Source organism: Pleurodeles waltl, chromosome 4_2 (assembly GCF_031143425.1).
Source record: "Pleurodeles waltl isolate 20211129_DDA chromosome 4_2, aPleWal1.hap1.20221129, whole genome shotgun sequence".
NCBI lineage: Eukaryota > Metazoa > Chordata > Amphibia > Caudata > Salamandridae > Pleurodeles > Pleurodeles waltl.
This window is the reverse complement of record NC_090443.1, coordinates 148,599,390-148,743,568: the sequence shown is the minus strand read 5'-3', so window position 1 is coordinate 148,743,568 and position 144,179 is coordinate 148,599,390. Positions and strand designations below refer to the sequence as shown.

The following is a 144,179-nucleotide window of genomic DNA, read 5'->3' as shown; positions in this document are numbered from 1 at the left end:
CAAAATAATGAGCCCCATTCCAGTCCAAAACAATCCTTCCCCCTCCAATGCAAAACAATCTGCCCAACTCAAATCTGTTGCAGTACAGACCAAACAATTTGCCCCACTCCAACCTGCCCTACTCAAATCTAAAACAATCTGCCCCCACTCCAATCCAAAACAATCTGCCCCATCTAATCTGCCCCACTCTAGTCTGAAACAATCTGGCACACTCCAATCTGCACTAGTCCAATCCAGAATAATCTACCCCATTCCAACCTAAAACAATCTGCCCCTCTCCAATTACCCCACTCCAGTTCAATCTGCCTCACTGTACTCCAATCCACTATACTGCAGTGCAGTTCACCTCACCCCAATCTGCCCACTCCAATCTGCCCCACTCCAATCTAAAACAACCTGCCCAACTCCAGTCCAAAGCAACCTGCCCTACTCCATTCCAAAAACACTCTGTCTCACTTCAATCCAAAACCATGTGTCCTACTCCAGTCTTTCCCAGGGCAAACCAAAAGAATCTGCCCCACTCCAATCCTAAACCAATCTGCCACTGCAATCCAAAACAATTAGCCCCGTTCTAATCCACTCCAATCTGCCCACTCTAATCCAAAGCAATGTGCCCCACTCTACTCTGCCCCACTCCAATCCAAAACAATCTACCTCACTCCAATACAAACAGTCTGCCCACTCCAATCCAATACAACCTGGCCCCATTCCAATCCAAAACAATCTGCCCCAATCCAATTCATTATAATCTGCCCCACTCTAGTCTGCACCACTCCAATCCAAAACAATCTGCCCCATCCCAATCTGCACCCACTCCAATCCAAAACAATCTGCACCTCCTCAACCTGCCCCACTGTAAACCAAAAACAGTCTTCCCTACTCCAGTCTACCCCACTCCAATCCAAAACAAACTGCGCATTCCAATCCAAAGCAATGTGCCCCACTCCAATCTGCCCCACTGCAATCCAAAACAGTCAGCCCCACTCCAGTCCAAAACAATCTGCCCCACCCCAGTCCACAACAATTTGGCCCTCTCCAATCCAAAACAGTGTGCCACACCCCCTTCCACAACAATCTGCCCCATTCCAAACCAAAACAATCTGCCCCACTCCAGTCCGCCTCACTCCAGTCCAAAAGAATCTGCCCCAAATCAATCTGCACCCACTCCAATCCAAAACAATGTGCTCCTCTCCAATCTGTCCCACTGCAAGTCAAAGCAATCTGCCCCATTCCAATCTAAAACAGTCTGCCACACTCCAGTCAAAAGCAATCTGTCTCACTCCAATCCAAAACTATTTGCCCCACTCCAATCTGCCCCATTCCAATCCAAAACAATCTGCCCCACTCCAATCCAAAACAGCATGCCCTACACTGGTCCACCCCACTCCAGACCACTCTGCTTGATTCCAGTCCACCTCACTCCATGCCAACTCACCCTGCTTAATCCCAGTTCACCCCACTCCTATCCACCACAATCCACCCCACCCCACACCAATTCAGTCCACCCCAATCCAGACCAATCTAACCTACTCTAATCCAATATATCCCATTCCAACCAAATCCAATATACCCCATTCCAATTCACCCCAATCCAATCCACTCCAGTCCAACCCACCCCACTCCAATCAAACCCATTCCATTCCAACCTACCCCAATCCAGCCCACCCCAATCCAATCTAACCCAGTTCACCCACTCCAGTCCACCCACCTCACTCCAGTCCATCTCACTCAAATCTAATCCACCTTAACCCACCACAGTCCAATTCATTTACCTTAATCCACTCCACCCCAATCCAATTCATTCCGCACTACCTTAATCCACCCTACTCCAATCCATCCTACTCCACACCAATCTAATCCATGGCACCCCACAACAGTCTACTCCACCCCATTCCAATACAATTTATCCCACTCCAATACAGTCCGCCATACTCTAGTCCACCCCAATCCACCCACCCCAATCCAATCCACCACATCCAATCCACCTAATCTAATCCACCCACCCCAATCCAATCCACCCACTCAGTCTAATCCACCTCACTTCATTCTTCTCCACCCACTCCAGTTCACCACACTCAATCCATCTCAATCCACATCAATCCAATCCACCCACCTCAATGCATTCCACCTCTCTCCAATCCACCTTACCACACCCCAGTCCTCTCCAACCCAATCCACCTCAAACCAGTCCACCCCACCCAATTTCAATCCACCTCACTCCAATCCACTCCCACCCTTTCATTCCAATCCTGTCTACTCCACCTCACCCCATTCTACTCCAGTCCACCACACTCAACTCCAATCAACTCCGTTTGAATCCAGTCCTTCCAACTCTAGTTCAATCCACCTCACTCTGCTACAATCTACCCCACTCTACTTCAATCCACCCCACACCACTTCACTCTACTCCAATCTACCCAACTTCACCCCAATCCACTCCAGTTCATCTCACTCCAGTCCAATTCACCTTAACCCGCCCCACTCCAATCCAATCAACCTTCATCTATCTCACTTGTGTCCAATCCACCCCTCTCCAAACCACCTTAATCCAACCCACACCAATCCAGGCCTCCCATGCCAATCCATTTCACCCCACACCAATTCAATCCACCCCACACCAATCAAATCCAACCCACCCCACTCCATTCCAATTCATCCCAATCCAGTACCCCCACTCCTTCACAACTCAACCCATTCCAGTCCAGTCCACCACAATCCACCCTACTCAGATCCAGTCCTCTCCAATCTAATCCACCTCACTCCAATAAAATCCATTACTTCCATCCCACCACACTCCTATCCACCCCACTCTAATCCAGTCCACCTCAATGCAGTCCAGTCCACCACAACCCAGTCCACTCCAATCCAGTCCACCCCACTCAAACAAATCCTCTCCACTCAATTCTACCCCACTCCAGTCCACTCCATTCTACTCCAGTCCACTCCATTCCACTTCAGTCCAGTCTTCCCCACTCCGGTCCAGTTGACCTCACATCAATCCACCATACTTCACTCCAATCCAATCTACACAAACCCCACTCCAATCCACCTCACGCTACTCCACCTCACTCCAGTCTACCCCACCCAAATTCACTCCAGTCAACCCCACTCCAATCCACCCCACTTCACTTCAGTCCACCCCACACCATTTTAGTCCAGTCCACCCCACTCTAGTCCAATCCACCCACTCTACCTAGTCCAGTCCACCCCACCCCACTCCAGTCAATCCACTCAACTCCAGTCCAATCCACTCCAGTCCAATGCACCCCATGCCAGTCCAGTTCACCCCACTCTACTCTAATAAATCCAATCACCCCCCAACTCCAGTTTGGTCTTTCTAATCCTCTCCACTCCTATCCAGACTTATCCACCCTACTCCAGTTCACCCCTCTCAGAACCACCCCACTCCAGTCCACCCCACCCAAATCCAATTCACCCCCCCCATTTTATAGCTAGATAGCGTTTTGCTAACAGTGGGCCAAGCAAAACAAACTTTCCCCCAACTTTCTTATTAGTAGGAGATGGGATCATCCCCAAAAGTACCTGCCTCATCGTGGGTTATACTGTCCAGCCAGTGGCTCTATTAAGGTTCTCTAGCACTACATGCCAGTAGGATGTCAGGGATGGACAAGACCATACCACGTGTAAAAAGTCTGCCGCCAAGCCCCTGCAATGAGCACAGCTGTTAGTCGGCGTATTGTATATGGTATGTATCGTTTTTGGGGAATTATATGTTTGATGCATGTGGTCATACTGTATCAGTTTAAATCTAGTGTTAGAGGTAACCATCTTCACCCCCTCATGCACCCGTTCCCAGTGTTTTGGAGCCATGGGCTCCTCTAGCACTCCTTCCCTTTTTGCGTGGGTGCGAAGTGCTGCATCTGAGATGCCCTCTGACAGTGCCAATATATGTGAGATATCAGTCTGCATCGCCCTGCCATATCCAGCAGGGTTGCCAAGGTACAGGAATGTTGTGGTGCTTCTGGGAAGCTCGGCCATAAACCTTGCACCATTGCAGAGATCTTTGCATATTGTAGGTACTGACTCATTCCCAGTGCAAAGGAGTCTGTATTGGCCTCCCTCGTGACAAACCATCCGCCAGGATACATGTCCCTCAGTATATTACAACCCGCATCCTTCTAAAGTTGTACAGACATGGACTCTGCAAACTGGAGGAATGGCTGTAGGGACCACAGTGACATATCCAGAGCATACTGGGCTCGTCATAACACTTTTGTGACCATTCCTTTCCTCAGCCCACACACTTGATGTACAAAATAGGGTGTGCCCAGGGGACCCTCGCTCACCTCATCAACAAGACGGGCTACAACCTTCCATCATGGGAACCTTGCAGGAGTCTTTTTTCCCAGTTGTCATCGGGGTCCAGCCAGTGGACCGCATGCTGTAAATGTGCGGCCATGTAGTATAGCTCTATGTCGGTGACCTCTAGACCCCCATTCCCCCAGGTCCTTTTAAGCGTTTCCTCTTGTTTGCTCTCAACAGGTCAATTATGAGGCTATCCATAATTTTAAAGTAATGTCTGGGAATTAAAACACACAGAGTGCCCTGTAGGATGTATAGGCACTGAGTGAGCATCATCAGTCTTAACTGTGGCAACCCTATCCATCAAGGACTGGGGGAGATCGCTCCAGGACCTCACCGCAGCACTGAACCCATTGAATACCCTACCGATATTAAGATCCAAGAATATCTGCTCTGTGTGGGCCAGTCTGAACCTCAAGTACTGCACTCCGTGAAACTTCCAGGGGAGCCTCACCAGTGGAAGCACCCCGATCGGGACTGACGCCAGCCCACCCAATGGAAACAGTTTGGATTTTGCTTGATTAACGCAGATTCCTAATATTTTCCTGAACTCTTGCATAACATTCAGGCATATTGGTGCAGAATGCTCTCGCTTCCTCAGATATATCAGAGCATCGTCAGCATAAAGCATGTGTGGTCTCCCCCACTGTGAGCCCCGAGGGGCCCAGCAGCCTGAGTAAATTATCTGCCATCGGCTCCTTTGCCAGCATGAACAGGAGTGGCGACAATGGGCACCCCTTTCTGGTCCCCCTATGTAGGTGAGACCTCAGCTCCTATCCGCATCCTGGTGCGCGGGTCAGTATAAAGTAGTCTGACTCACTGTATATACTTGGGACCCAAGCCCTCCTTCTGTAGTACCTGTCAGAGGTAGCGCAAGTCCAAGGAGTCAAACCCTTGCTCTATCTAGAAGTTCCAGGGCATTAGCTTCTACGTGCAGCTGTGGGGCATGATAAATGTGTGAAAGCCTCCTCAGATTATGGAGGGTACTTCTCTTTAGAATGAAACCAGACTGGTCTATGTGTCCTAGGGTCGCAAGACGGGGGAGCACATGTGCTGCTAGTATGGCGCTATCAATATTTACATCTACATTTAATAGCAAGAGCGGTCTGTATGAAGAGGCCTTTGTTGGGTCCTTTCCTAGTTTCTGCACCATCACGATCAGTGCTCCACGCATTGTGTCTGGAAGACAGCCCTTTTGGAGGGCCTCCTGATAAACTTCTAGCAGTCTATCAACTACCATGTCTGCATATCGGTGGTAGAATTTCACAGGCAGACCATCGCTCCATGAGGTTTTTGCAGTTTTCAGGCCTTTAATCACCAAAGGAATCTCTTCATGAGTGATGGGACTGCCCTTAGTTTTGAGGTCCTCTGAGTCAAGGCTCAGAAGGGGTATCCCTGTTAGGTACCCCGCTTTCCGACCCTCCAGCACCTCTTCGTAATCTTACTCAGATGGGACCAGAATACGCCATTGATAGCTAGCTGTGTACCAACCAAGAACCCCCATATCATTGTGTATGGCCACTGTCTAGCTAGTTGGGCAAGGTATCTCACCGGTCTTGTCGCCCTCTGCGTGTAATATTTGTCGGTCTGCACCAGCCATCTAGCAATTCTATGCGCCACTCATGCCATTCTTTGAGTCTGTCTAGGCAGCACTTTCTCTATAACTCCCAGGTCTTCCTTGTGTTTTTTAATATGTTGTTCCATTTGGCACCTAACCCTATAAGTTGTCTTGAGGCATATCCCTAGTGCCTGTGGTCGCAGTTTCCACAGCGTTATCACTGAGCGTCTATGCTCCATCTCAGAACTCATTAAGACAGAGGAATGGTCCGATATATAGTGCACTAATTAGGATATCTCCATTATCCCCTGTGCCATATCTCCAGAGACTAAACAATATTCCATCTGGCTGTCGATCCCTTGTGCTGTTGTGTACATGAGTATACTTTCTCTATTGGATACCTCTCTTCCCAGACGTCAAGCAGTTTTGTCTTGGTGTGATGTCAGGGTGGTTCCCGGTCAAGCATTCCATCTAGGACGCAGCCTAGCGGACTAGCCATCTATGTCCGCAGCCAGGTACGCCGAAGCAGCCGTGGCAACTCTAGGATAAAAGTCTGGATTGTCATTGGTTAGTGCATAAACATTTATCAGACATGCCTCCTGCCAGTCCAGGGTACCATACAGTATCACATATCTACCCTCTGAGTCAAGGAGGTGTCCTTTGTGTTGGAAGGGAGCCCCCCGAGCAACCCACATCAGTGTTCCACGGGCATATCCCAAATGGGAGCTGCCATAGACCTGTGCTCTATCGCTTCAGGAGACTAGGAATACAATCCCCACATTCATGAGTTTCCTGTAGAAAGGCTATGGATTTTCTATAGGCATACACTCTGGAACGTTTTTCAAACTGGAATATAACCCTGACTATCTATGTCATAATTTTAGTTGCTTGGCACGCCATTATCAGTAATTATTAAACAAATCCAACATCCCACCCAACGTGCCTCCCCAGCATCCCACCTCACTCTGAAGTACTGTGGGGTTAGGAGCCAGGGCCATGTTATACAAAAGCAGCACACAGTTTCCCAACACAACGAATCTTTAAAACCAGAACACTCTTCCAACTCCCCCCTCCCTAAGATCAGCATTATCCGAAACGTCCGTTTCAGCAACAGGCATGTTGGGATCCAGCTTCCGCTGCCCCATTCCACCTATCAGAATAGAAATGGTACAGTTCTATCAGAACCTTTCTGCTTCGCTAGAGGCCAGGACTTAGAGAAAGATGCAAGGCCGAAGCTCTCAAGCGCCTCCTTCTTGTCCGCTCACCTCTCTCCATTTCTTTTCGCTGTGATTTTATACTGTACAGAGAGTTTGATCACAGTGTTTCATAATATCCCATCTTGCCCCACACTCATTGTCAAAGCAGGTTGGAGTACCCAGCACCTGACAGCTCACAGTTCAAGTGGTGCCGGAACCCATCTCCAGCCCAGCCTGGGAGCCTCATTATTCTCACAGTTAGTCCCACTCCCGTTGGGGAGTGTCAGAACTCAGGTTCCGGCAGACAGAGTTCAGGAATTACCCACATCCATGCTGTCACTGGCTGTTCCAGGGTCACTTTGGCATTCCTGGAACAATTCTTTCGAGTCCATCACAACATCAGTGTCCAGAAAAGTACCATCCAAGCAGACCACAGTTCTCCCCGATCTCCATGCATTGCCCAGGCTGCTCCTTTACCCATTCTGTTGACATAGGCGGGCCTGATGCCTTTGTGTGCTTGACATTGATTAACCCTTCCTTCCACTGTCTTGGCTAGTGTGACTTGCTAAGGTGTCCAACCCGTTGTTGGCCGTCCCCAGGGTGAAAAAGAACAGCAAAACAAAGAAGGGGGGGGGACCGGGAGATTACTGGTCCAGTGTACAGCCTCCCAATTAAAAAGAACAGCACCTTGCCACCATGTAGGTCTTGCAATTTTACCGGGAAAATCAAACTGTATTTTAAATGTAGGTCCTTCATGCGTTTCTTAACGGATAGGAAAGTTTTCCTTTGTTCCTGTACTTTTTTGCGTGTAATCCGGCATTAAAGAGATGGGCCTCACTTCGAACTGTGAAGGACCCTGCATCTCAACATATTGAAGTATGGTGTCCTGGTTGTAAAAATTGAACAAGTAGGCAATTATGTCCCTTGGTGGGGACCCAGGTTTTGGCCGGGGAGCCAGTACCCTGTAAGCTTGTTCAATTGTGAAAAACATGGATAGTCTTTTGGGGAGTAGGAACAGTCTCTAGAAACAGTTCAGCTGAAAGCCCCTCTGACTCCTACAAATATCCCTCAGAGTCTTCTATCTGTTTGTCCAGCCGGGCTCTCAGCATCTGGATGTTAGAAACCGTGTTGCACAGGTTATGGACCTCTTGTTGCAGGGCATCCACATTCTTCTCTGCAGTAGTAACAGAGTCCACCACCTTCCACAGATCTACATGAAGTAGATTGACCTCAATTGCAACAGAGTTTATTTTGGTGACCAGTTCATAGCAGGAGCCCCGTATCACTGAGATCAGATCTGCGAGTGATGCGGCCAGAGTCGTTGTCTCCCTGCCTCTTCCCACCAGGTCTTTTGTCGCTTCCTCCCTGCCTGTACTTTTAGGGTGTATGGTGTGGGTATAATTAATTATTTTGCTCGTTTGTACAGGCTTAGTTGTCTTATCCTTCCTCGCATTGTCGATAGGCTCAACCACAGTTTTGATAGTGGGTCACCATCAATGCCCAAGTGGGGTTGCTCCTTCTCCGGAGCTTGAAAGCGGGCTGAGGGGCTTCCAGTCTCTCAGTCCACAGGGTCGCAAACTTAGGTAGCACCACATGTGCACAGAGGATCAAGTCACTTCAAGTCTATAGGGCTGGAGGGTGGACTTCCTCTGCTCTCCAGAATTTAGCAGCTTCCCCTTTTTCCTCTGGGTTAGGGAACACAATTCATCCACCTCATCAGTCGCAGCTAGTTTCTGTATGCATGCACTACATTGTCACTGAGACTTCCAGACAGGGTTTACCTCACTCCCTTATGTGGCCTGTGCAGTTGCCCATCTAATTTTACTGAGTGTCCAGGCAATTTCTCCCTGTGCTGCCCCCTTTCACATTCCAGGGGTTCAGTGATGATTCCCAACATCATCCAGTTGCTTACCGTGCCACTTGTGCCCTTCTGAGGTGGGCTCCATCACTATGCCTCTCTGGATATTCTTGCTGTGTGCTCGATGTCTTGGGACTGCTTTGAAGGCTAGGCAGAAGGGAAGACCCCAAACAATATTAGGCAGTGTACACTTGAGTGTCCCTAGCCTCCGGCACGCTAATTGACTCGCTAACTGTCCCAGTTATGTGTTGTTTAGATTACACTGCCCCGCCTCTCTGCCGTATTCTTGCCCCCTAGCCGGCTCAACGCCTCAGTCACTGGAGTGGTCAGTCCTCCGATTTGTTGCTCCCTTGCCACAGCCTCTCAGGCTCAGAGCACCAGTGAGGGACGGCACATCTTAGTGTTCGGCTGAGCCTGTACAGGTCGGTTAGCTGCCGCTTTCCTTGACGGGCCATGGCACCTATCAGTGACTCTGTAGTGCTTCTTTGCCCCTCTGAAGCCTCCCATATGGCAAGATATTTTTACTACACTGAACCTTCTGGGTTTACATTTTAAAAAAATTCTGCTCCATTCTGCCCAACCCTTTTCTTTCTAGCGGTGTTAAATGTTATACAACTCTCACACTCATAATATTTGCGTGGTCATCTGTAACTCTGCCTATTTCCATGTTTACTTTAGAGTCTCTTTCTACAAGTATACTGCTGCCAAAGCTGTGTCTCGACTCCTGGGGTGGTGCAGCCTGTTTTGGTGTACACTTTCAGTGCATTATGGGGGAGTTTACAGGATTGCACCTTCTCATAGACCTAGTCAGCTGTCAGAAAGAGTGGAAGACTGGAAGAGTGTGGTGTAGTGTCTTTGTTTTGAGGGCTTCAGGGTCTGCGGTTTTGAAGGCTTGCATGCTTGTGGGAATAGAGGGCTCCAAGGCCTGCAGAATTGGAGAGCTCCAAGGCCATGATGGATAGGAGGGCTCGAATGCCTGTGGGATTGGGGGGCTCCATGATGTAGGGAATTGAAGAACTCCCTGGTGTGAGGAATTGAATGGCTCCAGGGCCATTGGGATTAAAGTGCTCCAGGTTGAGTGGGATTGGTAGGCTCTCACCAGGGATGGAATTTAGGGGTCGCCAGGAGTCATAGCTGCAGGTAGAAAAATCAGTGCCAGGAACACAGGGGCAGCTCATCCTTATGGATGTCAGTTGGGGATACACTTTCTTGTTTTCAATCAGTTTTTTTTGTTTTACACTAATAGTGAATACTTTTATATTATTCACTATTAGTATAATAAAAAATGGAGTACAGTTAGCTGGACTGTGACCCTTCTTGGTTGCTGAGGTAAGTAAAAAAAACACGTTTGAATGTGTGTTCTGTGCATGCTTGCAGGTGTATGTGTGCTTATGTAAAAAAAAAAAAGTGCGTGCATCAGTGAATGTATGCATATGTGTAAGCATGTGCATGTGAGTGAAAGTAAAGATAAAATAGCTTGTGATGTCACTTCCACTACCATTACCATTGGCATGTTGATGAATTGATGTTCATGGCTCCAACACCTATGGGATTTGCTTTCACAAGGGTTTGAGGGATTGAAGAACTCAGGACCTTTTAAGATTCAAGTGCTCCAGGATGTGCAGGATGGCAGGGCTTTGGAGCCTGTGGGAATGGAGGGCTGTGCGATCTCTGGGATCGTATGATTCCAGAGGTATATGATACTAGCCCTCCGTGACCTGTATACTTGGAGGGTCCCAGTGTGCATCACAGTAAGGCTCCTGGGTTGGAACTCTCCTGTGACCAGCTGATTTAAAGCTTCCAGCATCAGCTGAAAAGGTTAGAGATGGTAGGCCCTGTAGCTTGCATGTTTGCAGGGCTGTAACATTTGGAGGGCTCCACGGCCTACTGTTATGGGCATGTGAAGTTTAGAGGCCCTTTGTTATTGGGAAATTGGAAAGCCTCTGGATTTGGAGGCTCAAAGGTTTGTGGGATTGAAAGACTCTTGGTCCTGTATGATGGGACGGCTGCAGGGCTTGTGGAATTAGAGATCTCTAAGGCCTATGGGAACGGAAGGACCCAGGGCCCCAGGGATGGCTCCATGTTCTCTTAGATTAAAAGACCTCTGGTCCTGTGTGAAGGGAAGGCCCCAGGGCCTACACGATTGGAGTATTTGAGGGCCCATGGAAGGCTGAAGATGGCTGAAGAACCCACTGGAGTGGATGGTATATTGGCTTGTGGAATTGGAAGGTTCTGTGGCATGTGGGATTCATGATTTCAGTGCCAGTTTTTTCAACACTGGAACACAGTGAGTGAGTCCTGCAGTACTTGAAGGCTCTGTAATCAATGTGACTAGCCGGTTCTGGTACACACAGGTCCTCATATCTCCCTCAGGATCTGCATGATCCTGGGGTCTGTAGATCTGAAGCACCAAATGTCCTCCGAAACTGGACGTTTTGAACCAGCAGAATTGAAATGATCTGGTAGGCAGTTTCAGATCAATTCAATATCCATTGTTCAAAAAACGACGTACAATCATTCAAAACGGATAAAGAGATCTTTTTTACAAAAAATAAAACAATGCAAAATGCCCTAAACACTGCTACAAATTAGAATAGAAATGCTAAATTACAATAGCCTTGAATGTTGGGGCAATTTATTGAATTCCAAAGTATATAGACAATAATTCACCTCAAAAGGACAGCTCAATGTATTTCAACTATCTCTGACATTGTATCAGAAGATTTGAACAAAAGCACAATTTATTCTGAAAACACTGAATTAGTTGCCAAAAGAGAATAGACTACAATTTCAAACTAGTTCATGATACCCTGAATTCATAAAGTGGGAGCCTTAAAAATGAATACTTGAAAAATGATGCCTCGTTTCCAATAGGTAGCGGAATGCACAAATAAATATGCTAAAGCATTCTGGAAGTTATCTTCTATGTTATGTACTTGGAGAATTTCTTAGCCTTAACTATTATCACAAGGCATCAAATCAATCAAGAATACATTTATTTCGGTTTAAAATCAAAACGTGAAAGTATGAATAATAACATAAATCATTAATTTAAAATACAAAACACATGTTCATTTAAAAAATAAATGAATCATGTATGTTTGATCTAAGGGGCCATACTAAAAAAAAAACTCTGCACCCCATGACAAAAGGGACAATAACGATTGTAAGAATATAAAATACACTCTAGAGTTTGTAAATTTGTAACAATGTAAAATAGAGCTGTTATGTAGAAATGTTGACTATAACATTGGCAAAAGCTCAACGCATCCCACTTGAGCCCACCAATTTTGTGTGGCCTATTTCATAGCACTTTTTTGACGTAGCATAACCATGTTATCATGTAACTTGTCCAGACAGTTCAAGTGATTTCCCACTGTAGGCCAGCAACAGGGTTAGCCCAGCATGAGAGCAATAAAAATATTGGGGCAATGTTAATCCTGTCTTCCGAGTAACCGCGTCCCAGTTCCTCACGGTAGATTTTGTGAGAGTTTACTTGAGGTTTACACATAGGAAATGCCTGAAAATAACCTTCTCTTTGACCTGAGGACTGGAGACATATGTGGTGCCCGAAACACTTGCTCCATATATGTTAGCAGAGACACTTTAACAGCTTTACATAACTTTCATAGCATGGAGTGGCTTATTCCCTATGTGGACAGTGAACCTAAAAATTCCCCCTAATTATTGTGTAAACTGGGTCTTCTAGACTGTAAAAGAAAATGCCATCTGTTACTCTTTTCGAGGGATACTCCTATATTAGAAAAACTAAGGGGCTTATTTATAAGCCCGTTCTGCCACCGGAGTGTCACTTTTTGCGACGCTCCGGTGGCGCTGTGCCCTGCACCATATTTACAAGGTGCCGTTAAGCCACTCTTCGTGATTTAACGCTGCCTTGTAAATATGGGCTGCCCCAATGCAGTTTTCTTTGGCAAAGGGATGTGCAATGGGTGTTGCTGTGGGCGTACCCAGGCAACACTCATTGCTTTTTGACACTGACCCAGATTTATGAGAAATCATAAACCTGAGGCAGTTCAAAAAACTAACACCACCGCGGGGTGGCGTTAAAGTGGCGCAACAAGAAGAAATACTTTTATTTCTCCTCGTTTTTTGCTCTGTCTATGTCTGCTGCATAATACAGTACACATAGAAGGAGCAAATTGCCATTAATGATTGCTTTTTGCAGGAAGGAGTCCCTTCCTGCACAAAACCATTCACCCCTGAAATGCAGGCACCGCTACACCATGGCGCAAGGGTGCCTGTGGTGACTCTAGGCAGCTGATTTAGCACCAGCGCAGGGGAGTACACAGGGATGCGCTGTATTCCTGTAAATACAGTGCAGCTCTGCGTTCTGGAAATGATGCATCTTGGCACAGCAAAACTGCTTGCGACACCGAGCTGTGTCATTTCCTAGTAAATAAGGCCCTAATTGTTATTTTTTTTAACGCGGCCTTTGATGGTGTCCTAGAATAATAGGGGCCATGGTTAAAATAAAGGTTTTAGATAGATTTGTGTCTTAGTTAAGAGCGTTCATTAAAAACGCGTATCTGTCAATCAGATTGTTAAAATGTTTAGCTGCTTTACCTAAGGACCCCATCATCCATATATAGCAAAACTGGAATTCATTTAGAGCTCAACCTGGGAGTCTCCTGATCCCACCCCCTTAGACATTCTTTGAACTAATCAGTGTGGGTGAAAAGGAGGTGAATCAGGACACAACCCTGCCGAACTCATCTGATTAAGACAAATCTCTCTGTACACTCACCCATCTTACTTTGGCACAGAGGTTGATATGTATCTGTCTTAGAAAATGAACAACTGCTGAATCTACCCCCATAAAAAAGAGAATAGCCCAAAGTTTCATCCTATTTACTCTACTAAAAGCTGAATGTATGTCCATAGATGCTCTGTATTGCAGCTTGTCCAGAAGCAAGACTGCTAGTCATACAGGAGATGAATACTATTGTTGTAATCATGGAGTATACGCCTTTTTCAAGGATCTTGCCGATAACAGTTTGCAATCACACTTCTCACCCTGTGCACACCTGATGGCTCTGGAACAATGTAATCCTGGTACTGATTTGGTGTCTCTGATGGGCCTATCTCAGTTATAGGATTCTAAATGGCAATTCGAACTGACTGATATGTGAAACCAATTTGATCCTACAAGAATGGCAGAGAAGTCCTAACCTTAAAGAATGTATTTAAAACATTTTACTCATACAAGAATAAGTTTAGTCAAATCAATTAGTCATTAAATCAGAGTGTAAAGATCAGTTACAATACATAATAAATTAAAAATTCAGGCCCTCATTATGAATCTTGCGGCCCATGGACTGCCAGACTCACAGTGGTGGGTGGACCGCCCGGTAGTGGTGGTTTGCCCACCCTATTATGACCGTGGTGGAAACGCCACGGTGGAAACGCCGCCGACGCCAGGCTGCTGCCACCAAGCAGCTTGACGGTGGCGGCGTTTCAAATCCGACAGGGCAGCGCAGCAAGCTGCGCTCCCCCAAGGATTATGAGTCCCATTCCGCCAGCCTTTCCATCGGGTCCCCCTGGGGGCCCCTGCACTGCCCATGCACCGAGCATGGGCAGTGCAGGGGCCCCCATGCACAGCCCCGTCATGCATTTCACTGCCCGAATTACAGGCAGTGAAATGCGCAAAGGGTGCTGCTGCACCAGCCGCACTGCCATATTGGCGCCGGCTCCATTTGTAGCCGACATCAATGTAAAGGCCCTGTTTCCCGCTGGGCCGGCGGGCGGAGGCTTTGCCGTGCTGGCGGTCTTCCGTCAACCGTCAGTGCAGTTGATCAAAATGACGGCCTCAGTAATGTTCAAGTCGTCAATGCAAAGTATAAAAAATGGGAAAGCAATCCGAGATGGATTCAACTTATAAGGTAAGTGGAAAAGTTTCTCCTGTCACACCCTAGAAAAAACTCTCTTTTATAGTGTTCTAAACAATGTATTTCATACATTTAGTACGGTTGTGCATGGTTCTCGTAGTCTAAACAAATAAAAACTAAGGAAAGAAAAAAAATTACAACTCAATACATTCAACAAAAATCTCATAATTCTACAACTTAAAGCTTCTTACAAAACTCCCTGTACGTGGAACAAAAATTGTTATTTTGCGTGCAACTGGGACAGTCAGATTCAACGTTGAACAGCTTGTGAAGGGCACTGTCCTTCCCTGGGGAACACACTCAGATTTTTACTCTAGCGAGACATGAATATACAAGTCTATTCTAGTGGCACGATGAAGCATCAGAGGCAAAATGGAGTATGGGGCCTAAATTCTCTAGTTTAGTAAAAGTTTGAGCTTATACAAATGCAAAGTATTAAATTTAAGGAAAACAGCTATATCACTGATGAATGGGAGATGAGTGATGGGTTTGTAGTTGGCAAAGTTATTATGGTCTAGTGTAGGTTCCCTTAGGAGTAGCAGGGTTTCGACTGTCTTGAGAGCATCTGAGAAGATGCCTTGAGTGAGGGAGGCGTTGATGATGTGAGTAGAGGGGAGAGACTATCCCCAGAGAGAGCTTTGATATAGGAAGAGAGTAAGACATCATATGTGTAAGAAGTGTATTGTGTTGGTGAGCGCCATGAGAGATAGGGATTTGAAGGCTGCCCACTATAGATTTCTACAGGAAGGGATGGGTGAAATAGATGACAAATGCTTGGTGTTGTTGAATAGGATCTTTGGTATTTGTTCACTGTGGTGGAAGGAATTGGTGGTTCTGGCTGGGGGTTGATTCAGTGCTTGATTGTCCTGAAACGTGACTTGCTTCTGTGGTGGTTTCAGTGATGGGGTTAGTATAGTGCTTTGCTTGAAATGATGAGCTGTCTGCATGTTGTGCGGAAGGACTTCAGTATCTTGAAGTTATCAACAGTGTTGGACTGGCATATAGGCAGTGCTGGAAAGTACAGGCATTGTGCCAGTTCCTGGGCTCAGCAGCTATTTCTGGGTCAGGTCTGGGTTCTGTCTGATCCAGAAAAATATGCTCAATTTATCTTGGTGTTATTGTCTGACACCGGAGCACAATTCATCAATGCCCACACATTGTCTGCATTCCGTTCAGTGCAGCAACCTGCAGGCAGCGCAGAGGCTTTAATATTTTAATTTCAAGCTGGGCACAGACAAAGGCCTTCTTTTGTTCAAGTATCAACATGGCTGGGAGCCATTCGGAGCCTAATACCAATAGAATGGAAAGAAACAAAGGCACTTAGCCTATCACTTCATGAGTACTTTAGAGAGTCAGGTTTTTAACTTTGTTCAACCCTCTCCCCCATGTGAGTGTTGTGCATGCACTGCAGGAGTGCAACATTTATCTGTGTATGAGTAATTGCACTATTAGTGATTTAAATACCACCTACTCATTTATTTTTGTATTAAGTTCTTTTCTAGCACTACTCCTCTCGGTGTAGGGTATGGGAGCACTTTACATCTCACAATGAGACAAATAAACTATACAAATATGTAAATCAATGTCCAGGAAGTGTAGTTTAAGACAATGGGGGTTACTGGGTCAGTGATTTGGGTTGCTGTAATAACAAGACTTTGTTAATTCCCAGAGGAAAATAACTACAGATTAAGGAGAAAATAAGAATCGAATCCCATGACACATAGTTTGCATGCTGCTTCTTGATGCTGGTAAATAGATCAGTATGCTACATTAGAAGGATTGCAGCATGAACTGGAAGTAACTACATTATCTCATTGTCAAAAGCAGTAGCCCACGTATCTACAAAAAAATGCATAGCTGTGATCTGCATGTTACACTATAGGCTTTGCAGCAGACACATTAATACTGTATCTACTTTGAGTCACAACTGTGTTTGGATAAAACACAGAACTCTCACAGAACTGCATTAACCACCAGAGTTATCTTACCACTATTATGATGCCCTCAAAATTGCATGGAACACAAAGGTCTTTGCAGCATGTGCCTTATGATTATGAAAGGATCCGACCTATCATATTAATAGATACAAATATACAGTCAATAGTACAAAAACTGCCTCTCCTTTACAAAATGGGAGGTTGAGGACCAGTATGCCAAAATTTTAATTAGCTTTACTTATATTCCATTTGTCCAATTAGCATATTAATGATCTACACTGCTCAAATATTGATCAAATGTCGTGTGGGCACGTGGTCTGAGTGCTAGAGTGCGCCAATCCATTAACAGATCATCAAGTTTCACACTCACATCTCAACAATAACTATGGAAGGGGGATTACTATAACATTTTTGTCCTCCAGATACTGAACTGGTTGGTATTTTATTTTAGAATTTGTATAGTGCTACTACCGCTATGCAATATGCTGAATCACTCACTTAGGCAGATAGCAAGCTACTGCCTGTGTGGTGGATGGATGAGAAGGTGGTGCTTTTGTTTTGAGTCTACATGGGAAGTGCTTTAATGTCGTGCACGATGATCACTGAGGTGTGGTGGTTATCATGTTATGGATTGCAGAACTTGTGAGTGAGAGCACATGAGAGGGAGACAAACAAATTTTAAGTATTGTAAGGACTAGCCAGCTTAGTCATGGAAGCAGTGACATGCTTGCTGTAGGTTCGTTCACCAAAAATACCAGGCCAGACAGAAGTGCTGTTGAATGAGTAAAAGGATAACAAAAGGGCAAAAATGGGGATTGATGACGTCGGTAGTAGTCATGCACCACTTTATTATACTTTTTAAAAATGATTTATGTATTTATTTGTTATTTTTAAAAACAGGGCTACTCTGTCCTGCCGATTCAATACGCCTCATAAAGGAGGAAAGAGCAATCAATGCGGGCAACCTCAGCAGCAACTACACCATCTGCAGAAAGCCTAGATTCTACCTACGCCTAATGAATCCAAGATTTTGAGCAGGGGTTCATGCCCCAGTCCCTCTCAATCTCTCGAAGGCTCTCAAAGTCTGACAAGCACCAGCCAGTCGAGCCCTGTTTAGTTCATAACATTCAGCCAATTACTGTACAATAATTTGGACTTCAGTCCAGCCATACTCCATCGCATCAATTCTACGAGACATTGCTATGACTTGTGATTCTGCTGCTGACTTAAAAGCGACAAAAGAAACAGGTGACTTCCTTGGACGTCATTTAGGGGTTGCGACGGGTCGCACCCGCGACCTCTGGCTTGCCCCTTGCGGCCCCTGGAACTGCCATTGTGGCCCCTGGCCTCAGAGGTGGCAAGATCAGTCCCAGGCACACAAGGGCGGACCCATGTTCCTTGTTTTTTGTCAATACTTTATTACACTAATAGTGAATATTGTGTAATAAAATATTGTGTAGTATTTAGTTTAGTAAAGAATGAATTACAGTTTGCTGACCTTCTCTAGCAGTTGAGGTAAGTAAAAAATGATTATAAATGTATTATGTGTGCGTGCTTGCGGTGAAAGTGAGCATGTGTAATGTATGTGTATGCATAAGCATGCGTATGCGAGTGAAAGTAAACGTTAGATGGCATGTGATGTCACCTCTGCTATCCCTGGCATTTGGGTGAATTGGCGTTCATGGTGACTTCATATCTAAAGAATCCTTAAATGCAGCATGCTCCCAGATAAAAGGTGCCATTATGCTTCGGATTTTTGATCCGCATATGGTTCTCTGATTGGAAGACTAGCCCCCCATCACAGCTTGAACGGTTTTGCGGGTCTAGGGACTCTGGGATAAGCAGGCCCTGGTGCCATTGAGATTGAACTGGTCTGAAACGGCACGATTCGATGGCTAAGGAGCCAGCATGACTGGAAGGCAAGGGTCTCTGCATGATTCGAAGGCGGGGACCTACACAATTGGATGGCCCTCACGATTGTATTGCCAGGGCATCTACACAGTTGAATGGCTAGCACACCTATTTCTAAGCTGCTGTAGTGAGGGAGAAGTAACAGCTACAAGTAGCAACTGGTTAAGTCTGTCCCATCTGCTAAGGGTGTACTTACAGTGTTTCCTAGCAACGCGACTTTCAAGTTCCTCATGAACTTTAGTCCACCAGGAAGGAGCGTATGTCACCTATAGGCTCTGGGAGGACTAGGCAGCATTGAGAAGGAGCTACCAGGGATGTTGTCAGCAGGCTGCACCTGTTTTCAAGTGCTGCTGGATTGGGAAATGTATCACTGTTAGTGTAATAAAAAATGTAGCACAGTAGGTTGGCATGGGATCTTAGGGAGCTGCTAAGGTAGTGTGACGGGGTGTGCAGGTGGTACGAAGGACTTTAGGTGACGGTGCTTTTTATTAAAGAGTTTGTGCAAAATAAGAAAAATAATGTTGTTTTAATTCTCCGGGCTACTTGAAATGCAGCTATTTTTATATGCCACAACTATGTAATAAATGAACTAAAGGACTAGACACAATCATGTTGATGATCTGTTTATTGTAACTCGTGAAACAGAAAACAATGTTTATGGTTCAGACCACAAACTAAAAAATCACTTACATAAAATTCATTATAGCTCAAATGTCAGGATCTCTGAGAAGCCCGAAATGCCTACGAGCACACTGTTTATTAAAGAACTCTCACTTTACAGACACTGCACCGGTGTTGCATATGTATTTCGTATTTCGGTTGCTTTTGTTTTGTTTTTACCTAGATCTGTAGCAGTGAAGACCAATTAAAAAACGTATCAGGGCCAATAGATATTTCATAGGCGAAACATTTTGACTTTGCCAATGCTTCCCTCCCCCATCTCCCTTAACCTTCACTTCCTATTTTTTATTCTCTCTTTTTTCTGGTTCATGTTCATACCTTCTCTCTCCATTGTCACTTTTTTCCTATATTTCTCTTGTCTTTATTTTCTGCTTTCTCTCTCTCGCTGAGGGTTAAGTTCTGATGATGAAAAATAAGCCCCTTTCCCCCCAAGAGACCTGTGCCCTCTACCTGCAGTCACTAATACAAATTAAGCACTGAGCCAGTGCTTAATTTGTAAATAAAAACGTGCTGGTGCTCAAAGCCCTCCTCTTAAACCCGTGGCTGCTGCAATTAAATGTGGGAACACGGAATACCGAGGCAGCGTAAACTTGAAGCCATCTGGGGCCTCTTCAATCCATTTACAGCCTCTTCCTGCCCCTTCAGCTCACTCTAGCAGCTTTCTACTTTCTCTCTTTGTGGCGCTTTTTTGTTTTTCCCTTCCTCCGTCTTTCCCATGTGCGTCTTTTGCTCACAGCAAATGCTTGGGGCAGAAGAATAAACCCCGGCCCTCAAAAATAAGAGCCGGTGCCCAGCACCACAAACAACCAGCACAAATTAAGCACTGCACTGAGCACTCTCCAAAGATCCTTGTCGTGACCGGACTTTTTGTTTTTCGTATTAACCAATAGGAACCACTATAACACAATACATTGATCAGACCGGTAATCAAGCAGAGATGCATCAGAGAAACTAACTGCTGTCCTTGTAAATGCCAGCCTTGTATCTATAGGTAGCCTAGGCTCCCAGCTACAGGTGTGTCATACAGATTGCAGAGGTGTGGTATACAAATGCTAATGGCATAGCCTAACATGCCACCTACTTTGAAAAACTGTACATCTTCGCATTTCCTCTCACGGCTCTTGACAAACAGATCTGCACAACACGTGCCCTTCTCCACGTAAAGCGTGGCACTGGGTAGAGAGATCCTCCTTCAGAGAGCCACTAGCTTCCATAAGCATTCTTGGAGTTAAAAATACCACGGGCCCTGCACGAAACTAGTTCACTTCTCCTTGTCTGCATTTTCTCTAGTGGTTCCAAGCTGATGCTTGGATTGGGTGATTGCTGACAGTGAAGGTTTGCTTGCTGATTCGCAGGTTTGTAGAACTGCAGAGCGGAGTCGCAGAAGTATAACTGGAGAGCAGTTGAAGCGAAGGCGCTTGCTCACATAATTTAGGTCACAGGAACGTCAACTTTACGTCGAGATCTTCAGAGGAGTGCCTGTCAAATACACCTGGGGATGAAGGCAGCAGCTACGGCTGTCAGTGTCTTTGGCTGTAATGCTGAGAGCGGGAGGAGGTGTCAGATACAATACTGCAAGCTAATCGACTTGTAGGCATGCGTGCTTCTTAATTCGTTAAAAAATAACTTATGGTGCTCAGAGTTTTTCATAGGAGTCCTCCACCAGCGCTGCAGCATGCTGGGTTGCTGAATTCCAGGGCTGCCTAGTAATTCCATCTCTTACCTCTTCCAGCACCCCAACCTGTCTTTTCCTCTCACTCTTGCAGGCTCTTTTCATTTCTGTGGTGTCTCTTTCTCAACGCTTTACTGTCTTGCTTGTCCATTCTTCCTTTTCTGCCTTCTCTCTCTCTTCCGCTGGCTGAAAGTCCGATGATGCAACATAACTCCCTATACCCAAAAATGAGTTTCGGTGCCCACTGCCGGCACCCACTGGCAGCTAGTGGCGTCTCAGGGCCACTGGTGGAAGGGTCAACCTAAGAATTCATGTGTTCCTGCTGGGCATGAGCCACTCGGTCACCATGGCCCAACTGAGAAGCTCATAGCCGAGGGGCGAAGTCGCTGTCGAGTCGCTGAACCAATATGTACGTTTGCCAATAAGCTTGTCTTTGACTGTGCACTGTACATGCACCTACTGGATGATGATCGACCATCCTGGTGCACTTATATTTTGAGAATTAATCATTTTTGACGGTGGCAGAGTTGTATTGCCTTAAAAAATGGCCATCCAGACTAGTGTTCCAAAGCCTAGTTTTCAGGCTGCCCCTTATGGCATTTACCCACTAGTAGGCTTGATAATTTTCCAAGTTAGTAGCCTTTAGCTTACTTCTCTTATCATAGCCCTGGTCGTGTCAGAATTGTGAAAACTGGACCTCAGCCTAGGAAGCTGGTTTCACCTTAGAACATCTTTATGGTCAGATTTCTGGTCCTGGACAATACATGTAGCCCAATGGAAGCACTGGCTTGCAAACGCTGCGTAAACAAAGAGCAGCGTCACTTTCAGATGTTTGATCTTTCAGGATATGCAAAAGCTGAGAGATACCTCTTCTGCCTGAGCCCGGAGCCTGTAGGTAATGTGTAACCAGTCAGAGAAGCTTGGCTTTGCCTTCAAAAGCACGACTTTTAGGATCTATCGAATAAGGGAACTGTTTATTTGTCAGATGCTTGACATTTAGTAAAGGTAGATAAGCCAACAAATTAACAGGGGGAGCTGAGCCAGAGCCGAACCAAGGGGCTGGCTCAGCTGTAAGAGCTCGGGCACAAGTCGAGCCCTGGAAATGTTTGCCATGTAAATCATGCAGGAGAAATCATGTAAAATATTATATATTCTCTTCGAAATTTAAAATAAAAACGCATTTCTCTTGCAAGCACCAGCTTTAATATTAATAGGTCACATCATAGATTCATTGAGGCATAATGAAGAAAAGGGGATCGGTGAAACTAAATATTTGACTAAGATCACACTGTTTAGTTGAACTGGGAAGCCCGGATTAATCCCAGGTTTTCTCGTTCCACTTTGTACAAATTAGATACCTCAGTCCCAAAGATCTGTATCCCAAAAGATAGCTCTGCTGTCACTGGTCTGAGCCTGAAGATGCCCTTGCTTGCTATTGGATTCTTGAGAACATAAGAGCCCGAGGGAAAGTGAGGCTGTTAGGTTCCAAGCCTGTAACGTCTTGGTAATGTGAATGGTAGGATGCTTTTATTGTGACCAGCAGAGAAGATGTGTGTGACATGCGGGATAACTCTTTTGTCTGTAAACTAAGGCTGCAGCTCCCTTAGAACTCTAAAGAAATTATATGCTGTTGTGCAAAGTGTACACATTAAAAGTTTAAAATTCTACCTGAAAGTGGTTTGGAGTATTTTATATGTTTATATATTGTATAGCCAACATAATGTTTTCTCAAAAGAACAGAAAACTTCTGTCATTTTGCTTGAATGATTAAACAAAAAATGACTTATATGTCTGCCATTCTAGTCTGGGATGACAACCAGTCTGACTTTTATGTCTGTGTAATCTTTAACAGTTATCAATGTCTAACACTTATGAAGCCTAAGGCCCATATTTATACTTTTTGACGCAAACCAGCACTGGTTTGCGTCCAATAATTTGCCGCCGGCTAACGCCATTCCTACGCACCAAGCGGTCGCCTTATTTAAGGATTGAAGTTAGCCGGCACTGCGGGCTGGTCAGAGTAAAAAAAAATGACTCAAACCATACAGCGCTGGCATAGGGGGAAATAGGGGTTGTGCGTCAAACAATGGTGCAAGTCAGGTTTGAGTAAAGAATCATGGCTCAAACCAGACTTACGCCATTTTTTTACGCACAACCCCCATTTGAAATGACTCCAGTCTTAGCAAACACAGGAGTCATTTCAATGGGGGTTGTGCGTCAAAAAATGACATAAGTCCCCTGGGAATGGCCATTGGGCACAGTGGCATGTAGGGGGGGCCCAAATTAGGCCCCCCTATGCCACTTTAAAACATAAAAAAATAATATTTACCTCAACTTACCTGTATTTACCTGGGATGGGTCCCCCCATCCATGGGTGTCCTCCTGGGGTGGGCGAAGGTGGCAGGGCGTGTCCCTGGGGGCAGGGAAGGGCACCTCCGGACTGCTACCATGGTCTGAGACCATGGAAGTGAGTCCACAGGTCCCTTTACGCCTGCCTTCACTCAGGCGTTAAAAAACAGCACACATCAGGCTGTGTGCTGTTTTTTAAGGCCCGCCCCTTCCTGTGCGTCAAAATGACACAGGAGTATAGATAAGGCGCACAGGCCTTAAAGTAATTTTTTGGACGGGAACGCCTACCTTGCATGTCATTAACGCAAGGCGGTTTCCCGCATCCAAAAAATGACGCACACGAAGGAACTTTGCCATCCGCAGGGTCGGGCGTAATAGTTTAAATATGGGGCAAGGTTTGAGCCGAATGTGCGTCAAAATTGTTGACGCACATTTGACGCAAACAGAGTATAAATATGCCCCTAAGTGTTTTGTGCAGGCTAGTGGTAAGGGTGCCCTAAGTTCTTGCAATGCTCAGGGTGCGACCTGGTACATCCAGAAGACGTGAGCTCTGATCCTGGCTTCTCTCTTGCCCAGGTGATGTTATCCTGGCAAGATATGTTTATTTCACTATACTTCAATGCCCCTAACAGCTAAAATGGAAGGGTTTACACAAAGTCTGAATGCTGGTATTGAACGCTGCATAAAAGACGAACATTTACTTGCCCATGAACACAACTTGCCCAACTTACTGTTTCTATTACATGCAAATATATTGCATTATATTAAACGTTATTGGGCACCCAAAGGAACTGAACCCCCGACACACAAATGTATTCAGGCAATCCATACCATAGGGAATAGGAAGAATTTAATCAGATGGCTCTGTACAGGTCTCCGGTACACCTATTACTGCTCTTGATGCCCCTGAGGATCAAATGGGAGGAAGACATAGGAAGGGACATTCTAGATAAAGAATGGGCCTCCATACTGGCATACCCTAAGAGGGTATCACGAAACTCCAGATTTAAATTTGTACAATACTGCACAGAGCATATTTTAGGCCGCATAGATTACGCATTTTATACCCAACAGCATCACCGGCATGCCCTAGGTACAAAACAGATGAAGAAACGTTATTGCATGTGCTTTGGAATTGCCCTAGTATAGTCCCTTACTGGTCCCACATTAGAACAATACTTGCAGAGGTAACTGAGAGAGATGAATGGCGAACCGCAGAATCCTACTTTTTAAGGCTTTTCTCATATACTAAGAGAAGAAAGGTGACATCACGATTTGCTGATCTAGCCCTAATATTAGTGAAGTGCTTAATACCTAAGCCCTGGAAAGCCACTATGGCACCTTCAATAGTACAATGGATGCCAGAGGTGGGGGAGTGGGGCCTAGCTGAAAGTACAGCACTTCACAGGGAAGAATACTGAGGTCTACGGAGACACCCAATAGCGTTAGAGTGAGACCCTCTTTTGGAGTCCTTTAAAACAGTCACTAATAGCGAGACGGAGACTGGGTAATGCCGCTTCTGCTACTGGCCTCATGAGCTCTGGCTTTCCTGATGCAATTCTGATGTTATTGACATTAAAACGGCAGGAACGGGACAGTAGGCCTCATAGTACTCACGAGCCGCTGGTTAAGGGAGGATGCTCGAGGCCATTTTGTATTAGACCTATCCAGTAACCGATTGCTACACTGCATGTTCCGGGAATTGGAGCTTACAACCGCAATACAATTAGCATAGAGAGTAGAGGTCAATTTACGGGGGGTGGGAGGGATATTGTTTTGGTGTTGGTTTTGTTACTAAACATAAGCAGTCTCGAGACACTTGTATTTTGCACTTCCTGTTTGGTAAAGTTGTGGCTCACCTTTGAGCACAGTATTTAGCTCTGTACTTTCCATTATACATTGTAGGTTTTGGCATGGGTAATATGATATATGTTGTCTGTTGACGAGCTGTAATTATGTGTAACATTGTGAGACTTACTTATGTTATAACGAAAATGCAATAAAATGTGTTTAAAAAAAAGCATGCTACACAAAACACCTATTTAAGTCTATCTTGCGGTGTTTCTGTGTAAAATTCTTCACAAAGGACATTGGGCCAGATGTAGCAAAGTTTTTGCACATCGCAAACTGCGAAAATCGCCGTTTGCGAGGTGCAAATGCCTCTTTGCTATGCAGAAATGCATATTGCGAGTCGGTACCGACTCGCAATATGTATTTCCGACTCGCAAATAGGAAGGGGTGTTCCCTTCCTATTTGCGAGTCTGAGTGGTATGCAATACCATTTGCGACCGCGTACGCGGTCGCAAATGGCATCGCAGTTACCATCCACTTCAAGTGGATGGTAACCCACTCGCAAATTGGAAAAGGGTCCCCACGGGACCCCTTCCAGTTTGTGACTGGACCCACAAATATTTTTTCAGGGCAGGGAGTGGTCCAAGGGACCACTCCCTGCCCTGAAAAAATACCGAAACTAAAGGTTTCGTTTTTTTTTTAAGTGCAGCTCGTTTTCCTGTAAGGAAAACGGGCTACACTTAAAAAAAAAAAAAACTGCTTTATTTAAAAGCAGTCACGAACATGGAGGTCTGCTGACGACAGCAGGCCTCCATGTTTGCGAGTGCCTATACTCGCTATGGGGCCGCAATTTGCGACCCACCTCATGAATATTCATGAGGTGGGTCATTGCGACCCCATAGCGAGTTGCAGTCGGTGTCTGAGACACCGTACTGCATACCAACTTGCGAGGTGCAAAGTGCGAGTCGCATGGACTCGCACTTTGCACCTCGCAAATTTTAAATTTGCTACAACTGGCCCATTGTTCTTAACTTCCTCTCCATTATTTATGCTTTACATTTCTCACCTGCTTTCAAAATAATTTATATTTCTTTTTTGTCTCCTGTACATATACCTAATATTTCTCCTATTTGTTTTTTCTACCAACATACAATTTATCATATTTCCAACCCAGAACACTGTCATATCAGATTTCTCTTGGGATGGGGTCCGCGAGTTAAAAATACTCGATCCGTAGTGTTGCACTTCTCTATACTGGAAGACATAGGGGGTGATTCTGACCCCGGCGGTCTTAGACCGCCGGGGCCAGGGTCGGCGGGAGCACCGCCGACAGGCCGGCGGTGCCCCGCAGGGCATTCTGACCGCGGCGCTTTGGCCGCGGTCAGTGCAGGAAAACCGGCGGTCTCCCGCCGGTTTTCCGCTGCCCCTAAGAATCCTCCAAGGCGGCGCAGCTCGCTGCGCCGCCGAGGGGATTCTGACCCCCCCTACCGCCATCCTGTTCATGGCGGGAAAGCCGCCATGAACAGGATGGCGGTAGGGGGGGTCGCGGGGCCCCTGGGGGCCCCTGCCGTGCCCATGCCAATGGCATGGGCAGGGCAGGGGCCCCCGTAAGAGGGCCCCGCAAAGTATTTCAGTGTCTGCCTTGCAGACACTGAAATACGCGACGGGTGCCACTGCACCCGTCGCACCTTCCCACTCCGCCGGCTCGATTACGAGCCGGCATCCTCGTGGGAAGGGAGTTTTTCCCTGGGCTGGCGGGCGGTCTTTTGGAGACCGCCCGCCAGCCCAGGGAAAAACTCATAATACCCTCCGCGGTCTTCTGACCGCGGAGCGGTATAATGGGGGCGGAATTCTGGCGGGCGGCCTCCGCCGCCCGCCAGAATCAGAATCACCCCCATAATTTTGTATAGCGCTACGAAGGTTGAAGTGAGTGTTCTGGTACATGCCTGTGATGCGTAGTATGAACAATTAATAGTAAACTTCTACTTTCATGTTTTTTCTCCAACTCGCTGCCCAGCTCGAGGGGACCCACTCCATTCTCCTACTCGCTCCCCCCCCCCCCCCTTCGTGTCTAAGTATCCAGCACCCATCATTCCCGTCCCTCCGCAGCCTCCTCCTCCCCCCACGTGCCCTTCATCAGAATCCCTATCACTGAGCTAACGAAGCTCTTTCACGTAGCCTTTTGCGATATACGCGCTATACAAACCAGGAAATGAATGGGTAAATGAATTATATATTCCACGGCACCAAAGATCGCTGGTCGATGCACTTTCGTGGTAATGGGTGCACTACACGCGGTACTTCACATTGTTCGTGGCCCTGGTTTGTGAGTGATGGAGTGTGACGTTGCAGCGTTGCACGGTGTGTTGTGTTATTAACCTGTCTTCATTACCTCACCTATTCATTCATTCACTGCCTCTGGCGCCTCCCGCTCTGTTGCATCCAGGCTGTCACAGGACAGCTGCTCCCTGAAGATGTATTACTCCGTATTCACATTTGCACATAGCAAGGAGGAGGCAGGAGGGTCCCGCTTCACATCTGCCGGCGCCCCCCTCCCCTCCATTTCTAATCCCGCCTGATCCCAAAGAGCGCGGGCTGGCGGGCTGTTTGCACTCAGAAACCAGATACAGGCCCAGGCAGTGCTGATTCGTCCCCATTTCCACATTCCTTGACGTTTATCAAAATATAATGTTCGGATGGGGCGGCTGGTTAGGCCGCGGAAGAAGAAGATGGACTTGTGTTCAACATCGCTCCACGCCTCCGTCCTTTGATATGAACACTACAGTGGGGTGGATGTTATAGAAGGCAGGTGTGTGGGACTGTGCAGCCGTGGCACATCTGGAGAGGGTGGACTGGACAAGGGCTGGGGTAGGCTGAGATGAAGGCACAGAACTATGAAGAGAGCAAACTTCAGCAATCCTTCTTCGTGTATTGTCTAGTGATTGTGCCAACTGCCTACCTACAGCAAGTAGTAGTAATAATAATGGGGAATATGATGATGAGGATGGTAATAAAAACGAATATCATAATAGAGGCCGCGTTCCTCATGCATTGTTTAATGACGACGATGGCAAGAATAAGAAGGTGCTGGCATTGGCTTTGTCAGTGCTTTTTAGGATTGCAACGTAATCAGGTCATTGTTAGAAATGGGGTGTCTGGTTGGCTAGATTATGTACCTAAACCAGGCGGAACCCACCACTCTAGTCAGGGCGAGGGAGTTACACACACAAGATAACCCCTGCTCACCCTCATGGTAGCTTGGCACGAGCAGTCAGGCTTATCCCAGAGGTCATGTATAAAGCGCTTGCACAACACACACAACACACGTGACACAATAAATACACCGCAAAAGAAACACAACAACAAATTATATAAAAATAAACTGTAGTGCATAAAACATCATTAGACCAAACACCGCATGTATTAGTAATACCCTGCTACACAAGTAGTTGTTAGAATGTTACACGGGTTACTAGTACTCTGCGAAAATAAGCGGTAGTCCGGTAAATAGGTTACTGAGATTCTGCAACACAAGCAGTAGTAAGGTCATCCTGATCACCAAAAAGGCACGTCAGAATAAACATACTATCAGAAATGCCACAACATCGTCATGTGTGTACATAAGATGAAACATTCCCATCTGGCAGATGCCAGGCACCAAAAATGCACACAGAAGAGAACCATTTCCCAATAGTATAAGTCATGTGAAGCATCATCATGAATGCCAGCAAGAAACATTTCCGTATGGCGCCTGTCAGGACAAAGACCACCTAGAAGAGACATTATTGCGAAAGCGTAGATATGCCGCATGTTGTAAAAGAGAAGTATCTGGTACCAAAAGCGTATAGGCCCAGCGCTCCTGAAAGTATGTCACCAACAACAGGGGGCTTACACAGTAAAGAACGGAGGGGGAGCCTTCCCTGGCCCCCACACGCAGGCTCTCCAACAGGCTGCTGCCTGCGCCGACGGGGAGACCACACCTGGTCCTCCCCATGGGCAAGGACCTCCGTAGTCGCTCCGTCGCAGGAGGCTGGGGACGTCGAGTATAATTTGTGGGACCTGCTCATTTGGGGAAATAACTGCCACCTGGCTTCTGTGGGCATGCAAGAGTTGGAGGCACTTTGCCTCAAGCAAATAAGGGAGTCCTTCCAGCCATGCTCTCCCTCTCTGCAGCTGGGAAAGGGGGGTCAGAGCTGCTGCCTGGTTCCTGAGAACTTGCAAGAGTTGAAGGCGCTTCGCCTCAAGCAAATACAGCCAGGCTCCAAGGAGATAAAACAGCGCTCTTCATGCACTGTGTGAAAATAGCCAAATAAAGCTCTCTTCATGTGCTAATTAAAAAAAAAGGGGAAAATGCTCCTTTCGCGATAGTCTTGGGTAAAAGAGGCTTAGGAGTGGGACTCAGTGCTCTCCACGCGCTGGGCTCCTCGCGAGGCACCGAAGGGGACAATTGGGGGGGGGAGGGGGTGCACAGGCCAGCACACCCAACAAGAAGTTCCGGTGATGGTTCCTGTAGCTGCCCCACAGAACGCTGGCAGTCCAGAGTCAGGGGAAAGGCTGTTAGCAGGGAAACATGCAGAAAAGCAATCCAGATGAGTCCTTCAGGCCACCCAGCAACCACTAGTCAGCAGGTCAACAAAGGAAGAGCAGTCCAGATGAGTCCTTTGTGCAGTCAGGCAGTCTCTCTGGCAGAGGTTCGGTCCCAAGCCCAAAAGTGCTCTAAAAATGTGGGGGACAACCCCCTGTAATTATATTTATTTTGCGCAGCCTCCTGAAAAGGGGAAGAGGAGGTTCCAACCAGTACTAACTGGCTCCAGGGATGTCCTCTTTGTCCTCCAGTACTGGCTCCAGACATCAGCGGGGGTAAACGAGCCCTTTGTGTGAGGTCAGGGCACAGCCTTTACAGATGCAGGTGTGCCCGCCACTACTTCTCCCAGCCCAGGAAGACCATTCAATATGCAGATGCACTCTTGTGACACCTCCACTCTCGCTGTGTACAGGCTGTCTGAAAAGTATGCCCAAAGCCCAGCTGTCACTAGGCCCCAGACGTGAATTGGAGTCCAGCTGCAAAACACCGGAGTCATAAGGACAGAGAAACGCTCACTTTCTAAAAGTGGCATTTCTATAATGGTAAAATACACACGAAAGTACGGGGTTCTCTAAAAGAGGACGTCGCGGATATTAGCGTAGCCCTGGGTTGTATGTATTCCTATTTGGAAGGGTAAAGTCAGTGGAATGTCAGTTGGAAATTGCCGAGTGCATATACGAAGAGGAACAACGGGGGGTGGGAAGAAAGGGATTTCCTTTTACGGACTAGGTGGTCTCACACACTATATAGTGTCATGCTTCATCATTTGACCACCTAGACCCACCCAGGTAGGACAGTGCCACCTGGGCGGACTCAACCTCACTGTTAAAGGAACAGGAGGGAGTGCGTAAATAAACTTGTTTCTGGAAAGATCGGGATCCAGCTAATCTACTGAAAAAACTAAAAACACCTAAGCAGACACCTGTGAAGAGCAACAATTTTAATGGTGGTGTCTGACTGGTGTAGTTAAAAAGGGGGGTTGGGACACCTCTGTGAGGACAAGGACTCACAGGGTCACCTAACTAATTAATAGCCAACATGTTTCTGCCCTCAGAAGTGAGCCAATGAAGGTCTCGGGGCATTCGTCAGGGCCTAGTATCCCTACGTCTCACGTTGGAGGAAAATACTCTATGGGGAAATCAAAGAGTGAAAAAATGGAAAATGAATGATCTACCTTACCCAAGGAATTACCTTGAGGCGGCCTATGGGGGAAAAACCAATAATTAGCACACTGGTGGCACACAGCACTGCAAAACCAACCAATTACACACGTGTCAAGGGGATGCATTCATGCACGAAACACATATGTTCAAAAAGGTAAAATACATGCGTGGAGTGACTGAATGGGTATATCTACACAAGTGGACAGTCCTATCACTGCAGGGAATTATAGTTCTTACCCTTTTCTTAGAGGCTGCTAGCCTCTGGTATCCAGGAGGGGGAGTGTCCCCTTATAGTCACACACTAAGGGAAAGAGATGAACATAAAGACGAAGTGAGGAGAGGAACAGAAGTAGGCAGAATAGATACAGAGGAAGCATTAGGGGGGGAGCAAGTTCCCATTAAGAACCCACTATTGCTGGTAGAAAAATACTGGTTAAGAGAAACCGAAGTGGCTATAGACAATAAACATGAAAAGTAAGATTAAAAGCAATAAGGGCTTATCTGTGCTGCCTGTGATCCGATATGCCACTCACTACATCAAAGGGGACGCTCGCCGTGCGCCTATTTCGTCCTCTCCTTGGACCGCTTGAGACAAGTGGCTGAGGGAGAACGGTCTATTTATGGCTGTAAGATATTCCAGGTGCGCCCTGTTAGCGCGTTAATTGGAGTTCAATTGAGGTTAATCACCGCCGCGGGCCTCGTTGCGTTGCTAGCCTCGATATGATTGCCGTAATGGCGGGCGCACCGGCAAAGCCGGGGCGCCGGCATGAATGTGATCGAGTGCAAGGGCGGGCCTCTTTACGTTGATGGCCTCGATGTGCTTTACCGCACCCGCGGGCGCCCCAGCTGAGCCGGGGCGCCGGCATGAATGCGGGCGAGTGCAAGGGTGGAGCCCGAGCCGGAAGATTCCGGCCCGAGCGCCACCAGCGGAAGCCTCGCGTTTCCAGTGGCCGCTGGGAAATGTAGTTCCCAGCGGTCCCGTGGCCCTAAGGGCCAAGAAAGAAAAAAGAAAAAAGAAGGAAAGGGTGAAGAAAAGGAAGGAGGGGGGGGAAAGGGGGGGACGAAAGAAAGGGAGGAGGGAGAAGAGGGAACAAAACGGACAGGGGGGGGGGGAAGAGGGGGGACGGGAGTGAGGGGGATAGAAACAAAGTAGGGGGTAAAAGAACAGAGTGGTCCCAGGGCAAAGTCCCGTGAAGGATCAGGGTAGGGGGTGGGGAAAGCACAAAGGGGAGGGGGGGGGAAGAAAAAGATAGAGCAGAAGCGGACGGAAGGGAGGACTCATAAATTAGTAAGAGAAATCATTTATTGAGTGTGAACCAGGGGATCTCATCATTAAGACCATTGGTGTCCGTGTGTAATCTCCAGACCCAACGTTGTTCGGTCTGGAGCAATCTCTGTGTCATATTGGAGGACGATGGAGGTAGTTGCTCAATGACCGTCCAGTTTAAGTCATCTGCCGAATGTTTTTCCAGAAGGAAGGGGTTAGTCAATTTAGTAGCCTCTCGTTTACAACAGATCGTACTCCTATGTTCGCAGATTCTTCTGGCGACCTTTCTAGATGTCATTCCCACGTATTTAAGGTTACAGGGGCATCTAATCAAATATATCACGTTTTTGCTGTTACAGTTGGTTAGGGATCTTTGAGCCCATGGAGTCTTAAGGTCTAGGTCTATTGTGGTTGATTTTTTAGTGAAACAGCAGACACTGCAGTTGCCACATGGGTAGTGTCCTCTTGGTGGTGGGAGGCCCCATAGTGTGGTTTGTGTCGTTAGGGAATTGTTTTTTTCTTTGGGTCTTGTGTGGACAACCATGTCCCGTATGTTTGTGGCTCTTTTAAACGCATGTAGTGGCTGCTGAAAAGGTAAACCCCCAGATATAAGGATTTTCCACTCATCTTTGATGATTTTCTGAATCTTATTGGATAGTGGGTTAAAGGTAGTCACACACACAATTTGTTCAGTGTCAGACGTCCTAGTGCGTGGTTGTAGTAGTTGATCCCTATTATTATTCCCCGCTCTTTTGTATGCTCTCTTCACCAGATGTGTGGGATAATCCTTGGTTTGCAGCTTACTAACCAATTTCTCAGCGTGTTTGCGGTAGTCTGTGAGGGTGGAACAATTCCGTCGCAGACGTAAAAATTGACCAACAGGGAGATTTTTACGTCTGCGACGGAATTGTTCCACCCTCACAGACTACCGCAAACACGCTGAGAAATTGGTTAGTAAGCTGCAAACCAAGGATTATCCCACACATCTGGTGAAGAGAGCATACAAAAGAGCGGGGAATAATAATAGGGATCAACTACTACAACCACGCACTAGGACGTCTGACACTGAACAAATTGTGTGTGTGACTACCTTTAACCCACTATCCAATAAGATTCAGAAAATCATCAAAGATGAGTGGAAAATCCTTATATCTGGGGGTTTACCTTTTCAGCAGCCACTACATGCGTTTAAAAGAGCCACAAACATACGGGACATGGTTGTCCACACAAGACCCAAAGAAAAAAACAATTCCCTAACGACACAAACCACACTATGGGGCCTCCCACCACCAAGAGGACACTACCCATGTGGCAACTGCAGTGTCTGCTGTTTCACTAAAAAATCAACCACAATAGACCTAGACCTTAAGACTCCATGGGCTCAAAGATCCCTAACCAACTGTAACAGCAAAAACGTGATATATTTGATTAGATGCCCCTGTAACCTTAAATACGTGGGAATGACATCTAGAAAGGTCGCCAGAAGAATCTGCGAACATAGGAGTACGATCCATTGTAAACGAGAGGCTATTAAATTGACTAACACCTTCCTTCTGGAAAAACATTCGGCAGATGACTTAAACTGGACGGTCATTGAGCAACTACCTCCATCGTCCTCCAATATGACACAGAGATTGCTCCAGACCGAACAACGTTGGGTCTGGAGATTACACACGGACACCAATGGTCTTAATGATGAGATCCCCTGGTTCACACTCAATAAATGATTTCTCTTACTAATTTATGAGTCCTCCCTTCCGTCGGCTTCTGCTCTATCTTTTTCTTTCCCCCCCCTCCCCTTTGTGCTTTCCCCACCCCCTACCCTGATCCTTCACGGGACTTTGCCCTGGGACCACTCTGTTCTTTTACCCCCTACTTTGTTTCTATCCCCCTCACTCCCGTCCCCCCTCTTCCCCCCCCCCCCCCTGTCCGTTTTGTTCCCTCTTCTCCCTCCTCCCTTTCTTTCGTCCCCCCCTTTCCCCCCCCCCTCCTTCCTTTTCTTCACCCTTTCCTTCTTTTTTCTTTTTTCTTTTTTCTTTCTTGGCCCTTAGGGCCACGGGACCGCTGGGAACTACATTTCCCAGCGGCCACTGGAAACGCGAGGCTTCCGCTGGTGGCGCTCGGGCCGGAATCTTCCGGCTCGGGCTCCACCCTTGCACTCGCCCGCATTCATGCCGGCGCCCCGGCTCAGCTGGGGCGCCCGCGGGTGCGGTAAAGCACATCGAGGCCATCAACGTAAAGAGGCCCGCCCTTGCACTCGATCACATTCATGCCGGCGCCCCGGCTTTGCCGGTGCGCCCGCCATTACGGCAATCATATCGAGGCTAGCAACGCAACGAGGCCCGCGGAGGTGATTAACCTCAATTGAACTCCAATTAACGCGCTAACAGGGCGCACCTGGAATATCTTACAGCCATAAATAGACCGTTCTCCCTCAGCCACTTGTCTCAAGCGGTCCAAGGAGAGGACGAAATAGGCGCACGGCTAGCGTCCCCTTTGATGTAGTGAGTGGCATATCGGATCACAGGCAGCACAGATAAGCCCTTATTGCTTTTAATCTTACTTTTCATGTTTATTGTCTATAGCCACTTCGGTTTCTCTTAACCAGTATTTTTCTACCAGCAATAGTGGGTTCTTAATGGGAACTTGCTCCCCCCCTAATGCTTCCTCTGTATCTATTCTGCCTACTTCTGTTCCTGTCCTCACTTCGTCTTTATGTTCATCTCTTTCCCTTAGTGTGTGACTATAAGGGGACACTCCCCCTCCTGGATACCAGAGGCTAGCAGCCTCTAAGAAAAGGGTAAGAACTATAATTCCCTGCAGTGATAGGACTGTCCACTTGTGTAGATATACCCATTCAGTCACTCCACGCATGTATTTTACCTTTTTGAACATATGTGTTTCGTGCATGAATGCATCCCCTTGACACGTGTGTAATTGGTTGGTTTTGCAGTGCTGTGTGCCACCAGTGTGCTAATTATTGGTTTTTCCCCCATAGGCCGCCTCAAGGTAATTCCTTGGGTAAGGTAGATCATTCATTTTCCATTTTTTCACTCTTTGATTTCCCCATAGAGTATTTTCCTCCAACGTGAGACGTAGGGATCCTAGGCCCTGACGAATGCCCCGAGACCTTCATTGGCTCACTTCTGAGGGCAGAAACATGTTGGCTATTAATTAGTTAGGTGACCCTGTGAGTCCTTGTCCTCACAGAGGTGTCCCAACCCCCCTTTTTAACTACACCAGTCAGACACCACCATTAAATTTGTTGCTCTTCACAGGTGTCTGCTTAGGTGTTTTTAGTTTTTTCAGTAGATTAGCTGGATCCCGATCTTTCCAGAAACAAGTTTATTTACGCACTCCCTCCTGTTCCTTTATCAGTGAGGTTGAGTCCGCCCAGGTGGCACTGTCCTACCTGGGTGGGTCTAGGTGGTCAAATGATGAAGCATGACACTATATAGTGTGTGAGACCACCTAGTCCGTAAAAGGAAATCCCTTTCTTCCCACCCCCGTTGTTCCTCTTCGTATATGCACTCGGCAATTTCCAACTGACATTCCACTGACTTTACCCTTCCAAATAGGAATACATACAACCCAGGGCTACGCTAATATCCGCGACGTCCTCTTTTAGAGAACCCCGTACTTTCGTGTGTATTTTGAATTATAGGGAGCTAAGTACGGAGTGTTCCTCCATATTTATCCCCCCTCCTCCCTCTTCCTCTCTCCATGTGTAATGATTTCTATAATGGTAACAAAAAATCCACCTACACCAGTAAGCAGCATTTCTCACTGCCATTCCACTATACCAAACATGCCCATGCCAGCCCTCATAGAGCAGATAATACCACTTAGACATATGTTAGGGCATTTCCAAACCAGTCCTGTGAGTGAGGCAGCACTCACAGTAGTGAGAAACCAAATAGGCTGTTTGTCACTACTAGGACATGTAGTACATAAACACATACGTCCTTCCTTTTACATGCACAGCACCCTGCCCAGAGGGCTAGCTAGGGCCTACCTTATGGGTAACTTATATGAAGTAAAAGGGGAGTTCCAGGCCTAGCAAGCCAATTTAGATGCCAGGTCCCTGTGGCAGAAAACTGCGCATGCAGGCTCTGCAGTTGCAGGCCGGAGGCAGGTTTGAAAGGCTACTTCTGTGGGTGGCGCAAGTTATGCTGCAGGCCCACTAGTAGCTTTTAATTTACAGGCTCTGGGTATAGGGATACCACTGTAAAGGGGACTCACAGGTAAATTAAATTGGTGTAAGCCATTCACCCCAAGTTTAGAAGGGAAAGCACATGCACTTTAGCACTGAATAGCTGTGGTAAAGTGCTGAGTCCTAACATCATCAAAAAGGGGGAGAAAATTAAGAGGAAGAAGACAACAAGTTTGGGGATGACCCTGTAAAAAGGGCCAGGTCCAACAGTAATCTCAGAATATTATTTTATATACTTTTAAGATGACCATAGCATTGCTTCTAGACGTAAAGAGATCACAATCTTGGATCAATATAACAATAGCTCTCCCCTTGCGGACCCTCTGCAGATATGGAGGATGACTGGGGAGGCAGTAGATGGACAGAGAAACACAGAAAAGAAAGGGAGAATGCAAGAAGAAAAATAGGGCCAGATGTAGCAAAGGTTTTTCCCCATTCTGTGTCTATGGGAAAAATTGTTTGTACATATGGCCCATAGTTCCTTAACATCAGCAGTGGAAGGTAACACTAAACCAATCAAAAACCATGCTGAGACCTAAATGATCCAATAGCGGGACAAACACAAGAATAGGAGGGAAGCTATTGAGTCAGGAGCATGGAATCGAAACATGGAAAAAAGACATTCAATGAGGAAATGGCACGTACACAGGCCACTCCTCGTATATTTTAAAGCATTGGTTGCAATCTGCTTGCTACAGACAGCTGGAGTGGTAACCTTTCCTATAACAGTGTAGGATGGGAATCAGAGGCAAATTATTAGGGAAATTTCGACTTTTAATCACAAACTTTAAATTAACCGTCCTCGTGGTGTTAGCATGGGGTATGTCCAGTTGATTGCACAGTGTATAGCTAGAAAATTGCCTAGCTATAAGTACTCCCAATTATAAATTAAAAAATCAATAAATTAGGCCATAGAAGATAAAGCAGTCTGTCGAGGATCACAAATTTTGGTCAGGGTTGGGAAATCATTCAGTTCTCATTGTTCCATAGTGTAACAACTAAGGGTACATTTGGTGACAGTATACAAGTGGCAGTCCTAAATTTACACTCTAAAAACGTGAGGTGAATGTTGTTTAAAAGTGCATGCAGAAGTGACGCACACATTTTCACAGTTCTAAGAGAATTTTCGTCTCGAACCTGTCTCCTGTGGGTGCGGGCGAAAAATACATTAAAACATTATGCAGTATGTGCAAAGCCCAAAAACAGGGATTTATTCACGATTAACCTTGCCATAAAATCCCCTAGTCCTAGAACTAAAGTATGTATTATTGAGCTATATATTTATTTGGTACTTGTGTGGGCGCAGTGTGATTTGTTTCGGTCTTGTTGGAAAACAGAGCCAGGGAATTCTTGGAACAGTTGTGGGTTTATATTTTTTTAAACAAAGTCGTTATTTTATACATAGGACAGCAGAGCAGTTAACCTAAGGAACATGAAATCACTTAGGATTTAAGAAGGAAGGAAGGACTAGACGTGCAAAAGTTTTGATTTGGCAATTTTCTGATAGCTTTTTTTTTGCACCTTGCAATTAGGTAATCACAAAACAGAATGTACTTACAAGCTTTGGTCATATTTTGCAACCCACAATATAGCCTCTTCTTTATTTGGATACTCTCATTTTACGATTACCAAAATAGCGAACCCTGCTTCAAATTTTGAACACAATACATAGGAGCCCTTCCTGTTTCTGGGTAATGACCTCAAAACCAGGAAGTGCTTATCAAAAGCTGTCAGAGAGGAGTGTAATTTGTGAATTGGAACAGCAAGCCACAGCCTTCCACACCAGAAATGATAAGCTAAGAAGCAGAGTAGCCAGGGGCTGAAAAAGAAAACTCACGTTTTCAGTAAAAGAACTTGAGATATTAACAGGGGAGTGCTGCAACAACCATGGCCTCTGTTTAGATGCTTTTCCAGGAGATGCAGCAAAAAATAAATGCTGTTGAAGTAAAGCTGTGCTCCATTGATGAAAAATGGCAGAGGTGGTACAACCTCAGTCTATGCATAAAGGAAATGGTTGTGACCCTCCTGAGTGAGTCCCAGGCAACAAGAGGTGGCCCCTCTACTGCTACCCTCACCCACCACACCGGAGTCCATGGAGGAGACTACCTTGGAGCCAGAGGCAGTTGTGGGTTTAAGGATTGCTACATCTGCACCTGCAACATCTCAAAGTAAGTGTACGTATTTTTTATTTACATATCTGTTATCCTAAAACTGCCTTCCACATGCTTAATGATTTAGACTAATAGAGTTTTTAGGGAGGGTAGTTTACACAACCATCATAGCACATCATGGGACATACATAGTCAATAATTCACTCACTAAAGTCAGTCTTAGAAAAGTATTTAACAAATGATAAAAATTGGTAAGAAGTGCTTTTCCTTCATACAGAAATTACATTTAAATGTATTCTTTAAACAGATCAAACCGAGGAAGACAAAGATGATTCAAATGTGGAGGGACAGGGTGACTCACACATGGGGGAGGAGGATCCCATTCAAATAAACAGTCAGCCAATTACACCACATGGCCACTGTAGCAGTGCTTCATACTCCCCAAAGCCACCTTCATTGCATGAGGTCTAACACACTCATAGTCAAATCCTTCAGCCCTTGCGAGGCCACAATACCACCGTGTCACAGTGCATTTTCACACCTCGGCGCCATGAAGTGTCTCATGGCAACCAAGCATCTTTTGGTAGACAATACATCTACAAATGCCCAGTTGTTTGGTGGGCTTGATGGTTCCATGCTGCAAATTAAGCATCTTAAAAAATGAAGCTGAAAATAGTGGACAAAACTCCAAAACATGCAGCAATACAATTAATTTGGCTTTAATACTGTGGCCTATCAATTGGTGGAAAAGCAATAAAAGATGGACAATAAAATGGACAGCCTCACCAATGCACTTGAGACATTATGTCTACAACTGGTATAGAATAATGCCAATCAAAGGTGTAGAGAGGTCAGCATTGCAAGACAGGTGGATGTGTTAACCCATTCCATTGGCATGCTGGCACATGCCACTTCAACCTTATCTGGGGGATAGTCAATCTCCATGTGGAAATGGGCTATTTTAGTGGAGATGTCTCAAAGGGATAAGGGTAGATCACATCTGCAATCGAGGAACTACAAACTGCCCAAACAGCTAGTGGAGTAGCTGCTGAACATCAGGATAGTGAAGAAATCTCCAGTGTCAGCAACATTTCTGCTACAGATGCACCCTCTCTACGAGGCAGCAGCAGCCGTACTCTTGCTGCACAACATGTGACCACAACCCATTCGGGACGCAACAGCAAAAAGCTGTAAATGTCACAGTATGGAAAGTACCAATAGTACTTTATATTTATGTTTTTGGTGATTTACCCAACATTGGATGTGGTTATTACTTTCCATTTATATGCTAAAATTAACAATTTGATAAAAATAATTTATTAAACATTCCAGTATTTGCTTTACTTTGAAGCATCAATCAAGCATTGTAAATGTTATTTTATTTGTACTTTCACATATGGCTTATCCTAAATTTTTTGTCTACGTGGCCCCGTCACCATCTCCCCTCCACTGCTCTAGTCTTCTCTGTTGGCTTCTGTACAGGCATCTCATGATCTTCATCCTCCAGATCCGAGTCTGACACAGTGACATGTAGGCCTCTCCTGGTTGCAATGTTTTGTACAATGGCACACGTTGCCGCTATTTTGCATGCATTTTCTGGAGCATATTGTAAGGCACCACCACTTTTATGTAGGCACCAGAAACAAGGTTTCAGCAAGGCACATGTTCTGTCAATCACACCCCTGCTGCTATGATGTGCTGTGTGTTCTTGCCGTTCATTTTGGGTTGTGGGGGATGGGTGTAGGTATGGTGTCAAAATCCATGGACGAAGGGTATACACACCTTCACCTAGAACAAAAAAAGAATTGTGAGCTTTCTTTCATTTAGCATTGACATGCACAAACATATGTGTCATTATATTTAATACCATTACCTAACAAATACACATCATGAACCCTCCCCCTTTCTAGCCATCTATCCTTTCCACTGTGCCTAAACATGAAGGAGTCAAATTGTTTGCGTCACACACCACCTGAATGTTGAGCGACTGTGGTTTTTTGTTCCTGGTGCTAATCAAATATTCTAGATTAAATGGAGGACAAGTAGGAGCAAGTGTCCCATCTATACACCCTATGATATGGGGACATTTAGGAAGCTTATAAAATTCTTATTTAGTGAACTGAATTTCCTGTGCATTTCTGGGTAAGTATATATAGCAGTTGATATAGAGCAGCTTGACATCTAGATATCTGTGGAAAAAAATGCAAAAGGGCATTTTGAGAAACCCCACCAGCAACAATAATCACACCCTGGTAACTGCCAGAGGCCAAATGGTGTAATGAACACAACACCTGAACATGTGTGGGATTAGAATTGCGGCGCAGGGTATTACTTCCTAGATCTGGCATCAAAAGTGTAATAATCTCTAATATTACAGTGCTACTTAGCCTTTATGTGTTACAAATCTCAGCCTCAGCATGTTGGAAAATGGTCAGCTGGACTCTGAAAATCCTCTCCTGTCTCCGCCTCCTCTTCCTCCTCTGAAAAGCAGCCAGTATTTGAATCCTTTTCAGAATCACATACAATGCAACCACTGTGGAAACCACTGACGACATGATCAAAACAATATCAGATGATCAATCCTCTCTCTAATCATCATGCACAACTCCAAATCTCATCCTGCTCAGGCCATATTTATAACTGAAACCCTCCGACCAGACATAATTATTAAATGATATGAAGCTCAAGGGTTCTAGCCCTCACTCTTTTTTGCTCCATCACACATATAAATAGAGAGGCCCATGTGAGGATAGGACACCACTTTGGCCATTATGCACAACACTAAAACACTACCCACAAAGACCATAGTACAAGTCAACACTTTACCAGCCAAACACCCTCTTTGGTGTAACGCACTGCACATCTGTCAGTATGCTTCAGTGGCTACTCAGAGATATGAAGTGCATATGAACGCAACCACGGTACCATACAATGAAACAATCGGAATGTCCTGGTACCTTCAGGGCATAGATATGGCGCTAAATACTAACATACATTCATGCGCTAACTTGCTGTAGTACAAATAATATGAGGCCGTATGGTTTATGTTGTCTTTCAGTGAAGGTTCGGATGTCCTCTACAAACTTTAGGAACTCTTGGTTCTAAGGTATTTTGCTATGGGTTATGTTTACAAATTACAGTTAATGGGGCTAAAGTGCCACACAGAATGCTATAATGTATCTCGCTTGCCATAGAATGTATGCTTTTTGCCCTATTTTTTATATTGGGCCTGGTTCAAAGGAAAGACATATCAAGGGTTTAAGCCTAAGTAGCTTTTCAGTTGCAATAATGAAGCCACTCAAAATCCCACCACCCACAATGAACAGCAAATCCCATCCAAAATAAGGATAATGTGTCAAGGGTTACAGATGGCCAGTTGTCAAAGTCAAGAGTCATGGGCCCAGATTCTCAAGGGTTTAGAGTCGGTTTAGCTTTGCTTTTTTAACACTTAACCTATGCTAAACCTTTTTTGGCATTCACAAACCAACACAAATATGTATTTGCGTTGGTTTGTGTGGCAAAGTAACTCAGTACTTTGCATCAAGGAGGCATTAAATTGGTGGTACATGGACGCACCCGTGCTGCCACCCATGCTTGTTGACACTAAACCCTATTCTGAAAGATCAGAAGAAAGGGTTTAACACCAAAAACTTTTAAAAGCAGGAGCAAAACAGAAAAATGTTTTACTTTCTCCCTGGTTTTCCGACTTTGCAATGTGTGCTGCACTGTACAGCACATATATAAAGTGGGAAAAGTAGTTGCACTTGTCTAGGCACACTATTATGTACAAGAAGGGGGTCCTTCCTGTACAAAACCTATGCTAGATTCACACACACACCCTAGCACTATAGTGCTTAAATCAGCACCGGCACCAGGGAGAGGGGAGGAGAGTGTCATTTCTATATCAATATGGTACTTTCCTGCTCTCTCCTTGTCACAGTGCAGCTTTTTGGAAGCTGCACTGCGCTGCGTCCAGAATCTGGGCCTTTGTATCTAAGTAATGGGCTACCTTGGATCCAGAAGTCCATGGAGCTAGTCACAGTTCATAGAGGACAAGCTCAACTGGGCACAAAGTCAGTGTTAATTCAAAGTGGCAACAGATAATGAAGTTGGACCTGCACCATGGAATATCAAATATCACCGGTTCATGCTTCAAAACTGTTGGGTTATCATTAAGACTTGCAGTTGGAGCGGCCACCCTTGCGGACTGATGGAATATTTTTGGTGCCCAGATATTCTTAGACCAGGTCAGACCAGATGATCAGCACTGTCGTTGAGATTCTTGGTCTGCTTACTTTGCTAAGAAAGCCTTGCTTGTTTTAGTTCTCTCTCTTGTTCTTGCTTCTAGTCTTTCCTTTTCAGGACTCTTTTCTTCCCCTTAGCTTGTTCTTTCTAATGGTCACAAGAGCAGGGCTTCCATCCAGATCTAGTTGGGCCGGAGTGGTGATCATAAACATGCTGAATCCAGCTCTGCTCCCTTCCTCCCATCTCTCTTTCTCTCTCTCTCTCTCTCTCTCTCTCTCTCTCTCCATTTTTCTGTTCATCCATTCTCTGTCTCTCTTCTCTCCTGCCCTTCTCATGTCTCTTACTTTCACCTCCTTGTCCCTCTTTCTTTAGATTAACATCTGAGAGCTGTAAAAAGTAGCAGGGGTGTCAGCAGCGCCCTGTGACTTAAAAGATACAGCTTTCTATGGCTCAAGCCCATGTGGACATTCCTGATGGCATAAATGGTCAGGGCAGCCCTGAAAGCTCAGCCTGGACTCCATTAGTTAAAGTAAGATGCATAGGCATACCCCTGAAATGTCTCCCTGGGTTTGGGCCACTGAGCTCATCCCTTAAGGCCAATTAAGTACAAAGGACTAGGTCAATTTGAGAGTGTCTCTCGTCCATTTGGTGAACTGGTGGAAAACAAAGGAAAATCAAAAGGCAGATTTAGTTTTAATTTCAAATTGTCATCAGTGCAGGACAGAGTTCAACTCCCTGTCTTTTTGTGGTCTTCTTAGGTTTCCCCCCTCTCCCTGAGCATTTGAAGGGCAAGAAGAAGAGCCATGGGTGTAGCTATAGTTAGTGCAGCAAGTACAGTGTCACCAAGGCTGAGGAAAGCAAGAGGCCCACTGCGCTCAAACTACTAAACTTGGATGCAGTTGTGGCTATGTATAGATTGAGCATAGCAGCACACAAGCGCTGCTCTTCTCGGCATGTTGTAATCTATTCTGTGGGCTTTAACCACACCCATCTCACGCCCATCACTTTGATTAGTTTCTGGGCTTGCCCTTCAAAAATCCCTTGATGCCATTGATAAATGCTTGACGTTTGTCACGCCTTAAGACTGTTTTGTTACACCATGCAGACTGACTCTGTTACATGGATTCTTACACGATTGCCAATATACTTTGGTGTGAGCGAACTACTTTTTCCTTTTGTCTCACCGCTTCGTTCTGCGTGGCGGCCATGGCACTTTGAAGTTTCAGACTACGCAAACTCAATCAGCTGTATTGGAGCACTTTTGCATGACTACCAGCGATGTCACATTGTTTCTTTTGTCTTTTCCTTTCATGCCATGGCCAAAGGACTGCAATGGCTTCTTTCACCGCACTCTCTTGCTCTCCCTTCCCTCTTTCTATCCATGCTCCACATTTTGAGCACATTCTTCCGCTCACTCACTCATTTCATTTGTTATTTCTCCCTTCCATGTTACGCTGATTCTTCCACCATTTTGCTTTTATTTCACTCTGGTAGTTTTTTTTTCTTTTGTTTGCCTCTCATCTTCTCTGTTTATCATCTTATTCCGCTCCTAACCTCCCAAATACTCTACAACCTTTTTCTTCTCTGTGCCTCCTTTTCTTTCTTCCCCTTGTTACGTAGCATTTCTTTTTCTTCTTTTTTCTTAGATGTTATTGAGTTACTGGCTGTCGTTTGTTTTCTTCTTGTCAGTCTTTGGATTTTTTTTTTGCTTGCACCCCTTACTAACGCTATAGTCCTACCCTAAGTCTTTTTTATTTTTACAACCTCTGCACCCAGATTGTTCTTAACCCTTATTCACTCATCGTACCCCCGAAGTGCTTAATTTGAAAATAAAAAGGTGCCGGTGCCCAAAGCCCTCCTTTTAAACACACGGCTGCTGCAATTAATTGTGTGAACACAGAATACTGAGGCTGCATATTTCTGAAGCCAACTCGGGCCTCTTCAATCCATACAAAGCCACTCCCTGTCCCTTCAGCTCACTCCTGCAGCTTTCTGCTTTCTCCCTTTCTGACACTTTTTCGTTTTTCTCTCCCTCCGTCTTTCCCATATGTGTCTTTTGCTTGTAGCAAATGCTTGAGGCGGAAGAATAAGCGCCGGCACTCAAAAATAAGTGCCGGTGCTCAGCACCAGAAACAACAAGCACAAATTAATCACTGTACCCCCTCTTCTTCGCATTCTGTTTCTTATCACTTGCAGACTTACTCGTCCATTCTCACATTATCTTCTTTTTTGTATCCCGGTTTACTCTTCTTCCTAATCTCCCTCATTGCCTCTTAGTCTGGTTTATCTTCTTCCATTCCAAGTACTTTCTCTTTTCATTCCTCCCAGCTATGTACATCTGCCCCCTGGCTGTACGTGTCTCAGTCTTTCTCTCCTGCCACTTGCATTTCCTTTTAATCGTTTTTACTGCTACCACTTAACTTTAAGCCTGTCTCTAAACTTCAACCCACTCTGTTCCCTCGTGTTTCCTTTCTTCCTTTCTTCCGACTTTGTGCACTTTAACTGTCTTTCTAACCTGTCCCGGTTGGTATCTCACCCTTCCCTACCCCCACTGCCTTTCTTGAATAGCTTTCATTTGTTCTCCCCTGCCCCTTTTCTCCTTCTCTCAACATTATTCCTCATTGTTCCTTTCTTCTCCCTGCCTCTTTTTCTTTCATGTTCCAACTATGGCCCTATTTCCTTCGCTTTCATGGCTTCCCTTTCAGTTCTTCCCATTTTATTTTTCTCAGTGCTCTATTCTTTCTTACAGCTTCCGTTTTCTTGCTGCTTCCTGCTTTCTCCTTTCGCGATAGAAAAGCTCGTGGGACTGTGGATAAGTGGGCAGTTGAGAATGCTCCCAAAGAAATTATTGGGCCAAAAATAAATTCTGTGAATTCACTTTATATATCTTTTGGTTTGATTTGGAGTTGAAGTTTCCATGTGTCCTTTTTAGGTCGACCATAGCAGCGTGCAAGCGCTGCTTTTCTGACCTGTTTGTATGTATCTGGGCTTTTAATCATGCCCCCCGCACGCCCATCACTGTCACTCGTTTGTGGGCTTGCCTTTCAAAAATCCTTTGTTTTTGTTGGTAAATACTTTACGTTTGTCCCACCATGGGACAGTTTTGTAACACCTTAGCTATCGATCCTGTTACTTGGATAATTGCACTTTTGCCGATAACTTTGACTGCGACCAAACTTCTCTTTCCTTTTGTGTTTCTTCTTCGTGCTAAGCGGCACTTTAAATCGGCTTACTTGTATCAACTGTTTTTTTTTTTTTTTCAGTTTGTGTGGCAAGAAAAGTCCAGTTAGGAATTTACAACGGTAATAGCTCTAACTCGAGCAAACATGAGACCCATTGCATTGCAAATGCTTGTTTGCTTAGCTCATGGCAGTGTCGGCAGTTAGTGTGCATTATTATTACTTTCCGAATTAGCACTCGATGATTTCTTAGTTGGCAATAGGCCTTCCTCTCCTGGATGGAAGTATGTAACAACGCTGTGCTCTTACGGCCTGCCTGCTCAAGTATTCATAGTAAGGGGTGCACTTTTCTAAAGCTGGTAGTGATACCATTCTTTATACTGTTCATGGTTATCGGTGTCAATCGTGAGAGTCTCATTGATTGCAATATAAACAGATGTTATTTAGATTAAGCGCTGCCCTTGCATAGGAGTGGACATGCCAAGCAGGGATGTTGTGTATCTGATGTTATGTTTTCTATTAGTCGGTTACTTTGACAGGCTGACAAAGATAGCATCCGATGCTTTTTAGTCATGGCAGTGTACACTAGCAGTATGTGTACCCTCAAGATGGTCAATGTTAGTGGTGCTTTTAATTGATGCAATGCTAATGTTAGGTGTCAGTTTAGGTTTGCAGGTTAGGGGAAAGCTATATTGTTCACGGTATTTGCTGCCAGAATACGGCTAAAATCTGGCAGTGTTTTCAGCAAGTTATTGCTCATTATTCCCAGTAGGTGTTTTCTTTCGGGTTAGTTGGTTCTTCGGTGGGGAATGGGATACTCTTATGGGGTAGCAGGTGAGTTTCAAGTTTAGTGTGTTACAATGTTCTTGCTTGTTTTTCTTCACTAGGACACTACTGTGGTATTTCTCGCCAAATTATCCCATACATTTTATTGCATGTGATTACAAAATATGTCCTGTTTGCCTCAAAAGCTAAACAAAAGTAAAAAACATTGTCATTTTCAACGCCAAGAGTTCTAACTTTCACAAATGCAAGACCTATTGCATCGCACATGCTTGTTCTTCCTTGTGTTAGGGCCAAAGGCACCAAATATACGCCACTGGAAGTAACTGACACAAAATGGTGGGTGGAATGTGGGATGGTGTGAGAAAAGCCAGGGCCTCTCACCAACTATCCCCTCATTGCTACACAAAGATCCGCTGTGTACTGGGTGGAGTAGGTGAAGGGAATGGAAAAGGAGGTCAGGTCCTGCTTCAGAATAGGTGTTGATTTAATAGGAAATGGATGTCCATTGCAATAGCTCACCCCGACATCTACAGTGACTCTTGAACGGATCCACTAGGACCACAGAAAGCAGAAAATCACTTCCCCAAGAACGGACAGAGAAACACCAAAAGAGGTAACATCATAAGAAGAGACATCATTTTGGACAACATTCATGCCCTCCTCCCAGGGTCACTACAGATGCAGCACATGGCCTACTGCTATTCACATAACATGTGTAACATACCTCACACAGATACCACATAAACACACACTAGAGGGTGGGAAAACCTTGGGATTCTAACTATGGTAATCTCTCTAGATTTTCCTATGGAGAGATGGTATTTTTCTGTTCTGCAGGGGAACTCTTTAAATAGCCCATGCCCCTCATCTAGGATCTACTGCCACTCTCCGTCCAATAGCGCCAAACACTGGTCTGAGTGGCAATAAACACCCTCTGCTATATATGGGGGCTATGGCGTCAATTCACCAAAGTGACTCAGGTAGCAGAAGTGACATCATGCAACATTGACCTCTGGTGACATCACAAGGCTGACAGCTTTGTGTTTCTTTTAGTGATGAAGTGGCTTTGGTATTCCTTCCAGGAGTTTTGTGTTGCATATATGTGTATAGCTGTTTATGGAGAGCGTACCAAGTTCTTTAGCTTCTCTCTCTTTGCTGCGCAAACTACCGATGTTGTACGTGCATTGTATGTGTGATAAAACTATGTGATGTTCCTTTTGCTTCTGCCACCTGTCCTTTACCTATGCTTTATATTAAGGGATGCTGCGCTGCTGCTGTCCTTGCTGTACCTTTACAAAGCTTTTCACTACACGAAAGGCAAAACTAATTGCGTTGCCAATGCTTGTACTAATGCATGATGTGAAAGAAAGAGTTAATCCTCACAAAATATGTCAGCAGAGTCGACTTTTGGTTTTATGTGTGAAATAAACAGTTTTTAGAAAGGACTAGACTACTTTGCAAATCATAAAACTTAGCTAACAAGTAACTCCATGCCATATATAACACCTTCTGGCAATTCTGGCATTTTCATCCCCAGCACTTTGCCATAATGAAATGGTTAATAACCAAAACTACAAGGCCCAAAATGCAACATGCTATTGACTGAAAAGCCAGAAGTGGCTAATGGTATCATAATGCCAATTGGCAGGCTTCTGGAATCAAAATCAAACTTATTTCCTGACTTGCTGTCCGTTGTCCTGTAGGCAATCACGGGTTAATCAGCCCAGTGGGTGGGAGATAGATACATTCTTCCAAACGCAAAAGCCTGCATATCTCTGCTAAAGAGCCAACATTAATACTACTTGAAAACTAGCATGCCAAAGAAGAGTTTCGAGAAACATACAAGCAGCAGCAGCAGATAGATATATCTCAGGAGACATCACAATGTGCTAGCATCCCTCTTCCAGAGCCCTATTCCACCTAGAGGTTGTTGCGATTCAGGTGGCGTACTTAAAGCACCTCTGTGGTAAGGGGCGACCTGCGTTGAGCACGTGCTGTCCTGCAAGGGTCGCCAGTGTAGAGAGCAGTGTATATATATATATATATATATATATATATATATATATATATATTAACTTCCACAAACCTTTTTATTACTTTTGGACATTTTTAGCTTTGTAATTTGACTATTATGTTTTATTGTTACACTTTGTTTATTTTTGTCTTAATGTGGTCTTTTGTTAAGCACACACATATATCGCATTGGAAACCCTTTTGTAGCAAACTCCACCAAATACTAAACGACATTTTAAGAGTACAAGGGTATTTTGGTGTGATAGTTTCTCCAGCCCCCAGCGATTTACCTGTTTTCATGGGTTCAAATAACCAGCAGGTCTGAATGTGACATAACCTGTGGTATAAGGGCTTGGCATTAGAGTGTAATGCTCAAAAGGGTGAGGGTGAGGGTGAAAGGAAAGAGGGAGTTGGGAGTAAAATTGGAAAGGACAAGTAGCCTAGTGACTGTGCCATGGGCCAAAAGGAAGAAAGAGAAGGGTTCGCAATGAAATAAAGAAAGAAGGGAAAGAAAGAACGAGAAAATGAAAGCACAACTAAGAGAAGAAATGGAGCAAATGTGTGAGACAAAAGGAAAAAGGGAAGGAAGCTAGCCAGCAAAAGATAAAGAGGAAAAAAGAAAGAAAGAAGTGTGAAAAAAGAAAGAGAAAAATTAGGATTAGAGAAAAAAGAGAGCTGGTGAGAGAAATCAGCAGTAAAAGAACCAGGGCATGTATGTACTGACAGATTTCGCAGAGGCACGGGATGGGAAAACCACTTTGACACTTTGGGTCCCAACAAGTAACTTGTGGCTTTCACATACAGACTGGAAAAAAAGGTAAATCTAGTAAAAACGTGAAGTGACAGATAAAGATAAGAAAAACACCAGAGGAAGGAAGAAAGATCTAAAAAAAAAGTGAAAGGAGTCATACAGAGTCAAAGGAAAGATCAAATAAAAAAGACAAGGAAAGAATGAAGAGAAGAGAAATAAATAGTGAAAGAATGAACACCTGATAAAGAAAAAAGAGAGGAACAAAATAAGGACAGAAATAACCAAGCATTTGCAAGGTTGAAAGAGTAGGTTGCAAGTCTAAGAGGGAAAAAAAGGGAGAGGAGTAGAAATAAACGGTGGCAAGAAAGAGCAAAACTATTAACATGTGGATTTTAAGAGCTGGAAAGAGAAAAGTGCGGGAGAAATAAAACATTGAGAGTGAACAGAGTAAAGGAAAGAATGGAGTGAGATAGGTTAAACTGACCCTCCCAAATAAAGATAGCAGACATGAATAGATTTAATTGGCTCCCTTATGTCCTCAAACCAAAGGTAGAGTGTGGAACTGGAGGGGGCACTGCAGAACAGCAGGAGGTGCATTAGCAGAGTTGTATGTGAATCCCAATGCAGCAATATTGGGGGCGCTTCAGATTAGGATTGGGGGTATAGACAGAGCTGTGTCCCGGCCCAGTGCTGGAAAAACAGAAAGGCAGCGGGTGAGGAATGAGAAATGGAGCGCCGTGTAATTCCTGGTATTGGAATTATGGGGCGCTGAGGGTTAGGGTTGAGGTGCACTGGGAAGTGTTGTATTTGAACTGCAATACTGGAATAATACACAAGGTCAGAAGTGAGGTATGTTAATGGAGCTATGTGTGGAACCTAGTATTGACATGTCAGTGTTGCCCTGTGCTAGATTGGAGGTGCCCTGTGGAAGCTGCGAGTGGGGCCCAGCATGGGAATGGCATTGCCTCTGAACCACAGAAGTGAGGAGTCCTGAAGGGCATATGTGAGCCTTAGTACTAAGAAGAAATGTGCACTAAATGTTAGAATTGATGGATTCTGGCTGAGCTGTGGTGGTTCCTATCAACAGGGGCATTGGATGTTAGCCTTGAGGTGCCCTGGCTGAGCTGTATTTTGTTCTTTTGGGACCAGTATTAGTTTGGCAGTGGGACTGAATATATTACATTGAGCTGCTGTAATGGAACTGTATGTGTGCAGGATCCCAGTATAGGAAAGGAAGTGACCTCGCCGGGGTAGAACCGAGGTGCACTGATGGAGCTGCACCGGAGGTCCCGGTACTGGAACAGCAGAGTGTACTAACTGTAAGAACTGAGGTGCTCTGGCAGACAGCGTGTGTCAGGTTCTGGCACGGGCACGGCTGAAGGCTTGGAGTGTGTGAACTGAGGTGCACTGATGAAGCTTTGCCCGAGTACCCAGTACTGGAGCAACAAAGTGCACTGACTGGAAGAACTAAGGTGCCCTGGCAGACAGCGTGTGTGGGGTTTCTGGCACTGGCATGGCTGAGGGCTTGGAGTGTGTGAACTGTGGTGCACTGATGGAGCTGAGTCTGAGGTTCCAGTACTGGAACAGCAGAGTGTACTGATTGTAAGAACTTAGGTCCTCTGGTAGACAGCATGTGAGGGATTATGGTATGGTCACGACTGAGGGGCTTGGAGTGTGTGAACTGAGGTGCACTGATGGAGCTGCACCCGAGGTCCCAGTACTGGAACAGCATTGTGTACTCACTGTAAGAACTGAGGTGCTCTGGCAGACAGCGGGTGTGGGGTTCTGGCACAGCTGAGGGGCTTGGAGTGTGTGAACTGAGGTGCACTGATGGAGTTGCACCTGAGGTCCCAGTACTGGAGAAGCAAAGTGTACTGACTGGAAGAACTGGGGTGCTGTAGCAGACAGCATGTGTGGGGTACCTGCCACTGGCACAGCTGAGTTTGAAGTGTGTGAACTGAGGTGCACTGATGGAGGTGCTCCTGAGGTCCCAGTTCTGGATCAGCAGAGAGTACTGACTGCAAGGACTGAGGTGCTCTGGCAGACAGTGTGTGTGGGGTTCTTGGCACTGGCATGGCTGTAGGCTTGGAGTGTGTGAACTGAGGTGCACTGATGGAGGTGCTCCTGAGGTCCCAGTTCTGGATCATCAGAGAGTACTGACTGCAAGGACTGAGGTGCTCTGGCAGACAGTGTGTGTGGGGTTCCTGGCACTGGCATGGCTGTAGGCTTGGAGTGTGTGAACTGAGGTGCACTGATGGAGCTGCACCTGAGCTTCAGGTACTGGAGCAGCAGAGACTACTGCCTGGAAGAACTGAGGTGCTCTGGCAGACAGAGTGTGTGGTGTTCCTGGCACGGGCGCAGCTGAGAGCTTGGAGTGTGTGAACTGAGATGCACTGATGGAGCTGCACCCGAGGTCCCAGTACTAGAGCAGCAGAGAGTACTGACTGGAAGAACTGAGGTGCTCTGGCAGAACGCGTGTGTGGGGTTCCTGGCACTGGCACGTCTGAGGGCTTGGAGTGTGTGAACTGAGGTGCACTGATGGAGCTGCGAGTGGGATCCCAGTATGTAGCAGAAGTCAGGACTATCTCTAAGGATTACGGAGCTCTTGTAGAGTTGGTAAAGAAAATCCAAGCCAAAGAAGGGCAGGAGCCAGGCGACTGAAAGAGAGTGCAAAGAGCCCACAAAGACCAAATGTGGCCAAGATAACAGCCTGGTTTATTGCCTTATTTACAGCTAAGCTCAGAGCAAGAATGTTCTGCAAATGAAAACTGAAGCTTCCCTGGATAGGAGCAGGAAACAAAGTTAAAAAAAAGTCCCCTACAGACTAGATAAACAGGACAAAGCGTAATTAGACAGTAGTTGGTCCCTGCTCCCACACAGAAGACTGAGAGACAAAGAGGCATGACTAATCACTAGCAAGCAAGGATTTGATTTTTAAACGGCACTGAAGCTAACAAATGAAATAGCTGAATCCCACAGAAGAATAATACTCAAAAGTAAACAAGAGATCGTACGCTTACGCTCGACCTAAAAAGTGAACCAATTCATAAGAGATTGTCTAAATGTAGTCGACCTACCTGTAAAAAGAATACTGGTAATTGATGAATTGTTTATGTAAACATGATCTCGGAAGTACGCACAAATAGAATTCCATGTTGTAATGCTAATAATCATAAAAGTCTAGATGTGTGCAAAATGTCCATAATTTGCTTTCTCATTATTACTCAAAATTCAGGGGAAATTATGCAAAATTACACAAAAATATGCAAAATGTAAAAATTGTATTTCACGCTAAATGTTACCGTAAAATGCATTCTCATGTCCATTTTGAGTATTAGGGTACCGTTTGTGCTAAAAATAGTGCCAATATGAAAGTGCTGTGACAAAACGATCCTCACGGTCTAGTCATTTGCATCGCTACCGCACTCCTGCACTAGAATTGTACCACAAATGAAGCATAATTACATGATGTGGTGTAAAGGCTTAATTTGAGTAATTTCGTTTAATATGAATTTCCAGAAATTACACACACTATGCACATGTAATTGAAATTTCACTCATTAAAAAAATCTACTCAATCTGAACGATGCAAAGATGGTAATAATTGAATCTGCAACACCCTAGAAATGAAGCTAACTTTAGTTAAGTACGTGGACCCGCATTCAAAATCAAAAGAACCCCTAAAATTATTTCTTATTTTACATTGCTGGGGGTCAGTGAAGTGTTTTTAATGACACCACTACGCTGCCGCTGCTTTACCTGTTCAGTCCATTTCCGAACACAGTAAGGTACCGCTGACAGCTTGCCTCCAGTGGGATATGAGTAGCGTACTCTAGTAACCAAATTATGGTAATGAAAAAATGCCTGAGATGAGACTGCAAATATGTTTATGTTTTTGCACTGAAATCTGGTGTTGATTAGGATGCAGCATAGATGGTTCCTAGGTCGACCAGTAGGAAGGATATTCACAGGTTGGTTGCTTTATCATGATGCTTGCTCTTGTCCGGGAGGTTTTGAAGGCAACTTTGCAACTAATGTCTCAGGTGATGATTATAGTGATTGCACTGGCTGATACGGCAAGAGGTAAAATTGTTGGTTTATCTAGGCTTGAGGTCTAAAATGGATAAAGATATTATGTTGATGACGTCTTTCCCTGACTGGCCAGAGCTCAGTGTGTCATTTTTGTGTGCTCCTGTTGACCATGCTGGTTGGTGAGTTGGTAAATATGTAATAGTTTATTCCTCTTGTCCAGTAGCGAGCCATAGATGAGAGTATGTTGCTGGAGCTTGGAGGTGAAAGATTTAGGGCCAGATGTAGCAAGGTCAAAATTTGCGAGTCGGTGCGACTCTCAATTTCAGAATCGTAAATCCTGATGCAGAACGGTGTCTCAGACACCGTCTGTGACTTGCTATGGGGGTCGCAAAGACCCACCTCATAAATATTAATGAGGTGGGTCGCACCTCCATGTCTGTGACTGCTTTTTCAATAAAGCAGTTTTTTTCTTTTATTTTGCAGCCCGTTTTCCTTAAAGGAAAACGAGTTGCAAAATAAAAAAAATAATGAAAACATTTGGTTTCATTTTTTCAGAGTACGCAGTGGTCCATTGGACCACTGCCTGCTCTGAAAAAACCTTTTGGGCAACATTCACAAACAATCCATTTTGCGAATGAGTTACCATCAGTGTGACACTGGTGGTAACTGCGAATTGCTTTGCGACCGTATTCGCGGTCACAAAGCAATTCTGCATTGCGATGCGTGTCGCAAATAGGAAGGGAACACCCCTTCCTATTTGAGAGTCGCATTCACAATTTGCGAGTAGGTACCGACTCGCAAATTGTGAATGTGCATCGCAGAAGGCTGCATGGCGCAAACTGCGATTTTTGCAGTTTGCACCATGCAACCGGCTTACTACATCTGGCCCTTAGTGCCTTAGTTTACAAGGGATTACCTGGCCTCGCTAGTGGTTGCTCTGTTGATTTTTCTGATTGGTGTGTTAGTTACAGTGGTCCTAATTACTCTTAGTTTGGGAGAAGGTGTCAAGAGTCAGAGGATGATTGCTGTTGCATCAAGACAGCAATGTTGATGGTGATGATTTTTTCTTGCTGGTGAGGCTGCATAGGATAGGAGGTTGCATTCTCCTCTCAATTACTTGTCTACTCTCCGGTTGATCACTCTGGTGACTGATCCAGAGGTTGCCTGTGGGACGTTTTTGTGCTTGTGGGAGGTGTGGCAGTAGAAGTGAGGGCAAGGAGTGGTGTTAGGTTTGTCAGGGTGCTCAAGGGGGATGAGGACTGATTTCATTAGATTATAGTAGATAGGAGGGAGAAAATGTCAATTGTGGTAAGTAGTTTTAGAGTATGCAGAAGTTATACTGGGTCTAGGGCCAGATGTAGCAACCCGTTTGCGAGTCGCAAACGGCGAAATTCGCCGTTTGCGAGTCGCAAACGTGGGTTTGGCATGCAGAAATGCATATTGCGAGTCGTTACCGACTCGCAATATGCATTTGCGACTCGCAAATAGGAAGGGGTGTTCCCTTCCTATTTGCGAGTCACTGTGGGATGCAATACCATTTGCGACCGCGTACGCGTTCGCAAATGGCATCGAAGTTACCATCCACTTCAAGTGGATGGTAACCCACTCGCAAATTGGAAGGGGTCCCCATGGGACCCCTTCCAGTTTGTGACTGGACCACAAAAGGTTTCGGTTTTTTTGCAGTGCAGCTCGTTTTCCTGTCAGGAAAACGGGCTACACTTCAAAAAAAAAAAACTGCTTTATTTAAAAGCAGGTCGCGAACATGGAGGTCTGCTGACGTCAGCAGGCCTCCATGTTAGCGAGTGCCTATACTCGCAATGGGGCCGCAATTTGCAACCCACCTCATGAATATTCATGAGGTGGGTCATTGCGACCCCATTGCGAGTCGCAGTCGGTGTCTGAGACACCGTACTGCATAGCAAATTGCGACTTGCAATTTGCGAGTCGGATGGACTCGTAAATTGCAAGTCGCAATTTTGCTTTTTGCTACATCTGGCCCCTAGTGCTTTAGGGGCTAGAATTAAGCTTTAGAAGGAGAGGGAAAACGTGGAAGGGCAAATGAGGTGACAGGTGAGAACAAGATCAGGTGCTGGACAGAATATTAGGTGGGGTACAGGAAGGCAGGGGCCGGTGGGAAAAGCTTGACAATTAGGGAGAAATTGAGTTTTATTATTATTTTTTTATCCGATAAACGTTGATATAGATGCCTACATACCATGAGGCGGAAATGCAGGACTTTGAGACTGTTGAGTGTTGTTTTAGTAGTAGTGTAGATATTATGCCAATTATTTCAACTGAGAAATTACGCGAGGCAGGCAGTTCCTCGTCCCCGGGGCCATAGTCATATCGGAGCAGAACTCCAGCTTTCCAAGATGGTTGTCCTTGGCGTTCTGTAAAAGCCTACAGAGGTATCAAAAAATAAAGAGTCCCTGGGTTTATGTTGGTCTGAAAGCAATGATTTGGGGCGGAGTTGCCCTTCAAACCAAGGTGGACTTCAAACTTCGCCCCGCTTGGTTGTTGGCTGTTCAGTCTCAGTGTGATCGTCTGAGCTCGTTTTCGATTGCAGACGCTCCCAACACACTGTGTTTAGAAGACAGCGGATCCCTATGGAATTTTCTTGGTAGTGCTTTGCACTATACGTCACATTGGTCAGCTGTTATGACTTTTCCTCACAGTGTGTCTATTATGCAAAATCCCTCTTTGCTGTTCTTATCTCAAACGGGGGAGTCCGCTCTTTAGTCTGCGTAGCTCACTTCCTTGTTTCCCACCCACTGTTGGGACCAGGCCCTGCTTCTGAAGGCCAAAACACTGCTAGTTTGTACCGATGGACCCTGGAATTTGGCTTCCATTTCCACACCGCGGCCTCGAACCTCAGGTCGGGACAGCCAGTGCAGCTTCATTTAAGTCAGCACCACAGCAGTCCCAGCGGGTTCGTCGCTGCTAATTACTCAATTTGGACCACAAACGGTTATTGGAGAAGTGCATTTGAATACATTAGAGATATGTGCGTGGCTAATCCCCGGCGTGCGTAAAGACTGTTTACTCACTGAAATGGGGGATTAGGCTCTGTTGAGCTGAGGAGGCAGAAGCCGAGGAGCGAATGGAAGCAGAGAAGTGTGTGGGGTCATTCTGCTGCCTTCTCACACTGGCAGGGTTGAAGCTGCGAGCTGAGCCAGCAGGGCAGGGCGATGGCAGCCCATCTCCGAGCTGTCTTTCGCTATTGATTTCTGCTTTGCAATTTGCTGAAGGCAGACCTTCACCGGACACTCGCCGCTCCCTGCTCGCTTTCTTGAACTCTCTCCCTGCTGAAGAGGGCATCTGCAAGCTAATTATGACGCCTCTCTGAATTACCTAATCAGACCAACAAAATTGTGCATCAGTAACCAGAGATACAAATCTTTGAATATAGGTTCTGCCCCACTCTCTATTTTTGAAAGTCAGCCACTCACGAATGTCCCACTCCGCCAAGCCCCCAAGTAGTTCTGAGGTCCATCAGTGCTGCTGAGAAGCTAGGAAACATGCCCACGATTGACACCAGAAACCTGGTCCAAGAATAGCGCTCTACCTCTCTACATCACGAAAAAAGTCTTTTTAGAAGCAGAATTCATATTACTCTTTCCCTTGCTGATAAATCATGTGAGAGCAGGGTCTACATGGTCACATAGTGCATATGAGACATTCACTTCAGACGCTGCTAGACCATCAACCAGGATCCAGGGGTGGATTTCTCAATAGACGGTTATTAGCACATGCCTATGGTCAAGGCATCAATGTCTGCACGCCCGATTTCTAAATGTCACATTGATACCCCTGCTTATTGTGAGGTAGCTGCGTAACCCTCACCTCTCTTGTTTGTTGGATGCCAAATAAATTGTACCCACTGGGCATTTCCTGCACTGCCTCAAATATCAGCATATGTGAAGTACCTCTGGGAGCCCCAAACAGCCAGGTAGCTCAGCTAGAATGAACTGCACGAATTAAGCCCCATAACTCTTGTATAACATTCAAAACAGACATCTTGGGAAGATGTAACTCTTGTATATCACTCCACTCCACTCAACGCCAGGCCAGTTCAATCTATTCTAAGCCACTCTACTCTACTCTATGCCATCTCTGTGCCACTCCACTCCACTATACGCCACTTTATGCCACTTTATGCCACTCCTCTTTACATCACGCCATGCTATGTCACTCCACTCTATGACAGTTTACTCCACTATGCGGTATGCCACTCCATACTACTACACTCTGGGCACTTCACTCTGTGGCACTTCACTCTCCGACACAACTCCACTATGCAACACTTTAATCCATTTTGTGCTATGCCGCTCGATACCCCTCCTCTCTACTTCACTTGACGCCATGACACTCTACTCCACCCTATGTCACTGTACTCCAGTCTATGTCACTCTCTGCCATTTCACTTCACTCTACGACACTTTACTCCACAACACTCCACTCTACTCTACTGCACTCCACTCTATGCCACAACACTCTGTGCCCCTTCTCTCGATGACACTCTACTCTGTTCTAAAGCACTCTGTGACACTCTGTGTCACTCTATATCACTCTACTTCACAACACTCCACTCTACAACACTCTACTCCACTCCACTCCACAACACAGTACGACCCTCCACTCTATGAGCCTCCAATCCATGACATTCTATCACACTGTACTCTACGACACACCACTCTGCGCCACTCTATGATTCTCTGCACACTGCACTCCCCTCTATGCTAGTCCAATCTATGCGCGTCCACTCTACGACACTCTGTGCCACTCCACTCTATGCCACTCCACTCTATGATGCTTTACTCCACTCTTTGCCATGACACTCTATGCCCCCTACTCCACTCTACTCCACTCCACTCTACTCCACTCTGTGCCCCTCCAGTCTACGCCCCTCCACTTTACACCCCTCCACTCTGTGTCACTCTATATCACTCCACTCTACTCTAATCCATGACTCTACTCTACACCACTCCACAACACTCTACTACTCTCTATGACACTCTATGTCACTCTATGACGCTCCACTCTACCACACTCTTTGCCACTCTGTGACACTCCACACCACTCTCCTACATGCCGCAAACTATTAGCCATGTTGAACAGCAGCCAAGCTGGTGTACAACATGGCTAAAATACATTGGCAAAGCCAATAGCTCTTGAATAGGCGAGGCCTATTAGCTTTGCCAATGATTGCTTTTATTAACACTTTAGCCATCAATACAAGTGGCCACTCTATTCCTATACGGCAGGTAAAAAGCGAGATCCACAGCAAATATTGTAGATCTACTTACTTTCACTCAGCAGACGGCATCCCCAGGAGAAATGCTGTGACAAAATGAATTGGGTGGGGGGAGGGGAGAGTGAGTCAGGCCTGTGATTCCAAATTTCCCATGTTATTCCTCAGCTCTTACTTCACCCTCAAGTTCCAATTCATAATGGCTGGCTTTTTCTTAGCCCGGAAATTACTGGTACCGATGTTGTCAGAACAGCAATGGTGGAGAAATAATGGGCCATTTCTCAGGTTGGTCATAATGAGGGCATTTTTGTGGGAGACTGATGCAAATTCAAGGTTTTAGGGCATGGAGTAAGGCTTATTCCTAGACATACATTATTCAGACATCTGGCTTACTTTATTAAAATAAGGTTTGTGCTCCAAATATGGCCACTGCTAGGACTGTCATTTTCTTTGCCACTTCGTTTCGTCCAATGTCCCTCCTTCTAAGTGCATGACTGTAAATATGTTAAATTCTTGCTCTGGTGTTGTGTGCTTAGAGCCCCTGGTAAATAATGCAATATTCTTTTGAGTCTCACCAAAGGTAATGTGTTTTGGCCTTGGTTAAAGTGTAAACCGTAACAATTCTTCTGCGGCATTCTGAGCAGGCTGCCCACATTCACCAGGTCATTGTTTTATTATTTAGAGGTGCTGGATTTCATTCGATGGTTAGTAAGACTCTCAAGTGATGGTGCTTGATCTAACATAGGTGGTAGGAGGATATCAGGATTCTATGAAGTGGCATCCTCCAGGGCACAGGAAATGACACCTGTTGACTGTTTTCTTTTCCTCAGTGTGACGCCCTTAGTGAAATGGGCATGCCAGAATGAGGACCTCGTGCTCACTGTGCCACAGGACTCAAGCTGTACCTCGTTGAAGAGGTCTAACTACACTGTAACCTGTCTAATGTTTCTTATGTTGCTGTTTAGTGGGGAAGTGGCCTGGAATTAGGGCTGCACTGTTTCTAATTTCGCAGGCCCAAGGATGATTTACATATGGCTAGCATCTTTCTGAAGAGACAAGGTGGGCAATGTAATGATGGACCTGGGTCCATGCATAATTATGCACCAATGACTTTGCACCAATTACTTTTTTGTTTTTATCAGTAAGTGTGATGAGTATGCCCAGGTCCGGCTCTCACTGTACTACAGGCACCAAGTCACACCTCATTGATGAGACCTCACTAGGTTTAAACTGGTCTGGGGTTGTTTGTATTCACGTTCAGAGGAGACCTTGCTTGGCGGGTTGGGCTGGGTGCGTCCTACTGGAGCAGAGTCAACGCTGGTTTACATATAGCTGTTCCATGTCTGAGGTGGCATGGTGGGTAACACCAAAGTAACTACCAATCACTGAGATTTTTCAAGCATTTCACCCATCACTTTTTTTTGTTCTTCTCGACATGTCCTATTAAAGAACTGAGAAAACTGCAGCTTTGATGTGCTCCTGGGTGTACATAAGTATGATGATGAATACACAGCTGGAAACCTTTTTGTTCTCAAAGCTGGACTTTACTATTGAACTCAGAATCGGTGTTTTGCTTGGTCAAAAACCTTTCCTTAAAGCACCTCCATGAGTGAAATCTGTGGAAGAAACCATTCCTGCGCCAGAAGTACTCCAGAGTAAAGCACAGCATATGTGTGGAATAATCCAACACAGGTGGTTAGAGTGCGGGAAAAAGGCGCTTGGATAATTTATTATGAATGCTAAGAGCAATAAATCAAAAATAGAAATGGAAACAATATGGGTTGGCTTTGCTTTCTCCTTTCCCTATTTCTCGTTTGTGTTTTGTATTCATGTGTGTATTTGATTTAGAGCAGTAACCAGGCTAAAAAGCACCGGAACATTGTGCAGACGACGGTTCTTAGGTTGCACACGAGGCAGGGGAGTGTTTTACTGGTCTTCTTCTTTTTTAACAGTACATGTTACTCTGTAGACCCTGAGCCTTTTTAGACCTTGTGAAGTGGTAGAGAGACATTAAGGATTCATGGAGGTGGGGCAGATGAACGATTCTGCAGGGACCAACCTGTAGTAACCACGCTCGAAAGTGGAAACTACCCTCCACAGTGAGAGCAGATCCAAACACAAAACTTTTCAGCAAGTGGGGGCTATCGGGCCTGCCTTCCATCTACTCATTATTGACAGATTTAACAGGGTTTTCACCTTTAAAAAACACGTGGCCACGTGCAGTGCTGTATAAATTATTCAAAACGAGACAATGTAAGGGTAGTTCTAATTTTACACAGAGAGTGTTCCAAGTGAAACACATAAATTCTCTTTTTGCTCAACAATAATAACAATAGCTTTATTCGGTCTTTAAGGCCATCAAAGCGTAAAAAATACACACATAGCAGGATTTAAAAACATAAAATAGAAAGATACATGCTGGCTTAATAACTTGTTATATATATATACAGTAATTTAAACATGACAAGATAAAAATACATCCCTTTGCTTCATACCTTCTAATTTCTACATCCAAAAATAGTTGATAATAAAGAGAGGAAAGATTTATTTCAGTGAGCGATGTCGTATACTCCAAGCGGTTACAAGTAACCTGCTAACCGCTAGGGTTACAGATTTGGAGGTATCTCTCTTTAGAATCCTAATAGCTGAAGAGCACTGACTCAAGCCCAAATCTCGACAGGTTGCACAAATCCATTTTGACCTTGGGGTAGTATAGGCAGGGCAAAAAAACATAAAATGTTCAACGGTTTCAGGGCAACCAGAAAAAGCTGGGCAGAGATCAGTAGATACGGTGGTTCCTCAGCTTTCGGTCAAAGATAACAACGGGAGGCTTCCAAAGCGGAAACGTGCATAGAGGCCCTTCCCCAGTAAATCAGGAATCAAATTGAGATATTGTTCATACTGGGGATACCACTTGAAATCAGTGAATGAATTGGTCAGCCGACTATAAGATATACAACGGACGAGGTTACTTTTTACATGGGACCAGTATTCTGTCTTCAAGAGGATCTTGTCAGATCTCTCCAGATTTCGTGGCTCCTCCCAAAACCTTTGTAGTCCCAGGGTGCGGAACCAATTTAATACATGCTTAACCCATAATATGGTGGCCGCTTCCGGCCTCCTTAGTATACTGAGTACTGAATCTCTATATACAATAAGTTCCGGGACAATCCAAATCCTTACCCAGTATGGCAAAGGCCTTAAAGCTATCAAATCGGCTATACGGTTGAAACCTAGGACCAGAAACATAGGAATCAAAGGAGTATTACGTGGGCACGCAAGTAGAGCCCTGGCAAGGCAAAGTTGTTTTCTCCTACTACTAGTCTTTTACTCTAAAAAAAATCCCCATAGTTCAGCACCATAGGCAGCAGTACCCTGCGCCTTTGCCAGATAGATTTTAATGGCTGGAGATACAGCTTTAGATAAAGAATTCCTGTAAAAGCGCAGGATAGCAACCCCTCTGTGCTGGAGAAGCCCCGTACTTTTACTGATTTGTTCCTCCCAATGCAGATTATTTGATAACCTCACACCAAACAGTCTATGGTCTTAACTCTACTTAGTAGGGCCCCATCCAAGTTGATGGTGTATCTCTGGCGAGAGCCGGAGGTAAACACCATCAATTTTGTTTTATTGGCGTTCAGTTCCAAACCATGATCGTCACAGAAGGACTTGAATCTATCTACAAGGATTTGGAGGCCCATAGGGGTCTTGGAGATAAGAAGAGAATCATCAGCAAACAATAGTATTGGGATCTTCTGCTCATTCAAAGTGGGGGGCATCGTTAGAACATGAGGACAAGATTTGAACCACTTTGTTAATAAATAAAGTGAATAGTATAGGAGCCAAGACGCAACCCTGGCGAACTCCCCTCTGTATGGGGATTTTATCTGTCAGTTCACCTTGATCGCCCCACCTCACTTGTGCATACGTGTTATGTCATGTAGCCGCTGTAAGAGAAAGACTATATTAGTGGGAACGCCCATCTGAAGTAATGCTTCCCAAATCTTTTCTCTGGAAACCAGATCAAAAGCCGATCTAAGGTCCACAAAAACGACATATAGGGATTGTTTAGCGAGAACCACATATTTCCAATACAGGAGAGTCAATCTAAAAACCTGATCTATTGTGCTAGTTTTGGGACGAAAGCCCGCTTGCAGCGTGGAAAGGGCCTGATGGTCTTGAACTCAACTAGTTAGCCTCTCTAGCAGTTGTTTAGCAAAAATTGTCTGCAGATTGTCAATCAAACTGATGGGTCTGTAGTTGGTATGGGAATTTGCATTGCCCTTTTTGAAGATGGGAATTATTTCAGCTCCCTTCCAGGTACTAGGGATTGCACCACCGGTGGCGATTCTATTTCAAATCAAATTAATGTACCAGGACCAAATAGTTATTTCTGATTTGTATAAGTCACCTGGTATCTTATCGGGCCCGGGTGCTTTCCCTGATTTTAAGGAATTGATTGCGGTTTTGGTTTCCTCTATAGAAAAGGCGAGTGGTTCAGAACAGTCAACCAAGCCAACCAGCCGTGGGGTAATTGAATCATATGCTAAGAAATGACCAGATGAGGGATTATGAGGGGCAGCGTAAAGTTGGGTGAAATGGTCTACCCAAATCTCAGGTTGAATATGGCTCCTTATGCACCTCCTGCCCCCTCCTTGCCCTCTGGACAGTAATTCCCAAGACATCATATTATTGTTATTTTCCGTTGCAAAAATCAAACCCTGCCATATCAAGTCTTCCCATAGCTTTTTTGCTAGCGTTTGAGCCTTCTTGTATAATCGCATAACTGGTTGGATCTCTGCTAGGGAGCAAGTCTTAATAGCATCTTTTAGGGCAGATTTGGCCCTGCTGAAGTCCTCATTAAACCATCCTCTATCATCCTTGGAAAGATCGTTGCAGAATTTAGAACTAGTCTTTTTATAGAAGAATCTCTGCAATCCCTTCAACATCTCTTGATGGATATTCAAAATAGGGATGTAATCAACTTCATAATCCTCATAGATTGCCAGCTCATCTATAAACAGTTTATAAATCCCAATTATCAAATACGAACTAGACAGAACCTTGGGCCAGGAGACCCTAGACTTTTTGCTTACTCCTGTATATGTAGCATAGCAAATCCTTTAAGCACTGGATTAGCATAATTCCATTGTCACCGAGCAAGAAAGAAATACAAGCATTTAGATTGTACTGCTGAATATCTGAAACATATAAGTATCAGGAAATAATAATATAGTGGACATAATATCGGAACCAAAATACCCAAAGGTAACTGCATGTAGAGTAAATATAGATTTGCTATTCCTAACTCCACAGATACACACCTTGAAGATATACATTTATTGTCTAAGTATATATGTGGAGTAAGGCATATAAAATCTATACTTACTTAACTTGTGATATTTTAATTTCAATAGTTTTCCGTTCCTCAATATTCTATCTACAATATTCAGGGTCCATACGTACATTTACGAAAATGACGAAAAATTAGGTTTAGGAGACAGTTGGAGGTTAAAGTCATGTTTAGGTTAAGGGTCAGTGTACTTGTGGACCACATGGTTGGGAAGTAGAAGCATGCCTTCGGTGCAGAGTTAAGACTAGCGTGGTTGAGGGTGAATTAAAAGCAATTTATTAATAAAGGTATTTACTAGAGAAGTGTTGTTATTTTGTCCATGTAAAGATAAAATGATTTTGTATTTTGAAAGTCTTTCGTGGAGGGTTACTGTGTACTGATTCTTCTTCATTCCTTGTCATTCCAACAAACAACCTAGTAACATTATGTCAATGCCAACATAGAAATGAGCGAAGCAACCACTGGCGTGTAGTTCAGGCTCTTTAGAGCTCACACATTTTCCTTAAATGGTTGACACTGGCTAAAGCTACATATTTGTTTTCTGAAATTACTCTGAAGTGCAGAAGGGTAGCATGTTGGCACTTCCCAGATCATAATGAACAAACTGAATGGACGAATTAACAAATTAAGGGATAGTAACCATTCTGTAATGGATTGGTAGCCAAACGTCTTCAGATGTTGAAGTTGTGATAACCTGTAGCACAAAGAGAAGAGGAAGGAAGAAGTGAAGGCAAAGGTGGTCTAGCGGCTGCAGTCCATCAAGCAAGAGTAAACAGCAAAAGAAGACTCATGTTCATAGTATAAGACTGGGATTTAAATGTGCTATTCAGGAAACTGTCATAATTGGTTATGGTAATGAATTCCACTTGCTAGTTCCAAGTTTAAAAAAAGTTGTCCACACAGAGCTGAGAGACGAAAATGTTTAAGTTCAAACAAACCTCTATTGTAGAATCCGAACAACCTGGTAGTTAGAAAATCAATATTTTAGTTATCAAATACGTCAGTTCAGAGTTGTAGGTACATCTGAATTTTAAACATATGTACTTGGAGGTTACATTGGGGGTCATTCTGACCTCGGCGGTAAAAGGCGCCTACCGCCGGTCAGAAATCCTCCATAATCCCGCCGCGGTCGCGGAAACCCGCCACGGTCATTCTGACCCGCAGAAGGCAAACCTCCGAAAATCCGACCGCCACAACAGACCGCCAGACCAGCGGTCGGCGGAAAGGTGGAGGTGACCAAACCTCCACCGCCACGGCAACAGAAATACGCCCATCCCATTACGACCCACGAATCCACGCGGCGGTCATTCAAACGCGGTATTCCATTGGCGGGACACACCGCCGCTTTCAGAATACACACAAACGAACAAAACTCAGCCACATTGGACGATTTGAATCCCACACACCTGATACACATACACACACCACTCCCACACACACAATACAATATAAAACACACACCCACATCACCCACAAACCCCTACGCTAAAAAATTTGTCAAGAAGGCAAGAGCGAGACACCAGCATCCAAAAAATAACAGCCACAGCCACTCAACACCATCACCCACACACTATCCACACACAAAACAACACACACCACCACACTCAACTCACTTAAATACACATACTCCACCCCACACATCATACACACCACCCCATGGCACCCCAAAGACAACCCCGCTTCACAGACGAAGAACTCAGGGTCATGGTGGAGGAAATCGTTCGGGTAGAGCCCCAGCTGTTCGGCACACAGATACAATACACCAGCATTGCCCGGAGGACGGAGCTATGGCAGAGGATTGTCGACAGGGTGAACGCAGTGGGACAGCACCCCAGAAATCGGGAAGACATCAGGAAGCGATGGAACGACCTACGGGGGAAGGTGCGTTCCATGGTATCCAGGCACAACATCGCCGTGCAGAAGACTGGCGGAGGACCCCCACCTCAACCCCCACAATTCACATCATGGGAGGAGGAAGTCTTGAACATCCTGCATCCTGACGGCCTCGCAGGAGTCGGCGGAGGAATGGATACTGGTAAGTTGAAGCTTCAATACTGCTTCCCCCCCACCTGCATGCCAAATCAGACCCCAAACCTCACCCCCATCCTCGAACCCCACCCTCACCCCCACCCCCATCGTCACCCCCACCCTCACCCCCACCACCATCCTCACACCCACCACCATCCTCACCCCCACCCCCAGCACACCTATTCCCCGCCAATGTCTCACCATCACAACCCACACATCCCAAAACCTAGGCCTGCATGCGTCCACTAAGCATGGACACCCATCACCAAAGCATGCCCAATGCATATACACATCCCCCCCACAAGCCACCCTCACCAAAGCCCCCACACACGAATGCCAGCACTTGGGGACACGAGAACCCACAGATACACCCATATGCCACACATTGAAACTATAACCATACCTCTATACCCCTGCAGGACCCGACCGTCAACACACCGCGGCGGAGGGGCCAGAATTCTCCACAACCCCCACCCAAGAGGCCGTCAGCGATGACAGCAGCTCTGTCGACCTGGACACCGATGACCAGCCCGGACCATCGGGGACCTCTGGACAGTCGGTTCCCCTCACACAGGCCCAGGCCACTACAGACCCAAACCCCTCTGGGAACACCAGCACAGCTCCCACCCAGCGGGCCCATGCCTCTGTCTCCAGGGCGCGTCAATCTGCGGTGTGTCTACCACTACAGGGCACCCAGGATAACCCACCACCCCAACAACAACAGGGACCTGGGGGCAGTGGTAGTGGGCACACCGGCCAGGGGGCAGAGGCCCAGGGAAACAGGGGAACTCGGAGGGCAGCTGTGCGACAGGGGGGGGAGGAGAGGCCCAGGGAACCCACTCTCCACGAGGTCCTCACCACCATCATGGGAGCATACAACCGCTCCCAGGAGACGATGGCGACGGTACTGGCCCGGTTCCAGGAGATCCAGGTGCTGCAGGAGGAACACTATCGGGGGTACAGGGAGGACATCAGAGCCATCAACACCACCCTGGTTACCATGGTAGGGCTGCTGCAGGACCTCGTCAACAACAGGGCGGACACTGAACAACACCCAAGGGCCCCTGCCACTAGCCTGGACCAAGAACAGCCAACCACCTCCGCCGGCGCTAGTGGACAGGAGGCCCCCGCACAGCAGCAGCCCACCAGACCCCCACCTCCTGCAGGAGAAGAACCACCCCGCAAGAGGGCCCTGAGATCTCGCAAGAAGACAGAGTAGGATGTCAAGACCCCCGCCAGCAATGGATACCACCTGATGTCATCCCACTGTCCCACATAGTCACCCTGTCCATCCTTGAACTGCCCATGCTTCATCTCTCCACAGGCCTCTGGACAATGCACCTGTGTGACTGTTACTCTGGACTCTGCCATGGACATTCCTTCACCATAGCCCCCACCCACTTGAAACCACCCATCCCATTTTGAGCACTTAAATAAACACCTATTTTGCACCAAAATATCTGGAGTCTGGCTGTGATTTCAATATATTGTAATTGACATGACAGTGCAAATATGTCCTTGTACATGGTGAAGTCAACAAACAGCTGCCACAAAGCTGTAGTCCATGGGGAAACGAAGCACAGGACTCGTAGTGAGGACCCCAGATCTGAAATAGGGAGGGAAAAGCCAAAACTCAGTCATCATACACTGGGGCAAATAGACAGGCAGCAGAGATGCTGGAGAGTAGTTAACTTTTACTAAATTATCTTTGAAATGTTACCTGTGTCCTATTGGAAGTACTGTTCAATGATTCTGTCCCTGTTGTCTGTTTCAGCCCCGTCGTCTTCCTCCTCGTCACTCTCCTCAGGTTCCACCGCTGCCACAACACCGACCATCCTCCTGCAGGAAAGGCACCTGGCGGCGCAAAGCCAGGTTGTGAAGCATGCAGCAGGCCACGATGATGTGACACACCTTCTTAGGTGAGTACATTAGGGATCCACCTGTCATATGCAGGCACCGAAACCTGGCCTTTAGGAGGCCAAAGGTGCGTTCGATCACCCTCCTAGTACGCCCATGGGCCTCATTGTACCGTTCCTCTGCCCTGGTCCGGGGATTCCTTACTGGGGTCAGTAGCCACGACAGGTTGGGGTACCCAGAGTCCCCCACTAGCCATACACGGTGTCTCTGTAGCTGTTCCATCACGTAAGGGATGCTGCTATTCCTGAGGATGTAGGCGTCATGCACTGACCCTGGGAATTTGGCATTTACATGCGAGATGTACTGGTCAGCCAAACACACCACCTGGATGTTCATTGAATGGTAATTTTTTCTGTTCCTGTACACCTGCTCCCTGTCTCTTGGGGGAACCAAAGCCACATGGGTCCCATCAATGGCACCAATTACGTTGGGAATATGTCCAAGGGCGTAGAAATCACCCTTCACTGTAGCCAATTCACCCACCTCAGGGAAAATGATGTAGTTCCTCACGGATTTCATCAGGGCAGACAACACTCTGGATAACACCTTCGAAAACATGGGCTGAGACATCCCAGAAGCAATTACCACGGTTGTCTGAAATGACCCACTTGCCAAGAAATGTAGTACTGACATGACCTGCACCAGAGGGGGAATCCCTGTGGGTTGGCGGATGGGGGACATCAGGTCGGGCTCCAGCTGGGCACACAGTTCATGGATAGTGGCACGGTTAAGACGGTAGGTCAGGATAATGTGGCGTTCTTCCATTGTCGACAGGTCCACCAGCGGTCGGTACACGGGAGGATTCATCCGTCTCCTCGCCCAACCCAGCGGACGGTGCCTAGGAAGGACAACATGGAGCACACAGTCAAGCAACCCACAGGTACGTACTCACAGCTAGCACAGTATACGATTCTCTATGCAGTGAATGGCGTGTCTGAGTGGCTATGCAAGGCCTAGGCCTGTGTGACGCAGTTGAAATTGAGCCATGTGGGCCCTGGAAATGGCGGCTGCCTGACCTGTGAAGTGTGACAATGGGATGTGAGGTCAATGCGCTGGCGTGGCACACCGCGGCGGGCGGCGGGCGAAGACCGCGGCGCGAAGCCGCATTGGTTAACATTGAAGCCTATGGGTTTCAGGAGCCAATGGCGAAGGGCGCCGGCGGTGGCGGGACGCACCGCCGCGGTACGCACCGCCGCGGACGTGACCGCCATTTTCTATCTACTTATCCACTTGCGACTTGAACTTTCACAGGAGAGGACCTATACTGCAAGTGTTGCTGTGACCTCGGTCTGGAAGGGACAATGGCTGCTGCGCCTGGGGAAAGGGCCCCTGCCTTCACTGGAGAGGAGTTGGAGAAACTTGTGGATGGGGTCCTCCCCCAGTATGCGCTACTCTACGGTTCTCCAGACCAACAAGTGAGTTTAATTCAATATGGATTCGGGGCCACTGGCTGGCTTGGGGGCCTGGCGGGGGGCCTGGCGGGGATGGGGGGCATGTTGGGCCTGGCGAGGGGCATGGCGGGGGGCCTGGCGGGGATGGGGGGCATGTTGGGCCTGGCGGGGGGCATGGCGGGGGGCCTGGCGGGGATGGGGGGCATGTTGGGCCTGGCGGGGGGCCTGGCGGGGATGGGGGGCATGTTGGGCCTGGCGGGGGGCATGGCGGGGGGCCTGGCGGGGATGGGGGGCATGTTGGGCCTGGCGGGGGGCATGGCGGGGGGCCTGGTGGGGATGGGGGGCATGTTGGGTATGGCGGGGGGCATGGCGGGGGGCCTGGCGGGGATGGGGGGCATGTTGGGCCTGGCGGGGGGCATGGCGGGGGGCCTGGCAGGGATGGGGGGCATGTTGGGCATGGCGGGGGCATGGCGGGGGGCCTGGCGGGGATGGGGGGCGTTGGGCCACTGGAAAGGAAAATGCTGAGAAACTTGAACGTGGTATTTCTCCCTCCCTGTACGTGTCACATAGGTCCGCGCCCATGAGAAGATCGGGGTTTGGCGTGCCATCGCCAAGGAAGTCCGGGCCCTGGGGGTCCACCATCGACGGGGCACCCACTGCCGCAAGAGGTGGGAGGACATCCGCCGCGGGACCAAGAAGACCGCCGAGTCTCTGCTGGGGATGGCCTCCCAACGCAGGTGGGGTGCCTGCCGTCAACTGAGCCCCCTGATGTTCCGGATCCTGGCGGTGGCCTACCCTGAATTGGATGGGCGCGTGAGGGCAGCACAGCAGACACAAGGGGGTGAGTACAAGCATTATCTACTCTGTTGTCGCGCAGTGGAGGTGTCTGGGTGGGGGAGGAGGGCTGGGGGTCCCCCTAGGCCAGGGCGATATCTGTAGGCTGGGCACCCCCGTAAGCCCCTGTGTCCCCAGCCACCACCCTCAGTAGTTTGTCAGTACAGCCATCCCTGGGCCGTGTCATCCATGGGTGCAGTTGTCAACTCTAGGCGTGTAGGGCATGTTCCACGGAATGCGTAGCGTACCCCAAGTGCGCAACTTAGTGCAGGGGGCATCTGTGTCTGTCATGTCCGCTAACTGTACCGGAGATCCATGTACTCAATATCCCTTTATTTCTCTCTCCCCCCCCCTTTTTGTTTGTCTTTCTGTGCTTGTGTGCATCAGCATCATCAGGCGGAGGAGAAGTGGCATCGGGGCAGGAGGGAGCTGCATCTCACATGGCCCAGGAGGGCCATGCCACAGAGTCAGACTGGACCAGTGAGACGGAGGGCGAGGGGAGCTCCACGACGGGGACGACTGGACCCTGCAGCGACACGGACACGTCCTCGGAAGGGGGCTCCCTTGCGGGGGTGGCACCATCCGTGCCCCCCGCCATTACAGGTACAGCCGCCACCCAGCGCACCATCTCCGCCCTCCCAGCAGCCCCTCAGCGTTCGCCCCGTGCCCGCTCTGCCAGGAAGCCGGGCATCTCCTTCGCCCCAGGCACCTCAGGCCCTGCCCCTGTTACCCCCGCTGCCCTCAGTGAGGAGGTCATTGACCTCCTCCGAACGCTCATTGTTGGGCAGACTACCCTTTTGAATGCCATCCAGGGGGTGGAGAGGGAGGTTCATCGCAGCAATGCGTACCTGGAGGGCATTCATTCGGGTCAGGCTGCCCATCAGCGATCGTTCCAGGCTCTGGCCTCAGCACTGACGGCAGCCATTGTCCCTGTCTCCTGCCTGCCTCTACTAACTCCCTCCTCCCAGTCTCCTGTTCCTCTGCCTGTCCCACCCACACCATCAGACCAGCCTGCACACACCTCAACACCCAAGAGAAGCTCATCCAAACATAAGCACCACAGATCACGCAGACATTCACACACGCAACATTCCGATGCAGACATGCCAACAGTCACTACCACCTCTGTGACCCCCACCTCCTCGTCTCCCTCCTCCCTCCCTGTGACGTCTACACTCACACCTCCATTCACCTCACCATCAGCCAGTGTTTCCATCACCAGCACACCCTCCACTCCAGTCCGCACACGTGCAGTCACCACCCCCACTGCCATTTACACGTCCCCTGTGTCCTCTTCCACTGTGTCTGTCACCCCCTCTTCCACACCACACAAACGCAGCCACCCACCCACCCAACAGCCATCCACCTCACGACAGCCTATCCCTCCTGCACCTGCACCCAAAGACAGCAAACGTGACTCACCTACAACCACATCCTCTCCCTCCACTCCCATTCCCACTGTACCTACCACTCTCCATTGTCCCAAGAAGCTCTTCCTCGCCACTACTAACTTCTTTCCTGAACCTGAGCCCCCCCCTCCTTCTCGTCGGGGTAAGAAGAGCACCTCAGCCACCACCAGCCCTGCAGCCCCCTTGACAAGGGTGCAGGGGTATTGGAGCCCGCCAGCCCGCATGTCTGGATCTTCGCCCAGCAGCAAGGGGACAGCCAGCCCACCCCCTGGGAAGAGGAGCAGAAGGCGGAAGGGTCGCCGCAGGAGCCCGCCTTCTACATCCCCCCCGGACACCACCCAGAGACAGTCACCAGCCACAGCTCCAAAGGGAGGAAAGGGCCACAGGCCCGCGACTAAGGAGGGCAAGGGCAGCAAGTCAGAGAGGTCAGGCAGCAGGCCTGCTGCCCAGGAGGAGCCCACAACCCCCATAGCCGCTGCCCCGGGAGGAACCGGCACAGCTGCCCCGGGAGAGCCCACCACCCCCATAGCCGCTGCCCAGGGAGGACCCAGCCCAGCTGGCCAGGAGGGCCCCACCACCCACAGCCCAGGTGGGCAGTGAAGGAGCACCATCCCCGCTGCCCAGGAGGGCACCACCAGGCAATTAGCAGTTGGCCATAGACCGTCCGCCGTCTCAAGAACCGCTGAACTGGGCCCCGCCGTCTCAAGAACCGCTGAACTGGGCCCCGCCGTCTCAAGAACCGCTGAACTGGGCCCTTCAGGGCAAGAACCGCTGAACTGGGCCCCGCCGTCTCAAGAACCGCTGAACTGGGCCCCGCCGTCTCAAGAACCGCTGAACTGGGCCCTTCAGGGCAAGAACCGCTGAACTGGGCCCTTCAGGGCAAGAACCGCTGAACTGGGCCCCGCCGTCTCAAGCACCGCTCCGCTGGGCCCCGCCGTCTCACGCACCGCTCCGCTGGGCCCCGCCGTCTCAAGAACCGCTGAACTGGGCCCTTCAAGGCAAGAAGCGCTGAACTGGGCCCCGCCGTCTCAAGAACCGCTGAACTGGGCCCCGCCGTCTCAAGAACCGCTGAACTGGGCCCTTCAGGGCAAGAACCGCTGAACTGGGCCCCGCCGTCTCAAGCACCGCTCCGCTGGGCCCCGCCGTCTCACGCACCGCTCCGCTGGGCCCCGCCGTCTCAAGAACCGCTGAACTGGGCCCTTCAAGGCAAGGAGCGCTGAACTGGGCCCCGCCGTCTCAAGAACCGCTGAACTGGGCCCCGCCGTCTCAAGAACCGCTGAACTGGGCCCTTCAGGGCAAGAACCGCTGAACTGGGCCCCGCCGTCTCAAGAACCGCTGAACTGGGCCCTTCAGGGCAAGGACCGCTGAACTGGGGCCTACAAGGCAAGGAGCGCTGAACTGGGCCCTTCAAGGCAAGGAGCGCTGAACTGGGCCCCGCCGTCTCAAGAACCGCTGAACTGGGCCCTTCAAGGCAAGGAGCGCTGAACTGGGCCCCGCCGTCTCAAGAACCGCTGAACTGGGCCCTTCAGGGCAAGGACCGCTGAACTGGGCCCTACAAGGCAAGGAGCGCTGAACTGGGCCCTTCAGGGCAAGGACCGCTGAACTGGGCCCTACAAGGCAAGGAGCGCTGAACTGGGCCCTTCAAGGCAAGGAGCGCTGAACTGGGCCCCGCCGTCTCAAGAACCGCTGAACTGGGCCCTTCAGGGCAAGAACCGCTGGCCCTTTGGCAGACGTGGCAGGGCAGGATCTATCTCGGGCAGGGCTGCAGGATGTCCTCTGGCCAACTTGCCTCCTCCAGTGGCAGTGGGGTCTGTTATGGACTGTATGGACTGTGGCTTTGCTCTCCCCAGGATGGCCCAGTGGGCAGGCCACCCACTGTATGGACTGTATGGACTGTGGCTTTGCTCTCCCCAGGATGGCCCAGTGGGCAGGCCACCCACTGTATGGACTGTATGGAGTGTGGCTTTGCTCTCCCCAGGATGGCCCAGTGGGCAGGCCACCCACTGTATGGACTGTTTGGACTGTGGCTTTGCTCTCCCCAGGATGGCCCAGTGGTCATGGAGTCCCCTCGTGGATCTGGCGTCGTGTACTCAAGTGGCTGAGGTGCCCCCCCTTCCCTTCCCCCTGAGGTGCCTGTCCTATTTTCTTTCTGATGCCCCTGCAGTGTTCTCTCCGTGGAGTTCTTGTCGTGGGACTAGGCCTTGCCCCTTTGCACAGGACCCCTGTGATCCACGGACAGTGGTTGGACTACATTTAGTAGCTGTATATATTTTGTACATAGTTTATTTATTAATTGGGATTACTGGTGTACATATTTCAATATATCTGCCCGTTTATGATCTCTTCTTTTGGTCTTTGCATTATTTCGGAGGGGGGTGGTTTGTGGGTTGTGACAGTGATCTGTGGGAATGCATTGATGTATGTGTTGTAGTGGGTGTGGGTGGGTGGGTGTGTGCCGGTAATCTTTTCCCTCCCCTGTGTCGTAGGTGCAGTACTCACCGATGTCTTCCGCGCCGCCGGGCGTGCTCCTGGTATATGAGCAGGAATAGGAGTGCGGGGATGACCTGCAACTCTGGCTCCATACTGCCGGAATCTCGCGTGGAGTGCGTAGAGGTGAGCGTTTTCCCGTTCGTAGTCTGTTTCCGCCGTGTTCTTATCGGCGGTGCTCCCGCCCCGGAAAAGGTGGCAGATTGGTGGGTCGTAATAGGGTGGGCGGTACATTGTCTGCCGCCGGGCTGTTGGCGGGAACCGCCGCGCTGTTTGTTTGTACCGCTGTGGCGGTCGGAGTGTTAAGTTGGCGGGCTGTGTTGGCGGTTCCCGCCAGGGTCAGAATTGCATATTTTAGACCGCCGGCCTGTTGGCGGCTTGGCCGCCGCTTTATCACCGACCGCCAGGGTCAGAATGAGGGCCATTGTCTTTTACGATGAGCTGGTGTATTTCTTCTGGGCCCTGAGATTTGTAGTTTCCTCTTATGAAGTCCAATAATTAACTCCTGCATCCTCCATAGCCTGGAGGTTCTGGACAAGGGCACTGGCCATATTCCTAAATATTAAGAGACATATTTATGGGGATGTCACACAGTGCACTAAAGCAACTCCCATTCCCTGCATGTCACTGCATGACAGGTAAACAGCAACACTGTAATTGAGGCAATATGGTTTCCTTTGTGCTGGCGCCCTTTTGGCAGCCTAGTGCTAACGCAGACACCCTTGCACAATGGGGCAAGTGTGCCTGAGGTGCATGCAGGATTGTGTTTTTTGCAGGAATGGACACCTTCCTGCACAAAAACAACCCTGAGAGGCATATTCCTCTTTCTTTGTCTTTCTGTTAAATGCAGCACACACAGAAAGAGGAAGTAATGAAGAGAAATAAAGATATTACTCCTCAACTGAGTAGAGTAAGGTGCATTGCCAGGTCTCTAAAAAAAGAGGGGACTTGGAGCAATTTAAGGTCCTGCATTCAACTCCTCATATATAGATTTGCCCAAAAGGTATACAGTTCCTATAATAGTTAGCAGGAAAAGAGGGGTGAAACCCTTGTGGGAAACCGTGGTCGAGTATAAAGTGAGTATCCCCCCCCATGAGATCAAGAGAGCAAGAATCCTCAAACACCCAATTGGGTGTCATGCTTCATCCTCGGGCTAGCTCCTCGTTGGGCCGGCGCTGCAATGCCCAACAGGCCCCCTCATTGGGGTTGCTTTGCTGAAGATCTTTTAAAAGCCAAGTGTGAAACTAACAAGAGAGGTTCTCTAATTGTAGATTAGTGGCTAAGTAACTAAAAATGACTAAGAGATAACCAGAGACTATTTTATGGAGGGGGGCTCCCTTGTAATGGTTAAAAAAAAATCTTGACGCAAATGGATGCAATGATCCGGACGGCTCAAGGTAGTAAGCCCATATTTATACTTTTTTAGCGCCGCATTTGTACAATTGTATTTTGTAAGCTTGCGCCGCTTTTGCGTCAAAAAATGCCACAAATGTGACGCTAAAAAAAATATAAATATGGGCCTAAGTGTATAATGGTCAACATGTTTCTTGCCCTTACTGTCAACAAGGATTTTGACAATTCATCTGAAACAGTAAACCTAATCTACATGACAGTGTGGAAAGTGTCTACAAGTCACCCTACTATTTTGAGAAATCTCTGGAAACCTACAGTCATCCTCCAGTCACTCTAAAACCCACTCCATTCAGGTTTCACAAGTGCCAACTGGGTCCTAGCAGCGTAGTGCTAAAAAGACCTGCAAGTCACTCTTTCTGTTGGAACCTACCCCTCTGCGCCATATCTGAAGACCAGGTTTACTGGTCCTGATGAATTGTCAAGATCCTTGTTGATAGCAAGGGCAAGTAACATGGTACAGGTGCAACACAAGTCTTTCGATCAAGTTAAAGTCAAACTGCGGTCTATGACGGTTCCTTACATGCTCCTGTACCCTGCTGAACTGCGTCTGGTTCCTCAATCCAAAACAATCTTCTTTGACTCCCCAAAGGATGCATGGATATAGCTCACCGAGGAGTGGCCACTCGCCCCTAATCCGTCCCTTCCATGGGTCTCTTCAAACTCAACTCATATGCCTAACCAGGATTCTGAGACCAAAGAGCAAGCACCATAGGAAAATATCAAGACGACGACAAAAGGATAGCCTGACGTGGAAGTCACCCTGGAGTCTAAGGGTGAAAAAGGGTATAGATTGGAGGACACTACTTTTGCATCTCAACAGAACCCCGGCCTACCCACAGACTTAAACTTGGGATAACCTTGCATACTTGCAACTCATACTTTCAATGCCCCAGCACTCTCGTATCTCGGGTGGAACTGAAAACTCACGAAAGACCCTGCTGTGGGAGGGCAGATGGTTGGCTCAGTTGTCCACCATAGAGAATTCAGGGGCTGGGACTCTTTTGCCATCTCGAGAATAGGATATTGTTGAGCAAGGGGCAGCATGTAATCATTTCAAGAGCTCCAAGCAGAATTCCACATGCCGACATCCCAATTCTACTATTATTTACAGCTCTGACATGCCCTATACACTTATCACGATGCACTAGAGGGCATAGCTGAGTACTTGGAAAGCAGGATTCTTATGGGCCACTTAGACAAGGGATGGGTAACCCAGATCTATAAGTCATTAGAGGTGCACTCACCCATACCATTGAATTCTCTGCATGAAAGATGAGAGAAATGGGTGGAAGATTTGGATGAAGTGGACTGGAGAGATGCCTGTATGACCCATAGAAAGCTAACAATATCCACTAGACTCCGCTTCATACGATTCAGGTATCTACACCAAGCATACATGTCACCCCTCCACACGTGGAAGGCGAACATTGGCAACTCCCCAACTTTCTACAGGTGTAAAGTCCCTATTGGGGACTTCTATCATGTTGCATGGAACTGCCCGGTGACAGAGGCCTATTGGACTGTCATTATTGATGCCCTCTCCACTGTTATGTGCATTCCTGTTGAGGCCCACCCTCGGATTTCACTACTTAGATGGTATGGGCGGGTCCATGGGGATAAAATACTGGTTGTTCTAGGAACGATAATTGCCAAGAGAGATATAGCCTGACACTGGACCTCCCCTGTATCACCCTTGATGGAGTCCTGGAGATGAGGCATGGACTCATTTGGCAGGCTAGGACAAACAATTGACGAGGGAAGGGGCTTCCCATATAAGTATGAAACAATTTTGAAACAATGGTGGGACTATCATGGGCTATAAGGCTATTTAAAGCCTGAGATAATACCCAGGATGTGTGGGGGGCCAACAAACCAACTAAAACCTGGGAATACATCGTTGAGGCGGATTTGTATGGGAATATCTCCATATTATGCAGAGCAATGGCTTTATTTCAATTCTGTAAACATGAAATAAAATGTTTCTTTTAAAACAAAAGTTCATGAGCTACTGATAATAATGGGCAATGTAAATATTAAAAAGTACCAAGGAGAGTCAGGGGAGCCGTGGCACACCACAGGTAGGGGAAAGAAGAGGAACATAATAAATAAATCTATAACCATGGTCTTTATGGAGTCAAGAACTCCTGCTACAAAAAGGCCAAATTTGCACTAAATTATTGAGGGAATGACCAAGTTTCAATTTCTTTCGAAACTTGGTGTGGTCTGAAGTTATGCGAAGGTCCACTGGTAAAGAATTCCAGTGGATGGCCGCCTGATAGCTTAAAGAGCGACTTCCCATTCCGCTTTTTTAAATGCATTTATCATTGACCACCCCCTATTAGGTGAGTGCAAGGTTCATGCTGGCTTGTAAAAATCCACGTGTCTACGTAGAGTGGGCGGTCCGATGTCATATAATGATTTGTGGGCATGACATAGAATATTCAACTTGGCTCTCCTACAGACTGGAAGCTAGTAAATCTAAACAAAATTAATCTGAGCTGTTTCAGGTACTGTTGCAAATGTGGCTGCTACATTCTGGATAGACTGCAAGGGTGTGAATAAATAGTCCGCCATTCCCATATACTGGGCGTTGCTATATTCCAGCGGTCTCATTATCAATGCCTAGACAACTGTCTTTCACCATCCCACTGTAAGAGCCTATGAACCAGTCGGAGCAGACTACAGCATTTTCCACAGGTAGTGTTTACCTGATCCTGCATGGATAGGGAATCATCCATCAAAAATCCAAGATTTTTCACTACTTGAGGTGTGATGCCCAGGGACGAAGGCCACCACAAATTGTCTCAAATGTTACAAACTCCTCCAAAGAGTAGAATCTCTGTCTTTAAAGCATTAAGCTTCAGACAATGATCTTGCAGCCACAAAGCTCCTTCTGGCAAACATCCTATAGGATTCTCCTGCGTCTCTGTGAGAAAGTAGCCTCTTTCTAGTCTTGTTACCCCCACTTTTGGCCTGTTTGTGAGTGTATGTCAGGGTGTTTTCACTGTCTCACTGGGATCCTGCTAGCCAGGGCCCAGTGCTCATAGTGAAAACCCCCATGTTTTCAGTATGTTTGTTATGTGTCACTGGGACCCTGCTAGCCAGGACCCCAGTGCTCATAAGTTTGTGACCTATATGTATGTGTACCCTGTGTGATGCCTAACTGTCTCACTGAGGCTCTGCTAACCAGAACCTCAGTGGTTACGCTCTCTATGTACAAATTGTCACTAATAGGCTAGTGACCAATTTCACCAATTCATTTTGGCATACTGGAACACCCTTATAATTCCCTAGTATATGGTACTGAGGTACCCAGGGTATTGGGGTTCCAGGAGATCCCTGTGGGCTGCAGCATTAATTTTGCCACCCATAGGGAGCTCTGACAATTCTTGCACATGCCTGCCACTGCAGCCTGAGTGAAATAATGTCCACATTATTTCACAGCCATTTTACACTGCACTTAAGTAACTTATAAGTCACCTATATGTCTAACCTTTACCTGGTAAAGGTTGGGTGCTAAGTTACTTAGTGTGTAGGCACCCTGGCACTAGCCAAGGTACCCCCACATTGTTCAGGGCAAATTCCCCGGACTTTGTGAGTGCGGGGACACCATTACACGCGTGCACTATACATATGTCACCACATATGTATAGCGTCACAATGGTAACTCCGAACATGGCCATGTAACATGTCTAAGATCATGGAATTGTCACCCCAATGCCATTCTGGCATTGGGGAGACAATTCCATGATCCCCGAGTCTCTAGCACAGACCTGGGTACTGCCAAACTACCTTTCCCGGGGTTTCACTGCAGCTGCTGCTGCTGCCAACCCCTCAGACAGGTTTCTGCCCTCCTGGGGTCCAGCCAGGCTTGGCCCAGGAAGGCAGAACAAAGGACTTCCTCAGAGAGAGGGTGTTACACCCTCTCCCTTTGGAAAAAGGTGTCAGGGCTGGGGAGGAGTAGCCTCCCCCAGCCTCTGGAAATGCTTTGATGGGCACAGATGGTGCCCATCTCTGCATAAGCCAGTCTACACCGGTTCAGGGATCCCCCAGCCCTGCTCTGGCGCGAAACTGGACAAAGGAAAGGGGAGTGACCACTCCCCTGACCTGCACCTCCCCTGGGAGGTGCCCAGAGCTCCTCCAGTGTGCTCCAGACCTCTGCCATCTTGGAAACAGAGGTGCTGCTGGCACACTGGACTGCTCTGACTGGCCAGTGCCAGCAGGTGACGTCAGAGACTCCTTCTGATAGGCTCTTACCTGTGTTGCTAGCCTATCCTCCTTCCTAAGTAGCCAAACCTCCTTTTCTGGCTATTTAGGGTCTCTGCTTTGGGGAATTCTTTAGATAACGAATGCAAGAGCTCATCAGAGTTCCTCTGCATTTCTCTCTTCACCTTCTGCCAAGGAATCGACCGCTGACTGCTCTGGACGCCTGCAAAACCACAACAAAGTAGCAAAGATGACTACTGCAACCTTGTATCGCTGATCCAGCAGCCTTCTCGTCTGCTTTCCTGTTGGTGCATGCTGTGGGGGTAGTGTGCCTCCTCTCTGCACTAGAAGCTCCGAAGAAATCTCCCGTGGGTCGACTGAATCTTCCCCCTGCAACCGCAGGCACCAAAAGACTGCATCACCGGTCCTCTGGGTCCCCTCTCAGCACGACGAGCGTGGTCCCTGGAACTCAGCAACTCTGCCCAAGTGACTGCCACAGTCCAGTGACTCTTCAGTCCAAGTTTGGTGGAGGTAAGTCCTTGCCTCCCCACGCTAGACTGCATTGCTGGGTACCGCGTGATTTGCAGCTCCTCTGGCTCCTGTGCACTCTTCCAGGATTTCCTTTGTGCACAGCTAAGCCTGGGTCCCCGACACTCTAACCTGCAGTGCACGACCTCCCGAGTTGTCCTCCGGCATCGTGGGACCTTCTTTTGTGACTTCGGGTGAGCTCTGGTTCACTCTTCTTCGTAGTGCCTGTTCCGGCACTTCTGCGGGTGCTGCTTGCTTCTGAGGGGGCTCTTTGTCTTGCTGGATGCCCCCTCCGTCTTCTCACGCAATTGGCCACATCCTGGTCCCTCCTGGGCCACAGCAGCATCCAAAAACCCCAACTGCGACCCTTGCAGCTGGCAAGGCTTGTTTGCGGTCTTTCCGCACTGAAACACCTCTGCAAGCTTCTTCACGACGTCGGACATCCATCCTCCAAAGAGGAAGTTCCTAGTCCTCTTCGTTCTTGCAGAATCCTCAGCTTCTACCATCCGGTGGCAGCTTCTTTGCACCCACAGCTGGCATTTCCTGGGCATCTGCCCACTCCTGACTTGAGTGTGACTCTTGGACTTGGTCCCCTTGTTCCACAGGTACTCTCGTCTGGAAATCCATTGTTGTTGCATTGCTGGTGTTGGTCTTCCTTGCAGAATTCCCCTATCACGAATTCTGTGTTCTCTGGGGAACTTAGGTGCACTTTACATCTACTTTTCAGGGTCTTGGGTTGGGCTATTTTTCTAACCCTCACTGTTTTCTTACAGTCCCAGCGACCCTCTACAAGCTCACATAGGTTTGGGGTCCATTCGTGGTTCGCATTCCACTTCTAGAGTGTATGGTTTGTGTTGCCCCATACCTATGTGCTCTCATTGCAATCTATTGTGACTGTACATTGCTTGCATTGCTTTCTATAGCTATTACTGCATAATTTTGGTATTGTGTACATATATCTTGTGTATATTTGCTATCCTCATACTGAGGGTACTCACTGAGATACTTTTGGCATATTGTCATAAAAATAAAGTACCTTTATTTTTAGTATATCTGTGTATTGTGTTTTCTTATAATATTGTGCATATGACACTAGTGGTATAGTGGGAGCTTTGCATGTCTCCTAGTTCAGCCTAAGCTGCTCTGCTAAGCTACCCTTTTCTATCAGCCAAAGCTGCTAGACACCCCTCTACACTAATAAGGGATACCTGGACCTGGTGCAGAGTGTAAGTACCCCTTGGTACTCACTACAAACCAGGCCAGCCTCCTAAAGTCTCCCAATGGCTCTACCCTAGGAGGATAATGAGCTAAGTATCATCAGCATAGGAGCGGATTTCAATGCCTCGAGCTTTAACGATAAGAGCCAGTGAGGAGGCTTAAATATTAAATAGCATGGGACTAAGGGAGGAACGCTGAGGGATCCCGCATTTAGAAAGGTGAGGAGCAGACCAAAAGACACCATTTGAACTGACTGAGTTCTATCCTTCAGAAAATACCCACAACGTTGTAGGGCTTTTGCGTAAAGCCCGGTCTCATGTAGTCTCTTTATCATCAGACTATGAGATATCATGTCGAAGGCCACGGACAAGTCCAAAAGGTTTAGGACTGCAGCCTTCCCCTGATTTACTTCTAATCTGATGCTGTCCAAAATGGTTGCAAAACTCCCATCTGACAGAAAAGAAGCAAATTAACTAAGGCAACATCCTAATTTCTCAAGCTTAGACAAGTTAACAAAAATAAAAATAGTAATCAGTCACTCAGTACGGGTTGGGGGGAGGGGATCAGAGGGTGACAGGAAGTCCTGAATATGCAGTAATGAGGAGTACCATAAGGAACCGGGCCATTAACTTCACGTCTGTCTTCCTGTCCCAGTCATTACGAAGTGAGCCAATACCCAAGCTTAAGGTGATTAATTACTTTAGATATGTTGTAACTCCATATAATAAAACAGAAAAATACTACATTTTTTATGTTTACCCATGAATGGTTAATGAAAAATGAGATTAAATAAAAAGACGAGGACAACACCTGAGTTATAGACTGAAGCATATAATGAGTTACAAGGTATGCTGAGAAGCCCAGGTGGCAACACAGCAGATGTTGTTTAAGGAAAGTGAAGTTAACTTAAGCATAGCCTGTGAGAAAGCCATACCTTTGTGGATTTACCATGAATGGAGAAAGGTGAATCTACATCAGATGATTCATATGCCACCCCGTTGCCTAGTTTTATCCACTTTGAGAGAGTGGTAGATGTTGGACGAAGCCCTTTCCCAGAAAGCCCATAGGTGACAAAGAGGAAATCTATTTTTCTGAATGGTTTGTTCTACCAAGGTTATTGAGAAAGCTCTGTGGTCATCAACTGTTTTTCATTGCTCCTCTTCCAGTGTGGAAATGTTGGAGTAAAAAAAGGGAGAACAATATCCTCTTCACAATGAAATCTTGAGGGAACCTTGATAAGTAAAAGGATATTGGGTCTCAGGGTAACCTTATCCTGGCATAATCTTAGAAAAAGAGGAGAAGCCAGCAAAGCTCTGTTCTCCCCAATCATGCGACCTCAACAAATGCCAACCAGAAAACGTACACTAGCCAAAAGCAATGTCAAATATGATGATTCTAATGACTCAAAAGGAGGACCTGATAGAGGGCGAAGTTCCAAGTGAGGTACCAAAAGGGAGGGTCCCAAGAGGGAACAGGACAATAAAGTATAGGCTTTCAAAGGTAAAAAGCTTCTTAACAGACAGAAAGCTAATGAAGCAACTGAAGCCACATTAGAATTCCTGAGGAAGGAGTTGAAAGGGAGGGAAGGTATAGAGGAGACCATGAGGCCCGGCAATGATCGAGGCCTCTTATCGCACAGACTTTCTTGGTAAACCCAGACTGAAAAACCTCAGAAGGAGCATGTTCTCTTCCATGACAAACAGGTCGAACCAAGGTTGCCTGAACTTGCAGAGCACCTCCTAAAAGAGAAGAGGAGCACGACAAAGCTATTGATGATAGGAGTTTCCTGGTCAGGGAGTCTACAGACCCTTTCTTCTTCCCTGGAAAATAAACTGCCATTAGAGAGCAAAGATTGCAAATCTCCAGGGAAAGGAGATATAGAAAAGGATGCATCCCCCTTTTGCATTCAGTATATGCTCTGACTACCATGTTGTCTGCCTGAACACAGGTCGAGTGACCCTGCAGGAGGGGAAAACCCACCGAGCTTTCTGCACAGCTGCAGAATCTTTCCATTTGGAAGAGTAAGAGTTTTCCAGACTCAGCAATCTGCCAAGGGTTCTGAATTCTTTCATACATCGCCACAACCCTGGCTTCTAGCTAGCACCTGTTGTGATCATTGTGGCCACAGAAGCAGCTAAGAATGGTCTCTGGAGAATATTTCCATAATTAGCCACCACTAGGGATCCAGAAAATCCCTGAAGTCACTGGTGCTAAGGCTCCGTGTTCTGAGATATCGGGGCCCAGTGATGAAGAAAACCAATGGATATAGGTGGGGTTAACCCCAAGGAAAAATTGCTAACATTCCGGCCATTTCCCCCGGCTCATTCGCCAAAGCCTCGCCAAAGCATGAGGCCTTGATAGGAGACTCAAGGGATGAGATGTACCTTGGGTCTCCTTTCTTTTGTAAAAAAAATACCTTCTCTACTTCTATATGAAAAAGGGCTCCGATGAACTGGAGCAATTGAGAAGGCTGGAGACTGGATGTTTTGTAGTTTAAGGAGTAGTCAGGAATGTATAAGAATGTCACAGACTTGCTGGACATGATCTTTTGCCTTAAGAAAAGACGAAGCAGCAATTAACCAGTCATCAAGTAATGGATAAAGCTGAATTGTTATGGAATGTAAAATACACTCCAGCAGGCACAAGAGCTTGGTAAAAATTCTTGGCTTTGAGGAGAGACCAAATAAAAGCACCCAAAACTGCTAATGCACCTCACCCACTGCAAAGTGAAGATATGTGTGATGATTGCAGGGGATGGGGATGTGAAGATAAGCATTCATCATGTTTAGTTAAGTCAGAAAATCTCCTTGTTTTATCAGAGGTTGGATGCTCAGAATCATCTCCACCCTGAAGGCTATGTGAGAAATGTGAAGGCCCACACCCTTGAGATGCAACACTAGACAAATGTTTCCCAACGCCTTCTGTGCTAGGGAAAGGATGGAGTGGAAACCTGATCTATTCTCCTTGGGTGGAATTAGAGTTATGGCTGACTTGTCCAGCAGAATTCGAATTCAATTTAGGAGTGCCTGGCAACAAACTGACTTCTTTGGGAGAGGACTTTGGCAAAAAAAAACCTGTCTGCAGAGTGGAAAACTATTATCTAATTACCCTCTGTAACTGTCTGTCTGGTCCAGACATCTGTGATTGTTCGCTGCCACTCATCTTCGAAGTACAGAAGGTGACCTGCAATCCGTAGGCTAGAATAGTCATTCCTTTGGAGGAGAGATGGTGGTGGAGGCTAGAGCCAGGACTTGTCAGATGTAGTGTCCACCTGGCCCTTTTCCCTACCACAAAAGGGCTGGCTATTTCTTCTCGAAGAACCTAGGCCAAATGCCTTCTGATAAGCCAAGCTTCTGCCTCTGGAGAATGGTCAAAAGGGAGTAATTAACTTTTTGTTCTCTACAGATTTCTTGACCATTTCTTCCAATTGTTGGCCAAAACTCTTAGATCCACCAAAAGGTAATTTAATGAATAGAGTTTTCTGAGTAGCATCCTCTTGCTAGGAGAGTAACCAATATGATGCCAAGCTGAAATGGCTGCCCTAGATGCTGCACAGATGTACATATATTGTCAAAAGTTACATCTAACAAGAAACAAACTTCTTGTTCCATTGTCAATAGCAAAGAAGAAGTATCCGCACCCTCGTTCATCAATTTGCCAGGCCTTGAAAGTCATTTTGAAATGACTGGACTGTATAGGTCACATAGGTATTAGCCCATGCACAAAAGGTGTTGCAGAATAAATTATTTTCACCATGCCTTTCACCTCGTTGTCCATTTGATCAGAACGAAGAGCATACTCCAACACCACAGTGCCCTGTTAGGAGAGTCCAAGAGTAAGGTTATCTACTTAAACAGTGAGTTAAAATTCGTCTGAGAAACACCCCAAGAGACATTGTTTGGAAAGCATCCTTGGAAAGGAAACCTTACCAATGTCCTACCATTCGTTTATAAGGCCCTATGGTACTGTTCTGTGAAGCAGCAAATACTCTGATTCCACCCCAGAGTACTGTGTAATAAAGTCCTCATCACCCCAGAAGCTGGAACTGGAAAGTTCAAGTTATGTCTAAGGTGCTGAAAGAGTTCAGATAGTTCCACACACTGCATAGAGCATCCTGTTTTATGCTCCTCAAAGTCATCAGATGGACAAGTGACCAGTGCAGTCTTTGGGACTGTAGTTGGAAGAGGAACAGTACTCTCTCGAGCCTCAAAAGCTGCCGCAACTGCAGCTTAATCATATGATTTAGTGGTGTCATGGAGGGAATTTCAGTTGATGAGCCAGGCTCTTCAGCTATCATAGGTTCTCCCAACTCACTCTCCTCTCTGGAGTCCATGCCGACGAAAGTGATTTCCTGATTTGCTACTGTTACCAAGCAGTGAAGTAATACCGCTCTGAAGTCTTGCAGGAGCCATCATCTTTAGGTCAGGCATGAGAAGGAGAAGGCCGAAAACCCGATATAATCAACTTTAGTGAGGCGACACACTCAAGTGCAGCTGGCATAATATAAACACAAAGCAGTGTGTTTATAAAAAAAAAAAAACACAGCGACTGACTAACGGTCAGGTCTGCTCTGCAAAGCGTAAGACAAACCTAAAACAGGAAGCTGCTGGAGAAAGTCTCACGGGGAAAAATAAAAACATGATAGATGGAACCAGTGATAAATAAATAAAGAAAAATATCCACTTATCTTGTGCCAGTCGGGGAGGTAATTTCATCCATCTTGACAGAAAGAATGGACAGGATGTTGTCATACCTAGTTCCTTCTTTTGTGCATGATGGTTGTTTGGTGGGTATCTCGGAGGAACGTGTTTTTTTAGGTTGGGATGGGTAATAGATTTGTTTCCGACAAGAAAACTGCTCACTTTGTAAAGACTGGGCCAGGAATACAGAAGAAGTGACAATGTTTCTTGTAACAATTTCATAGTCATAGGTTCTGCTTTTCCCATCTTTAATGGGTGAAACATTTTGATACATTATGGTTTGTAGTGCAAATGAATAAACAGTCTGTTCCTTTTTAGGGTCAAGCCTGAGTTGCATGTGCTTGCGCATGCGTGTCGCTTGCGAGACACTTTAGGAGTTAGAAAAGGGCTCAGAGCCCCATCCATGTCACGTCAGTGTCTTTCATTGGTTCGTAGCCTTGCCTGTTAAAATCTGCACGCTTTCATTAGTGGAAGGCAAGCATGCGTCATGCCTTTTCTGGTGGTTAGCACTCGTCGAGCGCAGAGACCAAGTGCTGAAAACATGCAAGGCTAGCTGTTTCCCGTCAGGTTTGTGGACTACTTTTTATCTTTGGCAGAAGTCGAGCGCTTTGCATAACATCGACCCTGTTACATAGATAATTGCACTTTTGTCGGTTACGTAGATAATTGCACTTTTGCCCATAGGTTTCAGTACGAGTGAACTCTAGCAGCGCAATCACGCTGTTTATTTCCATATAATGTGGCAAAATAAATCCGGTTGGGAGTTTACAACTGCTAATAGCTCTAACTCGGAGAAATGCGAGACCCTATTGCATTGTAAATGCTTGTTTCTCTTCTAATTGTTTCCTCTTAACGTGGAGCTATCATGGTGCTGGAGTGGGCATGGAAGCAATGGTCCATTCTCTTATGGATCTTTTCATAGTGTTGAGGTATACGGAATTAAACATTACATTCAAATTTGACAACTCTGTGAAGTCCATTTGGTTACATAAAAAGCACCAGGAATCATTATTATGCTTACTAGAATGGTTTCAAATTAGTAATCATTCAAATATATGAGCATATCAAAATCAGGTTATAGGGTTACAAAATCAAAATCGGCAAGCTGAAACACTGAAACATGTGTAAGCCCTCATTATGACTTTGGCAGTCTTCCTTGAAGACCACCAAAGTCATGGGCGCCAGGAGACCCCATTATTACGTGCACTTCTGGATTTCTGCCACACTTTGGGTGGAAATCCAGCAGTAGTCATGCTGGCTGGTGGAGTTGCTCTGGCGGTTCCACCACCAGCCCGCCCAGCCAGTAGAACACCGGCAGCCATATTATGTGCCATAATATGGCCTGGCCTTCTCCTTGGACCAGGTAAGGTGATCGTCCGACGGAGGAGTGGTGTGGGAGGTGTGTGTGCGTGTATGAGTGTGTGGTGTCTACGTGTGTGCATGAATGTGTGTATGCGTGTGAGTATGCATGTTTGGATGGGTGTGAGTGTGCATGCATGAATATGAATGGAGTTGTGAATGCGTGTATGGATGTATGGATGTTGTTGTAAATGCGTGCATGGATGCATGTGAGTGGATGCGTGTGTGTAGGTAAAGGGGCGTATGCGTGGTACATGTGGGTGTCTGTGTGCATATATGCAGGGAGGGGAGGTGGAGGCACAGTTTCTGAAGTGGGGTTGCTGTGTCAGAAGGGGGTAATGGATGGGGCACTGTGGCTGGTGGGGGCTCTAGTGCTTGTTGGGGGGTGAGGGAATTGTCTACCAGTGACAGGGAATTCCCTGTCACCGGTAGCCCTTCCGCCATGGTTTTTGTGGCGGTGCTACCGCCATGGAAACCATGTCGGAAGGTTGGCTCCTAACACCGCCGGAGGTCTTCTGTGGACCGCAGGTTCAGAGATGATCATCTCCAGCCCTGCAATTCAGTGGAGATGTGGTGGGTTGGCTCACTCATAATGTGGCGGTCTGCAGGCTGCTGGCAAAGGGACCGCCACATTTACCCTGTCGGTCAGAGGACTGCCAGGTTCAAAATGACCCCCCTCAGTCTTTTCAATATAAGGCATATAAATATTACAGTCACAGAAATGCAGAAACTAAGAAAGAAGAAGTGACATTCTATAAAAGAATTCAGGTTCTTTCTATGCAGCACAAATTGGAAAAAGGGCATCTTTTTAGTTTCTATCCTAAATAGAGATAGATTCAACAGCCTTGGAACAAAGCAAGGTCGGTCTCAGCATTGTAAGACTCCAGTAGAAGTCTTCAGAAAATAAAGAATACGGTGTTAGCATGAAGCTATTCCCTCTAAGGACAAGGGATCGATTGGTCTGCACCTCTCAGACTCTAAAATAAATCTTCTGCCGTTCTTACAGTGTGATCACTAAATCAATGTGGAAAGTTCCAGGACCATCTGTGTCTTCTGAACACATCATCAGAAATCCAATTAATCTCCTTCTCATGGAGTTCACTTGCAACATGGAGAGATTCTCCCATCTCACGGAAGACTAATCAACAGGTTGCCCTTGAGTTACTTCTTCCCAGATAGTGGATGAATGGGAGGCACCCCAAACCATTCAGTCCGCACCAAGGTCTTCTTGCTCATCCTTTTTATCTCTAATGCTCAATACTCCTTTCACTAGCTAAGCCATCAAGAATGTGCACCTGCAATGGAAAAAGTATAGTTTGATAATTCACTTTACTTTAATGAGGTTAAAGCAAACACATTATATATGATGTTGATTACACTGTCAAGTTACTTTTGTAATGCATGGGGGTGCAGCCTGGATTAAGCTGCTCCAACCCCCCCTCTGAAGTCATCACAATTAAGATAACACCTTTATCAGATGGACAAATCAAAACTTCATTGACTTAAAAAATGTTCGCCTACTCTTGCCCAACTGTTTCATTTAATCATAGTATGTACACTGACTCTTCTCCAAATCCGTTTCTTCTTTCTTCTCTCTTCCTCTTCACTCCTTTCCTGGCTTTTACTCTCCTGTACACCTTAAAGGTCACAACTAAGAATTTCGCACACAAGGTAATATTCACCAAGCATCTCAAGACAGACCCTACTATTCCATTTCCTAGATTTCGAAACCATTTGCCAATTGCTGAAAACCCGTTTCCAATAGCTTGCCAAGCACCTGTCGCCTCTAACTTCTTCAGATCTTACTTCAATCCTGAAATGTTCTTAATATAAGCTTTTACATCCTTATTCTTGTCAGCTGTGCAGGTGCAAATTTGTTAAACCTTTATCAGCCGACAGACTCCGTCCTCCTTGGCGAGCTGAATGTCTAATGCAAGACGATTCTGCAAAATGATAAATCTGATAGCCAACATTTCAGTGTCTATGACCAATAAGGCTCCAGCTGTTCTAGTAGACAACTTACCCACTATGGTAGACAACTTTCTAATGTTCATGTCATTGAGAATCACACTTACAGATTAAATCATTGCACCAAAGATATTGCCCACTACTTATCTAGCACTAACACCTCATTTAGGCTTCAAATTTGTTTCCCACGCTGGATCATCAAAATGCTCCGCATGATAGATTTTTGGAAAAACTACGCCTAAATAACATGTACTATGCCACCCCTTAGGCAGCTTAAACTACGCATGTTCTCCACAAATAAAATAAACTCCTAGAATAACAGGATAATCTCTATTCAAAAATAACCTCCATTTTCCTCTTACTTCAAAAGTCTGATCAAATTCCCTCCTTCCCACAAATACAGTATCCACTGTAGATGTGTCTGTCCATATACACAGTCTTTATGTTTCCAATCCAATGTCAAAGCAACTACATTTTCTGCTACTTGATGCTCAATTTCTTCTGTAGCCCACTTATGCTGACTCCTTAGATCTTTTTCCGATATTGACCTTCCTTTCAAATCTCTCCTTCTGTCTTCAACTGCATTTAGAAATTTATTTTCAACATCCGTTAGATTACAGAGCAAAATCCGTCGATGTTCATAAACAGTATCTAATGTTTAACAGGTCTAAGGGATCCAGTAAAAAATGTCACTCCTTAGGAGCAGGACGATTATTCAGATGCTCTAATATAGGGATCTCTGAAAGAACCAAACCATAGTTTGAAAAATAATACTGAAAATGTCCTGTCCCTTAAAAAATGGGAATATGGAGTATGGTGATAAGTAATCCCTTCCACAGCTGATGTAGGTAATTGTGTACACACGTAGTAATCTCTGGCACCCATGGTGTCAATGTACTCAAAAAGCCATCTCAAATAAGCATTTGAAGAGAAATCTCCTCTGGATGTGTCTACATGTAATTCCTTCTCACTAAGGGTATAATACCTACTCTCATCATCAAGATGTGAAGGTTTAGGAATAGTTTTGGGTTTGTCTTCTAATGCACTAGATTCGGGTGAGTTTGACCCAATAAGCAAAACAATTAGAACTACAACTATTAATGTGCCTATCAATATATGTCTACATCTATTAGGTTTATTAGTTTGCATGTCTTCTCTAAAGGGAGATGTAAAGTGGAATAAAGCAGCAGCAGTCTTCTCTGTTGGGTTCCACTTGTGCAAATAGCAAAACACGGTTCAATAAATGTGATGCTTTATTTTATTTACAAAATCTTTGAGAGACTAACTTAGCCTTACTCTGTATTCTTCTAAATGGCAACCCTATGCTCTTTCACCTGTGCCTCGGGCCTCCGTACTCTCCTTTCCTCTCTATTAAAGACAATTCAAATGTCTCTAAATTCTGCACAGTTCAGATTCACTGATAATCACATCCAGAGTGAAATATCTTGGTCTTTTCAGCAATAAAGAAAGCTCAAAGTAGAACTTGAGCCAGATGCTTAATTCAAGGAGGATCAGCTGGATCTAGATCATTGCCCCAAAGCTCCCAGAAATATCTCTCTCCATCATTGGCAGCAAAATATGTCCATTCAGATGAGGAGTACCTTCAACAGGGCATTCTTACTGTTTTTAAGCTCCTTACTGCAGGTCTTTCATCCCCACTATCACTCAAGCCAGAATCTTCATTCTCCTCTGGAATAGTTTGAGTCACACATCCTTGAGGCAAATGCAGTCTTTCTCTCCCTTGCCTTCATGGCCAGTGGTCTCCAGATCCCACTCGTGTTTTTCACAGCACTAGGTCCTTCATGAGGATCTGAATCCAACTCATCCACAAACACAGGATGATGCTCTCTTGTCTCGATTTTAACTATTCACTCATCCAGCCACTATCAGACTAAACAGGTGTTGTTTCAGACTCTGCTCAGTCCCTGACAGCTTGTCTGACCTGCTCTGTCTCTTGGCCACAACTGGTGCTTCTAAGAGAGGTGCTGTCACATCATCAAGGGGACACTCAAGTCTGTGAGTATGGGATGCTCAAATCTAGTTGGGAAGACCTCAAAATTTAACAGCTGTCGTGCTCACTGGGATAACTTTGAACGGCCCTCACCAACGAGGTTCCAGCCATGACTTGTTCACATATTTTTTCATCAGGACCCAGTCACCAGGACTGAGGACTTGGCACTGCTCCTGTTGTTGTGAAGCTGTGGCTGCCTCCCACCTGATGAGACACAGAATGCACCACATCAACCAGAGCTTTGCTGAGTCAAGAATCAAATCATCTGTAATGTTTACAAGCACATGTGGGGGCACAGCAAGCAGTCTCATTGCTCTGCCTATGATTATTTCATAGAGGGACAATCTTGTCCTCTGATCTGGAATGCTGCGGAGACTCATCAACACCAGAGGCAAAGCATCAGGCCATTTCAAAGACGTTGAAGCTCACACTTTGGCTAATCTGGATTTCAGAGTCCCTGTAATCTGTTCCACAATGCCGGATTATAACTGCAATGTAGTCTCTGCTCCACCTGCAACTCTGCACACAACAATTTCAAGACTTCATTGTTGAAATGGGTCTCTCGATCCCATTCCAAAGAAGTTGGGAAACCAAACCTCAGGATGAACTCCCGTAACAGCAACTTAAGTACTGTGAGGCTGTCATTTCTTTTGGTCAGGTAAACCTCAACACAACACAAGGAGATGCACACAGCTACAAGGACATACTGCAGCCCCTTACACACGGGCATCTCGATGAAGTCCAACTGCATCCTGTTGAAGGGGCCATCTGATCTTCCTATGTAGCTTGTAACTGCAGTTCTCTTCCCTACATCCATCTATTCACACACCACACATCTGTGACAACCCTTCAGCCATCATTCTGAATCTTGGGTTGAACCTGGTCTGCCAAAACAAACAGACCATTGCGTCTCTCCCTACATGGGCAGAGCTATGAAAATGTCTAGCCATCGGGGACAACAGACTATCTGGCAACACTGGTCTACCAACTGCTGAAACCCAAATGTCATCATCTCTTTCAATGCAACCTGCTCTGATCCAACCTTGCTGTTCCGCCTCCTGTACTTCCTCCTGCGTCCTCTTAACATGCTCCCAAGTATCAGCTGTATTTAGCAAGAAGTTTGTAATTGGTCTCATCTGTTGACTCATTGCAATAGTCTCCAGGAAACATTCAAGCTCTATGAGCACAATACACAGCAACTTCATCTGCATATTTATTACACAGTGTTACATTATCATCTCCACTGCAATGAGCAGAGCACTTTACAACAGCAATTTGTTTCGGCAACTGTTTGGCATTCAGCAAATTGCAGCTATATTCTCCATTCCTGATGGGAGAACTAGTGGAGATCATGAAACTTCGCTGGGACCATAACTGTCCAAAGCCATGGGCTGCACCAATGCTGTACTGACCATAGGTGAACATTGTCATTTTCTGCTGCTTAGAAACACAGCATGCTCTCGTAAAAGCAACTAGTTCAGCTACTTGTTCGGAGAGAATTCCATAAAGCCAGAAAGCTTCAACTATTCCTGAGACTGAACAGATTGTGTAGGCAGCTTTCAGGTTTCCTCCATGGTCTGTCAAGCAAGACCTATCCACAAACAGTATGAAATCAGACTCATGTAGTGGCTCATCTTGAATCTCTGGCCATAGCTTGATGCATAGTTCAGTGAAATCTAGACAGTCATGCTCACCAACACCCTCTTCTTCGTCAGCTTTCGGAATGGGCAAGAACATAGCAGGATTCAGTGTGGTTCATCGTGTGACAGTCTCATTTTTGACAACCAATATTATCTGTTCATAACATGTCAACCTGCTATTTGTGAAATGTTGTGTGCAGGTACAGGTGAACAACAGGTCTACAGAATGGGGCACAGAAACAGTAAAGGGATGACCCATCACAATGTTCCCACACTTCTTGATGCTGACGTTGGCCACCACTATGAATTTAAGACATCCAGCCAGTACTGCTGCTACTGGGTCAAGTATAGCTGCTCCTTGTATTACCATATAATTGTGTAAGCACTGAGAAAGCGCAGCCCCACTCACTGCAAAACAGAGTAACAGATTTATTGTAGCTAGGCATTCAAAGTGCCGGGGCACAATAGAGACTTTCTCTCAGGTCTAGGAAGGCAACCAAGCAATTGCTATCACAAGGTACCGGATCAGACACATCCTTGTGTGTCAGCCTCTAGAAAGGCTTTGCAACTAGGGAAAAGTTGGCCATCCTCTGGACACAGTAGTCCACCATTGGCAAAACCATCCTGACTTCTCTCTAGGTAAGCAGTGGATTCATCTTTAGGATTGCTGAAATCCTTTCTTGTGACACCTTCCTTGATCCTTTTTCAATATGACGACCAGCATATTGGACCTCTTTCTGAACAGTTCTGCAGCTTGCTTGGGGACACTTTGGCCCTCATTATGACATTGGCGGTAAATCCCACTTACCGCCATGCTGACTGCCGCCAACATACCGCCGCAGTGGCGGGTATCTGTTCACCATATTATGACACACACACACCAATCTATCACTTATCAGCCACAGTCACAAGTCTGCCACACCAAAGGTCAGTGATAAACTGACGGTATCAAAACTCACACTGTTACGCCAACAAAACAACGGGCATCACATTATGACCCACGAATCACCACAGTAGACATTCAACCATGGTAAACCATTGGCAGTACATACCGCCACGCTCAAAATAAACACACACATACAAAACAACACTACAATGGCCAATACCAAATACACACACACCTGACACCCATACACACACCACACCCACACCACTATAAAACACCCACCCACATTACCCACAACCCCTTACGAATACAAATGATTGGCACGAGACAGGCACCATGACTACAGACAAAACCAGAGCCACACACCACCTACACCTATACACCACCCACGCACCCCATATCACACATCCCAACACATCACCCTACACACCCTTACCTACACAACTCACACAACACCCATGGCACCACAAAGACACGCCAGATTCTCAGAGGAGCAGCTAAGGGTCATGGTGGAGGAAATCATCTGGGTAGAGCCTCAGCTTTTTGGAGCACAGGTGCAGCAGATATCATTGCTAGGAAGATGGAACTATGGCAGAGGATCGTGGACATGGTCAATGCCATGGGACAGCACCAAGGGCAAGGGACGACATCAGGAAGAGGTGTAACCACCTAGGGGGGAAGGTACATTCCATGGCAGCAAGACACCAACTCTCTGTACAGAGGACTGGCGGTGGACCCTCACCTCCTCCCCCACAACTAACAACATGAATGGAGCAAGTCTTGGCAATCATGCATCCTGAGGGCCTGGCTGGAGTAGCAGGAGAACTGAACTCTGGTAAGTCAACTCTATACTACTACCCCCCCTACCTCCATGCCATCACATACCCCCACCCTCATCCTCACTCCCATCACTCCACCACCTCCTACACACCCCACCATCACATCTCACTCATCCCAATGCCAATCCCTGCATGCCATACCAATGCATGGACACCACACACAGACCTGCATGGAAACCTATCACTAAAGCATGCACACTAGGAAGAACTACTCATCCCACCATACACCAACGTACACAAGTGAAAGCTGCCAGGGCAAATACAAACAAAGAGGGCAACCCGCTGATGCACAATATGTCACACACAGAAACAATAACACTGCATTTACATACCCACAGGTATCCCAGCCAATGTCAGCGGCGAAGGGGTGCCAGCAATATCTAGCCCCCCAACTGAAGAGGCCCACAATGATGACAGAAAATCTGGTCGCCTGGATCTGGATGACCATCCTGGCCCATCAGGGACCTCTGGACAGTCTGTTTCCCAGGCACAGGCACAAACAACCACAGAGCCTCCCCCATCTGGAAACACCACCACAGCACCCACCCAGCATACCCACACCTCTGTCCCCAGGACACTTCAATCAGCAGTGTGTCCACCACTACAGGGACCCCAGGACACACCTCATACCCAAGACAATCAGGGACCTGGGGTCAGTGGCAGTGGGCACACGGTTCAGGGGACAGAGGCACAGGACAACAGGGAAACTGGGAGGACTGCTGTGCACCAGGGGGAGGACAGGCCCAGGGAACTGACTCTCCAGGAGGCACTTGCAGAGATCCTGGGAGCATACCAGCATTCCCAAGATACGCTGGGCCAGATCCTGGACAATGTGCAGGAAAACAGGCTGCAGCAGGAGGGACAGTACCAGGGGATCAGGGAGGACTTGCAGGGCATCAACACCACCCTGGTCTCCATAGCAGGGGTGCTGGCAGACATGGCCAACATTATGAGGTAGGCAGCCTCTCAACAGCGGGCCCCTACCACTAGCCAGACATCTGAACTACCTTCCACCTCCGCTGCCGTTAGTGGACAGGAGGCCCGCCACAGGACCAACAGGCCACCAGCAACACTCCCCCTGCAGAAGGTGAACCACCCCACAAATGTTCCCTGCGGTCCAGGCAGAAGCCACAGACACTTGCCAAGACCCCCACCAGGAAATTAGACTCCTGATTGTCACCCTTGTGTCCCACCAGGTCACCCTGTCCACCTTGAACTACCACTGCCTCCCTTCCTATGTCCTCTTAGACAATGCACCTTTGCTACAAACAGACTGGAATAATACCCTGGACTTTCCTCCATCATCACCCCGTCCCAATGCACTTGCCCCTCTACTTCTTAGCACCTAAGTATGGAGTATGTCAAACTTTTTTATGTATGTATTAGTTTAACCAGGTTCAAACGTTGCAATTCAAATGTACAGTAATGTCCAAATAGGAAAGACCTGTAGTTGGCTGCAGTGATCACACCAGAAGCGATAGTGGGGCACCAACATCTGCAAAATGAGTTGCCAAAGGGTACAGTGAGTGGGCATAGAAGTGGGAAATAACAGCATGCCAGTGCCAAAGATAATCTAAATAATGAAAATGAAATGTGAAGTAACACTGCCTTACCTGTGTGTCATTGGAAGTATTGTCGAATCACTGCATTTCTGTTGTCCTCATCCTCATCCTCTGCCTCCTCATCCTCACTGTCCACAGGGTCCACTGCTTCCACACGGTCATCTCCAGCCTCCTCCTCCTGCAGAAAAGGCACATGGAGTCTCAAGGCAAGATTGTCCAACATGCATCATGCCACGATTATCTGGCAGACCTTGTTGGGGGAGTAGCACAGGGATCCCCAAGTTAGATGGAGGCACCTGAACCTGGCTTTCAGGAGGCCAAAGGTCAGTTTGATTATCCTTCTTGTTCGCCCATGCACCTCATTGTAAAATTCTTCTGCCATTGTCCTGACATTCCTCGCAGGGGTCAGTAGCCATGATAGGTTGGGGTAACCAGACTCACCTGCAAATATCGAGGGACAAAATTTAGCCACACACTATCCTATATGGCCCACACTGTACCCATACACCAACATCTACTAGGTGGTAACCAGGGCTCACCTATTAGCCACACACAGTGCCTCTGTAGTTGGCTCATCACATTTGGGATGCTGCTATTCTTCAGGATAAAGGCATCATGCACCGACCCAGGATACTTAGCATTGAGATGTACTGGTCGCCAAGCACTCCATCGGGACATTCATGGGGTGGAAACTCTTTTGATTTCTGTACACCTGTTCATTTTGCCGGGAGGACAAATGCAATATGTGGTCCATCAGTTGCCCCAATTATGTTGGGGATTTGTCCCATTGCATAGAAGTCAGCCTTCACTGTGGCCAAATACTCCACCTGGGGGAATACAATATAGCTGCACATGTGTTTAATCAGGGCAGACAACACTCTTGTCAGCACTATTGAGAACATTGGCTGTGACATTCCTGCTGCCAAGCCCACTGTCGTTTGAAAAGAACCAGTTGGCAAGAAATGGATCACAGATAGGATTTACACAAGAGGGGGGATCCCAGTGGGGTGACGGATAGCAGATATCAGGTCAGGCTCCAGTTGGGCACACAGCTCTTTGATTGTGGCCCTGTCAAGTCTATAAGTGAGGATAATGTGCCTGCCCTCCATTGTTGCCAAGTCCAAAAGGGGTCTGTACACGGGGGTATGTCTCCATCTCCTATTCATTGGCAGTGGTTGCAGTCCAAAAGAGTGAGGAGTCGGTCAAAAACTGAACATCGGAGACACAACAGTACAATGTGTGATGTTAATTGGTAATGGGTAAGTCCAATTTTTGACTGTGACGCAGTTATTATCCAGTATTGAAAAAGTGCAGACAATTAGTAGGAAAAGATGAAGTCTCTAATTCACTTTCAATGAGACTATAAATCTATCATTGAAGACACCATTTAATTGCTCAAAATTCACTTATTTTTTCATTCCCAACTGGTAAGACACTTTGGTGGTCAGTACAACCTCAGCGGTCTTTTTACAAGACCGCCGAGGGACCGCCGTGCGGAAGACCGACAGTAGTGGCGGTTTGCCGCTCGGCGTATTATGACTGTTGGCTGCTCTCCGTCCTTTTTCCGACGGAGAGCCGCCAACAGCCATACTGTCGGGTGGCGGGGAAGCGGAGGTTGCGCCACTGCCACGCCAACAGAACACCGCCCACCGAATCACGTCCTGTGATTCGGCGTGGCGGTGTTCTGTTGGTGGTGTGGTGTCGGCGGAGCAGCCCCCATGGCTCCCGTCCCCTCCCGGAGGATCGACGGAACAGGTAAGTCGATCGTCCGTTATGGGAGGGGGTGTTGTGTGTTGTGTGGGTGCATGGGGGTGTGCGTCTGTGTATGTAGGGGGGTGTGTGAGTGCGTGTATGCTTGCGGGGGTGTTGCGTGTTTTGGGAATGAGTGCGTGTATGTCTGTGGGTATGTCTGTATGGATGTGTGTGTGTATGTTTGTATGTGGGTGTGTGTGTATGACTGTGTGTGTGTATGTTGCCATGTATGTCGGTGTGTGTGCTTGTGTGTGTTGGTGGTGCCTGCATGCGTGTCGTGTGTGTGTGAGTTATGTGATGTTGGGGGTCGGGTTGGGGAGGTGGGCCCTGCCACTTTTGGGGGGAGGCAGGGGTGGTGGGGGGCGTAGGGGAGGGAGTCGGGGTGAGGGGTGGGGGAGACCCCTATCAGTGCCTGGGAAGGGTCTCCAGCCCGGCAGGCGGAACGGAGAACCGGCGGATGACCATGGCGGTAACCGCCATGGTCATATTACCAAAAAAAGGACCGCCAGCCTGTTGGCGGTCTTACCGCCGCTTCTCCGCCTTACACCAGGGTCATAATGACCCCCTTTGTTCATTCACAGGAAAAAATTCACATGTATGGTGTAAACATTAAACATTACAAACAAACATATTCGACATAAGACATAAATCAATAATTCAGCAGTCCTTGTAAATTATTGGTTCAACATTCCTCTCTTCCTTTATTTTCCATGAAACCAAGTAGTACTCAATTAAAACTAAACCGAGAATCCGCAGTAGAGAGATGGTTGTCCACTCAGTCCCAGTCCTAAAACATCTTTACTTGTGACCCAATTCAGGGAATACAAGGGACTGTATTAAAGATTCCTTAAATGGTAACTTCAATTTTTAATACAACCTCTCCAAAAAAGTTATTAACCAGGACCTGCCCCCACCCCTTTGAAATGGCGTCCACCTGTCCTGTGTGGAGGGACAGGTGGAATGAGGTAATTCCGCTGACGTTGTGCGCCGTTGCGGTAGGCGGTCGGGAACCGACGTGCAACTTCTCATTAGTTAACATTGGGCCCTATGGGGTACAGTGGCCAATGGTGATGTACGCCGGCGGTGACGGTATGCACCGCCGCGGACGTGACCGCCACTTTCTATCTGATCACTCACTTGCTGTGTGACCCTCCACAGGAGAGGACTGTTGGAAATGGCCCTTTTTACAGGGTTATCCCCAAACTTTTTGCCTTCTTCCTCCTATTTTATCAGGTCTGTTTTTGCTGGTTTATTGTCTCTGCGCACTTTACCACTGCTAATCAGTGCTAAAGTGCAACTGCTCCCTATAGAAATTGTACTGTTGATTGATCTATCCATGATTGGCATATTTGATTTACTGGTAAGTCCCTAGTAAAGCGCACTAGAGGTGCCCAGGGCCTGTAAATCAAATGCTACTAGTGGGCCTGCAGCACTGGTTGTGCCACCCACATAAGTAGCTCTGTAATCATGTCTCAGACCTGCCACTGCAGTGTCTGTGTGTGCAGTTTTGACTGTAACTTCGACTTGGCAAGTGTACCCACTTGCCAGGCCTAAACCTTCCCTTTTCTTACATGTAAGGCACCCCTAAGGTAGGCCCTAGGTAGCCCCAAGGGCATGGTGCAGTGTATGGTTAAGGTAGGACATATAGTAATGTGTTTTATATGTCCTGACAGTGAAATATTGCTAAATTCGTTTTTCACTGTTGCAAGGCCTGTCCCTCTCATAGGTTAACATGGGGGCTACCTTTAAATCTGATTAAAGTGTAGATTCCCTTTGGGAGCGGATGGACATGTGGAGTTTGGGGTCTCTGAGCTCACAATTTAAAAATACATCTTTTAGTAAAGTTGATTTTAAGATTGTGCGTTTGAAAATGCCACTTTTAGAAAGTAGGCATTTTCTTGCTTAATCCATTCTGTGACTCTGCCTGTTTGTGGATTCCCTGTCTGGGTCAGTTTGACAGTTGGGCTGTTCACACCTCTCCTCCAGACAGTGTCACAAAGGGGGCTGGGGTGTAGCCTGCATATCTTGATTAGCCATCTGTGCTGGAGGGGAGGAGTGGTCACTCACACCTGAAAGGACTGTGCCTGCCCTCACACAATGCCGTCTCCGGCCCCCTGGTGAGTGTCTGGTGCCTGGCCTGGACAAGGAAGAATCTTGCAAACACTTGAGACTTTGCTTTGAAGTTTGCAAACTTCAAAGGCAGAACTGGGTATAAGAAGCAGACCCAAAACCCCAGACTTTAAGAATCTTTCGGGAATCAAGAGGAACCTCTGCCTAGGAGAAGAGCTGAAGAGCTGAAGGAGGAGTACTGTCCCTTTGCTGTGTTGCTTTGCTGGACTTGCCTGCAGTTGCTGCTTCTGCCTAAAAAACGTGCAAAGGGTGAACTTTGCTGTGTGTCCTGCTTGAGAAAATTCTCCAAGGGCTTGGAGTAGAGCTTGCCTCCTGTTGGAAGTCTCAGGGACACCAAAGACTTCAGTTTCCTTGACCTGCAGCACTGGGAACTGTGTGTTTTGTGCTGTCCAGGAGGAGAAACCACTGCGACGCCGCCAACGACGCCGCTGGCCTGCACCGTGATCTACCGCCGCCGCACGGAGTCGCATTGTCCTGCTTCGCACCGCAACCCTGGTCTCACTGACGCCGTCATCGGACGACTTCACCGAGCCGCTGCTCGCACCGCCACCTGTGGGCCCTGCACTTCGGCGTCACCTGCTCACACTGCAGCCTGGGCATCCCCGACGACGTTGCTCCTGCTGACACCGGCGCTGCTGCCTGCACTGTGGTCTGTGGACACCGCTCGTGAGGAGCACGAAGCAGCGTCCCATCCCGCGCCGCAGCCCCGGTCCACCAACGCCAGCACCATCGGCTTCAGTGTCGTCACCAGACATCCTTGCCTACATCGTGGCCTGTGGACACCGCTCGTGAGGGTCACGAAGCACCGTCCCGTCCCACACCGCTGGCTTGGGCCTACAGACGACAGCGCTTCTGCAACAACGACGCCGCTCCCTGCACCGTGACCTGTGGACACCGCACATTGCACCGCCCGGCTTCACACCACAGCCCTGGTCTCACCGACACCGCTGGACGCCGTCACCGAGCCGTTGCCTGCACCGTGACCTGTGGGCACCTCACGTCGCATCGTCACGCTTCGTACCGCAGCCCCGACGCCATCCCCACCAGCGCACCTGATTTCATCAGCCCGGAGTTCGATCCCCGAGGTGCGTGACTTCAAGGGCCAGACGACTCCTGCACCGACTCCGGAACCGACGCCAGTGACGCTGCTCTCCGGAGCTCACCACGAGGATCACGACGCCCTGCAAATCCAAGGTACTGTTTTTGGGTCTTCCCGACCCCGCAGCTGGCCCACGACGCCGAGGCCAGCCTGAACTTTTGGTTTTGTTGTTAACAACGCTATGATAGCCCCAGGTGGAGTTATTGACTTCAAGGAACTGTATTGTTAAGTACATCTTGCAGCATTCATATTTTTCTTACTGTATGTTGGATTTGTTTATCGTATTTGGTCTTGTTTTATATTTTCTAAAACTGGTGTGGTGTCCTTTTGTAGTGTTTTCACTTATTACTGTGTGTTATGTGCAAATGCTTTACACATTGCTCCTGAGATAAGCCTGACTGCTCATGCCAAGCTACCAAGGGGGTGAGCAGGGGTTATCTGAGCGAGTATCTCCCTTATCCTGACTAGAGTGAGGGTCCTTACTTGGACAGGGTGCAAACCGACTGCCAACTAGAGACCCCATTTCTAACAAGGACCTACACTGCATGTGCTGCTTTGACCTGTGTCTTGAACCTACCATGGCTCGTGTGACTGGGGAAAGGGCCCCTGCCTTCACCTTGGCGGAGTTGGAGTGACTGGTGGATGGGGTCCGACCCCAATACGGACTGCTCTATGGGCCTCCAGACCAACAGCTGAGTACACTGTGAGCACGATGCATGTGGCATGAATTAATGGAGTGGTGTGTGTGAAGGCCTCATGTAGGGGGGGTGGGTGGATGTCCCCTGGGTGGCGTACAGCTTGTGTGCTGGGCCATGTGTGGGTAAATGGCGATGTGATGGGGTATGGTGGGCCATAAGTGTAACAGACAGGGTGGTCTGACTGATTTCCTGTGTGTATTTCTCTGCAGGTCAGTGCCCATCAAAAGAAGGGTATATGGCGTGCCATCGCCAAGGACGTGCGGACCCTGGGGGTCTACGACAGGCGGAGCACCCACTGTCGGAAACGGTGGGAGGACCTGAGACGCTGGGCATGGAAGATGGCGGATGCCCAGCTGGGGACGGCCTCCCAATGAGGAAGGGGTGCCTGTCGAACCCTGACCCCCCCGTTGGCCCGCATACTGGTAGTGGCCTATCCAGAGCTGGACGGGCACTTGACGGCATCACAGCAGCCACAAGGGGGTGAGTACAGTGCCCATCATTACAACTTACGCATGGTAAGGTTGTACCCGGGTGGGGGATGTGTGACAGTGTGTGCCCATAGGCCAGGCCTGACATTGCAGAGTAGGTCCCATGTTGGCCAGGGTTCCAAAGTGATAATCCTGCTACCTGGCTTGTAGGCATCCACTACTGGTCAGGGCTGTGTGGGTCCCAGGTCTGCTTCTTTTGGCGGAATGTGCCCCTCCCCATGCCTTGGTGGCTAGCATTATAATTGGTTGTGCAATGCATAGTGCATAGGCCTGTTTCCTGTGTGTGACGGTGGTGTGTACGCCAACTGTGGTGTTGGTGCAGCCATTGACCCAGTGTATCCTTTGTCTCTTCCTCTGTTTTGTCACCCTGTCTTGATGTGCATTAGCATCATCTGGCGGAGGAGGAGAGGCACCGGCGACGAAGGGAGCTGCATCCCACAGACCCCAGGAGGCAGAATCCACCGATGCTGAGGGCTCCAGTGGGACAGAGGGTGAGGGGAGCACCATGGTGGAGACAGGAGGGGACAGTTTGGACACAGATACCTCCTCTGATGAAAGTTCCCCCGTACCAGCACCGCCCTCCCAGCAGCCCCTTAGCGAGTTGCCCGTGCTCACTCACCCAGGAGTGTGGGCATCTCCTTCACCCCAGGCACCTCAGGCCCTGCCCCAGTTAGCCCTGCTGCCCTGAGTGAGGAGGCTATTGACCTCATGAGATCCATCTCTGTAGGGCAGTCAACCATTGTGAATGCCATTGAGGGGCTGGTAGCCCAGATGCAACAGTCTAATGCATTCCTGGAGGGCGTTCACACTGGCTTGTCGGCCCAACAGAGCTCAATCCAGGCTCTGTCCTCCTCTCTGATGGCAGCCATTGTCCCTGTTTCAACCCTCTAATGTCCTCTTCCCAATCCCACTCCCCTCAACCCCAACCTATCCCAAGCACACAGGCAGACAAGCATGCAAACAAGACAACACACAAAAGTGGCACAGGGAAACACAAGCACCACACATCTTCCCACAGGCCCTCACACAAACATTCATCCAGATGCAGACATACCAACATCCACAATTTCCACTGTCTCCCCCTCCTCCTTAAGCTCCCTCCCAGTTCTGTCTACACTCACACCTGCATGTACTACATCCTCATCGACTATCTGCATCACCATCACACCTAGCAGAACACACACCTCACTGGCAGACATCTCCACAACAGCCACGCACACGTCCCCTGTGTCCTCTCCCACTGTGTCTGTCACCCCCCCCTCCCAAGGTAAACAAAAGCAAGCCTCCCCAGGATCAGAAGCACAGGGCACGATGCCCACTCCAGAACCAGTGGGTAAGACACCCACCAACCCCAGCCTCCCCAGGAACAGAAGCACGGGGCACAATGCCCCCTCCAGAACTAGAGGGTAAGACACCGACCAACCCCAGCCTCCCCAGGATCAGAAGCACAGGGCATGTTGCCCCCTCCAGAGCATGTTGGCAAGTCCGCCACTTGAGAGACTATGGCCTTGCACTCCCCAGGACCGAGCACAGGGCATGTTAGCCCCTGTAAAGCATGAGGGCAAGTCACCCACTTGAGAGACTGTGGCCTTGCACTCCCCAGGACCGAGCACAGGACATGTTGGCCCCTCCAGAGGATGTGGGCAAGTCACCCAGTTGAGAGACTGTGGCCTTGCACTCCCCAGGACCGAGCACAGGGCATGTTGCCCCCTCCAGAACCAGTGGTCTTGTTCCATCTGCCGGCTGAGGTGCCCTCTGTTCCCCGTCCCCCTGAGGTGCCTGACTATTTTCCAGCTGATGCCCCTGCAGTGTTCTCTCCGTGTTGGTGCAGGTGACAAGTGAGGCCTTGGACTTTGGCCTTTGGACCACGCACAATATGGACTGGCAGTGTCCCTTGAACTGTACATATGTGTATATCATTACATTGCATTTTCTTATTTCTACTGTGTTGTTATTATTACACTCACTTTTGCACAATCCTGTTGTCCTTGAATTATTACTCAGGTGTACGGGGTAAACATGTTTTATTACTGCAGCTGATTGTGTGTATGGTGTTGGGGGTGGGGGTGTGTGTTGTGCGTGGGGGTGTCACTCTCTTCCCCCTCCCTTCCCTGTGTGCTAGGCGGCTGTACTCACCATGGTCGTCTTCGCCGTTGTTGGTATTCATGGTGGAGCAGGACGTAGAAAATCATTGGGAATATTTGAAGTTCCGGCTCCATGGCGGCGTGGTTCTTCCCTGTGTCTCTAAAGGTGAGTCATTTCCCTTCTGTGCAGTGTTTCGGCCAGCCTTTTGATGTAGTTGGTACTGCCCCGGAAAAGGTGGTGGTTTCCAGGGTCTTAATATGGTGGGCAGAACATTGACTTCTGCCTGGCTGTAGGCGGCTACTGCCGTGGTGGCTGTTGTATCGCCCTGGTGGTCAGTGTTGTAAAGTGGCTGTCTATCTGAGTTCTCACTGCCATGGTCAGAATTTGGCAGTGGTTACCACCAGCCTATTGGTGGTATTACCACCACTTTATCATTGACCGCCAGGGTTGTAATTAGGGCCTTTATGTACATTCTCAGCTAAGTGATTCAAGAGGGCAGTAGTATCTTGCTTACAAGCTTCTTGGGTATTTAACTCAACCAGTAGCTCGTCGATGTACTGAACCAGGACCGAGTTACAGGGCATGTCCATGGACTCAAGATTTTTTTAAAGAATCTGATTAAAGATGGGGGGACTCTTGGTGTACCCTTGTAGGACTCGGCACCATGCCAAAGCACAACTGCTGAACCGAAATGCAAAGAGGAAGTGGCAGTCCTCATGCAAAGGTATGGAAAAGAAAGTCTGGTACAAATCAATGACAGTGAACCACTCAGCCTCACATGATATGTGGAATAAAATCATAGCAGGATTCAGTACCATGGGACAACAAGGGACAAAAACAGCATTAATTTTCCTCAAATCTTGAACAATGTGGTATTTACCACTAGGCTTCTGCAAGCCCATAATGGGTGAATTACATAGACTCCCACTATCCCTGTTGTATCATTGATTCGATCACTGGAGTAATCCCTGAAAATGTTTCAGGAGTCAGTTTGTACTGTGAGCTTCTTAGATATTCAAAATTAGGTTTCACCTTAATGCGGACAGGCTCCAAACCTTTGATGGGTCTTGTGTCCTTTCCTGAAAAATTCCATACTTTAGGCTTCACCATATCTCTAAGATCTGGTGGTAGCTCCTCAATTGTCATCATAGAAAACAGTGCAACAGAAAGATCATCTCCCACCATTTTAAAGGCAGCATCCTCATCATGCATCTGTAGCTCAATAAGTCTTGGTGTACAGTAGATGGTACAATTAAGCTAACACAGAAGGTCTATCCCAAAGAGACTATTAGGACTATAATTACATAACACAAACCAGTGATTCTCTTCAGAGGGCCCAACTTTAACAGGTAGTTACAACTTGGATTATTTTTCCCTAGAGTGGTTCAGTTTGGAGCCTCCACTGTTCTGACAATAAAGCGGGTAGCACCATTCTCGACCAAGAATGATGTGAGGAATTGGGTTGTTGGTTGAATGGGGTGTGAATATTGGTCACTCAACAGCCACAATCCCTTGCAAGGCCAACAACAAAAAATCACTAAATTAACCTGTGGTTAACCCTGGGTAGCTAGGCACAAATAGCAGTCAGACAAAACTTAAAGGCAATGTGTTAAATATTATGCAGACTGACGTACACAAACAGCACCACAGTAAAAACAACACAATAAAAATCCCAAACCAATTTAGAATAATAGAGAAAATGTAATAACATATTTGACACCAAAACCATCAAAATCCAATTAGTAAAACCGGAGTTATGATTTTTTTTTAAGTTTAAGGTTCAAACTAGCCAGTCCTCAGTTTTAGAACATTGCCACCTGGGCACATTTAAAACCACAAACAAGGGTCCAAGAGTGGAGGGAGACCTCTTGGGAGTGCAAGACTCACTCAGGCTGGGTCCGGGTGCAGTTGTAAGATGGTGGAGCCTATTATGTCCCACAGGCTCAAAAACAGGAGACTAGCTGAACTAGCCCTTGGAGTCACTTCTGGAATCCTGGGTGTAGGTAATGATGCAGGCCTACAGCAGGCTGGATTTTGAAGGTCCCAAGTAGGCTCCAGGCAGCAAAGCACTTCTTCCCGGTGCAGCAGCAGTCTGGAAGAGTGCACAGCAGGTCACAACAGCAGGAAGTCCTCTGAGAGTCATACCACAGGTCCTGTAGTGAACTGAGGAGCAGGTCTGAGTGCGTTCTTTTTATACCCTGGTTCCCTGCTCCTAGAAGTTGGGAGAGGTTTCCAAAAGGGTTTTTTGAAGTTCCAGGATTTTCCTGCCTCCCCTGCCCTTCCTCCTAGTTGGCTGCACTGACAAAATAGGGTTGTTAAGCCTATTGTGTTTTGGCAGAGCCCAGCCTATTCAGTTGCAAGTGGGGCTGTGCTTAGCTCCGCCCCCATCAAGTTAGTTAATGTCCTATTTAGGCTCTGATGATCCCCCTATTGTGTGACTGTCTGGGGTGAATTCCCAACTGTGAGTTGCGCCAATTCATGTGATCTAATGGTGGTTAAGGAACAGAGGACTAAGGGCAGGAAATGTCAACTTTTTAAAAGTGGCATTTTAAAATTTGTGATGATAAATCCGGCTTTACCGTTACAGAGGGTTTATCATTACAAATTCAGATGTACCAAACATGATATATATACCACTCTGGTTTAGGAATTGCAACTTATTAATTTTAATAAGGAACGCCCAGTGTTACCCTAAGGGAGTGGTAGGCCCCTCAGTAGTGAGAAAACAAATGTGGGAGTTTTTCACTAATAAGACAAGTAAAATTAAAAAGTACATGTCCTACCTTTTAATTACACAGCACCCAGCCCTATGGGCTACTTGGGGCCTACCTTAATGGTGACCTATATGTAATAAAAGGGAGTTTAAGGCTTGGCAAAGGGTTTTAAATGCCAAGTCAACATGGCAGTGGGACACTGCCTTCAGGCTGCAATGGCAGGCCTGGGGCAAGTTTTAAAGCACCACTTAAGTGGGTGGCACAATAAGTGCTGCAGCCCACTGATAGCATTTAATTTACAGGCCCTGCATGTATGGTATACCACGCTACAAGGGACTTACATGTAAATTATATATGCGAATCAGCTATGTGCCAATCAAACCATGTTTAGGGGAGTGAGCACATTCACTTTAGCACTGGTTTGCAGTACTACAGTGTACAGAGTCCTAAGGCCAACATACAAAAATCCAGAAAAAATGGAGGCAAGCAGGCAAAGCATTTGGGGGAAGACCACCCTAAGGCTGACAGGTCTGACAGACGATACAGGGTGCCTAGTCACATCACCACCCACGACTGGACCACTCTGGTCTACCTCTAGGACTGCGCTAAGCACCCATTCTTGCTCTGATCTCAGATACCATCATAAGGCCATCTCAGGACCGTCGTCCTCAAACACTTCAGACATAGGGAACTGCTAAAATACAACCTGATTCTGAGAAACATCTTGATTAAGATTTGGGACATGACGCACATTTTGTCTGGGTCTATGCACATTCTGCTGTGGCATCGAAGCCTGTGGGACCTGCATCATTGGTCCTTGAGGCACAGTAAAATTTTGTGTTCTCTGTCTTTGCATAGTCTATGACTGCACATGATTATTATTCTGAAGTTCTGTAAGTTTGGAATTTTGGGGATTATGACGATATTACTGCTTCCAGTTGCCCAACTTTTTGTTGTAATGACAAGGATTTTTCTTCTTTAAAGTAGCCCCATCAATTCCACTACTCGGATCAATGGGGACACAATGTCCTCTACCCTGCTGCTGAAACCCATTTCGGCCTTGCAGCATTGGTGTTCCCTGCTGATACAATCCTTGCATGGGACTGACATTACCTACAAAAGGTGGACTCTGATCGCCTCTCTTAGCTGCTTTCATCTGTTCCACCATTCATTTTTCTTTCAATCGCTTCTACTTCATCCCCATTTAGTCGCCAAAATATTTTGCATACCTCAGTATCTCATCAGCTGACTTATTCTGACAACACATCAAGTGCTACTGAATCATCAATCTAGTCCCAGGTCTCAATCCCATAACAAAACTAGACACAAAATGACCCATTTCTTTGGGTTCCAAAGTTTCCAATCCACTATGCTTAAACACTAGCAACTAGTGGTGCTTAAACACTAGCAACAATTTCTTGTAAAAGGTATGCACTGGCTCTTTGGGCTCTTGGGCCATTCTTTCAGTCTTAAGTCAATTCATAACCTTTGCTGCTATTTTCTCTTTCAAAATGGTCATCACTTATTGATACTTCTTCATCACTAAAGATGAAGCAGCATTTGTGATCAGATTTCTCATAGGCTCCTTTTCTGTCCATTGCACGGCTACTTTACATTCCTCCCACAAATCACTTGGTACCACAATTTCAAAGAGCGTATTCAAATCCACTGTTATGGTCTTTCCTGCCTGAACAATATACCAGCACACTGAAAAATATACCAGTGCACTAATAACACTGAACAGAAACATTGCAAGAGGCGCAATGATAATGTTAGTACTCTTTCAGCATGAGGCAACATTGCTGAGCATGTGTCATTGCTAATGTTTATTTACTGCATGTACGCATAGTATGCATCTCTTCATCCCAGTGGGATGACAACTTTGACACTACAACAGAGATCTACAAACTTTTTGATGCCAGGACCCACTCTCAAAACCTTTAGGTATAAGGAACCCCTCCTGACATAGAACATGGTACTCCTCCTCATCGACAGTCATAAACATCCCAAATTCCCATGTCAAATCATTTTTATGGTGAGGAAATATTATTAAACAGCATTTAGCAAACTAAAGGTCAGTGAGTGTTGGGCGTGGTCAAAGGTGTAGCTAAAAACAAAAGTAATAATTTATGAGGAATTTGGCGTAGAGCAGTGGCGCAAGTCTTCTTGCTACACTGCCCTCCGTCAATATAAAAGGTCAGGAATGGACCATATTAATGAAATACAGTCCATTCTGTCCTTTCCCCCTGCGCTGGCGCACAAATTACTACGTAGCACCAACGTTGGCAGGATGGGGCACATACCTGCACAAAAACAACCCTGAGAGGTCTTTTCCGGTTTCTGTATGTGCCGCAGAGTGCAGCACACATGAAAAGAGGAAAAAACAAGGAGAAATGAAAATATTTCTCCTCATTATGCCTGCTCTGGGTAGGCATAAGGTTTTGGCACTGCTCCAGTTTACGTGATTTTATAAATCTGGTGCAGCATTAAAATCCATGGGTGTTGCGTGGGAACACCCACTACAATGCTCAATGGAACACCTCCTTGACGCACACTAAGGCAACACAGCGGCTTGCGTTGCTTATTCCTTACTCCATATGTATGAGACCATGCTAAACCACGCAGGGTGGCTTTGCGTCGCCTCGTAGTTATGATAAAGAGGCTTGTGCCACTGGAGCATCAAAACAAGTGATGCTCCGATGGCGCAAGCCCCTCATAAATAAACCCCAAAATATTCTGTAAGTGTTTGTAGGTCTTTCACCTTCAGGTAGCTACATATAAAATAATAGCTTAAATGAAAAATAAATAAAAGAAAGTTGTTACTCATTGGGAAATTCACTTTGGTGCTTTATGAAACCTATATTGGTTAATGCACCGCTGAGATGTGTGTGTGTAACCGGAGAGCAACAGAATTAAATCTTGGTTGGTGCAGTGGAGAATAGTGACTTGTGTACTTTTAGTGCTACAAGGTCACAGCCTGTGACAGAAAGCACTGTGAATAAGTAAGGCATTATTTTATACTTGCATTGCATACAGTATAAGATAGGCCACTACAAATAGGTTTACGATAAACCAGTGCATTCAGAATGTAAATTTAAATAATACCATAGCACATGCAACACCATTTTTTAGCAGCTGTCCCATAAGCACCTCCAGGTGAAGTAAGCTCTATGTAAATAGGTTTACAATGAAAAGCACACTCTTCACAGTGGAATTGTTATCTCTTTGCACTATGCTCAAAATAAATAAATGTTTGCCATCAAAAAGCTTCAAGAGATTAGGTCAATTAAAGCCAGAAGCACTTCAGGCAGGAAGGAGGTGCCTGGCACTAAGACGTCTTTAGCTTTCTGCACAGCTTCGTTTCAAGCACACGAATCTCCCTGCAGGAAAGTTCACGATTGGACGAAGTGAGGAGGAAATGCATGACCCCCTGCCCAGGACTCCACCCTCCCCCAGGGGTTGAGCCCCACTGATGGAAAACAACTTGTCTATGCTCTGAACATTTGAGTGATCCTACAAGATTGTAGTATACTTTGACACAGCTATACAAGATTCATTGGAACGCCATGCACAGTTGCATTAGACAATGCGAAGTGCTGGTAGCTGTTCACATCATTGTTTATTCTTATGTTTTTGGTCCTTTTTTTTGGTTTTTCTTTGTGCCTTTTAAGTTCCTCTTTAGGGTGTGGCCTCATGCATGAAGCATCGCAATCCTCAGCTGCCATGTTTTCCAGAAAAGCATATAAGTGGCCATGCCTAGCGGCTGTTGCGGATTATTATGCATTCAGAGCCTGAGTGGGAACTATATCTGTGGTCCAGTAGTCTTTGCAGAGAAGCGGGTCTGGCTTTGCGAGTTTCCCATTGACATCCAAAGAGGAAAGCCGACAGAGATCGTTGCCAACTTCCCTGACAGCATGTTCATTTGCGCTGCAGAACCTGCACTGGTAGGCAAGTGTGCTGAGTGGCAGTCAGGTAGAAAGCCTCTTTGTTTCTACATGCGCTGATGTTCTGAGAGTATTCATCATAGTGTAACTTTTCCATGTTTCCGTGTTATATCTAGCTTCCAGGAGAGTGTATATATCACGCATTAGCGCAAGGGCTAGATGTACATACCTTGGTGTTTGCGATTTCCTAATAGTGAATTTTTGCGATTCGCTGTTAAGAAAATTACAAACAGCTATGCACAACAATGTCTCAGAAACTGTTTGCGATTCCCAAATGGGTCGCAAGGGACCTGCCTCATCAATTTGCATAAGGCAGATCGCAATTTGCCAACCATTGGGAATGGCCACAACCACAGGGATGGAGGCATGCTGGGGTCAGCAGACCACCATGTCTGTGATTGCTTTTGAAATTAAGTTTTTTTAATGTAATGCAGCCCATTTTCCTTAAAGGCATTACAAAAAGGAAACCGAAAAGTTTTCTTTTAATTTTTAAAGAGTATGTAGTGGTCTATGGGGCCACTGCCTGCTCTTAAAAAATGTTTTCACCCTCATTCACAAAGGGGAAGGGACCCCTCAGGGACCCCTTCCTGTTTGCAAATGGGTTACCACCTCATCTACTTAGTCTGTAAAGTATGAATGTTTTCCGACCGCATTCAAATTGCAAAACATTTATACATAGCAGTGTGATTTTGTATTAGGAAGGGACGCCCTAAACAGACCCATCCAAATACTGAATCACAAAAGCAAAAAGCGATTTGGCAACAAGTTACCGAGCCAGATTTTGCCTTTGGTACACGCCAAAAAGTATTTTACAATTCACAAACTGCCAGCTGACATGTTTGCGACTGGTAAAATGCTTTGTAAATTTGACCCCAAGTACCTTCATTTCTGTGCCGACTTCAAGATGTTTGCAGAGTGTATATTGCTGTCCAGGCAGGTTCACAAAGGTAGAATCACGCTCCTTGCCTAGTCCTTTGAAATACATCAGATTACCCATTGCTGTTCATTAGTGAACAGAGACCCATGTGCTGAATATCTTCTCATTATGTAGAAAAGTTTTGCGATCATTATCAGGAACCTTGTTATAGTTATTCTCTGGAACATGGTCGCATATTATCTTGCTCCAAAGATATAAGTGCTATGTGAGGCGCACAATAAGATTAACTCAGATAAGTCAGAAAACTCATGGAAATACTACTGGTACTCTAAAGTAATTGTCAGGTAAATGTGATTCTATTATGGTAATATTACTGTGGTCAAGTTGTATATGAATTATTGTGAAGAACTAAACCACTTGCTAATCGTGTTGATCATCTTGTTCCACATCCCGTTCCCCACAGTACCCTCCCTTACACTACTCGTCTGGCCACTCAGAACTTCTGTCAAATCATTTGTGAAAAATACAGCTGTCGGAAGGTCAGCATACTGGGGGTACTGCTCCAGAGGAACATACAGATTGTGACATCCACCCACAGAACCTGTGAGATCCTCATACACTTCTCAACCTGTTTATACCGTTCCACAGGTTTCTATCTAAATTTGTGGAAATCATTGGTGAATGACGCAAGATCACTTCTGCTCTGAGGTACACGGACATAACCTCCACCAGGCCCTCAATGGAAAAGCCGAAGAACTCTCTCCGTCCCCTCAAGGCAAAGGAGGTTCTCCCTCCAGTTTCTTTTGTTCTTTCTCTTTCTTCCATCTACTCTCCCATCTGTCTAATTCACTCCACTTTCGAATGCTCTTAATTAATTATGTAATTTTCATTTTCATTCCTGTTGTCCTAGTGCTACAAATGTCATTCTTATCAAAACATATGTGATAACTTTTCTGCAATGACTTGGTGCAATTCTAATCTATCTCATAAGTTTGAGCCAATTCAGACAATATACAATGAGCTTGTCCTGCACATTTGGCAACATATTTACACATGAATACAATACATTTTATTGATAGGTATCTAATCCAGAAAGAGCAAGTTTCCCTGAAATCATCTCATCCAATTCTATCTTCAGCCTGACCACATCCATGCATTCTCACTCACTGGAGTCTGAACAAATTCTCTGCTTGTTCCTGAACTTTCAGCTTTTCCTGGGGGCCAATTAAAGAATCTGATCAGATCATCTAAGGCTTGTGAATTACTTCTACTCTGTGCCACAGGAGTGCTAGGTACAACCCTTTCTTCAGAATTTCCACCAAGCGCACCACAAAGTGGGCTCCATTTAGACAGATCATTGTTTGACAATCCTGGAGTAGACCCTCCTGTAGAGGTAAGCCCTGACAGATTTGGGGTCAACCTCAGTGAGGTAGCATGAGGTGTATTTATCTGAGTTGGTGCTGAAGGAGTTCCTTCAGTGGGTACTGTCAAAGCATATGTTGCAGCTCGTGATGATTCAGGTCTGTACAATGAAACCGCAGGACCAATAGTGACTGGGATAGTAACCACATTTAGGGCATTCTGGACTTTGGAGTTAGCAGCGGTATTAATCCCTGAACTTTCTCCCATTGATGTCGGACTCACATGAATTCCTGTACTTGCTGGTGAAAAGGCACTGCTAAGCCCTCATGGAGACCAGCACCACTCACTCCTCCTAATTGGGTTTCATTGTACGGGGATGAATGTGCTGATAACAGAGTATTCAATATGTCATCACTGGAATCACTATCACCACTTTCATCTATGTTCTCTGTGCCCTTTACTTTTTCCTCTGTCGGTTTTCTTGACATTCCGTTCTCCCTGTCCATCTCCTCACTTGTCAGTGCTGGGTGCAATCAAGCTACTTCAATCATGTCAGTTCTCTACCTTTTCTGCTCTGCACCCCACCTAGCATCTGTGCAACTATGTTTTGCCTTTTGGACTCTTCCCTAAAATTTCTCTCTCTGTTAGGCTTGGACTGCATGCTCCCAAGCATTAAGTGCTTCACACTGTGCAGGCTCCATCGTGGTTTAACCTCATACAGTATTCTACTTAAATTTTCAATTATTCTGAAATTGAATGTGCCTTATTTGAGAAGCCTCAATGCACCTTCTTTCTTAGTGATCTTATGCCAATGGTTCAGCCAAATACCTGTGTGGAGACCTACTATAACCATGTAATGACATAGTGAATCTTCAGGTGGTGACTCTTTCCCCCAACCCAAACAGGTATGTCCACATCTCCTATCAACAAATCTTGAAAAGCCCTAAAACATTTTGTTTTTCAACCAATTTCCTAACGATTACAATTTAAAATCCATTCCGTTTCACCCATAGTTCTTGCCCAACAGAAAGAACTATGGTGCAACCAATAGCAGCACATCACTCTATGAAATGGGCGACCAATAACAATGAGGATTAACACCAACTGACCAATATCAGTGCGGCAAACTGTGACGTCAACTTCACTCCTCGCAGTGGCTCACCCTCCTTTACAATGATCACAAATGCACTCTTTTCAATGCTAAACACACACACTCAAGTTGCTACATAAATTAAAAAACAACTTTGGTGGTCATTATGACATTGGCGGTCACATGACCGCCATGCCAGCGATGGCGGTAGTTCTGCCGCCAGGGCAGCGGTAATGACTGCCAAATTATGACCATGGTGGCGATCCCTCCCATAGACAGCCAATGTACCACCCCAACCACCAGGGCGTTATGACCACAGAGCACAGCGGTAGCAATCTCCAGGCAGGTGGAACACAAGGATCCGCCCACCATATTAAAACATAGCACAAAGCCAGGATTTATGGGGCGGTAGCAATGCCACCAAAAGCCAGGCAAGAACACATCATATAAAAGGAGACACTCACCTCCAGGGACACAGAGGAGTCCGTGGCCGCCATGGAACCAGAACTGGAAGTCTTCCCGATGCTGTACCACGCCATGGCTGTCCAGGAGCACCAACGCCGACGAAGACAATGACGGTGAGTACAGCTGCCTAGCACGCAAGGGAGGGAGGGAGGGGAGAGTGACACACACACGCACAACACACACCAGACATCCAGAACTATATGCAGAGTAAACTGACAGTAACAGAACCCAGGAGCAAAGTAAGCTAGGACACATACATCTGTTGCAACCACAGTAATCTTGTTGGAAGAAGAGCTCAAATCCAAATACATCAAATACATCAGATAAACATAATTACAGGCAGGGCCATTGGCAAGTCCAAAGTCTGAAAATGCCCACAGGGCAAAGTCCAAGTCCCAACTTAACTCCTGACAACAACGGGACTCCGCTGTGCAGGGGCATCATGTCAGAAATAGGCAGGCACCTCAGAGGGCAGTGGGTGTGGAGTTGGGAGGTCTTCTTTTTGGGAGGCTGGTCCTTGGGTTTGGGAGGGGGCGGTCTTTACCCTTCCATTTCGGGGGCTTGGGGTAGGGAGGTCGGAGTGCCACTGTGGTGCCCCTTAGTGGCAGCTGAAGTCTTGGGGGAGGAACAGGGCTTGATTTTGTGCTGGAGGTAATGGGCTGGGGGTGGGACTTTTCGCTTACGGGCAGGACAGGGGAGTGAGGGGGAGGAAAGAGGTCAAGGCGGGAAAGGAAAAGCTTCTTAGGACCAGTGGGGCGGGCTGTGGGGGAGGAGGAATGGGAGTGGAGGTAGAGGGAGTGGTTGTCGGAGGAGGAGGTGTGCTGGACTTGAGTGCACGTGCATGGACAGTGTGCGTGTGTGAGGTGGATGGCCGTTGGGGGTCTGAGTGCGAGCATTTACGTGTCTTTGGAGGGGGCAGACAGGGTGGGGGGGTCAAACAGGACTGTGAATGTATGTTGTGGTGGTGTCTACAAGTGAGGTGTGTGTACTGCATGAGGTGGTGATGGTGGTGGTGGTAACTGCGCATGTGGTGTGTGGGGTGAATGTCTGCGGGTCTGCTGTTGTGGTGACTGTGGGCAAGGCTGTGCAGATGGCAGGATCTGGGACTGTTGATGCTATGCATGCAGGTGTAAGTGCTGATGTGACTGTGAGGGAGGAGGGGGAGACAATGTATGCAGTGTCTGATGTTGTGTGGGAATCTGTGTGTTGGCTGTGTGTGTGCTTGTGGACTGAAGTGTGCTGCCTGTGTTTGTCTGTGTGAGTCTTGTCTGTTATTTTGGGTGCATGCTTGTCAGAATGTGTGAGTGGGATGGGTTTGAGGAGAGGAGACTGGGACTGGGAAGAGGTAGTTGGAGGTGGGACGGAAGCAACAGGGACACTGGCTGCCATCAGAGAAGGGGCCAATGCCTGAAACGATCTCTGTAGGGCCGCCAAGCCACTGTGAAAGCCCTCCAGGAAGGCATTGCATTGCTGCATCTGGGATGCCAGCCCCTGGATGGCAGTCACTATGGTTGACTGCCCTACAGAGATGGATCTCAGGAGGTCAATAGCCTCCTCACTGAGGGCAGCAGGACTGACTGGGGTAGGGCCTGAGGTGCCTGGGGCGAAGGAGACGCCCACCCTTCTGGGTGAACGGGCAGGGGCAATTGGATGGGGGGCTACTGGGAGGATGGTGCTGGTACGGGGTGACAGAAGATCCTGTAGCTGGGGTAGTCGCAGAGGGGTCCACCACTACCAGGGAGCTCCCATCGGAGGAGGAATCAGAGTCAGTTGTATCAGCTCCTGTCCCCCCCATGGTGTTCCCCTCGCCCTCCGTCCCACTGGTCCCATTGGCGTCGGTGGACTCTGCCTCCTGGGTCCATTGGGCCGCAGCTCCCTCTCTCGCCAGTGCCCCTGCTCCGTCCCCAGATTATGCTAATGCACACATGGACAGAATGACAAAAGGAGAGGGTGGCGGAGAAAGAAAGGGAGCACAGAGTCAATCACAACACCAACAGCACAGATGGCATACATATCACTAGCACTCATTGGGACTAAGAATGGGCAGTATGGACCACACTGGCATACCATTGGCTAGGTACTACAGCAGGCAGGACCCAAACACTGCCATCTCCACACCTACTGTGACCAACTGAGCCCTGTCTGCCATGGAAAGCCAGCTACCTAGCTATTAAAAATATACATTACACCAAAAATACCTAAGCTGCACCACGCAGCAATGTCTAAACTGGCATATTGGGGCATCCACTGACTAGAACCCTGCACCTAATTTCCATGCCAGGCAACAAATTACGGTTGTCACAAACACTCTGCTCACCCTTTTGTGGCTGCTGTGATGCCCTCAAGCACCCATCCAGCTCTGGGTAGGCCACCGCCAGCATGCGGGCCATTAGGGGGGTCAGGTTCCGATGGGCACTCCTCCCTCATTGGGAGGCCGTCCCCAGCTGGGCCTCTGCAGTCTCCTGGGCCCAGCGTCTCAGGTCCTCCCACCGTTTCCTGCAGTGGGTGCTCGGCCGGCTATGGACCCCCAGGATCCCCACGTCCTTGGCAATGGCACACCACAACCCTGTCTTCTGATGGGCGCTGACCTGCATAGGAAACATAGACAGAGGGACACCATGAACCATACAATTCAGCCTGTAACACATATGGCCTACATACTGCAGTTGCCCCTCTTCAAGCACACACATACCTCTGCATTCACCCTGCCACCAGCCATACCCCCCACAAATAACACACTGCCAGGACACACACACATCTACATGCAGCCATGTCACCTGCAACGTACCCATGATGTACTCACCTGTTGGTCTGGAGGCCCATACAACTGCCCATACAGGGGTAGGACCCCATCCACGAACCTCTCCAACTCCTCCACTGTGAAGGCTGGGCACTTTCCCCTGTAGCACGGGCCATGGCAGGTACCAGACACAGGTCACAGCAGCACATGCAGTGGAGATGTAGTCCAGTGGGAAGTCAGGAACCAAGTGAAGAAGTAGGAAGAAAATGGTGGTCACGTCCACGGCGGTGAACACCATCGCTGCCGGTGTTTATCATCATTGGTTCCTATACTCGAAAGAGCCCCATGTTAGCTAATGAGGAATTGCACGGTGGTACAGCCCGCCTCCCGCCATGATGCTTAACGCCAGCAGAGTGATGTCACTTCCACCTGTCCCTGAAACAGGACAGGAGGTTGCCATTTCCTACTGCTAGTACACATGTATTGATTTCAAAGTTTGTCATTGATGTGGACTGTACACACCTAGACAATTCTATTGTCCAACATACAAACATGCTCTGTGTACTCTGATTTTGTGAGTCCATAGTTCCTGTTGTCACTCCCTTCTTACTTTTGGGTCACTTAGGTACCTACCACTGCGGAGGACTAGGAAGAGGAGGCAAGCACCCGTGTACAGACCCCTTGTGGACTTGGCTACACTGGAGGGCAGGCACATCATACTCACCTATCTTCTGGACAGGGCCACCGTCACAGAGCTGTGTGCCTGATCTGCTACCTGCTATCCGCTGCACCACAGAAATACCTCCTCTTGTGCAGGTACTCTCAGTGCTCCATTTCCTGGCAGCAGGCTCTTTCCAGGTGACAGTGGGCTTGGCTGCAGGAATGTCACGGCCAATGTTCTTGATTGTGCTTGCAAGGGTTTTGGCTGCCTTGCTCAAACACATGTGCAGCTAAATCGCATTCCCCCAGGTAGATGATTTGCCCACTGTGAAGGCTGGATTCTGTGCAATGGGACACATACCACATGTGATTGGGGCCATTGATGGTACTCATATTGCCTTAGTCTACCCCCAGGGCCAATGAATAGGTGTACAGGAATAGGAAGAGTTTCCACTCACTCAATGTCTAGATGGTGTGCCTTGCTGACCAGTACACCTCCCACATCACTGCCAAGTATCCTGGGTCTGTGCATGTCTGTGAATGATGCCTTTGTCCTGAGGAATAGCAGTGTCCCACAGCTGATGGCACAACTAAAGAGGCACAGAATGTAACTTATAGGTGAGCCTCAGTCCCCACCCAATGTATGTCAGTGTATGCCTTCAGGAGTCATGCCCCATGCCACTGTGCAAGGCTAATGTGTGTCCCTCACTTCTTCGAGGTGACTGCGGCTACCCAAACCTGTACTGGCCCTGTTATGAATCTGAGGATAGGGGCTGAGAATAGGTACAATAATGCTCATGGGTGTACCAGGAGGATTGTTGAAAGGATCTTCGGGCTCCTGAAGGCTAGGTTCAGGTGCCTCCATCTGACAGGTAAATGCCTATGCTACTCCCCTGAGAAGGTCTGCAAGATTGATGTTGTCTGCTGCATGTTGCACATTTTGGCCCTCAGACGCCATGTGCCTATCAGCAGGAGGAGGGGGTGACAATGCACCTGTGGCAGCAGTGTACACTGAGGACAGTGAGGAGGAGGATGAGGAAGAGGATGCGGACAACAGGACAAATATGATTCAGCAGTACTTCCAATGACACTCAGGTAAGACTGTTGAACTAAACATTTCTCTATTAAAGTTTTGTGCTGTGTGGCTGTAGCATAATGCCAGTCACTACCTTTGCATCCCAATTGACTGTCACCTATGCATTCCCTTATTGCAGATGTTGGTGTGGTTACAACAGTGTAATGGTGTGATGTGTACAGACTGCTGAGACTCATATGTAGGATAGATCAACATATTACAGGACATTTGCATAGGATCATGCAGTTTATTACAGTTCTATACATTGTACATTTCCTTCAGATAAAACACTATAACTCAAGCTGTGTCCAAGTGTGCTTAATAATAAATTAGGTACACAATGCTAGTGCATTAGAGTGGGGGGATGGTTGGAAAAAGTCAAGTGTAGTGGGCCAGTCTGTTTGTAGCACAGGTCCATTGTTCAGGGGGGCCACAGGAAGGGGAGCAATGGCAGTTCAAAGTGGACATGGTGACACAGTGTAACACAAGGGGTGCATTCTGGAGGGGCTCATTTCCTGGTGGTGGTCTTGGCAACTGTCTCTGGTGTCTGCCTGGATCATAGGGAAAGTTTGCAATTGTTGAATTACCTCCTGGTGGTGTTCCCCCTGCAGCCGCTGGTTCTCCTGCATGATGTTGAGCAACTGACCCATCCTGTCCTGGGAATGTTGGTATGCCCCCAGGACATTTGTGAGTGCCTCCTGGCCAGTGGGTTCCCTGGGCCTGTCCTCCCCTGGCACACAGCTGTCCTCCAACTGTTGCCGGCCCCCTGTGCCCTCTGAACTATGTGCCCACTCCCATAAATACCGGAACCCTCATTCTCTTGTCTGTGTGGTGTGGACTCAGATCCCTGTACAGGTGGGCACACTACTGATTGATGTGTCCTGGGGACAGAGGTCTGGGGGCATTGGCTGGCTGCTGTGGTGTTAGATTCTGAGTGCTAGGGCTCTGTGGTGGACTGGCTACGGGATGGGGTAGCCGACTTACCAGTGGCCCCTGATGGACCAGGGAGTTCATCCAGATCCAGAGCTCATGAGTTGCTGTCATCACTGGGGGCATCTTCTGGTGGGGGACTGGGTAGCCGTGGTACCCCATGGCACCTCCTCGCCGCTGACATTGGCTGGCGCACCTGTGGGGATGTAAGTGATGTGTTATAGTACTTGTCTGTGACATATTCCGCATTCCTAGCTTTCCCAATGACAAAGTTGTTGTCCTCCCACCTTTGGTAGTGTGTGGTGATGGATTGTGGGATTGTTAGTCCTCCATGCTGTGCATGCATTGGTGGTGGGTGTCCATTCAGTTGGTATGGCATGCAGGGCTTGGCATTTAGGTTTGGTAATTGGGATGGTGCACTGTGTGAGATGGAGTGGGGTGAAGGGAGTCAGGGTGAGGGGTTGAGATCGAATGCAGGTATGGGAGATGATAGGTTGTAAATGGAGACTCACCGGTGTCCAGTCCTCTGGCTACTCCAGTGAGTCCCTCAGGATGCAGTATTGCCAAGACTTGCTCCTCCCAAGCTGTCAGCTGTGGTTGAGGAGTTGGGGGTCCACCGCCAGTACTCCTGATGGCGAGCTGGAGCCTTGCTGCAATGGAACACACCTTCCCCTGTAGGTCGTTCCACCTCTTCTGAATGACTTCCCTTCTGCGTGGATGTTGTCCTACACGTTCACCCTGTCATGGATTCTCTGCCATAGCTCCATCTTCCTGGCAATGGAGATCTGCTGTACCTGTGCTCCAAACAGCTGTGGCTGTACTCTGACTATTTCCTCCACCATGAACCGCAACTCCTCATCAATGAACCGGGGCTGCCTTTGTGGTGACATGGGTGTTGTGTGGTGTGTGTTTTGTGCAGAGGGTGATGTCGTGGGGTGTGTGGTGCGTGACGGGTGAATGGGTTGCTGTGGTATGTGTGTGCAGTTGTATATGGGATTGTCATGGCAAGATGTAGTGGTCTTCTCATGTTTGCAAAGGTTTGTGGGTGATGTGTGTTGTGTTTTATAGTGCTCTTGGTGGGTGTGTTGGGTGTGTGTATTTGTGTCAGGTGTGGGTTTTTGGTTCTGGCCAATGCTGTCTTGTTTTGTTTTTGGGTGGCCATATCTGCAGCAGGGGTGTGCACCGCCAATGGTTTACCGCCGTTAAGTGTCCGCTGTGGTGATTGGTGGGTCATTATTTGGAGGGTGTTGTTTTGGTGGCGTAATGGTATGGGTGGTAGTTCCGCCAGTTTATTGCGTTCAGTGGGTCTGCCGGATTTGTGCTTGTGGCTGGTTTCTGTCGGTTTTGTGTGTATGTGTCATAATCTGGCAGGCGGATAATCGCCTCCGCAGCGGTATGTTGGTGGCAGTCACTGCAGCGGTATTCAGAATTTACTGTCAATGTCATTATGATGGCTTTTGTCTCCTCCACTGAATAAATGAATCAATCACACAAGACACAGTTTGGGAGGGCACTTACTGACTCACTCTTGAATGAAACCTCGCCCTGCTGGGAAGCACCCAGATTGGCGTAGTGGCTCCCCGTGCACTAGGGATCCACCAGACCAATCATGCTTTACTCACTTGCAAAGATAATGTCCCTATCTCAATTGTGCCATTGATGACGTCTCACAACAAGCACTACTGAACTTAGCAGACAATTATAATATAGTGTCTTCCACACTTTTTTAATACTATCCCAGTATCTTAGGACCCGATTAACAACTTCAACTTCTTTACATAAAGCGGCACACACAACAACTTAAACATCACTGTATCATTTCACACAATATCCGCAACACTGCAAGCTAGACCTAAGCGACAACAACACACGATACTATTAATACTCATTACTCTGCTGTTACAATTGTCTCCAAAATGGCTGGTTCTCCATCAATCCTCTGACTCAAATCATGGGGTTTAAGGTTTGGACTGGGCTTGGGAAAATCTAGCATGGGCACTCTAACTCCCTGTTCCCACAACTGAACCATCCAATAATACTGCCATCCTGCAGGAGTGCGCATGGAAGCGATGACCAGTTCTCTTCTGGAACTTTTCAGAGTACTGGGGAACAAGGAGTTAAACATTAAATTGAATTTTTACAATTCTGGGAAGCCCATTTGGCTACACAAAAAGAATCAGGAATCAGTATTAAAGTTTAGTAGATTTATTTCAAATTAGTAATCGTTCCAATATATACGCATAAGAAAATCAGGTTGTAGAAATGCAAAATCGAAATCAGAAATTTAAAACGCTGAAACAGATTGTCTTTTGAATACAAGGTGTGTAAAGATTACAGCCACAAAAAATTTAAAAACTAAGAAGTAAGAACTTACATTCTATAAAAGAATTCAAGTTCCTTCTACGTAGCATAAATTGGAATAAGGACATCTGGTTAGTTTCTATTCTAAATAGAGCTAAATTCAAGGATCTTGGGACAAAGCAAGGTAGGTGTCAGCATCGAAAGACTTTAGTAGAAGTCTTCAGAAAAAAAGAATCCAGTGTTAGCATGAAGATATGCACTATAAGGACAAGCGATCTAGAGGTCTGCACCTCTCAGAGTCTAAAAGAGATCTGCTGCCATTCTTACAGTGTGAACACAAAATCAATGTGGAAAGTACCAGGAGCATCTGTTTCTTCTGAACAAGTCATCATAAACCCAATTAATTCTTCTTCTTGTGGAGCACACTTGCAACATGGAGCAATTCTCCCATCCCACGGAACTCTAACCAATAGGCCGGCCTTGAGTTTCTTCTTCCCAGCTAGTGAATGAATGGGAGGTACTCCAAGTCATCCAGTCCATGCCAAGGTCTTCTTGCTCATCCTTTCTATCTCTAATACACAATACTCCTTTAACTAGCTAAGCAACCAAGAATGTTCACCTGCAAAGGAAAAATACAGGAAGCACACAAAAAACATTTTACATGTTAAAACGAAGGCCTAATCAGGCTAACTTAGCAAATCACCATTAGCAAACATGGTTAAACATTTGACTATAACTGTAGACATAGGCCCTCATTTTGACCCTGGTGGTCTTTTGACCGCCAGGGTAAATGTGGCAGTCCCACGGCTAACAGGCTGGCGTTGCAGACCGCCACATTATGAGTGTGGCGGGTTGGCTGCTGCCAACCTACCACATCTCCACACATACCGCATGGCAGTCGGAACCGTCAGGCCGGAGATGATCCTCTCCGACCCGGCAGTCCAAAGAAGACCACCGGCGCTATTAGGAGGCGGCTTTCTGCCATGGTTTTCGCTCTGGTAGCACCGCCACGAAAACCATGGCGGAAAGACTACCAATGACAGGGAATTCCTTCCCTTTCACCGGTAGATGACTCCCCCACCCCCCAGCAAGCACTAGACCCCCCCATACCCTGCTCAAGACACAGAGCCCCCCTCCTTGCATACATGCACGGAGACGTCCACACGCACCACTCATATACCCATTACATACATACACGCATTCACTTACACACATCCATACACGCATTCACTTCAACATTCATACACGCATTCAAGCATGCATACTCACACCCATTTAAGCCCGCATACTCACACCCATTCAAGCCCGCGTACTCACACCCATTCAAGCATGCATACTCACACCCATCCAAACATTCATACTCACAAGCAAACACGCATTCACCACTACACTCGCATACACACATGCATACACACTTACATGCAGACATGCACTCACTTCTACATTCAGACATGCATACAACCACACATACACACATTCATGCACACACGCAGAAACCTCACACTCATACACATGACACCACCCACCCTCCCACCCCCCGATCCGGGGAGAAGGTCCTCCGGCAGGGAACAGGATGGGGCGCTTCCACTGCTGGCAGCGCCCCAACAGCAGGATACCACTAGGTCGGATTATTGCCCATAATACGGCTGGTGGAGTCCTACTGGCGGGCGGGCCGGAGGTGGAACCGCCCAAGCGCCTCCTCCTGCCACCACGACTACTGCTGAATTTCCACCTAAAGTGTGGCGGAAATCCGGCAGTACCTGTGATATGGTGGTGCTGGCGTTCTTCTGGCGCCCGCAGCTTTGGTGGTCTTCTGTGAAGACCACCAAAGTCGTAATGAGGGCCATAATATCAGAATAGATGTAAAACATGAGCATTCAATACATAGTTACATATGCATGTAGCTTTTCAATAAATGCAACAAGTCATTATGCAAACGTAAAAATGAATGTCATGTTAAAGCTAAGCACTAGATCTCACAGGTATAAATGAAACCTCTAAATTCTACTGTGAATCCACTTCAGTGATCTAGTTTGATGCTTCACTTTACATTAATAAGTTTAAAGCACACAGTATAGATGATGTTGATTACGTTGTCCTTAATTTTGTAACACATGGGAGTGCAGCCAGGATTAGGCTGCTCCAATGGTATGACATAATTTGTTTTTGTATGGTAGAGTATATTTATTATTAGGGGTGGGCACTTCAACAAATTAACAGGGAGAGCGAGCTATAACCCAGCCAAGGGTCTGGCTCAGTTCTAAGAGTCTGTGCACGAGCTGGGCCTTCAAAATATTTGACATATAAGTTGTGCAAGGAACATGATATAAAAACATGATCATTTCTCTTCAAAATTCAAGAAAGTGTTTCTGCTTAGTACGCCCTATCAGATTCTGTCACTGCATTGAGAGGCATTTATTAGAAGCCATTGCTTTTAAACAAAAACTTCGAAACATTCATGTTCATAGCCCTGATGACAGTCGCACTAGTGAACGTCAAGTCAGTTGACATGGGCACCCTGTATGTGGCCTGTTCTATTAACCACGGTAACATACTCTTTCCATGGACTGTTCACAAAGTTTATCAGAAGCAAGTTCTCTGGGCGCTGAGTTGTCTCTGGAGTGCAAGGGGACAAGGAGACGCCTTGGGGCTTAAAAATGTGTTGTTGATAATAGCTTTATCTTTTTTGCGCACGATAAACGTCAGGTCTGGGGCTGCGCCCGTGCCAGGTCAGGGCTCCTTCTCTTGTGTTTGGGGTTTGAAGATATGTCCTGTCATAACAAGCTGGGAAGGGAGAGCCGACTCCGAAGAGGGCGAGGGGAGACGATGACCCCTCTTAACATCGCCCAGAGAGGGAGACATCTTAAAACAAACTTGAGTGTCAGGGATTAGGGGCAGGAGGCGAGCAGAGGAGGTTCATGACCACTGACTCGGGGCACAAGGAGGGCCGCGTAGACGTCAGGTGCTTGCTAGAGTGAAGGGCCGGCTTTACTGTGATCTGTATGTTGGAGAAGACAAGGGGGTAGACTTAAGTGGGGGAGCAAAAGGGGGAAAAATGGAAACGAAAATAAGGACAGATAAAAATGCAATACAGAAAAAGGGGAGAAGAGAATGATAAATAAATTAAAGCAAGAAAACATGTAGGACAAGGGAATGAAAAGGAAAAATGATAAAGAGCCAGAACAAGGCAGAAGGAGAACGATAAATGTAGGGAATTAAAAACAAAAATATACAAAGGACTAGAATGAACATGTAGAAAAGGGAACTTGATAAATGCCAGTCCAGTCGAAAAGGAAAATGTAATAACAAGAGAAATGAGAACAAAAATGAAGAATGAAGATGAGAGGACAAGAGAAATAAGGAAGTCGAAAATAAAAAAGTTAAAAGCAAGGGAGCTTGAGGGGAAGTGGAGGTAAAGGGGATATGTAAAGGACGTTAGCACTGAGACAGTAAAATAAAGGTTTACAAATCTAAAAATAGGTGAAAGGCAAAGGCTAATATCGAGGAGCAGCGAAAGAAAGAGCACAAGATACAAAACAGATGCTAGAAAAAGGAACTAATAAAAATAGGTAAAATGATTGACACCGAAAGCATCTGGAAAAGATGAAACCAATAAGTTATTAAGCATTCAACAGGAACACTTAACAGGACCTGTTGAAATTTATAAAGCAAGAAGCAATTACCTTCTGTCTAATGAACTTTAAAACATAATAATTGGAGCCTACTCTGAGCCTACTCTTCATGTTTAAAATAAAACACGTATAGAACTAAGCGGCTTTCGATTTTGTAACCCACTATCACAGCGCCAACGCGCTGTTTTCACATCTTAGGGAGCTAATATGAACAGTAACCTTTTGTTTTGTCTGCTTTGTCTGGTGAACCTAATAATGAGAATAAAGGTAATGTAATACTAATATATAATCAACTTCAATATTTTTGGTAGAGCAATATTTCATTGAATGTAAATGTTTTCAGCATTCGTATTTCATTTAATAATGTGCGCCTGCATTTAATGTTACTTAATGTGTAATGAGTCTAAATAATAATGATATTTAATAACGAAAGTCGCAGGCACCAAACTGGAGGCTAAGCGCATCATCGACCACAGAGAACAAAGGCCCAGATGTAAGGAAAGTGGCACTGTATTATATGCAGCACCACTTTTCTTGCGCCCAACAACACCCCCCTAACGCCACCATGTGTGAGCCGTATTAAGCATATGGCGGACCATAGTGCAGGTTAGGGACAATAGCATCATACTTTTTGATGCTATTGTAGTACATTGCAGGATTAGCGCCAACAATTTTGGCGCTAATCCTGCAAGGTACATAGGGGACCATTAAGAATAATGGTGCTCCTCCTTTTAACGCCTGCTCTGTGCAAGTGTTAAAAATAGCAGCTAAAACTGGCGCAGTGGAATCTCGTAGATTCCACTGCGCCACTTTTGCAGTCCCCCTAATGGGGGAATGCCTCCCTTGCATATATTATGCCTGGTGCAGGCATATTGTGGCAAAAGGGGTTACAAAGTGGCGAATGCATGCATTGCGCCACTTTGTAACTCCGGTGCAGCGAATTTGGCCTAGTTGTGGCACAAGGAGGTGCTAGGCCTTCTTAAATCTGGGCCGAAGTGTGAAGTCAAGCCCACTGAAACGTAGCCTTATGACTTAAAAGCTGAAAGAGATCTCTGCACTCCACACATTAACCAAGTAACCTGTTTCCTGAATCTAAACGAATAATTGTTTCATCAAAAGAGCACTTCGGGCAAGAATCTCACATGGGTGTAGGCCAGAATATGTCCATACTGCCAATTCTGAGTTCACTGGATGCGGACTCATGCCCCATCCTGTATCTCTCCCTGTGTGTTCATGCATATAATCTTTCCGCCCAAAAAGCAGGATGGATATGTGTGCGTAAACACATCTGGGAAAGGGCTTGGTAATTACGGGTCTTACATGTTATGCACCATTGCATTCGTCCAAACTCGAACTACTCCTGCTTTTGTGCAGAAAGAAATCCGCATTAGGGCTTGGTAATTCAAGGTTCTACACACTATTCCCCACTGTGGTAGTGCAAACTCAGAATTGCACGATTATGGTTTGGAAAACCAGTTAGAATTAGAAAGGGCTATTGCTTGTTGGTATTCCTGTGTCCTTGGTATTCCTTTGTCCACCACACCGTTCAACTCGAATACCTTGGTATACTTACTTATTTAGAGGTTTTTTGCAGCGCTATAAGCTGACTAGTGAGGGTTTAGAACATGTCTGAAGAACTACAATGTGAAGGGATAGACAATAGAGAGATGTCAGAAATGAAATCATTACACAAGGTGGGAAGTCCTCAACCAAAACCTTACCCATACATCCCTTTTCAAGTGCACGCAGTTGTCTGCTCTCAGGTTTGGGCTCAGAAATAGGTTTGTCTTGGACTCTGAACTCCTAAGGACCTTCGTCCTTACATTGTTTTTGATGCTTTCTGTTAGAAATGGGGTCTCCAGTTGGCAGTGGCTTTGCACCCTGTACAAGTAGGGGCCCTCATTCTAGTCAGGATAAGGGAGATATCTGCTCAGATAACCCCTGCTCACCCGCTTGGTAGCTTGGCACGAGCAGTCAGGCTTATCTGCGTGTAAAGCATTTGCACATAACACACAGTAATAAGTTAAAACACTACAAAAGGACACCACACCAGTTTTAGAAAAATAGGCAATATTTATCTATATAAAACAAGACCAAATACGATAAGAATCCAACATACAGTAAGTAAAATATGAATTGTGCAAGATTTACTCAAAACTACAGTTTCTTGAAGTCGATAGCTCCACCTGAGTCTATCACGGCATCGTGATCAACACAACCAACAGTTCAGGACAGCTGCGGCGTTGCGGGCCAGCTACGGTGTCGGGAAGACCCGCAAACAGTACCTTGGATTTGCAGGGCGTCGTGATCCTCGCGGTGAGCTCCGGGGGCGGCGTCACTGACGTCGCGGTGTCGGGTCCGGAGTCGGTGCAGGAGTTGTTGGGCCCTTGAGGTCACACGCGTTGCAGATCGAACTCCAGGCTGATGGAGTCAGGTGCACGGTGTGGATGGCGTCGGGGCTGCTGTGCGAAGTGGGATGATGCAACATGCAGTGAACACAGGTCACGGTGCAGGCAGCGGCTCGGTGATGGCGTCCAGTGGCGTCGGTGAGACCAGGGCTGTGGTGTGAAGCGGGGCGGTGCGACGTGCAGTGTCCACAGATCACGGTGCAGGCAGCCGCGTCGTCGTTGCTGAAGCGCTGTTGTGGATAGGACCAAGCCAGCGGTGCGGGACGGGACGGTGCTTCGTGACCCTCAGGAGCGGTGTCCACAGGCCACGGTGCAGGCAGGATGCTTGGGAATGACACAGGAGTCGATGGTGCTGGTGTCGGTGGACAAGGGCTGCGGTGTGGGATGGGACGGTGCTTCGTATACCTCACGAGCAGTGTCCACAGGCCACGGTGCAGGCAGCGGCGCCGGTGTCAGCAGGAGCGTCGTCGTCGGGGATGCCCAGGCTGCGGTGTGAGCAGGCGATGCCGGAGTGCGGGGCCCACAGGTCGCGGTGCGAGCAGCGGCTTGGTGAAGTCGTCTGATGACGGCGTCGGTGAGACCAGGGTCGCAGTGCGAAGCAGGGCAGTGCGACTTCGTGTGGCGTCGGCAGGTCACAGTGTAGGCCAGTGGCGTCGTTGGCGGCGTCGCAGTGGTTTCTCCTCTTGGACAGCACAAAACACACAGTTCCCAGTGCTGCAGGTCGAGGAAACTGAAGTCTTTGGTGTCCCTGAGACTTCCAACAGGAGGCAAGCTCTACTCCAAGCCCTTGGGAATTTTCTCAAGCAGGACACACAGCAAAGTTCACCCTTTGCACTTTTTTCAGGCAGAAGCAGCAACTGCAGGCAAGTCCAGCAAAGCAACACAGCAAAGGGACAGTACTCCTCCTTCAGCTCTTCAGCTCTTCTCCTGGGCAGAGGTTCCTCTTGATTCACGAACGATTCTAAAAGTCTGGGGTTTTGGGTCTTCCTCTTATACCCAGTTCTACCTTTGAAGTTGGCAAACTTCAAAGCAAAGTCTCAAGTGTTTGCAAGATCCTTCCTTGTCCAGGCCAGGCCCCAGACACTCACCAGAGGGTCGGAGACGGCATTGTGTGAGGGAAGGCACGGTACTTTCAGGTGTGAGTGACCACTCCTCCCCTCCAGCACAGATGGCTAATCAAGATATGCAGGCTACACCCCAGCCCCCTTTGTGTCACTGTCTATAGGAGAGGTGTGAACAGCCCTATTGTCAAACTGACCCAGACAGGGAATCCACAAACAGGCAGAGTCACAGAATGGTATAAGCAAGAAAATGCCTACTTTCTAAAAGTGGTATTTTCAAACAGACAATTTAAAAAACAACTTCACAAAAAGATGAATTTTTAAATTGTGAGTTCAGAGACCCTAAACTCTACATTTTGTATCTACTCTCAAAGGGAATCTGAGCTTTAAGGATATTTAAAGGCAGCCCCCATGTTAACCTATGAGAGGGATAGGCCTTGCACAGTGAAAACCGAAATTGGCAGTATTTCACTGTTAGGACATATAAAACACTAGTATAAGTCCTACCTTAAACATACACTGCACCCTGCCCATAGGGCTACCTAGGGCCTAACTTAGGGGTACCTTACATGTAGTAAAAGGGAAGGTTGAGGCCTGGCAAGTGGGTACACTTGCCAAGTCGAATTGGCAGTTAAAAACTGTACACACAGACACTGCAATGGCAGGTCTGAGTCATGTTTACAGGGCTACTAATGTGGGAGGCACAACCAGTGTTGCAGGCCCACTAGTAGCATTTGATTTACAGGCCCTGGGCACCTCTAGTGCAGTTTACTTGTAAATCAAATATGCCGATCATGGATAAACCAATCAACAGTACAATTTCTATAGGGAGCACTTGCAATTTAGCACTGATTAGAAGTGGTAAAGTGCACAGGGATAAACCAGCAAAAACAGACCTAAAAAAATAGGAGGAAGAAGGCAAAACGTTTGGGTATAACCCTGCAAAAAGGGTAATTTCCAACACAACTCCCTCCCTGCCTAAAGCCAGGGTAGGCCAATCAAAACCTTGCTGGACTTCCCTGCTCAGGGCGATAGAATCTGGACAATGGCCCACTACTGCAGGAGCTCTTGCCAGTTCTACGCCTCTCTGAACCCAGGTTGATCCCTCGGTCAACACTCTCATGGCCCACTGAACTAACCTTGGGGGACCTCTTCTCCTCATCTGAGAACTCTATCTGTGCAGCACCTAACCTTACCTTGCTCCCAGATGCATCCCAGTAGGCAGGCAGTACCACCAGAGCCAACAGTGTGATGTGACCCATTCACCCCTATGGTCTGACTTCAGTCCCCCTCCCAGGGAAAGCTCTGACCACAAGAATAACACCCAACAGAGGCCACTGACAGCTGTCAGTGTCAAGAGCCAGGACCCAGGCCATGCTAGGGTCTCTAGCCTCTGTGGTTTTAAAAAGTGGGGGGCAGTAACCCCAGGTGACATGCACCCTTTTTCTACTTCTCTTCCCACCAGTTCAGGAGTGGTGTCCTGAGACTGGTCACTCACCCTTGGGTCTGTACTCCCAGGCTGAGCAGGGGACAGGGCTGGGCTCTCCCTCCTCCTGTCCCTCGTGCTGGGATCCGGTACCCTCCACCTTGGAGTGGTACCCCCAGACAACTGAACTGTGAGGGTGCCTCTGGGGGCCACCCCTCCCAGTTCCCCTGACACCTGGGGCAACTCATTCCCCAGAAGGCAGTCTATGGGCATCTGGGGACTGACTATGACCCACCTCTGGGTCACCTCCCCACCCCACTCTAGGGATACCAGGGCCATAGGATGGAAGAAGTCCTGCCCATGGGCTGGTGTCACCCTACACACCTGGCCGGTGTACTGTTCTAGGAAGACAAGCCTTTCCACCATCATTGTATGGCTAGCCCCACTGTCCCTCAGAGCAGTGACTGGGACCCCATTCACTGTTACCTGGTGGAAGTGATGACTCCCACCCTCAGGGATCACCAGCTCACACTCTGAGTCAACCTCCCAACTAAGGGATATCATGGCATGGTCTATGACCTGCCCCTGGGGGCTTCCTCCCCCTAAGGCCACATTAGCCACCTCGGAAGAGGGGCCACCCATGTTGGTTGCCTTAGGACAGACAGAGTCCCCTTTCATGTGTCCTAACTGGGAACACTCAAAGCACCAGGGTTGAAAATGGGGTGCCCTGGGCCACCGCCTACCAGAATCTCCCGCCTTCCTGTCAGAAGGGGCCAGGGACTCTGTTTCTCCCTCCTTATCCTGGGACCTGTCTGCATCTCCCTTGAATTCCCTGTCCTTTTTCTGGGAACCCTGCCCACCTTTGGCTGAGTCTCCCCCATAAACCTTCTTGTGGACCCTGGTACTCACCAAGCGGGCCGCCTCCATAGCAAGCTTCCTGGGTTCAGTCAGCTTACTATCAGTCAAGTCCTGGCGCAGTTCTGCAAAACACAGACTAGACAAGTGCTCCCACGGAATTAAGTTGTACAGCCCCTGAAAATCTGTCACATTACTGCCCTTCACCCAACCATCCAGTGCTCTGCAAAACAAATCTACACACTCTAACCAGGTCTGGGACTCAGTTTTCTTACTCTGCCTAAACTGATCCCTGTACTTGTCAGGAGTGAGACCATACCGATAGAGAAGTGCCTCCTTCATGTCAGCATATGTGAGGTTGTACCCCTTACCCAAAGCTAGCAAAGTGTCCCTCCCCTCCTCTGTGAAGTGGTTCCACAATCCTGCTCCCCAATTCTTCTCAGGGACCCCATTCATGTGGATGGACGCCTCATATCCCTGAAACCACCTCTGTATGTCATCTCCCTTCTTGTACTCTCTCCCTACATTTTTAGGAATGCGCACAATTCTGTCTGACTGCACTGAGGAATTGCTACCACCATCCTGGCTGGACCTGCTCCTCACATCCAGCTCTTTTACTTTAAGATCATGGTCCAAAAGCATCTTTCTGTCCTCCATGGCTCGCTGCTCCCTCTGAGCCTCCATTTTTAATCTCTCCAACTCAATCTGGTGCCTCCTGGCTTCTCTCCTGTCCTTCAGCTCCTCTGGAGTCAATCCTTTTGATCCACCACTGCTGCTTGGCACAGGGGGTATGTCGGGAAAAATATATATTCACATGTATGTACCTATAGATATGATACTTTAGTTCCAATTCTTTCCTCCTTTATCTGAATCCCAGTAAGACTTCCCTATTGACCTCTCTGACACCTATGCCAGTTGTACAAACAAACCTCTCCAAGCCACGTTGTTAAGTTTAGCTCGGTCTCGCACTTTTAGTTCAGCCAGTCAGCAACCCAGCCCCTTTCCTTTAGGGACCACCTGTTGTCTGTTCACTTGTTCATGCTCACAGTGCATTATGTATATTTTTACACTATGGACTTCTAGTTTTGTATGTGCAGCATTTCTTCTGTATGTGCGTGCCCATGTTTGCACTGTGTCCCCTTTTGGGGTTGTGCTGTGACAGCACTTATTAACATATATAAGTGCCTGACTTATATGCTTCAGGGCAGAAGATGCCAGCTTGTAAGACGTTACACTGGGATGTGCGTCTGCCTTCTGCCTTGGCATGCCAATAAACCTTGGTACCTCATGAAAGCATTTCATCTGTTCCGGAGCCTTGCCTGGTGTTTGTGTTTTCTTTGTGCCACTCTGGGGAGGTTTGAAAAATAGTTTCCTAACAAATGGTTCTTTCCTCCTTTATCTGAATCCCAGTAAGACTTCCCTACTGACCTCTCTGACACCTATGCCAGTTGTACAAACAAACCTCTCCAAGCCACGTTGTTAAGTTTAGCTCGGTCTCGCACTTTTAGTTCAGCCAGTCAGCAACCCAGCCCCTTTCCTTTAGGGACCACCTGTTGTCTGTTCACTTGTTCATGCTCACAGTGCATTATGTATATTTTTACACTATGGACTTCTAGTTTTGTATGTGCAGCATTTCTTCTGTATGTGCGTGCCCATGTTTGCACTGTGTCCCCTTTTGGGGTTGTGCTGTGGCAGCACTTATTAACATATATAAGTGCCTGACTTATATGCTTCAGGGCAGAAGATGCCAGCTTGTAAGATGTAACACTGGGATGTGCATCTGCCTTCTGCCTTGGCATGCCAATAAACCTTGGTACCTCAAGACACATTTCATCTGTTCCGGAGCCTTGCCTGGTGTTTGTGTTTTCTTTGAGCCACTCTGGGGAGGGTTGAAAATAGTTTCCTAACAAATGGTGTCAGAAGTGGGATGTGTGAAATGCCACCACGGGTAAGTTAATTGAATGCCTGTTGTTGTGGCCTTTCAACGCTTAGCTAAGAGTTAAACTGGGGATTTAAATAAATAAAAATATAGCTGGCTATTTAATAGGTGACTGAGGAGTAACTAAGTTATCCGTATCATTACATTAAATGATAGTGGCAAATTCGTGCGGCGAATTGTAATTCCACGCAGGAGAACCAGGCCAGACTGAAGATAATTTTTTTCTTAAATAGGTGACTGAGGAGTAACAAAGTTATCCGTATCATTGCGTTAAATGATAGTGGCAAATTCGTACGGCGAATTGTAATTCCACGCAGGAGATCCTGAACAGAAAGAAGAGAATTTTGTTTTTGTTTAACGGGAATCCCAGAGAGAAAATAAATTAATTATTTAATTAAAACCCTCCTGGAGTGTAGCTTGGGAAGCATTTGATCAGCTGGCACCGGAACACAGGAAATGATTTTGAAATGTGCACAAACAAATAGTCTGTCATTGATCAATGGCTGTATTTGAATTATGTGTTGTTTAAGTGTAAATGTGCCACTATGTTTCATTGCAATGTTTTTGAATTCCATGTAAAGTAGTGCAGCACTGCATTAGACAGGAAAAATGTTTTATGTTGTGCCTCTAAATTGTCAACAGCTCTTGTTTTCTCTATCTCTCTGTCTATCCACCACTGCATAACAATTTTTTTTCCTGTTTAACAATTTTTTTGCAGGATACAACCATTGTGTTTATTTTTTCCAGATTGTAAAATTGAGAGGGAAGGGCACAATGGGCAGCGGCAAGTCTAAAGGAAACGTAATGGTGGTAAGCCCTAGAATGCTGAAAAAGACTAAAACGTTGTTTAAAAAGATGACAGGAGAGAAATGTTTTGACCAGATAGCCCCATAGTACAAGGTAAGAAGGACACAGACTGTCTAACAAATGTAAAGTAGTTTGCGTGCTAATGTGGACAGAGAGAGGGAAAGCAGAGTGTAGCTGTAACAAAGCCTGGGTATTAAAGACAGGCTGCATGCACACAAAACTGTAACAGCAGACAAATATCTACATTTTAGGAGTGACATTTATAACATAGTGATGATAAAACTAACTTTAATGGTAAAAGCGCACGCAATTTAAGAAGAGTAAACCTCACAGTAGTGAAAAAAATAATAATGAATTTGTGCGTGAAACCACCAGGACATGTAAACTTAAAAGTACATGCCCCACCAACCTAGCGCCTACCTTAGGGGAGACTTATATGTAGCAAAAAGGGATTTTTAAGGATTGTCAAACAGTTTTAAATGCTAGGTCAAAGTAGCAGTAAACTGCGCCCACAGGCTGCAGTGGCAGGCCTGAGACAGGTTTTGAAAGGCTACGTCTTTGGGTGGTACAACCAGTACTACCGCCCACTAGTAGCATTTAATTTACTGGCTTTGGACACTTTGTAAATTTAGAAAAAAAAAAAAAAAGACCTTTCAAATATATTTGTGGTTGGATGGGAAATAATTACTTATTTCTAAAGCATAAAATAAACATTTCTAGGATTCAGTAAGGGATCATGTTCGCAGCAATAAAGAGATCAACCTAAAATGTAAATTCTGAATAAACACTTATTACAGTGTGAAGCCACAGCTTGAAGACCTTAAAACATTATTCAGTAATGACCAAGGCTGAATATGGCCAACTACCACAATGTTTGCTCAACATACACACATGTAAATTATTCTTAAAATAAATTTTACTAAAATCGTTTTTGCATTTTCATGATGTTTACTATGAATAATATCACTACTGTAAATATGAGCTATGTAACTAATTCACATACATTTTTGCACCCCTTTCTTCTCATGGTGTACTACAATGTAAGGCAACAGAAAGGCTAAGGCACATCATTAGAATTGCATTATTCTGTCCACATAATGATTTTAAATAGTCGTTTTCATAAGTATTCTGTTATAACATCTTATTAAGAAGCAGTTAATGTTTTGCATTTCAAGCACACTTTTAAGGTGCTGCTACTTTTCTGTTTCATTCTTCTCACAGCTTTAAAATATCTTAAGTACAAAATAGGATAATTGTGAGCTCTAACAATGCCAATATTTCTGTATCTTAGAGACAAAATTAAAATGTGAGCTTTAGTTTCAATGTGGCCTCATGGCTGCACTGTTTTTCAAGTACCCCAGCTCCTGGACTGTTTTTTGCACAGGATTTCTATGTGCATACCGGCATTCTAAATTTTCTTGAGCCATTTATTTGGAAGGTTATCTTTACCTACTAATGTTAATTGGTGGTAGAGAGTGCATGGCACAGAAATACAAAAACAGCATAGTTTAAATCTTACCTTTCCAAAGACTGAAAATGTGGATGTTAAGCAGTCATGCTTCTGGCCGTGCAGAGCTCTGATGGGACTCTCACAGAGGACAAACACTAAAACACTAAACAGCAGTTGTTCACTCTGCTAGGACAGGGGGTGTGAATTTAGGACAGCAGGTTTAAGTGTCAAATGCTAAGCTTCTGTAATTAGCCCTGACTTGCACTGCTGTTACCAACAAAACAAAACAACTCAAGGGTAGCTTTATTTCCTCAAAGTTATGCAAATAAGTAATGGCAACTGTGGCAGTCCTATTTTACACCAGATTTTTAGCAGTACACTGATTAAACTGGTTTTATCTAAATGATTTAAAAGGGACAAATGCACACATGTAGCTTGGCAAACTGCTGAAGGGTCTACATTAGACTGTGAAAGCATGACTGCAGGTCCTCACTATATTTTAAATATGAGATACATATGTATATATACATTTTTAATTGCAATTTGTACATTTAGTATATACCGCTTGTAATAATATTAAAGAAAATGAAAAGGGTGAGCTAGTTTGGAAGACTGGCTACTTATTTTCAGCAGTTTTGCTTCTATTTCTTATGGTTTGCAACAGATGCTTTGTGTAGGGAGGCTTGCAGCTTTGTCCTCATTTGAGACGGCTCTCTTCCACACACGTGCAAACAGTGCAGTGTCATGTTAGCCCTCACCACACTGAATGAGCACAATTTCCTAAAAGTTAAAAAAAAAAAAAAAAAGGCATACTGGAGTGCAACTTGTTTTAAATAGGTACTACAAGACCAAAGAAAAAAATATATAATGTATGCTTGCAATTTTGAAGAGTAGGTTAAGAATAACTTAATTTCCTACATCTTCAAACTATTCCATAGTAGGAGAACCCACTTCGAGTAATATACAAACCAGAACATACTCGGTAAAAAGAGCTAATATATGAAAGAAAGTCCTGCTTAGTAAAAAGAGGGTCAAATTGATGCCGAATACATGTAAAATGTTTTAGAATATCATCATTAGTAATTTAAATACATTTAATAAATGGAAGAATTTGCAGAGTGGTAGCAATAAATTTCTGGCTTTGATTCAGCCCTCTTGAAACTAAATTGAACACCATAGGTCCATTCTAGGTCCATGAATAAAACTGATTGACCCCCTTATGATGCATTTTTCAGTGTCAATAAAAAGTAACTAAAAGAAGAAGCCGGTGTTTCACTGGATTGTAACTTCCTTGAGGGACTGTCACTATGCAACTAACTAGACTGAATAAAGGAAGAATTGCAGATTCTATTAAGGACAGGGCAGAGTTTTTGCTGTTTTCTTGAGGAATAGTACCTTTGTAGGAGATATGCAAGGTAGGACTTACATTATTGAATAACATTATCAAGGGACAAAGTATAGATAAGATGGAGGGCAAGGATACCAGCAAGGAGACTAGAGTAGGGATCAGTGTTATTCTTTCCCATGCCAAGAGGCTTACAGAAGAAACAGCACTGCATGAGGAACGCTTTCCAGAGAAAACAAGTAGGAACATAGGATGACGCAGAGAGAGACATGACCCATTCAGTGGAAAACCGATGAGCCCGGTGCTTTATGATGGAGGTATCTGACACATCTGAAGAGAATACAATGTTTCCAACTAAGGTAGGAGATAAAATGGTTGATTTCTTAATTTCAATATGGATGTGCCCCACCAATTAGCTGGGGGTATACCTCATCTGCCACAATTTCTGCAACAGTATATGCTTTCAACCAATGGGATTTACTTACAAGCACCTGAGCGCAGGTTAGAATTGATTAACATAGCGCAAACTGCAGCAGTGAGCATTGACCTAGGACCACAGGAAGAGAAATTCTTATAGCGCCAGCTTCAGAACAACACGTCTATAGCTGTAGCACCATGATTCTACCCTACAAATTTGGGGCCCATGGTAACTAAGAATTTTACATTTCCTTTGGGAGTTGTGACTGCGTTGGGAGATGGAGAAGGATGGTGTTGAATGTTGTGTATGCTCAGAAAGGACAGGGCTGTATTTTTTGACAAGCTTGGAGGGAATATGACTTTACAGCTGACTGAAACAAGGTCCTAAAACAACTGAACTCAGAGGTTTGGGCAAACACAAAAATGAGGTAGTATAATTAAAAAAAAAAAAACCTCCCCATAAAGTAACGCTTAGGGAAAATGCAGAACTACCGTATGTGCGTCAGTATAGACTGTAACCTCAGGCAGAGGAGGGAATAAAACCTGTGATTGAGTCTATCTTACAAGAGGGTATCATTAAAAAGACCAATAACCCCTGTAATAGTCCAATAATTCCATTGCCCAAGGGCAACACTGGGCAATATAGATTCATACAGGATTTACGCCAGATAAGCTACATCGTGGTTCCCTTAGCACCTGTTGTGCCTGACACCAACACTTTATTATCTTCTATACTTGCAGAAGCAGAGTACGTTTCAGTTAAGTCTTGCAAGTGTGTTTTTCAGTATTATGGTCCATCCAGAGAGTGAGTAACTCTTTGCCTTCACAGTAAACAATACCCAGTACACTTTCACAAGACTGGCCCAAGGCTTCACAGAGAGTCTATGAACAGGCAGTAAAGAGAGACCTGGACAGCCTACACCCGGAAGGCAGCAGTGTAATCATGCAGTACCCTGGTGATCTCCTTGTAGCATCTCCATCACTTGAGGCTTGTGAAACAGACACTGTAGCTCTGCTGAACCACCTCCAACAGAGAAGACACAAAGCCTCAGGATAAAAATGATTCAAAGCATGAATGACAGAATGTTGTCCTTCCTGGGGATGATGAACTACTACGCCAGTGGATCCCTGAGTACAGGTCCTATGATGCATTCTTGAGGAAATGCATGCTACAAGATGCACCCAACAACATTGTATGGACTAATGAACTTCCAGAATGTTTCAAGAGACTGAAAGGGACATTGTGATTGCGCCAGCATTGGGGCTCCCTGATTACAAACTGCCCTTCCATCGCTATGTGTCAGAGCAAAATGGCAGTGCAAATGGTGTACTGACACAGCAGCATGGCTCTGGAAAAAGACGTTTGGTGTATTACTCTGTGACTTTGCCTTCTGTAGTGACTGGGCATCCAGCCTATTTGAGAGAAGTGGCGGCGGCCGCTGTGATGGTAAAGAGGGCGGCTCCCATTGTGATGGACTACCCTTATTTTGTTTATGTGCCACATTTGGTACAGTTGTTGTTGTCATCAGCTCAACACTGCATTTTTGGGAAGCCAGGCACACAGGTTATGAGGTCACGTTGTTGTCTAACACTAATATTACCATAAAAAAATGCCCCCTGTTAATTTGGCAACATTATTACCTGCCATATGTGATTGTGATGAGACCCCTGACCGTGATTGAGTTGAGGTTGTAGGAACATGCACCACACCCAGACCAGATTTACAACAGACACCTCTAGAAAAAGCAGACTATGAGAGGTACACTGATGGTTACTCCAGTAGACTAACAGACACCGTTTACAGAGCAGGGTATGCGATAACAACAGTAGACACCATAATTGAAAGTGCAGCTCTGCCCCCTGGCACATCTGCCCAGCAAGCTGAGCTGTATGCTGTAACAAGAGCATGCATCCTGGCTGATGGGAAAAGTGTTAACATTTATACTGACTCACGTTATGCCTTTGGAGTTGTCCACGATTTTGGCCAGCTGTGGCAGTATCGTGGTTTCATAACAGCAGCAGGGCACCCCATCCAAAATGGCCTTTTAGTAAAGAACTTGTTAAAAGCAATACTACTACCCAACAGCATAGCAGTAATAAAATGCGAGGCACATACAGTGGCTAACACCAAGGTAGCCAGAGGAAACGCCAAGGCTGACACAGCAGCAAGAGAAAGCATGTTACAGCCAGTACAAATGGTGCCCCTAATGGCAAAAAGCATTCCAAAAATTCAGCTTATTCAGAGACAGTTGTTGCTAGCTGATGTAAAGGAAGCACAATGGTCTGCAGCACTAGCTGAGGAAAGAGTGTGGACTGATGCTGGGTGTTTGCAAAATGATGAGGGATTATGGGTCCACCAGGATGGGAGACCTGTGGCTCCACGTAGTATGTTCCATCCCCTTGCAAGGCTTGCTCATGGACCCACTCACATGGCACAAGGGGGGATGAATGAGCTAATTAGACAGGAATGGTTTGCACCAGGGATAACAGCCTTCACTGCACAATTCTGCTCCCAATGTCTTGTCTGTGCCCAGCATACTAAAGGCCGGTCCCCTGCTACACATGATCACTTACCAGTACCACAGGGGCCGTTTACCAATGTCCAAATAGACTTTGCCTATATGCCCCCAGTGAATGGATTCAAATATTTGCTGGTGTGTGTGGATCAATTTTCAAAATGGGTGGAGGCGTTTCCCACAAGGAAGAATGATGCGGCAACTGTGGTGCGATGCTTGATGAAAGATATCATACCCCGATTTGGGGTCCCCCAAGGCATTAATAGCGACAGAGGGGGTGAATTTGTGGCTGCAGTGGTGCAAAAGATGTGTGAATGTTTGGGAATAGAGTGGAAACTGCATGCCCCTTACCACCCCCAAAGTTCAGGACAGGTGGAGAGGATGAATTCCACTATAAAAAATAGATTAGCAAAAACAACTGATGCAACAGGCCTGAAATGGCCTGATGCTCTACCTTTAGTGCTGCATGCCATAAGGGCAACTCCATCTAGGACAACCCTTTTGTCCCCCCATGAGGTACTGATGGGGCGGCCTATGTCTCTGGGGTTGAGGTTGCCTCTCCCAGCATCTCAAGCAGCACTGCTGTGGACAGATGAAAACATTTCTGACTATGCTATAAAATTGTCATCAGTCTTGAGGCATCACCATCTCCAGGTGAAGGAAGCTTTGCCCCATCCGTCCTCAGAGCTCACACATCCTTTTAAAGCTGGAGACATAGTCATGGTGAGAAAAATAAAAGATGTTTCTCTTAGTTCTAGGTGGACTGGACCACACCTTGTACTCCTGGTGACGCGGATGGCAGTGAAGGTACCGGGACGTCCTGAGTGGATTCACGGCACTAGGTGCAGATCCGCACCATCAACAACAAAGACCGACGTGCCTGCAACGGATGAGCACATGCAACCCGTGGAGCAGCGCAGCATACCAAAAAAAGGGGAGACAGACCAGACCATTCCTAAGAACCACACTGAGAGCTCCTCATCAAGTGTCAGGTGACACCAACTGATGCAGTTGAATGAAGCACACAACATAATCTCGAAGAAGGGTGATGGTCACACCTGCAGAAAAAAGGACTCAAGAGGACACCGCAGGGCAGGTCCATGAAGCGCCCCTGAACAAAACGACTTCAGACCAGTAGGAGAAGCAGAGGACAGCACACTGCGTGCCATTGCTTCACTGACAATTAGAGAAAGTAGCTTCGAACTGATTAACAGAAAGACTTCATATCTATATCTATAACTTTTGCCGTGCTCCAGCAATTCTGTAGTAAAAGCAGCTATTCAATTTCTGCAGTTAAAGTTCTTCCTCCTACAGAGCAGGAGCTAGCCCACAGATATCTTAGAATACAACAAGCTGTAGAGGAAGCACATAAAGAAATGTTTGATTTAATGGCTATAGACCCATAACACATGAATGCATTGGATACTAGTATATCATTTTGTCTATGTTTAAATAATGAATACCTCATAGGTGTATACCTAGATGACAATATATGTGTTTCATCTAAACAAAATGTGTAATGCCATCCGAAGATATGTATTTTATTGATACGTTATTACTATGCTTCTGCAATGTATATATATATATTTTTGCAATCAAGTATGATATTACTATCAAAAAGGAGAGATTGTCGGGAAAAATATATATTCACATGTATGTACCTATAGATATGATACTTTAGTTCCAATTCTTTCCTCCTTTATCTGAATCCCAGTAAGACTTCCCTACTGACCTCTCTGACACCTATGCCAGTTGTACAAACAAACCTCTCCAAGCCACGTTGTTAAGTTTAGCTCGGTCTCGCACTTTTAGTTCAGCCAGTCAGCAACCCAGCCCCTTTCCTTTAGGGACCACCTGTTGTCTGTTCACTTGTTCATGCTCACAGTGCATTATGTATATTTTTACACTATGGACTTCTAGTTTTGTATGTGCAGCATTTCTTCTGTATGTGCGTGCCCATGTTTGCACTGTGTCCCCTTTTGGGGTTGTGCTGTGACAACACTTATTAACATATATAAGTGCCTGACTTATATGCTTCAGGGCAGAAGATGCCAGCTTGTAAGATGTAACACTGGGATGTGCATCTGCCTTCTGCCTTGGCATGCCAATAAACCTTGGTACCTCAAGATACATTTCATCTGTTCCGGAGCCTTGCCTGGTGTTTGTGTTTTCTTTGAGCCACTCTGGGGAGGGTTGAAAATAGTTTCCTAACAGGGTACCTCCCCCCCCCCCCCGGCAGCTCCTGCACCCTCAGTACATCTTCCCTAGAATTTGTGTCAGTAGACTCTCCATTTGGATCCTCAGACTGCCCACTGGCAGTTCTGGCTGCTACCCAGGCCCTCAGCGCCTTCTGTAGCTCCTCCTTTTTGGTGAGGCCTCTGATCTGAACTTTGAGGTTTTTACAAACTGCCTTCAGTTCCTTCATGGAATAGGTTTCCAACCTATCCTCCTCAAAAAACAAATCCTGGGATGCAACTGAAGATGTTCTTGATTGAGACATGATGTCGTTGGGGTTCACTTGAACTCAAGATCAAAAATAGGTCAAAGAGAAAAAAATCAAAAACAAAAAAATGTATGTGGCACATAATGGTCTGCGATATGGTAGTAGTGTACACCAATCACTGTAGGTCAAGTGCAAATGCAAGTCCTATCCTCACCGCTGACAACCAATGTTAGAAATGGGGTCTCTAGTTGGCAGTTGGTTTGCACCCTGTCCACGTAGGGACCCTCACTCTAGTCAGGAAAAGGGAGATACCCGCTCAGATAACCCCTGCTCACCCCCTTGGTAGCTTGGCATGAGCAGTGAGGCTTATCTCAGAAGCAATGTGTAAAGCATTTACACATAACACACAGTAATAAGTGAAAACACTACAAAAGGACACCACACCAGTTTTAGAAAAATAGCCAATATTTATCTATATAAAACAAGACCAAATACGAGAAGAATCCAACATACAGTAAGAAAAATATGAATTATGCAAGATTTATTCAAAACTACAGTTCCTTGAAGTCGATAGCTCCACCTGGGGCTATCACGGCGTCATGATCAACACAACCAACAGTTCAGGCCAGCCGCGGCGTTGCGGGCCAGCTACGGTGTTGGGAAGACCCGCAAACAGTACCTTGGATTTGCAGGGCGTCGTGATCCTCGCAGTGAGCTCTGGATGGCGGCGTCACTGACGTCGCAGTATCGGGTCCGAAGTCGGTGCAGGAGTCGTCGGGCCCTTGAGGTCACACACGTTGCAGATCGAACTCCAGGCTGATGAAGTCAGGTGTGCCGGCGTGGATGGTGTCGGGGCTGTGGTGCGAAGTGGGACAATGCGACGTACGGTGCCCACAGGTCACGGTGCAGGCAGCGGCTCGGTGACGGCGTCCAGCGGCGTCGG

At 46.7% G+C, this 144,179-nt stretch overlaps 1 long non-coding RNA gene across 1 annotated transcript; it reads right to left on the bottom strand.

Moving 5' to 3' along the window:
• Positions 1-39,883: 39,883 nt before the first annotated feature.
• Positions 39,884-136,656, bottom strand: LOC138292419 (uncharacterized). The gene is made up of 2 exons (XR_011202679.1): positions 136,585-136,656; positions 39,884-40,309 (listed from the first exon to the last, which is right to left on the bottom strand). It is a non-coding gene; the product is annotated as an uncharacterized lncRNA (long non-coding RNA).
• Between the last annotated feature and the right edge of the window lie 7,523 nt (positions 136,657-144,179).